Source organism: Malania oleifera, chromosome 8 (genome assembly GCF_029873635.1).
Source record: "Malania oleifera isolate guangnan ecotype guangnan chromosome 8, ASM2987363v1, whole genome shotgun sequence".
Classification (NCBI taxonomy): Eukaryota; Viridiplantae; Streptophyta; class Magnoliopsida; order Santalales; family Ximeniaceae; genus Malania; species Malania oleifera.
In genome coordinates, this window is record NC_080424.1 from 79,462,492 (window position 1) to 79,606,670 (window position 144,179).

Here is a 144,179-nt window from a genome sequence, read left to right on the forward strand (position 1 = left end):
TTAGAGAAAACTCATAAAGATAACTTGAATAAGAAGGATCTGGAAATAAATGAACTCAAAAAGGTAGTTGAGGATAAAGAAAAGATCATTTATAATTTTACCAAAGGTAAAGAAAATTTTGAAAAGATGATTGGACAGCAAAGGCTTCATGGGAACAAAGAAGGAATAGGCTACAACGGTAAAGCAAATAAAAGGAACAAGAAGCTATACATGGGATACTTTGTTAAGGAAGCTAAGTATTATGCTAGCACTTCATCAAATAACAAATATGAACACAACACTTGCTATATGTGCAAGATTAAAGGTTATGTAATGTTTAATTGCCCATTAAAAAGAAAATATGTTAAAGTTCAAGGAGAACGGAAAGCAAATAGTGGAACTAACAACAAAACAAAGAAAGTCAAAAGAATTTGGGTTCCAAAAACTAACACATAGTATCCCTCATTGTAGGTTTGCCTTAGGACAACAACGACAATGGACAAATGGTACTTGGACAGGTGCTCAAGGCATATGACCGGTGACAAGACCAAGTTCACTACTTTAAAACAAAATGATGGGGGATACGTCACCTTCGACGACAATGCCAAAGGTAAAATTATTGGTATCGGAAAAATTGGTAAAGAACCTTCGCTCACTATAGATAATGTGCTATTAGTGGAAGGACTAAAATATAATCTTTTAAGTATTAGTCAACTAAGTGATAAAGGGTTCGAAGTAATTCTCATGAAAGAAAAATGTGTTATCCAAAATCCTAAAAATAAAGAAACTTTGGTTATAGCTCATAGAATAAATAATGTCTATTGTATAAATTTTGAGAAATTAGCAAATCAAAACATAACTTCTTTGACAGTTATGAAGGAAGTAAGTTGGTTATGGCATAGGAAACTAGGTCATGCTAGCATGAACCTACTATCCAAATTATCTAAGAAAAATATTGTAAAAGGACTACCAAATACTAAATTCATAAAAGACAAGTCGTGTCATGCATGTCAAAAGGGAAAACAAGTAAAAATAAGCTTTAAAAAGAAAAAATACATATCCACCAAAAGACCCCTAGAACTCTTGCACCTAGACTTACTTAAGCTTAGGTGGAAAACAATATGCTTTTGTAATAGTAGGTGATTATTCAAGATTTACTTAGGTAATGACTTTTTTAGAGTTGTGCTTCCAAGTGCAGAAGTGTCAAGTTGTATCAAGGATAAGTCTAGGATCGTATTCCACAGGGACCACTAAGTATCAAAGTATTTGTGAAAGTTTAGTGAAATCCTATTGCTGTAAAATGTAGTTTGAAAATACTTTTGGTCTTTTTATAATTTTGAAAACAATAAACAAAGTGGGAGATGCTTGAGTAAACTATCAAAACGAGACTAAAGTTTTATCGATTTTCCAAAAATGTAAACCTACTAACGCAAACAAACTAAACAGATTAACTAAAGCAATTTACTAGACACTCAGATTAGGGATTCAATGTTTGATTGCTTCCACCGTTTACTAATTCCCTATGTCTTACTCCTCTTCTTGTTAATCCAATCAAGGCATTAATAAGATGAAATTTTATTACTAAAGCTCGAGTAAATTTGCCACATCAAAAGGGAAGAAAATATAAACTCTCATTAAGCATCAACCTGTCATGTAAACTAGTTGATGAAAATCCTAGATTAAATTAAGGTTTTGATGTGCCTAACGTCAACAACAAAACAATAAAAAAGAGCCAGCGATTTATCAACGATGCCTTAAATTTTCGATTTCAACCAAATAAAAGTTTATCAATAATTTCTTAGGACAACTAAAAAACCATGGAAAGCAAACGTTATTGACCAACAACCCGAGTTACCGAACTTAGCCACTCATGCTTGCAATAGCAAAAACAAACGAAAACCCTAGGTCTAATCACGCAAGTATCGAAACATGAGTTAACTAAAAACGGTAAGTTTAAACACAACTAAAACATGCACGAATGGAAACCCAATCAAATACATACGCAGACTATAAAAACCGAACATTTAACAAAATTATGAATAAACATAATTAAATTAATATGAATAAAATTAACTGCAAAAATTACTTGAGAATTCAAATAAATAATTGATATACAATAACATTCAAAATCAATTTTTTTTCAATTAACTTCAAAAAATAAAAACAATAATCATAATTTACTTAATAATGAAAGAAGAAAGCAAAGAAAAGCAAAGAGAGAGAGATAGAAAAGGAGGATAGAGAGATGCAAAGGTTCTAGGGCTGGTGTGTTGCTCTCAGGTTGCTGCTGTTTGGTGTGGGAGTGGAGGATGGATGGCTCCTGTTTTCTGCTGTGGAAGGTCGAGAATGGAGTTGCAGCTGCTAGAGTTCGGAGGCAGGAGAAGAAGGCTAGTGCCGTGGTCCTGAGCCCGGCTAGAGTGGTGTTGTGGAGGCTGCTCGGCAGTGCTGGCCGCTGGCGCTTGCAGAAGGCTGGCTGGAAAGCTTAAGCAGCAGCAGGTTCTCATTGGAATTCTGGAGCAGAGCTGGCAGCAGAGTGGCCTGGATGGTGCTGGAAAGTCATGGCTCCTCGGCTGGATTGCTGTGGTCGGCGACTGGGACTGGAGAAGAAGATGGTGGTCTGGTTCATGGTAGCAGGTTGCTGCTGTGGCTCACGACCATGGCTGGAACAAGGGAAGAGTAGGAGAGGGGGAAAGAGTGGTGCTGGAGGCACACTGTAAAGAGAGGGGAAGAGAATATTTTTAAGGGAAATAGGAAGACCTAGATTTAGCTAACCCAACCCAACCCAGCCATGCATGGCCGGGTCACATCAAAACAAATATATATATATATATTTTCAGTTTTTGTTCTTTGCAAACATGGTCCATTTTGACCTTCCTGGAGCCTGTTTCTCTCAAAACTCAAAACACGGAAGTTGTAGATAGTCCTCTTCTCCTTCTTTATAAATTCTAATCATTTCGATCGAAGCTCAGACTGACAAGTTATGCGCAATTTACGAACAAGTGCCGGTTTTGATTCTTAGGACTTTTCTTGCGACAAAAAATTACCAAAAATTCTTAAATTATGCAATAAAACTCAAGAATGATAAATTTGGAACTTTATTAAAATATTGGATGTAATTGGACATTTAATTAGAAATATAAGCCGTAAAGCTTAGATTAGAACGCCTAATTACGCAGTTTTAGCGCGTAATCACACCCCCCCAACTAACATTTTGCTAGTCTCTAGCAAATAACATGAATGAATTTTAGGGTAGTGCCCACAACTAGGAACTCTAGTGAACATGAAATTAATGCACATGCGACACAACCAAACCATTTCACATACAAGAACATAACTGAATTTCACACTAGCTCGTTCATATTCAATGCACACAACTCTGACGCACGTCATTCATGCAAGTTTCATTGTTTAAATGTCATTAAAGAACAACATACTCAGATTAAGTTAACTAGCGGTACAATTCAAAGTTAATACGGTCATATAAGTTCGAGTATAGACAGGTAAACTCTCGAGGTGTGTGTGATGTGTGTGACTCAGTACACCTAAGATACCAGTGACACCTACACAACGATTGCTTTGACTCGGCTTGACTTGTATACCCTCAAGAACACTCAAGGAAAATGGGTTCACTCATCATATGTGAGGAGGAGTGTCACGATCAAACATCCCACATACTGAAAGGAATAGCGCTATGTATATGGAGTGGACTAGTCTGAAAAGGATCTAACCTATCTATGAGGTGTTGGGTCCTTCACCCTAGCATCTTCTCACCTACTTGCCATATCCAACCGAGACCACCCTAAATCAACTTATTCACAAAATTTGTTGTGAGTACATCTGAGACATTAACCGGTTGAAGAATCTTCATATGTGGAAAACATGTGTTGTGTCCTTGAATTTTTTGTGGTATTTCTATGGAGTAGGTATTAGCATTTCATTTCATGCACATGTTTATTTCTTATTCTTTCTTTTGCTCATTTTTCATTTTCTGTCTTTTCTTGATGAATTAGGACAATCTTTACACTTCTTTTGTTATCTTCGTACCGCCAATGGGAATTGAGCTCGAATAGCGGTCCATGGACTAACTCTATTTCTAGGGGTGACTCAGCCTTTACATCTTGAGTAGGCTACAAGACCTAGGTTTCTATCTCCCCATTAAGTGTCACCTCTAGGCTAGAAAATCAAAGACAAAGATTAGTGTACAAGGAATCATCCAGAAAAAAGAGAATTGAGTTCCATGAACTCTGATTTGATGTTAACGCTCAGAAGGATGATCAATAGCTCAAGGATATCTCACAAGGTGTCATAATCGCCACAGGTATTCTTTTAGTTCTCCCAGGAAACCCTAAGTGCAATGAATCATGTGAATGTGTTTATTCAGCCTCGTGAGCTGTCGTGCAAATACAAGAAATTATATAGCCAGATTAACATGAGTGTACTACCAATCAATTCTTCATGGAGTCACGAAGTCATATAAAGAGAAACTATGCATAAATGACTCAAGTGTGTAGTCCTTAGGTTATATACAAGTATGTGAAGGGTACAAGTCAGTGTTAAGCATGACATAATTCAATGTAATTCCTCACTACTCTTCCTTTCTTTCTTTCTTTCTTTTTGATTTTTGATGATTTTTTTTTAAATATAAAACTCAGTACGTATACGTGCACAGTGTCACATGCAAATGCTCACCCTCCCCCCCCCCCAACTAAAATGGAACATTGTCCTCAATGTGAAAGTATAGGGGAAATAGAAAAATTGTGCACGAGAAATGTGGGGTGTACTCGTGTGGAGAAATAATGGAAAAGGAAAACTGAACTAAAGGAAAATGTACCTATCAATAAATTGAAAATAAGACAGAATGAAACAAAATGAAAACAAAGGAAAGAAAAACATCACTGTGTGTCTAGAGGAGGCTCGGGAGGAATTTCGTCTGGTGGGTGCAGATTTATAAATTGAACTGGCGAGTCTCCAAATTTGACTCGCCACAATAAGTCAGTTTTGTTATCTACACATAAGTGATCTCTAAATAAATCAATGCTCTCCACAATATCAAACATCACATTTTCAAATTGTCTTTCTTGTTTTAACAAGAAAGGATCCTTATCCAGTATAGTTTTCAGAAAATATACTTCTTTAAGAACCGGTTTTTACGGAAACGTTTTCAGAACTATTACCTTTGGTTCTTCATAACCATCAACATTAAAATTTGTACCTGGTTCCTTGAAGGTTAAACTCTCACCATTCTGCTCAATTTCTTCATTTGGTGCATCAGTCACCTTACGACTACTAAGATTTGCTTCGGCATTGCAGTCATTGGTATTTGCTTCAATAGAGGATGACAGTTCCATGATTGCAATCTGCACTCGAGTCTCTGGCTGGGCTTGAAATTGGGATTCATCTATCTCGAAAGCATTCAATAATGTGTTTAGCCTAGTTAAATCGGTGCTTATCTCATTGATGGCTTGAGAAGTTTGAGAGTTGATCACATTTTGGCTTACCATGAATTGTTGCAAGCTAACGGTTAGTTGTTGTATGGGATCTTCCATTTCCCTTCTCTGCAATGTAGGAGCCTGATTTGCAAAGTAAGAGGGTCTCGAGTCTTGGCTAGATGCTGCATAAGGAATGTATTGACTTTGTTCTTGTGGAGATGGCCCCACTTGGTCATTTTTCCAACTGGAATTTGGATGACTCCTCCAACCTGCATCGAAAGTATCAGAATAAGGTTCAGAAGAAATTTCAGAAACCATATACACTGGGTTAGATTGATCAAGAAAAACTTCCTTAAAAGCAGGAATAGTTGGATATGCATCAGTCGTATGCCCTGGATCCTCACATATGCTGCATTTTTTAGAAAATGAAGGGAAAACATGCATTTCATTTAATTTCTCAAGCTCAATGGAATCTAACCTTTTGGACATCAATGCAAGCCTAGCATTCAAATCATCAACTTCTTTCAATTGATACTTACCACCCCCTACTAATACATTTTTGCTTTTCAGATCTATCATACACATTAGAGACATCTCAAGCTTGGGCGTTTTCAGCCAAATAATGAAAATAGTCAAAAGTTTCTTCGGGCCCTTTATTGAAAAACTCACCATTGCACATTGTTTCTACAAATTGCCTCATTTTTTGTGGCAACCCCTCATAGAAAAAACTAATGACCCTCCAATTCTCATACCCCTGGTGAGGACATGCATTTAAGAGGTCTTTGAAACGTTCCCAACACTGATAAAATGTTTCCATATCCTTTTGGCAAAAATTCATGATTTGTCTTTTCAAAGCATTAGTTCTTTGCATGGGAAAAAATTTCTTTAAAAACTTGGTTTGCATTTCTTGCCAAGTCTTGATGGATCTAGGTCTTAAGGAATTCAACTAGGTTTTTGCCTTGTCTTTTAAAGAAAATGAAAACAATTTCAGTCTTATTACCTCTTCCATGCATGTTCTATCCATGAATGTGGAACACACTTCTTCAAACTCTTTGATATACAAATATGGGTTTTCAGATTCAATGCCATGAAAATAAGGTAACAATAGAATCATCTCAAGTTTAAAATCAAAAGCATTTTGCATTCAAAGGTAGAATAATGCAAGATGGGGTACTGGTCCTAATGGGTTGCAAATATTCTCTGAGTATCCTATTAAGGTTCTCCCTATCATGAGGTTCATTCTCAGCCATGATGCTAAGCATGTCAAATGGTGATTCAAGTGATTCACATGAAACAGATTCACTCGAGGATGAGGTGGATGAGTTTGTCCTGACTAGTCTAAATGTGGTATCTCTAGCCCAACCAGTCATACAAATTCAGTATAAATACAATAAAAGCAAATAGGTCAAAGGAGGGGAAGTAGATATCACCAAGGCTGTGAAGACGTTCACAACTCTATAAGTATCCTCTCTGAAATCTGAGAAACACTTTGATGACACCAATTGATCCCCAATAATGGCGCCAAATACTTGACTCGTTCTGAGTTGCGCTTCCAAGTGCAGAAGTGTCAAGTTGTATCAAGGATGATTCCAGGATCGTATTCCTCAAGGACCACTAAGTATCAAAGTATTTGTGAAAGTTTAGTGAAATCATGTTGCTATAAAATGTGGTTTGAAAATCTTTTTGGTCTTTTTACAATTTTGAAAACAGTAAACAAAGTGGGAGATGCCTGAGTTAACTATCAAATTGAGACTAAAGTTTTATCAATTTTCCAAAAGTGTAAACCTACTAACGCAAACAAACTAAACTGATTAACTAAAGCAATTTACCAAACACTCGGATTATGGATTCAATGTCTCATTGCTTCTACCGTTTACTACTTCCCTATGCCTTACTCCTCTTCTTGTTAATCCAATCAAGGCATTAATAAGATGAAATTTTATTACTAAAGCTCGAGTAAATTTGCCACATCCAAATGGAAGAAAATATAAACTCTCATTAAGCATCAACTGAATGTCATGTAAACTACTTGATGAAAATCCTAAATTAAATCAAGGTTTTAATGTACCTAACGTCAACAACAAAACAAGAAATAAGAGCCAGCGATTATCAACAATGCCATAAATTTTCGGTTTCAACCAAATAAAAGTTTATCAATAATTTCTTAGGAGAACTAATAAACCATGGAAAGCAAATGTCATTGACCCACAATCCGAGTTATCGAACTTAGCCACTCATGTTTGCAATAGCAAAAACAACAGAAACCCTACGTCTAATCAAGCAAGTATCAAAACATGCATTAACTAAAAACGGTAACTTTAAACACATAACTAAAACATGCACGAATGAAAACTCAATCAAACACATACGCAGACAATAAAAACCGAACATTTAACAAAATTATGAATAAACATAATTAAACGAATAAAATTCACTGCTAAAATTACTTGAGAATTCAAATAAATAATTGAAATACAATAACATTCAAAATCAATTTTTTTTTTCAATTAACTTCAAAAAATAAAAACAATAATCATAATCAACTTAATAATAAAAGAAGAAAGAAAAGAAAAGCAAAGAGAGAGAGATAGAAAAGGAGGATAGAGTGATCCAAAGGTTCTCGGGCTGGTGTGTTGCTCTCGGTTTGCTATTGTTTGGTGTGGGAGTGGAGGATGGATGGCTTCTATTTTCTGTTGTGGAAGGCCGAGAATGGAGTTGCAGCTATTGGAGTTCGGAGGCTGGAGAAGAAGGCTGGTGCTGTGGTCCTGAGCCTGGCTAGAGTGGTGTTGTGGAGGTTGCTCGCCAGTGCTGGCTGTTGGCGCTTGCAAAAGGCAGGCTGGAGGGCTTGAGTAGCAACAGGTTCTCATCGGAGTTCTGAAGCAGAGCTGGCAGCAGGGTGGCCTGGCTAGTGCTAGAAAGTCACGGCTCCTTGGCTTGATAGCTATGGTCAGTGGCTTGGACTAGAGAAGAAGATGGTAGTTTAGTTCGTGGTAGTAGGTTGTTGTTGTGGCTCACGATCGTGGCTGGAACAAGGGAAGAGTAGGAGAGGGGGAAAGAGTGGTGTCGGAGGCACACTGGAAAGAGAGGGGAAGAGGAGATTTTAAAGGGAAATAGGAATACCTAGACCTGGCTAACCCAACCCAACCCGGCCATGCATGGCCCGGTCACATCAAAACAAATATATATATATATATATATATTTTTTTTCAATTTTTGTTCTTCGTGAACACGGTCCATTTTGACCTTTTAGAGCTTGTTTCTCTCAAAACTTAAAACATGGAAGTTGTAGATAGTCTTCTCCTATTTCTTTAGAAATTCGAATCGTCTTGATCCGAGCTCAGACTGAAAAGTTCTACGCGATTTATAAACAAGTGCCGGTTTTGGTTCTCGGGAATTTTCCTGCGACAAAAAATTACCAAAAATTCATAAATTATGCAATAAAACTCAAGAATGATAAATTTGGAACTTTATGAAAATATTGGATATAATTGGACATTTAATTAGAAATATAAGCCGTAAAACTCAGATTAGAACGCCTAATTACGCAGTTTTAGCATGTAATCAGGTAATCTTTTTAATAAACAAAGATGAAGCTTGTAACCAATTAATAACCTTATGCAAGAAATTGCAAAATGAGAAAGGTTATAATGTAACATGTTTTAGAAGTGACCAAGGAAGAGAGTTTAAAAACAAGGAAGTTGATAAATTTTGTAATGAACGTGGAATAACTCATAATTTTTCAGCACCTAGAACTCCATAACAAAATGGAGTTGTTGAAAGAAAAAATAGAACTCTACAAGAAATGGCAAGAACAATGCTTAATGAAAATAATCTACCTAAATACTTTTGGGCAGAAGCTGTAAATACAACATGTTATATTGTAAATAGGGTATCAATAAAATAAAAAATAGATAAAACACCATATGAACTTTGGAAAGGTAGAAAACCTAATATTTCCTACTTTCATGTATTCAGATGTAAATGTTTTATCCTTAATACTAAAGATGATTTAGGAAAGTTTGATGCAAAGTCGGATGAAGTTATCTTCCTAGGTTATTCTACAAATAGTAAAGCTTATATGATTAATAATAAAAGAACTTCTACTAGTATGGAATCAATTCATATAACTTTTGCGGAATCAAATAATCATGACATTAAAGATAAGAATGATTGAAAAGAAGACACTTCACAAAAAGAAGAAGACCTTGAAATAAAAGAAGAAAAGAATAATGATGCTCCAAATGAAAACTTTACAGCAAATCTAAAACTTCCTAAAGAGTGGAAATATGATAAAAATCACCCAAAAGAACAAATTCTTGGTGAAACATCAATAGGAATAACCACTAAAGTCTCACTAAAAAATATTTGCAACCATTATGCCTTTTTATCCCAAGATGAACCCAAAAACATTGAAGATGCTTTAAATGATGATTCTTGGATTATAGTTATGCAGAAGGAACTAAATCAATTTGAAAGAAGTCAAGTATGAGAACTTATACCTAAACCCAAAGATAAAACAATCATAGGAACTAAATGGGTGTTTAGAAATAAGAAGGATGAAAATGGAGTTGTGAAATAAAGCAAGACTAGTAGCACAAGGGTATAATCAAGAAGAAGGAATTGATTACGATGAAACCTTTGCCCCTGTGACAAGGATGGAAGCAATTAGGATATTTTTAGCTTATGTAACCCATAAGTATTTTAAGTTATATCAAATGGATGTAAAAAGTGCATTCTTAAATGGATATATAAATGAAGAAGTGTATGTCAACCAACCTCTAGGTTTTGAAAATTCTAAAAATTCAAACCATGTATTCAAATTGACAAAAGCCCTTTATGGTTTGAAACAAGCTCTAAGGGCTTGGTATGATAGGTTAAGTAAATTTTTACTTAAAAATGAATTTACAAGAGGAATGGTTAACAGTACTTTATTCATTAAATCCAAAAACAAAGATATGCTAATAGTTCAAATATATGTGGATGATATTATATTTGGAGCTACAAATGAAGATCTATGCAAAGAATTCGCCACATGTATGCAAAAAGAATTTGAGATGAGTATAATGGGGGAGCTAAATTATTTTCTAGGATTACAAATTAAACAGGCTAAAAACGGAACATTTATAAATCAAACTAAATACATCAAAGAAATGCTTAAAAAGTTTGATATGGATCAAAGTAAATCCATAGGAACTCTTATGAGTACAACCACAAGCCTTGATAGAGATGAAAAAGGAAAACAAGTAGACATAACACACTATAGAGGAATTATCGGTATTTTACTATATTTAACTGCTAGTAGGCCTGATATTATGTTTAGTGTGTGTATGTGTGCTAGATTTCAATTAGCACCTAAGGAATCCCATCTAATAGTCATTAAGAGAATTCTTAGGTACTTGGTAGGATCACTTGATCTAAGTTTATGGTATCCAAAGGACACTGATTTTAATATGATAAGTTACTCCGATGCTGACTATGCCGGATGTAAGATTGATAGAAAAAGTACAAGTGGCACATGTCACTTTCTAGGAAAATACTTAGTGTCATGGTTCCAAAAGAAACAAAATTCTATAGCTTTATCAACCGTCGAAGTTGAATATGTGGCAGCGGGAAGTTGTTGTGCTCAATTCTTATACATGAAACAATAATTAAAATATTTCAATCTAGAGTATAAAACAATACCAATAAAGTGTGATAACATAAGTGCCATAAACATATCTAAAAATCCAATTTCACACTCAAAAACTATGCATATAGACATAAGACATCATTTTTTGAGAGATCATGTTCAAAAAGAGGATATAATTCTTGAATTTATAAATACAAGTGATCAATGGGCTGACATATTTACAAAACCCCTAAGTGAAGAAAGATTTATACATATTAGGAAAGAACTTGGGCTAATCTATAGTAGAGAAGTATATTAGAAAAGAAAATTCAACATTTTTATGCACTTTAGACATCTGAACTTCACACCCCAGACATCTGAACACTGTAGCAGACAGGTTTAGATGACTAAACTTGGGACTTCAGACGTCTGAGCACCTACTGACTTTTCAAATTTGGCTTTAAAATCTTTAGACATCTGAAGTCGCGGGATTTAAATATTTCTTGCGGACTAAACCCTAATTTCAGACTTTTGAAGTTGCTTGCTTCACTCATCTGAACACCTCCCTCTTCATCTTCTCTCATCCTTACTTCAATTTGAAGCTTCTCCTCTTCAAAGAATCACCTCATGAAACCTAGGGCATCCAAAATCTAGTATCTTCATGCCTCGACTCAAGCAAACTACCAACAAGGGTTCTTCATCAGGGAAAGATGCTCAAAATATTGACAACTGGTTGGTTGCTCCTTGAGCTCGAATCCGTTATCGTACTTCACTAAGTACTGTAGAACCAATCTTAGGTAAAATTATGGATGTTTCATTCCTCAATATTGAGTTTCCAGATAGCATTTCTTTATTTCATGACATCAGATGGCTTGATTTCATCACTCAACAACCCAAAGGTTGTTTTCCCCATCTTGTAAAAATTTTCTATGCTAATATGACTAATGAAAATGGGATTTTTTCTTTAGAAGTTAACGGAAAGAAAATTTTATTGAACTCTGAAATATTGTCTCCCATTTTCAAAATTACTCCAGGAGATTTTAACTGTCCTCTGTTTGCTCAATATTGGATCCTGGAACAAGGATTCACTCCTGAAGCTTTTCTTCCAATGATCATGGAGGATGAACCTATCTATTTTGCACATCCTCCGCTATACAAACAATTGAACCTAAAAGGCCAAATTCTACATAAACTTGTTTCAAACAATATCATACCTAAACAAGACTCTTTTGATCATCTTTCCTATATTGAATGCTTTGTTCTTTGGTGTCTTCCTAAAGGAAAGAAACTAGACTTGGCTAGTTTAATCATTCGGTGGATGTGGACCAAACTGGAATCTTCTCAAGTCATTCTTCCTTATGGAGGAATTCTTACTCTTCTCTTTACTCACCTTAATGTTACCAATATCTCTAAATTTTTCATGAAAAGAACCCGATATGATCTTTTTAATGAGACTTCCCTCAAGTAAATGGGGTATGACAAGGGAAGTTCAGGATGGTACTTCAAAACAGGAAGGACTACACATGCACCACCTGCCTCTGCAGTAGCCTCAGGTTCAGCTTCAACCTCAGCCTCAGTATCAGTATCAACAGCAGCACAATCTTCTTCTACATAGGACCTTGGTTCATCTCAAGACACACCTTTATGGTTCTTATCCTTTCAAAGGGATTTCTCCAGCTTTTCGTCTGAAGTATGCACTGGACTTCAGAATATTAAAGAAAAAGTCACATCACTTGATAAGCGGGTCACTCATATAGAACAATATCAGGAAAAATCCTCTAAGTGAAGTGATCCTATGGACATTAGCTCTTCTCCTATGAGTGGAGATGATGATGATGACTCTGCAGAAAAAGAAGGAGATTCTGAAGAAGAAGGATCCCAAGAAGAAGAAGAAGAAGAAGAAGAAGAAGAAGAAGAAGATTAGGATAGTTAGAAACTACCTAGCTTATGTCACTATGAAACTTTTTGTTTGTCGTAAAAGTATCAAGACTTATGTACCTCAGATGTCTGTAATCATGATATAATGCAGCTTTTTTTGTTACATTTCTTTTTCTGTATGGGAACACATGAAACTTCTATATATTTTCTCTTGTACTGATTACCTTTTGATTATAAGAATGACTTCTTTAATGGTTTTTCATAAATCTTGTTACTCTTTTTGACTAATGACAAAGGGGGAGAGAGTGCTCAGAAAAGATAAAATAAATAAAGAAATGAAGGAAACACATGAGAACTTGATGAATTATATGAATCTTAACATATGATGAATGGACACATGTGATGAATGGACACATATGAATTTAAAATGAACTTAACATATATGGACACATGTGAACTTGGATTGACATGGACATATGATGAACTTTCTATGGCTTGCAACATATATGGAACACATGATAAATTTTCTATGGCTTATAGTAAGGGGGAGTACTTCATTATATATGGCTTGCTTATTAATGTTCATAGTAAGGGGGAGTACATCATTTTTCATAAAACCTGAAATTTGGAATAGCTTCCCAAGAGGGGGGGGGGGGTGAATTGGCTTTTAAAAATTTCTTTTAATTCTTTTTTAGAGTTCTTAAACTTATTTTATTTCTTTTAACCAATTTGTGACTTATTTGTTTAATTTGTTAAGTACTCAAGAACATAGTTTCTTTATTTAATCCTTAACCATACAAACATCCAATCATTCAACCAAACCAATCAACTATAATTAGAAAGCAAACAAACAAGCCAATACATAGCATTTATGTAATATAAAAACTCAAAATGGTTGTTTGTTGATATTAGCCAAATTTGAACTAAGCCTTGTAGTGAATGAGAGATTATGATTGTTGATGTAAAGCCCTGTATAAATGAATCCAATCACTCCTTCCAAATTTTTAAAATTCAAAATAACTCTTGGTAAATTTATCTCTGGGATATTAACCAAATAACGTTCTCCCGTATGGTTTTCGCAAGATATGGTAAAATCAACATACTCCCTTTTGGTGTTTGCAACCCAAATCAAAATTAAACCTTAAGTTTGTTTGATTTCCAAATATACGTAGTTGATATGATTTTTAAATTTAAACCATCCACGCAATTTAAATATGCACTGAAAATAAAGAATAGGGAGAGAGAGAGTGAGACAGAGATTTTTACGAGGTTCGGCTTATACCCAGCTTTTGTCCTCGCCTTTGGCAAACCACCAAAGGATTCACTAAACCTGTTCCTTTGATAGGTGGAACAAAACCTTTACAAGCGATACCCTATGCTCAAACACTCCTTCCGTAGGCTAGAGCCCGCCTCTCCAAACGATGTCTCCTCGTTCGATCACTCCTTAATTAGGCTAAAGCCCACCTCTCTAAGCAATGTCCCATTGCTTAGCCAACGATCCAAATGAACCTTGGAACGTCAAAGAACTACAAGAAACAAGATATAATATGCGTACAAATATACTCTCACAAAGAGCAAGTTAGTACAACTTCCGCATTATATACTTGAATGTAAAATATCAATATGAAATACAATGAAGCTCAAGTGTAGAAGTCACCAATATCCTTCTTAGATGAGAATTAGCAGTAGGAATTTAAAGAAAGAAGGATTAGCACTTGTAAAAATATTTTTCAAGTATTTTAAAAGGTATCTAGGTCCAAGAAGTTAACCTAAGAGCTTCATAATATTTAAAATAATATTTAAACATTAAAGCACTTACATGAGACTTCTAAAACATTAACATTGTAGGTTCTTGAGTCTTCATGCTTTGTCCTTGGATTGAGTCCATTTTTTCTTCAAGCTTCCATATTCTTTGAGCATTATCACTTTGCCTTTCTTTGGCTCTTTTGACTTTAAACATTCCTTGGCTTTCAAAAAATTATGTATGACCTCATATTCTTCAAGGTTTAATATATCATCTTTAAATCCATGCTTTGACTCATTTAAGTTTCATTTGATCCTTGTGAGCACTTTGACCTTACTTTCTCATATGTGAGCCCTGAAATAACATTACTCACACAAATACGTTAAAATCCACTTGCTTGTTAGCATCAGAATAAGATAATAAGATTTTAAGCCTTGTAAGGCCAACAATATCCCCCTTTTTGATGATGACAAATAAGGAGCAAAAATGTGAGTAAGCCTTAAAAAGGCTTCCCCTTTCAATAAGCTTCATATTAGTAACATCAATATTAATTTCATCAATCATGCTCATCACTTTCTTTTGATTTTACAAGCTTTTTCAATCAATATTGAATGCTTAAATACTTCTTTTGAATAGATATTATGTTCATGCTCAATTATGCTCAATTTTTGCTTCACAACTTCTCCCCCTTTTGACATCAATAAAAAAAAATGATTTAAATTCAAATACAAGTCATTTTGAGCATATCAATAACCATGTATTCCAAACATATGTACACACTCAAGTTATTGTTTTTCAATATAGCATGGGTAGTGTGTAGCTCACAACATTTATTCAAGACACCAGCTAATATTAATTTGATAGTTTTTATGATACCAATTTAAAATTTAAAATTTAATTCATGATATTAATTGATTAATGATTCATGGCACTCCCCCTGAATTCAATATATTCAGTTTTGTTATTAATTTTGCTTTCATCATCCCATGTAAAATATTGAATCATATCATGTATCAAATATCAATATCATGCTAAGATCATCAATGTCACATCATGCTCATAGACATAATCATGCTCATAAATAATTTGACTTTGTGATACCAAGTGAGCTTTTAGATTTGATATCTATTGAAATTTTTAACATGTGAAACCAAAAATACTTTATAGATACCAAAGTTTAATATCACATAATGTATAGTTCATGGATACCAATATAACTACTATATCTTTCATAGCTCATAGATAAAGAGCAGTGTGTTTATCCATGTGATTCATTTAAAATCATGCATGTTCAAAAATTATCCTTATATCAAAAATTTATGCTTAAGCTTAATAATCTCATTCTCAATTTTCAACATAGTGAGCTATACTTTTCAATATAAATCAAGTCAAGTTAATTAATACACATGTAGCATATAGCATATCAATACATCACATGTAGGCAAGTAAGCATGTAGCATGTAACATCAAGGCACTTATATAATAAGCTCAGATTTGATATTTTCTTTATATTTTCTTAAGTTAAGCCTTGTAAAAAGTCATCCTATGATTTTGGCCAACAATGTCATTTTCTATTTTATATATGTGTGAAGTCATTATTTCATTTTTGGTACCCATATTTTCTTGGGTCTGGAGGATTTTTCAAGAGAGGTTTCTTTTATTTTCCCTACTTATTTGGTTTTAACACCTTTCCTCTTAAACGGACATTCCAACTTTATATGCCCCTTTTTCTTGCATTGATAGCATATGGTGTTTGTGTAGGCATTAGAAAATGTGCAAGTATAGCCTTTGGATTCTTTTGAGAAATATCCAATGTAAGAAATTTTTTTCTTTTTATTTTTAATTCCATTTAAACCAATGCCTTCTTTATTTAAAGACATTCTTTGTAAGCCAATCATCTTATCAAGGTTTTCCTTTCCTTTTGTGAAGTTATAAATAATTTTATCCTTATCTTTGATTTGATTTTTGAAATCATTTAACTCTATGTCTTTCTTATTATCAACCTTCTTTAATGATTTCTCTAATTCTAGAGATAATTTTCTAATTCTATCCTCTAATTTAGAAATATACATATCTTTCTCATATACAGTAGAAGATAAGGATCGAAGGTCTTCTATCATTTGGTCATTCTTGCTTTCTAGTTTCTCAATTTTCAAGTTGTTTTCTTTTCTCAGCAAGATTTTTGGATTCTATTTCTTTCATTATTGATTCATACTTATGTTCTAATTTCTTGATTTTTGAGTTTTTATCTCTTTCAGCATTCTTTAGAAATTCTAATTCTTTCATTAAACTTTCATTCTTTTTCTTCAATGAGGTGTTTTGTTTATCAGCTTTCATCAGCATCTTATGTACTTTGAATATCTCATTTTGAAGTTCATCATAAGATGACATACCCTCATCACTTGATTCATCACTACAAGAATTATTTGAAGATTTAGTTAAGTAGCTTTCTTCGTTATCCCATGCCATAAAGCCCGTGTAAGCAACCTCTTGGTCACTTATTTCATTCTTCGAACTACTTGTACTATCCCAAGTAGTGGCTTTCATAGCCTTCTTGTTTTTCTTTTTAGACTCTTTCTTTAATAGTGGACATTCCGGTTTTAAATGTCCAACTTTATTGCAATTTTAACATTTAGGAGTTTTATTCATTGATTTATTTTTGCTGATATTTTTTTCTTATGATTCGGAGTCTTGATTTCTTCTTTAAATTTGTTCTCCTTCTTAGTATCCTTGCTAGCTTTTTAGATATGAAGGCTTCTTTATCTTCATCCATTTCACTACTTGAGTTTTATTTTAAGGCTTTAAAGGCTATTGATTCTTGGGCTTTGGTTTTTCCATTCTTTTCATTCATTGCCATTTCATATGTAAGGAGAGAACCAATAAGTTCATCTAAGGAAGTGTTTTCCAAATTTCTTCCTTTTGTTATGGCAGTGGCTTTTGGTTCCCATATGGTTGGTAGCCCTCTAAGAATTTTCCTTATCATTTCATAAGTAGTGTAGGTTTTTCCTAGTGCATTTAGGGAATTGATTATGTGAGTGAACCTAGTAAACATACTTATAATTGATTCATCCATGTTCATCTTAAAGGCTTCATACTCGCTTGTAAGCATATCAACCCTATTATCCATAACATCTGTTGTTCTTTCATAAGTAACTTCTAGCTTACCCCATATTTCCTTAGCTGATTTACAAGTCATTACTCGATTAAATTCATTAGCATCCAAGGCACAATATAAAGCATTTATAGCACTTGAATTTGTTTGAAGCATTTTGTAAACTTGATCGGTCATATCTTTCTTCTCTTTTGTGATTTTTTTTCATCTACTATCTTAGTGGGAATTTGATCTCCATCTATAACAACTTTCCATACTTTCCAATTCATCATTTGGAGATAGATTTGCATTCTCTTTTTTCCAAAAAGTGTAGTCCAAACCACAAAAGATAAGAGGCATAGTTGAAGATTGTCCCTCTCCAAAGGGAGCTACGCCTAAATTAGCCATTAAGATCTTTTTACTACTACTTGTTAGGATTTTTTGTAACCCCACTCTAATACCAATTGAAATTAGGAATAGCTTCCCAAGAGGGGGGGTGAATTGGCTTTTAAAAATTTCTTTTAATTCCTTTTTAGAATTCTTAAACTTACTTTATTTCTTCTAACCAATTTGTGACTTATTTGTTTAATTTGTTGCCCTCAAGAACTTAGTTTCTTTATTTAATCCTTAACCATACAAACATTCAATCATTCAACCAAAGCAATCAACTATAATTAGAAAGCAAACAAACAAGCCAATACACAACACTTATTTAATATAAAAACTCAAAATGGTTGTTTGTTGATATTAGCCAAATTTGAACCAAGCCCCGTAGTGAATGAGAATTTATGCTTGTTGATGTAAAGCCCTATATAAATGAATCCAATCACTCTTTCCAAATATTTAAAATTCAAATAAACTCTTGGTAAATTTATCTTTGGGATGTTAACCAAATAACAAACTCCCGTATGGTTTCCGCAAGATATGATATTACCAACGTACTCCCTTCTGGTTTTCGCAACCCAAATCAAAATTAAACCTTAAGTTTGTTTGATTTCCAAATATACGTAGTTGATATGATTTTCAAATTTAAACCATCCACGTAATTTAAATATGCACTTAAAATAAAGAATAGAGAAAGAGAGAGTGAGACGGAGATTTTTACGAGTTTCAGCTTATACCTAGCTTATGTCCTAGCCTTTGGAAAACCACCAAAGGATTCACTAAACTTGTTCCATTGATGGGTGGAACAAAACCTTTACAAGAGATCCCCATGCTCAAACACTCTTTCAGTAGGCTAGAGCCCGCCTCTCCAAATGATGTCCCTTCGTTCGATCACTCCTTAATTAGGCTAGAGCCCGCCTCTCTAAGCAATGTCTCCTTGCTTAGCCAACGATCCAAACAATCCTTAGAATGTCCAAGAACTACAAGAAACAAGATATAATATGCGTACAAATATACTCTCACAAAGAGCAAGTTAGTACAATTTCAACACTATATACTTGAATGTAAAATATCAATATGAAATACAATGAAGCTCAAGTGTAGACGTCACCAATATCCTTCTTAGATGAGGATTAGTAGTAGGAATTCAAGGAAGGAAGGATTAGAACTTCAGAATATCTTAGCAAAATAGATTTGCAATGAGTGAGCAAGAGAAATTTGGAAGAACAAGAGTGCTTTCAGCTTCTCAAAACAGATTTTTCAATTCTTAGATGTGTTTTGATTTGCAAAACCATGTTTTTATAGGCTTTCAAAATTGTTTCCATGTTGCAAAAGTTTTCTTAAAGAGTTTCCCAAGTTGTTAGAAATTTTGGAGCCCAAAGGGCTATTTTTAAAATATTAGATTTAAAAAAAATTTGCCCGTTGAACAGTGTTCAGATGTCTGAAGAGAGGGTTCAGACGTCTAAAATGTCGAGTTTAAATGTCTGAAGTACCGAGTTCAGAAGTCTAAACAGCTACTACTTGTTTCAGTTCTATCCCAGAAAATCTTCAGACATTTGAGCTTATTCTTCAGACATCTGAGGTCGTTCTGTGTGTTGCTCAGATAGCTGAAGTTCCTCCCGTAAACAGTGTTCAAATGGCTGACAACTGTGACCCCATTTCAGTGTTTTGGACATCACGTTTTTTTTTATAACTCCAAATTTCGTGTTCTTGGTGTAAAACGAAAGCTAAGCAAAAAACCTACAATTTTTATATTAAACACATTTTAAAATAAGGCGATTGTGATTGAGAAAAATTCACCTCAATGCGGATGTATAAAAACTGACAGCATTTGGAAATTTTCTTTTTGGTGCTTGTCATTCCAAAAATGATTCTAACCCTTCTAAAATAATTTTTGACCTTATAAAATTATTTTCTAAGTATTTTAAAAGGTACCTAGGTCCAAGAAGTTAACCTAAGAGCTTCATAATATTTCAAACGATATTTTAAACGTTAAAGCACTTACATGAGACTTCTAAGACATTAACATTCTAGGTTCTTCAGTCTTCATGCTTTGTCCTTGGATTGAGTCTATCTTTTCTTCAAGCTTCCATATTCTTTGAACTTTATCACTTTTCCTTTCTTTGGCTCTTTTGACTTTAAACATTCCTTGGCTTTCAAAAAATCATGTATGACCTCATATTCTTCAAGGTTTAATATATCATCTTTAAATCCATGCTTTGACTCATTTAAGCTTCATTTGATCCTTGTGAGCACTTTGACCTTACTTTCTCATATGTGAGCCCTAAAATAACATTACTCCCACAAATATGTTAAATTCCACTTGTTTGTTAGCATCAGAACAAGATAATAAGATTTTAAGCCTTGTAAGGCCAACAAAACCTTTATCTTTACTCCTTGTTTGTCATCATCAAAAAGGGGGAGATTGTTGACCTAACAAGGTCTTTCAATCATTTTTGGTGATAACAAACAAAGGACTATTTAACATGGAAAGGTTGAGTTTTTGTGTATCAAGAAATATGGATCAAGTTTTGTTCAAGTAAAGATCAAGTATGGTTTAAGTAAAGATCAAGTGTGGTTCAAGTGAAGACCATGTATGAATCAAGTGTGTGTCAACTATTCAATGATTCAAAGAGAAACTAATACATTTGCAGCTTAAGCAAAGAACTTCAAAAGTAAAGATTGATGAAGATGTCAAGCTTGGCATACAAAGTTCTAAGAAATATATTGTAAGTATTTTAAAAGTTAATATCGTTTGAAATATGTTTTGAAGCTTTTCCAAGAAATTATGAGGACCTAAATACCTATTTAAGAATATTGAAACAAGTCTTGTAAAAATCAAAATAAGAGAGCAAATCAGTTTTAAAAAAGAATATTTTCTAAAACAGGTTCTTGGCATATCAGATGACTAACTTTTCAGCTCAAATGACTGAAATAGCAACTTTAGATGACTAAACTTCATGTTCAGACATTTGAAGAACATCTGAAGAATAAGTACAGACTTTTGAAGATTTTATGGATCAAAACAGAAACAGGAAATAGCAGTTCAGACATTTGAAGTCGACACTTCAGACATCTAAACCTGGCACCTCAAAAGTCTGAACCATCTCTTCAGACATCTGACCCTGTGTCCAGTTCAATTTTTTAAGGGTTTCAGGAAATTCAAACGTATGAACTTGAATCTTTAGACATCTGAACACTGTTTAACGAGAAAATTTTTTAAAAATCTAATTTTTTAAAATTATTGTCGTTTGAGCCCCAAATTTTCTTACAACTTGGGAAACTCTCTAAGGAAACTCTTACAACAAGGAAACTTACTTGGAAGCCCATAAATACATGGGTCTTGTAAATCAAAAATACACCAAGCATTGAAAATCTCTCAAGCTCTCTTGCTCTCAAAGTCTCACCTTGATCAATCTCTTGCAAGCTAAAAGTATTGTGATTCTAATATTATTACTCATCAATTCCTAAAGAAAGATTACTGATTTCTCATCTGGAGAAAAGGAATTTGGTGAAATTCTTGTTAAGCTTCAAAAGTGTATTTCTTTCTTGATATTTATCTTTTGAAGTACATAGTTTAAATTTGTACTAATCTACTCTTTGTGTGAGCATCTCTTGTACACCAGCTTTTTGGTATCTCTCTTTTAGATTTTGGACGATTCCAGGTTGTTGGATCGTTGACCAAACAAGGGTATATTGTTTGGAGAAGGCGGGCTCTAGCCTTGGCCAAGGAGTGATTGTAAACAGGCGTTGTTCCACCCGGTAACGGAACTAATATAGTGGGACCCTTCGGTGTTTTGCCAAGGGCGAGGACGTAGGCTGTGTTGAAGCCAAACCTCATAAAAACCTTGAATCTTTCTCTCTTCTTTACTTTCTATTTTCTGTACTAGGTGTTGTTGTGTGATTTAAAGTACAGGTTGTAGGTTTTAAAGTTAGACATAAACAAAGACTCTTGATATTTAGAAAGTACGTTTTGATTAACCGTTTGCGGAAACCCAAAAGGGAGTACATTGGTTAATCTATGGAAATCTTGATCAAGAGAAGTGCATAAAAAGAGGTTGCTCAAAGAAGGTGGTAAACATTCATAGCGAAATTGACAAAAGTACTAATATTCTTGGTTGAGTGGTTGAATTGCTTTGGTTTCATTGATTGGCTTGTGAATTTAAATTTTAGTATTTTCAAGTGTGATTATCAGTTATTAATTGTGTTTTTCTTGGTGTCAAAAGATAAAAAATTATTAAAATAAAAAAGAATCCAATTCACCCCCCTCCTTGGAAGCTATTCCTAATTTCCGCCATGTTTATGCAATTTTGAAAAAAGGAAAGTTTTATACCAGTATTTAAAAGTCGTGTGATATTGATGTTAATTTATCAGGTTCGATGACTGGCTTTCTCCCTTTGTTGATTGCCCTAGTTTTGTCGAAGGAAATACTCCCCCTTCTATCTTTTGATGGGGAACCATTATCACTTTCTTTTTCCGGTTATTGTCCATAGTTTAATGAAACTCTACCTCTATTTTGACCTCGAGATGGACTTTGAGACTCGGGACGAAACGTAGGCCTAAGGGTATGGTTTCTTAGAAAAATAAGGAAATTAAGACTTAAAATTCCCTTCCCTAAATGATATCTTCCTGCCCTAGTTTGTGGCGAGGTACACGCAAAGTATTAACCAAACCTGTCCTTTTGAACAAGCTGCCTATGTTCCCTTTCAGGATCAGGTCATTACATAGTTTAAACTCAACATTGAGTCCGAGAATTCATTTGAGACAACAATATGTGTACTAATCTAGTTAGATCTTTCTTTTGGATCGTAATGCAGGCTTGGGGAACAAATCATTGAAAGAAATGGTACAATAAGGATCAAAATTTGTTGAATTTTTAAAGGGTTATCATTGGTCAAATTTCGCATCTTAAGCATGTGCCTTTTCATTTGCTTTCTTTTTCTTCTTTTTTCACATCTTCTTTTTCTCTTTTTTCTTTTTCTTTATCTTTCCATTTTATAGAGGAGTCTTTATTTTCATTCGATCTTCATTCGGGACTAAACCTTCTAAAATTGCCCTAGTGTGGGGTGTGATCCTTTGACTAGTTAAATAAAGAATTGAATATTTTGAGCTCGATGGGGTTTGCAAAGGGGTTTTTCATTTCTCAATCCTCTTTCTAGGTAGCAGAAAAATGGTCTGCCATCATTTTAGGTAGTCAATTATTGTCTCATATAATTTTTCGGATTCTTGAAATCCCGAACCTAGTTTGATCTTTAGGAAAATGACTTTTTAGAAGAAAAGTTTTGTCATTCACTCTCAAGTGGTGTAATAAGTGATAAATTAGTGCTTGGTTCTTTTTGTGGGAAAACTGGTCGGCCAAGGATGGCCATCTGTCATTTGATAAAAAAAAAAAAACTGGTGAGCATCATAAACTTATGGAATAAACAACACCATTTCATGCTTTTTGACATGTGCATTCATAGGGTGAGGAAAAATTGTTTCAATTTTTATCCTCCCTTTTTTGACTTGAACTTTCATTATTTTATGGCTCATGAATATTGTTATTGTTGTTTGTTTTCCCTAATTCTGCATGAAAACCGAGCAAACAAATTTTGCAGTTGAGCTCATGATGCAAATGATATACGAAAATGCATAGCTTCATTTCTATGATAGGAACGAAATCCTCTGAGACGGAAACGTCACAGGATTACAAAGAGAAAATGAAAATGGAAATAAGGAAGACAAAAGCATCATATGAAGTGGACGAGATAGTCAAAATTTTGCCAATTTGTATTTCTGTTCTAGCAACAAAAAGGTAAGGTAGTTCATTCAGACGAAATATGATACATTACTATGCCTAACCCTAGTTCCCAAATCTTTTCATAACATGCTAACCACTTCCTTCCTCACGATTGGGGAGGGGACCGCCCTGGAATCTTGGCTGCTTTCCTTCAAACACTATCCATCTTGCATCCTTTAGTGATTGAACTTTATACTTGAAGGCCCAACAACACTCAAAGGTGTGCCCGGGAGAGTTAGCGTGGTACTCACAATGGGCCTCTGGAACATACCACCCCGGGGGAGGGTTAGTGACTGGAATCTTGGGAATAGCGGATATCATTCCTCTTTCCAACAACTGAGGAAACAACTCGGCATAGGCTATAGGGATTGGATCCATCCTTTGGAAGTTTCTGGGGACGTTTTCTGCATTCTTCTGTAGATTTGACTGGCTGGCATAGTCATGTCTTTCCCTTGACAAGAGCACTTGCTTGTCTTCTCCTCCATGCTTTTTGAAGTTAAAGTTTTATTACGACTATAATGAGTGACAAAATTGTGAGCTAAGTCCTTCCATGCATGAATTTTTACTCAGCTATGCCAGCTTAAGGCTTCGCCAGACAAACTATATTTGAAATAGTAGGTGAGCAAATCATTGTTGTCGGCATGTGCCACCATTTTATGGAAATACATCCCTAGGTGAGCTAAAGGGCATTCAGAAGCACTAAACTTCTCAAAGTATGGGATGTTGATCTTCAAGGGGAGAACAGAGTATGTTACCAATCCAGGATTACCAGTGGCTGATGAATTAGAAACGCTTACTCCCTCCAAAGCTAGTAGCTGCCTTTTCTCCATTCCCCTTTCATGATTCATTCCCAAGATGGGAGCTTGTCCTTTGCTTGTTTCTACAACTACTTTTTCCTCTATGGTATCAAAATTAATGACTGGCAGTGCATGGAAATCTCCTTTTGGCTTGGAACTTGAGTCCTTGGTTGTTAGGACAAATGTGCGCAAGCTGGGGCCCAAGCCAGCCAATGATTCTACCAATTGTGATGATGGATGCTCACTAGTAGCCGATTTTGGAGATTGCACATTTTTGCTCAAAGAGGCAACAATCTCCATTAACTTATCCATCTTATTCTTAATATCTTAAACATCTCGACGAATATCCTCCTGACTTTGTTCGAGAGCCCTTACACAACTTTCCAACTGTTCGACCATAACTTTTGTTTTCCTTCTGGTAGTGTAAGGGTGGGTAGAGGTGAGCTAAATCTTGGAATTTCAGTCTTTAATTTGACCTAATAGGAAGTTAGAACATGATTACCAGCCCATTGGAGAAGGAATATCATGCATGCATTATGCATGGATGCATGTCATGCAACCTAAATAGTCATTCGGCCAAAGTTTCGAGAAAAACCCCATTCATTAATGATCTCGGTAATAATCCATTTCCCCCTTGCAAGGGTGTCTTGGGAGATAAAATTTGACTCATGAATGAAATGAGCTTTTTCTATAATATTGGCCAAGTGATAGGGATGCCTAAGTGGATACAAAATGTACAAGACACAACATTTTCCAGACATATGTACGACAGACATAAATTACCACTTGTGGAGAAGGATGTGGCTTCTGTCCCGACCTTGGGGGAGGTATAAATAGGATAGTCTAAGGCTCTATCCTAGGTGAAAGATTTAGGATAAAACATGTGTGGTTAGGCTCTAATCCCTAACGAAAAAGATCGCCAAATTAATCCTCCATCGTCCCTCACAGAGGTTTGGACAAAGCTCGCACTGAGTAGAGTGGTTCATGGGTCCCCATAAGCCTTGCCACATGGGGAAAAACGCTATTACACCTCTATCTAATCCTAAAAGGGATAGCCAGGGTATAGAGCCATGAGAGTGTGTGAGTTTATCAGTTTCAGACTACACCTTTTACACCACATTCATCCATCCATTATTTAGAATTAAACACATGCTTTATTCACACAAATCATGGAAACAAGTTGTCATATGCTTATCATCTCATGCTAAATCAAGGTATTTACTATTTTACCTCATGCCCATTCAGTAAATAAAGAAAACTCAAATAAACCAAGCATTTCTTCAATTACTTGCTGTGATTATTCATGAAGTACTTGCAAACAAAAATAATCATATGAACAATATGTACAACACAAGGAAGGAGTAATCAAGAAGGCTTGTTGGATTTGGATTTTGGGATAATTCTTAATTAATCATTGGCTTGACTCTCAGATCATCCCCAGTGAAGTCACCAAGCTGTCGTGACATGCCGGACCCACCAAAACACTGGCATGGGCGCGGCTGTGAATTGGGAAAAATAGGGTGAATTTTGAAAATATTTTTCGTGGAAAACATGGTGTGATTGAGTCACCACTAACCTTTTTAAGTGTGATTCGAACACTTGATTGCTACCCAACTAAGGGTAGAATCAGTCTGCATTACCAAAATCGAGCTCGGGAGTACGGTTACGCGAGGGGAAGGTATTAGCACCCCCTACACACCCGTTCTTACGAACGATACTAGATCCCCTAAACCAAAGTTAATAAGCCTTTAAGATTACTCCTTTCCAAAAATGGAGAAAATGAAAATACTATATAGGAATTCCCTCAAAACTGGGGCATATCGTACTCTGAAAAGTTCGTGCCTCCCTTTGAGATCATCAATATGGAAAATCAAAAAAATAGTTTATGAAAATACACTCCTCAGGTTTTGAAATCTTTATAGAATTTTCATAGTGAAAAGTAATATTCGGGGAGGTTTTTGGAAGTTGTTTGGGATGGAAACGATTTTCTAGGCCTAAAAAAAATATTTTTGTGATTTTTCTAAGTGTGAAAACATTTTTTTTCATGCTTTTGGTGAATTTTTAAATATTTTTCCCTAGACTTCAAAATAGCTTAAATAAAATTAAGATGAAAACCATGAAAATCAAAGTTCAAAAATAATTTTGTGACTTTTTATGTTTTTGTGGATTTTGGTGAATTTTGGAATTATTCAAGTAGAAATGACACAAATTGAACCAGCTTAGTCATGGTTTAGAGGACCCAACTGGTTCGGGGAGAAAATCGGAAAGGTCAACCTGTTTAGGGTCTGGTAAAGACCAAGTCAACACATGGTGCCTACAGGGCGCACAAGTTAGCGTGTGATTTTGTGTGTGCATGGAATGTGTGTAAATGTGTGCGAGTGTTATAGTGTATGTTACATGCATGAGTGTGCACGTGCGTGAGTGTGTACTTGTGTGTGCATGCATGCATGTGTGTGTGTGTGTGTGTGTGTGTGTGTGTGAGTGTTAGAATGCATGAGTGTGGACATGCGTGGATTAAAGTGTACGTGTATGGGTGTGTATGTGTATGTGCATGCATGCATGTGTGTGTATGAGTGTTAGAATGCATGAGTGTGGATATGCATGAATGAAAGTGTACGTGTGTGGGTGTGTATGTGCATGTGCATGCATGCATGTGTGTGTGTGTGTGTGAGTGTTAGAATGCATGAGTGTGGACATGCATGAATGAAAGTGTACGTGTGTGGGTGTGTATGTGCATGTGCATGTATGCATGTGGGTGTCTAAGTGTATGTGTATGAATGTACACGAGTGTGAGTGTAAATGTACATGTGCGAGTGTTTGTGAATGAACATGTGTGTGTGTAAGTGCATATGTGAAAATGAATGGAATTATTTTTAACTAACTTACAATATTTTTTGGTAATTTTCTCTTAATTTTCTAGTATTTTTTTCTGAATTTTTATGATTTTTAATGAATTTTATGTATTTAAAACAAATAAATAAGAAAATAAAAAGAAGAACTGGTGAAAAATCAGTTCAGGTAGGGGTTAAACCACAATCGGTTCAAAAGGGAACCAATTTAAAGTTGTGGTAAAGACCATCGCACCACGTTGCGTCTTCTGAGTGATTGGAAACATTTGGATGGGAGTCGGTAAGCTAGCTCTATCAGGGAAGTTGATGGGAGATGCCGATCAGACAATCCGGGGGGTAACACGCCATACTTGCGCATGTGGGGAATATACAGCTCATGCGTTGCTCAAAGGATAGCGGAGTAGAGCTCGAGGGGGCACCTGTCTCGGGGAATCGTGGCCATCGATGTGTTGCCTGGTGGCTTTGATTCGTTGGGGGAAGCTGACACATGACGCAAACGTCTACCAGAGGGTAATCACGGCCGTTGCTAATGGGCAGAGATCCGATGGTTGTAGCGAGGCACACCCGGATTGCTGACGTGGCCTTGATCCTTACCATTCTTAGAAAACACAAATTGTGCAGCTACGAGTCGGGGTGTATCAATCATTGACCTAGCTTGATCACACTTGTTATTGATCTTTCATGTGTCATGATCCTATGGTCCCAATACCGGACATACTTAAACTAAAATTTTTCATTTACTCTCCTTTTTCAATCTTCTCTCACAAGACAACCTCTCTCACTTCTTCTTGTCTCTACGAAAACCCTAAACGAAGACCCTAGTTCTCCTTGCTCAGCTTCTCATCCATTCTTCTTCGAACCAAAACCTGACCCCCTTGCTCTCTTTTCTATCTGTTTCCCTTCTCTAACTCTCGGATGCCCTGTCAAGCTTTCAGATACCCTAGATTAGAAACTCCTCTAAAAACCTAAACCAAGGTTCTAAATTTTCATCTCCTGTTTCTCGTCTCACAAACCACTGGACATTTGAGGTTGTTTGCAGGAGGCGTAACCAGAAGCAAGACCCAAAGGAAACGCCTGAAGCCCAAATGGATTACATAAGGACAAAGCTAGAAGCTAAGTAGCTTTTCATTCCCCCCCCCCCTTTTTTCTTTTGGTTATCCCTTCTTGTGGTTTGTTGGGATATGATCTAAATGTTATGATTTAGATTTTGTAATGATCCGATGACTATTGTTTAAGGTTCAGATTGGAAAATTTAGTGTTTGTGGGCTCAGGTTTCTGGCAGACAAAGCAACTTTTTCTTCGACCCAGTGGTTGTGCCGGGTTTGACTAGCATGAGTTAACCTGGTGAGTTGTGTGAACTTGGGCGACCCCAAGTGAAATTGGCAGGTGAGACCAGATACGTGTAGGTCTCAAGCTTTTTGTTAAGATTAGATAGGCTTCGGGTCATTGTAATGATGGGCTTGGTTTAGAACACACTTGGGTCGGGCATTTTCAAAATTAATCGTGGGCTTTTTGTTTTAAAACCTTTGTGGGCCAACTTCTCAAAATTGATTATGGGCTTTTTTTTAAGACCTTTGCGGGTCGGCTTTCTTTTAAAACGTGAACTGGGCTAGTTATTTTTGAAAATGGGCCTTGATTAAATATTTCAAAATGAAATGTGGGCCTGGGAAATTTAAAACAAAATTAGGCCTCGATTTGGTTTCGAAAGACAAATGGGCCAGGGGTTGTAGTAAAAACAGGTTAGGGCATTTTAAAAAGAATGAACTAGCCTAGTGGGATGTTAAAATAGGGTAGGAGTCTCTTGAAAAAAGAAGTGGTTTTTTTATTTTAAAACTCAATCGGGCCTGGAGGTTTCAAACTAAATGGGCCTAGGTCACTGAATTTTGGAAAAATGGGCTTAGGGACTTTGCAAATAAAATAGGTTCGAACCCGAGTGAGGGTTCGAGTCCAGTGTTCAGGTATTCCCTGCTCATACACACACAATCATAAAATAGATTGGACAATTATAGCTTTAGAGTCATACCCTTCCTTCATTCTTCCTTTAGTCTTCTTTTCTTTTCCTTCTGTCTATTTGAATGTGTATTCTGAGTGAACTCCTGAGTGTCTTCTTCCTAGGCTCTGAATGAGAGATTCATAACTTTTCCTATAGGTGTTAGCTTTACCATGATCCCATGAGGGGGGGGTGATTTGGTATTTTTAAATTTAATCCCTAGGTGAATGTTCTAACACCAGTATGTTCACAATCTTAAGGACAATCTAGTGTAAGTAAAGTAAATATACCAGAATTTAAATAAAGCAATTTATTTAACGCCACATGCCCCAAAAAGCACCAAAGTAAAAGTGACATACAGATATGTTATCGAGGTTCGACCAATTGCCTACGTCCCCGCCTTGGCTAACTAGCACAAGGATTACCATTTTAACTTGCTTACTTCAACGGGTGGAGTGGCACCTATACAAACTAGTCAATTCAAGGGTTGACCTTAACCAATACATACAATCCTTACCGAGATGAATTACCGCCCCCTCAAGCCATGCCTGGAAACACTCAGATTTTACGATCAAATGGTACAACAGATAAGTGTTTTCACATAAAGCGAATTTATACCCAAATAATACGCTCAATCAAATACACATCAATAACATGGATATAGTGTAAGCTCAGTGATGCAAGATTTTTTCTATCAATACTCAACATAGTATAGTCAATATAAAGCTCAAGAGTATTCAACACAATACAATCAGTATGATAATCAAGAATAATCAACACAAGCAGTGGCTTGGAATCTAAACAAAATATTTCAACAAAACATCAATATTCCAAGTATACTAGGTAGATAATCAATCTAGTTTCAGAATGGTTTTCTTCAATGAAATAAGCATAAAGCTAATTTGAAAATATTGCTTGCTTGTTTGAAAAATTCTTTGCACACCAAAAACAAAGCTCTTGGACACTTGCAATGGAATGCAAATATCCTAAGCTTTCTTGGTTTAATCCCACACGAGATTTACAAAGGAGAAATTCGTGGGATAAACCTAAGCTATGCTCCCAATAAAATACACAACAATGGGAGTATTAGAACATAGCAACAATCACATAAACAAAGATGGAACTCTCACACTCTTGGATTTTATCAAAGGGATGCAAGATTGAAAGTGTTAGGGCACAAAATGGATTTTAGAGAGAGAGAGAGAGAGAGAGAGAGAGAGAGAGAGAGAGAGAGAGAGAATTTTTGCTAATCACTTTTCTAAAATCCTATTTTAATTGAGAAAATGGACTCATATTTATAGCTAGGTAAAAAATTACTACCGTTCGAGATATAATGGGTATTATTAAAAAGTCTCAAAAAATTAAAATTCAATTAGCCCGAAATAACCCTATTTTACCGCGGTTAATTTATTTTAATCGGCTAGAGTTTAGGTGGATGAACCAAGGTTCGGTCACCTGAACAGACACAGCAATAAAAGTATTATAGGCTAATTCGGTCACTCGTGTCTTGGTTCGGCAGCCCGAATCAAAGTCAGTAGCAAAACTACATAACTTCGAGTGCCCAATACTAGGTTCGAGTGCCCGAACTCTTGTGTTCAGTCACTCGGGGCTGATTTGAACTGAAATTATCGGTTGCCTAAGTTGGTGAACAGTCTCTTTCAAATGGTTTGGGCACTCAGAGAAGATACATGCATTTATGGTTTGGTCACCCGAGGGCTGGTCAACTTTTTAACTGTCTAAGTTCAAGCACCCAAGAAGTTTTGTACTCCAAAGGTTCGGTCGCCTGAGCGCTCTTAACTTGCTTAGATTTGTTCTATTTTGAGCACAATTATGACATGCTCATATATTTTATGCTATATGTGTGAGTGTTGGAGACTAAGGTCTTGCTATGGTCTTAGTTGAGCTTACACTATATCTTGTGTGCATGATGTACATGTGATAAGCATACATCCACATGCCTAAGTTACTATTACATACCCATATTATTACAGACCGATATGACTATGAAATTCAATTACAAATTACAAATCTTCACAGTCTTCTTGTTTCCTCAAGTGTCCTTCCCTAGAATATTAATTTGAACCTGCACAAGCACTTGTCAATCATCAAATATCAGTATTTGTCATTATCAAAACTAGGTGCAACCTATAAGGTCAACATTCTCCCCCTTTTGATGATGAAAAATACACCATGCAAAAATATGGGTATAGCCTAAGAAGGCTCCCCCTATTGATATGCATCCAATTTATTTGAGCCAAATTATTTTACCTATTATTTATTTTTGCCGCTCCATCTCCCCCTTTTGGCAATAGTAAAAAGGGTTGTAAAAATGAACACTCTAGGCAATGGATAAATGTTACATTTATACATTCATTTTTGAAAGATTTAGAAAAAATTTTGGTAGAGTGTCGTTTGTAAATCCGACTTTCCAAAACTAAATCTTGTATAATTGTAACCTATTTGAGTGTAAATATTTCCTAACAGTTTATCCACAACTACTCAAACAATTTCAATCCAGTATAAAATTCAAAGTTCTCATGAAGTGAACAAAGGAGCTGTGCAATACAAGTAGTGAGCAATATGCATTACACGCAATAGGATCAAGTTGTAGATATAAGATATGTGAACGCAATCAATAATCAATATTCACAAAGTCTAAGGCAAGTAAACAAATCAATAATGAAATTTGTTGCTAAGACTTGTTACATTTCACTTGAGAGCTCCCCCTAAATTTATGCAAACTATGATACATCTAAGAAGCTTCTCTACTGTGCATTAGACCTAACTCACGTCTAATTTGGATGAATCTATCTTCAGGAAGTGGTTTAGTGAATATGTCCACCCAATATTCATTTGTGCATATGAACTCAAGAGCTACATCTACCTTTTGCACATGATCACGAAGGAAATGATGTCTAATCTCAATGTGTTTAGTTCGTGAATGTGAGATAGAATTTTTAGAAATGTTGATTGCACTAGTATTATCACATTTAATCGGTATTGTTTCATAGTACAATCCAAAATCCACAAGTTGTTAATTCATATAAAGAGTTTGCGCACAACAACTTCCAGGCGTAATATATTATGCTTTGGTTATGGATAAGGCAACTAAGTTTTGTTTCTTAGAGAATCAAGAAACAAGAGATTGTCCTAAGTAATGACAAGTGCCACTAGTACTTTTCCTATCAACCTTACTACCAGCAAAGTCAATGTCAGTATAACTAACAATCTCAAAAGTAGTATGCTTAGGGTACCACAAGCCTAACTCTATAGTCCCAACTAGATACCTAAGGATTCGTTTGACAGCTTTTAAGTGAGATTCCTTAGTGGCAGCCTAAAACCTAGCACACATACACACACTAAACATAATGTCAGGCCTACTAGCAGTGAAATATAGGAGACTCCCAATCATGCCATGATAGAGTTTTACGTCAACAGGGATCCCTTGCTCATCTTTATCAAGTTTAGTAGAAGAATTCATAGGAGTACTAAGAATTTTACAATCTTTCATATTAAATTTCTTTAGCAAGTCCCTGATATATTTAGATTGGCATATGAAAGTTCCATTTTTAGCTTGTTTGATCTGTAGCCCTAAGAAGAAACTAAGCTCTCCCATCATGCTCATTTCAAACTCATTTTGCATGCATTTGGCAAATTCATTACACAACTCATCATTAGTTGCTCCAAAAATGATATCATCCACATATATTTGAACAAGGAGCATATCATCATTTTTAGACTTGATGAAGAGTGTAGTGTCAATCTTGCCACGGGTAAACCCATTTTCTAGTAGAAAACCACTAAGCCTCTCATACCAAGCTCTAGGAGCTTGTTTTAATCCATACAAGGCCTTAGACAATCGGTAAACATGATCTGGAGGTTTATGATTTTCAAAATCGGGTGGTTGTTCTACATATACTTCTTCATTAATAAATCCATTTAGAAAGCACTTTTAACATCCATTTGAAACAATTTGAAAAATTTTTAAAAGTGGCAAAAGCAAGCAGCATACAAATGGCTTCTATCCTAGCAACAGGAGCATATGTTTCATCAAAGTCAATCTCTTCCTGCTGGTTATAATCTTAGGCAATTAATCTAGCCTTATTCCTAATTACTACCCCATTCTCATTTTTCTTATTTTTGTATACCAATTTAGTTCCGATGATGGTATGATCACTAGGCCTGGGAACTAGAGTCCACTTTACTTCTTTCAAAATGATTAAGTTCTTATTGCATGGACATCACCCAAGATTCATCCTCTATAACTTCTTTAATATTTTTAGGCTCTTCTTGAGATAAGAAAGCAAAGTGATTTGCTATATTTCTCAAGGAGGATCTTGTGGCTACTCCACGGGATGGTTCACCTATGATTTGATCTATAGGATGATTTCTAATGAATTTCCAATCTCTAGGCAGTTCCTGATTTTTATTTTCATTATCTTCAGGTGATTTTTCATTTGCTTCCTAATTTTCACTTGCATTGTTTTCAATAGACATTTTTCCAAAGCATTTTCTAATATAAATATCATCTTCATCATCTTTATTGGAAAATGGATTAGATTCATCAAACACAACATGAATAGATTCAATTACTGTGAATGTTCGTTTATTAAAAACCCTATATGCTTTGCTATTGAGTGCATAACCTAGGAAAATGCCTTCATCAGATTTAGAATCAAATTTTTCTAAGTGTTCATTATCCCTAAGCACAAAGCATTTACGACCAAACACATGAAATTAGGAAATATTAGGCTTATGGTTGTTCTTAGGTTCATAAGGAGTTTTATTAATCGAATGTCTAATCATCACCCTATTCATAACATGGTATGCAGTATTAATGGCCTCGGCCCAAAAATATTTAGGTAAGCTATGCCAATTTAGCATAGTTCTACCCATTTCTTGCAATGACATATTCTTTCTTTCTACTACACCATTTTGTTGAGGTGTCCTAGGTGCAGAGAAGTTATGGGTTATGCCCTCTAAGTCACAGTATTTCTCTATGCCTTCATTTTTGAATTTTGTGTCTCTATCACTTCTTATGTGAGTTATTTTATATCCCTTTTCATTCTGGATTCTCCTACAAAGTTTAGTGAACTGTTCACATTATTCATTTTTATATGCAAGAAACAACACCCATTTGAATCTAGAGAAGTCATCCACTACTACAAAAGTATAAGATTTACCACCAAGACTTTGCACAAAATTGGGTCCAAACAAATCTAGGTGAAGCATCTCTAAAGGTCTAGTAGTAGATATGAATTTCTTTTTCTTAAAACTAGATTTGGTTTGCTTACCCATTTGACATGCATCACAAATTTTATCCTTTACAAAAGACATTTTGGGCAAGCCCTTAACTAGTTCTTTCTTAACAAGTTTAGACAACAAGTCAATGCTAGCATGCCCTAATTGCCTATGCCATAACCAACTAGCTTCATTTACAGCAGAAAAACAAGTGACTTGTTGTGAAGCTAAGTTATCAAGGGAAGTAGTATAGACATTTTCATGGCGGTTTCTAGTAAAAAGCACTTTGTGATCTAATCTATCTTCTACTATGCATTTATCATTTTCAAAAGATACTTTATATCCTATGTCACACAATTGACTTTTGCTAAGTAGATTATGCTTCAACGCATCAACCAATAGAACATTGTCAATAGTAAGAGAAGAATCCTTACCAACCTTACCTACGCCGATGATACGTCCTTTGGCATTGTCACCAAATGTCACATAGCCTCCATCCTTGGGAACAATTGAAGTGAATTTTCCCTTGTTGACGGTTATGTGCCGTAAGCACCCACTATCCAAGTACCACCGGTCCTTGGAGCAGGACGATCTTAGGCATACTTGCAAAATAAGCTAAGTAACTGATGCTGGTCCCCAAATTGTGTTGGGTCCATGGGGGTTAGTAGTAGGATCTCTCTTAACTACCCATACTTTCCTAATTCTAGCATGCTTATTCCTAAGTGGACAATCAAACTGACTGTAACCAATTTGTTTACATTTAAAACATATTAATCTACACTTAAGCTCGTTAGGAGGAATATGAGATTTTGATTCACGTGTAAAGTGTCCTAAGTAAAGTTTAGGTCGTCTAACATTTTCAACACCATTAAAACCAAGACCCTCTTTACTTAAGGAGTTTCTTTGGGCACCAAGTGATTTTTCAAAATTATCTTTGCCCTTGGTGAATTTAAAAATGATTTTGGAGTTATCCTCCAATTTGCTTTCAAACTCAACAATAGTGACATCTTTTTCTTTTAAAATAAAGGCATGAGAGGTTTTTTGCCATATTAAACAACTTTGACCAATTTTTACATTTATTTTTCAAATTGTTATTTTCCTTGGTCATTTTGCCTAACAATTTAGAAACACGAATATATTCAAACTATAATTCTCTAAATGTAGGCACGTAATCAAAATCACAATCATTAAATGAGTAGTATGAAGACAATGAACTAGAAGACAATACCTGATCCTCGTGTGCCATCTAGCATAGATTGGAGACCTCCAAGTCACTGTGATTTGATTCTGAGTCGCTGCTACTGAGTTTGTCCCATGAAGTCTCGGCCTTTATGGCTTTCTTCTTTTTCTTAGCCTCCTTATTCAGCAGTGGGCTGTTAGGTTTAATATGTCCCACCTTATTGCAATTATAGCACATAGGAGCAGCTAATTTTTCTTTTCTTTTGCTGGACTCTCCTTTCTCATTAGTAGACTCTCTATATTTTTTAAAGGGCTTCCTGTTCTTCCTAAAAAAATATGCCAAAATTTCTAGTTAGCATAGCCATTTTATCATTAGTGTCAGATTCACTGTAGTCACTAGATGTGTTAGTGGAGGCTTTCAATGAAGTAACATTCTTAGCCCTATTATGTTCATTAACTCTCTCGTTTATGCTAAATTCATATGTGACCATGGAACCTATCAATTCATCTAGGGTCATGGCCTTAAGATCTCTACCCTCAGCAATGATCGTAGCCTTGTGATTACGCGTGAAAACTGCGTAATTAAGCACTTTAACCCGGTCTTTACGGCGTATATTTTTAATTAAATGTCCAAATTTGTCCAATATTTTAATAAAGTGCCAAAATTATCATTCTTGACTTTTATTGTGCAATTTACGAGTTTTTTATAATATTTTATCGCAGGAAAAGTCCCGAGAACCAAAACCGACAACTGTTCATATTTCATGCATAACGTTTTCGTCCAAACTCCAATCAAGTCGATTTAAATTTTTGAAGAAAAAGGAAAGGATTATTTACAACTTTTGTGTTTTGATTTTTATGAGAAACTGGCTTCATAAGGGTCAAATATTGTGGTGAACAAAGATACAAAATGTGACTCGGCCATGCAGGCCGGGTCGGGTCGGGTTGGCTAAACCGGGTCTAAGGCTTCCCCCAATCTCTTTTAAATTCTTCTTCTTCTCCCCCTTCTTTCCTAGGCAGCCTGAGGGCTTTCCTCCTCTTCTCCTTTCTTCCAATTCCCTTTCTCTTTATCTTTTCCTTCTTCTTGGTTTTCTTCCTGTCCTTCTGTTCTCGCTCTCTTTTTTCTCTTTTCTCTATTCTCTGCTCCAGCCACAACACTGCCTCATCCTCTGAAAAAAACCAGCAGCTCCAACTCCCTCAGCATCCTAAGCACCAGCCACCAGCAGACCCCTTGCGGCCACAGCACAACAACAACTTCTCAGCCACCACAGCAGCGACTCTTTTCCAATAGCTTACTAGCAGCCAAAGCTCGAAGCTTCCCTCTGCAGCAACCGAAGCTCCATCTCCAGCCCCTCCACAGTACTAGCCGAAGCCCACACCAGCAGCAGCAATACCAGAAGTAGCAGCAGCAAAGCTTTGAAGACCCCAGAAGCTCCTCCATAGCACAGCCAGGCTAGCCGAGCACCACTCCAACTACAACTCCTATGGCTCTCTCTATCTCTCTCTCTCTTTTACAATCTCTTTATTTATTTATTTATTTATTTACCTTTTTGTATTGAAACTTGGACATGGTTAAATTAGTGTTAAGGTTTATTTTAGATTTTAAATAATTGTTAAGTTGTTATTGCCTTTGGAAAATTAAATTAGTTGTGTTTTTTTTTGTTCAAGATTTATTTTTATTTTTTTGTTGAAACTCAATTTAGATTAGGTTTGGTTTTATCAAAGTGTGTATTTTTCTTATGGTTTTTCGTTTTATTGATGTAGTGAGCCACTGTGGAATTAATTTGACCCGGAAATTGTGTATTGTGAGCATGAGTGGCTAAGTTCGGTAACTCGGGTTGTGGGTCAATGTCGTTTGCTTTCCGTGCTTTATTAGTTCTCCTAAGAAATTATTGATAAAATTTTATTTGGTTGAAATAAAAAATTTAAGGCATCGTTGATAAATCGCTGGCTCTTATTTCTTATTTTGTTGTTGACATTAGGCACATCAAAACCTTGATTTAATCTAGGATTTTCATCAACTAATTTTTACATAAAATTCGGTTGATGCTTAATGAGAGTTTTTATTTTCTTCCATTTGGATGTGGCTAATTTACTTGAGCTTTTGTAATAAAATTTCATCTTATTAATGCCTTGATTGGATTAACAAGAAGAGGAGTAAGGCCTAGGGAATGAGTAAACGGTGGAAGCAAGCAGACATTGAACCTGTAACCCGAGTATTTGGTAAATTGTTTCAGTTAGTCTGTTTAGTTTGATTGCGTTTTTAGATTTACATTTTTGGAAAATTGATAAAATTTCAGTCTCATTTTGATAGTTTATTCAAGCTTCTCTCATTTTGTTACCTATTTTCAAAATCATAAAAGGCCAAAAAGACTTTCAAACTACATTTTGCAACAACAAGATTTCACTAACCTTTCATAAATACTTTGATACTCAGTGGTCCCTGTTAGAATTGGTGTATTCCCAAGAGGTGGGGGGGGTGAATTGGAATTTAAAACTTTTTCACCTAGGTTAATTTATCCAACAACAGTAAATACACAACCTAGGGTCAGTTTATACAATTTCCAAATGCGTAAATAAGTATAATGTGGAATTTAAGTCATACACATCATTCACCCATAACATACATGTGCGGTAAGTATAGACTGCAGAAATATAAACAAACACACAATATGTTATCGAGGTTCAGCCAACTGTGCCTATGTCCCCGCCTCTAGCTGCAAGCCAGAGGATTCCACTAATAGCTCACTTAAGGGTGGAGCGACACCGTTTACAATCAGGTCAAATTAACATAGGGCTGACCTCAACCTTAACCAGGTCAATTAGGTGGGCTGACCTCAACCTACACGCCTTAATAGGACGACGCACCTAACTTTCCTAACCGGGTCTAAGCTAATTCGGGACTATTCCAGGGCTAGTCTCCCTCTTCAGGCCCGTGCCTGGATATACAAAAAATGTGTATATAATTAGATGGTACAGTGATTATGCTTTCGTGTAAAGCATATATGTACCCAAATGCGCGCAATAACATACACCACAAATATGATTCAATATGTAAGCTCAATGTGGTCTAGATGGTTCAACTCTCAAAATATTTTCTATCAGTGTAATGCATACGTGAGAGTGACAAACAAGCAATCTTTATATCACAAGATATTCAGCAAATAAGTTCACACAAAGATGTTAGCCAGACAATATGTATATTTCAATGAGCAGGTTTCCTCAATCATATGATGCTCCAGTAATATATATGTTCGGTTTGCAAAAGATATTCAATCTTTGTATTGAACAAAGGATATGTGAGTTGATAAATATTGCAACAAAGATTTTATCACACAAACAAATATCACTTCAAATGTTTTTTAAGATAAAATAAATAGATATTTGTAAGTGATTTTGAAAATATTTTGCAAACAAAACACTATACGTTCTTCTCAGGATATTGCAATGAAGGTGCAAGCTTGGAAGATCTAACAAAGTCTTCTTAGGATAGACTTATCAACAAAGTCCCCTAAGAATCCTTAGGTTTTTCTCTCAAATAAAGTCATGTCAAGCAAATAAAACAAGGAGAGCAAACCCTTCCAAACACACACTCAATCCACTTACAAAGAGTTTGAGCAATCAAAGAAGGTAAGTATGAGTGTTTTGGGGTAAGAAAATGAGTAGTATAGGATTTGTATTTTTCAGAGAATTCTTCCCTAATCAAAGTGGCTAAAATCACCCTTAATTTTCTCAAATGAACTCATATATATAGACATGGGAGAAAATATGACCGTTGGGGACCTATTAGGGATTGTTGAAAAAGTTTAATGACATTTTAACCAATTTAACCCTGTTTAAAAAATATTAACTGCGGTAAACAATCAGGGCAACCCGAGAGGTCTGGTCGACCAGAAATGTTTCGGTCGACCAGGACTCATATGGTTCGGTCGACCAGGGAGTTTTTGAACTAAGGTCTCGATCGACCGGAAGTTGGCGATTTTCCAAATTTCTGAGGTTCGGTCGACCGGGCCTTTTTAAACTGCCTGGTTCGGTCGACCAGACCACTGGGAATTGTCCCAAGGACCCTTTGGTCAACTAGGTAGTTGGAGTACAAAAAGTGGTTGGTCGATCGGGAGGTCAAAATGTTGACTCCCAAGTGGTTCGGTCGACCGAGGTCAAATCAACTGTAAGGGATCGGTCGACCGGACTGTGGTCAACATGTTGACCCGGACCGGTTTCGGTCGACTAGGAGGAAATGACCTGTGTGGGTCAGTCGATCGAAAGTACAAGACTTGTACATTTCTATCCTTTTTCAAGCATGCAATTACCCAAGTCAAATATTCAAACATATATATGCATGAGTGAGTGTCCTAGGGTCATTTGTGTTCAAAATTAAGACACCATAAAAGTTTGGTGTCGATCGATTGAAGGGTACACCCTATGGTCATGCTAAGGTCCTTTTTCATTCATGGTTTGTTTTGAGCTTACGTAGTAGATCACGCATGTGATGTGTGTGAGCTTATTACAAACCAAATACCTTCTTATTATTATAGACCAATTAAGTATATTACAATATAAAATTTGGTCTTCAGGCTTTACTTGCTTTGTGCACATCTTTATCTTAACATTCTTAGTTCCTGCACAAAAACACAAACACTCATTAGATACAATGAGTATTTGTCATAATCAAAACCAAGTGTGACCAATAAGGTCAACAATCCCTGTGGAATACGATCCTGGACTCATTCTTGATACAACTTGACACTTCTGCACTTGGAAGCATAACTCAAAATGAGTCAAGTTTTTGGCACCGTTTCCGGGGATCAATTGGTATCATCGAAGTGTTTCTCAGATTTTAGAGAGGTGTTATAGAGCTGTGAACGTCTCCACAGCCTGGGTGATATCTACTTCCTCTCCGTTGACCTGTTTGCTTTTATTGCGTTTATACTGAGTTTGTATGACTAGTTGGGCTAAAGGTAACACATTTAGACTAGTCAGGACAAACTCATCCATCTCATTATCGAGTGAACATGTTTCACTTGAATCACCATCTGATACATGTAGCATCATGGCTGAGAATGAACCCCATGATATGGAGAACCCTAATACGACACTCACAGAATATTTGCAACCTGTTAGGACTAGTACCCCATCCTGCATTATTCTACCTTTGAATGCAAATGCTTTTAATTTTAAACCTAGGATGATTCCATTATTACCTCATTTTCATGGCATTGAATCTGAAAACCCATATTTGCATATTAAAGAGTTTGAAGAAGTTTGTGCCACATTCATGGATAGAACATGCACTAAGGAGGTGTAATAAGATTGAAATTGTTTCTCTTTTCTTTAAAAGACAAGGCAAAAACCTAGTTTTATTCCTTAAGGCCAAGATCCATTGGGACTTGGCAAGAAATGCAAACTGAGTTTTTAAAGAATTTTTTTCCCATGCAAAGAACTAATGCTTTGAAAAGACAAATCATGAATTTTGGCCAAAATGATGTGGAAATATTTTATCAGTGTTGGGAATGTTTTAAAGACCTCTTAAATGCATGTCCTAACTATGGGTGTGAGAATTGGAGGGTCATCAGTTTTTTCTATGAGGGGTTGCAACCAAAGATGAGGCAATTTGTAGAAACAATGTGCAATGGTGAGTTTTTCAATAAAGGGCCTGAAGAAGCTTTTGACTATTTTGATTATTTGGTTGAAAACGCCCAATCTTGGGATGTCTCTGATGTGTATAATAGATCTGAAAAAGCAAAAATGTATTAGTGGGGGTGGTAAGTATCAATTGGAAGAAGTTGATGATTTGAATGCTAGGCTTGCATTGATGTCCAAAAGGTTAGATTCAATTGAGCTTAAGGAGGTAAATGAAATGCATGTTTTACCATCATCTTCTAAAAAATGCAACATATGTGAGGATCCAAGGCATGCGACTGATGCATGTCCAACTATTCCTGCTTTTAAGGAAGTTTTTTCTTGATCAGTCTAACCCGATGTATATGTTTTTTGAGATTTCTTATGAACCTTATTCTGATAATTACAATACAGGTTCTAGAAGTCATGCAAATTTTAGTTGGATGAATGACCAAGTGGAGCCATCTCCCCAGGGACAAAGTCAATACATTCCTTATGCAGCATCTAGCCAAGACTCGGGAACCTTTTACATTGCAAATCAGCCTCCTCCAATGCAAAGAAGGAAAATGGAAGATTCCATACAGTAGCTAACCGTTAGCTTGCAACAGTTCATGGAAAGCCAAAATGTAATCAACTCTCAAACTTCTCAAGCCATCATCGAGACAAGCACCAAATTGACTAGGCTGAACACATTATTGAATGCTTTGGAGATAGATGAATCCCAATTTCAAGCCCAGCTTGCAATCATGGAACCGTCATCCTATATTGAAGCAAATGTCAATGATTGCAATGCCGAAGCAAATCTCAGCTATGGTAAGGTGACTGGTGCACTAGATGAAGAAGTTGAGCAGAATGGTGAGAGTTTAACCTTCAAGGGACCAGGTACAAATTTTTATGTTGATGCTTCTAAAGAACCAAAGGTAATTGTTCCGAAAGCTTTTCCTCAAAGATCGATTCTTAAAGAAGTATATTTCCTGGAAACTATACTGGATAAGGATCCTTTCTTGTTAAAACAAGAAAGACAATTTGAAAATGTGTTGTATGATATTGTGGAAAGTATTGATTTATTCATAGATAACGTCTGTGCAGATAACAAAGTTGATGCATTGTGGCGACTAAAATTTGGAGATTCGCTAGTTCAATTTATAAATCTGCACCCACCAGACGAAATTCCTCCCGAGCCTCCTCCAGACACACTGTGATGTTTTTCTTTCATTTGTTTTCATTTTGTTTCATTCTATCTTATTTTTAGTTTATTAATAGGTACATTTTCCTTTAGTTTAGTTTTCCTTTTCCATTATTTTTTCACCCAGGTACGCCCCACTTTTCCCTTGCACAGTTTTTCTATTTCTCCTATGCTTTCACATTGAGGACAATGTTCCATTTTAGTTAGGGGGTGATGAGCATTTGCATGTGACACTATGCACATATACATATTGAGTTTTATATTAAAAAAACAAAAACAAAAACAAAAAAAATCATCAAAAATCAAAAAGAAGGAAAGAAAGAAAGGAAGAGTAGTGAGGAATTACATTAAATTATGCTATGCTTAACATTGATTCGTATCCTTCACATACCTGCATATAATCTAAGAACTACACACTTGAGTCATTTATGCGTAGTTTCTCTTTATATGATTTTATGAATCCATGAATAATTGATTGGTAGTACATTCCTATTAATTTGGCTATATAATTTTCTGTATTTACACAACATCTCATGAGGCTGAATGCACACTCACGTGATTCATTGCACTTAGGGTTTCCTGTGAGCATTGAGAGAACACCCATAGCGACTATGACACCTTGTGAGATATCCTTGAGCTATGTATCGTCCTTTTGAGCGTTAATATCAAATCAGAGTTCATGGAACTCAATTCTTTTTTTTCTCGATGATTCCTTGTACACTAGTCTCTATCTTTAATTTGCTATCCTAGAGGTGACACCTAGTGGGGAGATAGAAACCTAGGTCTTGTAGCCTACTCAAGATGTGAAGGCTGAGCCACCCCTAGAGATTGACTTAGTTCATAGACCCTTATTCGAGCTCAATTCCCATTAATTGTTTGAAGATTACAAAAGAAGTGTTAAGATTGTCCTAATTACTCAAGAAAAGATAGAAAATAAAGAATGAGTAGAAGAAGGAACAAGAAATAAAGATGCGCATGAGATGAAACGCTGATGCTTGATCCACATACATATCACAAAGAATCAAGGACACGACACATGTTTTCCATGTATGAAGATTCTTCAACCGGTTAATGTCTTAGATGTATTCACGACAAGTTTGTGAATAGGTTGATCTAGGGTGGTCTCGGTTGGATGTGGTGAGTAGGTGAGAAGATGCTAGGGTGAAGGACCCGACACCTCATAAATAGGTTAGATCCTTTTCAGACTAGTCCACTCCATATACTTAGTATTTGTTCCTTTTAATATGTGGGATGTTTGATCGCGACACTCCTCCTCACATATGACAAGTGAACCCATTCCTTTTGAGTGTTTTTGAGGGTATACCAGTTAGGCCGAGTCAAAGCGATCATTCTGTAGGTGTCCACTGGTATCCTAGGTGTACTAAGTCACACACATCACACAACCCTCAAGAGTTTACTTGTTTATACTCGGACTTATATGACTACATTAATTCTAAATGTGCCACTGATTAACTTCATGTGATTATGTTGCTCTTAAATGACATATAAACAATGAAACTTGCATGAGTGACGTGCTTTGGAGTTGTGTGTATTGAATATGATCAAGCCTGTGTGAAATTCAGTGGTATTCTCATATGTGAAACGGTATGCTTGTGTCACATGTGCATCAATTTCATGTTCATTAGAGTTTGTAGTTGTAGGCACTACCTGAAATTCATTCATGCCATTTTCTAGAGACTAGCAAAATGTTAGTTGGGGGTGCGATTATGTGCAAAAACTGCGTAATTGGGAACTTTAACCCGGTCTTTACGGCGTATATTTTTAATTAAATATCCAAATTTTTCCAATATTTTAATAAAGTGCCAAAATTATCATTCTTGAGTTTTGTAGTACAATTTACGAGTTTTTGATAATTTTTTATCGCATGAAAAGTCTTAAGAACCAAAACCGACACCTGTTCGTATTTCGTGCATAAATTTTTTGTCCAAACTTCAATCGAGGCGATTCAAATTTTTTAAGAAAGAGGAAAGGATTATCTACAACTTTTGTGTTTTTAGTTTGGTGAAAAACTAGCTTCAGAAGGGTCAAATATTGTGGTGAACAGAAAGAAAAAATGTGACCAGGCCATGCAAGCCGAGTCAGGTCAAGTTGTCGAGTCGGGTTGGCTAAACTGGGTCTTGGGCTTCCCCAATCTCTTTTAAATTCTTCTTCTTCTCCCCCTTCTTTCCTAGGCAGCCTGAGGGCTTTCCTTCTCTTCTCCCTTCTTCCAATTCCCTTTCTCTTTATCTTTTCTTTCTTCTTGGTTTTGTTCCTGTCCTTCTGTTCCCGCTCTCTTTTTCTCTTTTCTCTATTCTCTGCTTCAGCCACAACACTGCCTCATCCTCTGAAAAATGCCAGCAGCTCTAACTCCCTCAGCATCCCAAGCACCAGCCACCAGCAAACCCCTTGCGGCCACAGCACAGCACCAACTTCTCGGCCACCACAGCAGCAGCTCTTCTCCAACAGCTTACTAGCAGCCAAAGCTCGAGGCTTCCCTCTGCAGCAACCGAAGCTCCATCTCCATCCCCTCCATAGTACCAGCCGAAGCCCACATCAGCAGCAGCAATACCAGCAGTTAGCAGAGCTTTAAAGACCCCAGAAGCTCCTCCATAGCACAGCCAGGCTAGCCGAGCACCACTCCAACTGCAACTCCCCTAGCTCTCTCTATCTCCCTCTCTTTTTCAATCTCTTTCTTTTATTTATTTATTTATTTATTTACTTTTTTGTATGGAAACTTGGACATGGTTAAATTAGTATTAAGGTTTATTTTAGATTTTAAATAATTGTTAAGTTGTTTTTGCCTTTGGAAAATTAAATTAGTTGTGTTTTTTTTTGTTCAAGATTTATTTTTATTTTTTTGTTGAAACTCAATTTAGATTAGGTTCAGTTTTATCAAAGTTTGTATTTTTCTTATGGTTTTTCGTTTTATTGATGTAGTAAGCTACCGTGGAATTAATTTGACCAGAAAATTGGGTATTGTGAGCATGAGTGGCTAAGTTCGGTAACTCGGGTTGTGAGTCAATGTCATTTGCTTTCCATGGTTTATTAGTTCTCTTAAGAAATTATTGATAAACTTTTATTTGGTTGAAATAAAAAATTTAAGGCATCGTTGATAAATCGCTGGCTCTTATTTCTTGTTTTGTTGTTGACGTTAGGCACATCAAAACCTTGATTTAATCCAGGATTTTAATCAACTAATTTTTACATGAAATTCGGTTGATGCTTCATGAGAGTTTTTATTTTCTTCCGTTTCCTTGTGGCTAATTTGCTCGAGCTTTAGTAATAAAATTTCATCTTATTAATGCCTTGATTGGATTAACAAGAAGAGGAGTAAGGCCTAAGGAATGAGTAAACGGTGGAAGCAAGCAGACATTGAACCCGTAACCCAAGTATTTGGTAAATTGTTTGAGTTAGTTTGTTTATTTTGATTGCGTTTTTAGATTTACATTTTTGGAAAATTGATAAAATTCCAGTCTCATTTTGATAGTTTATTCAAGCTTCTCTCATTTTGTTACCTATTTTCAAAATCATAAAAGGCCAAAAAGACTTTCAAACCACATTTTGCAGTAACAGGATTTCACTAACCTTTCATAAATACTTTGATACTCTGTGGTCCCTGTGAAATATGATCCTAGACTCATCCTTGATACAACTTGACTTTTCTTCACTTGGAAGCATAACTCAAAACGAGTCACCTTGGCTTCCCAAACAGGAGGTAAGCCTCTAAGGACCTTCCTAATCATCTCATATGTGGGATAGGTATTTCCTAATGCATGCAGTGAGTTTATGATGTGTGTGAATCTGGTATACGTGCTCTGAATGGACTCACCTACATTCATCCTAAATGCCTCATACTCACTGGTCAACATATCTATCCTACTGTCCTTCACGTCTCTAGTACCCTCATAAGTGACCTCGAACTTATCCCATTTTTCTTTTGCAGTAAAACATGCCATAATTCTGTTAAATTTATTTACATCAAGACTACAATATAAAATATGAATGGCAATGGCATTAAGACTAACAGCTTTCATATCATCATAATCATACTCATCATTAGTCTTAAGAACCCTGGCTGCACCCTCTTTTTTCATTGGGAGATAGTTTCCCTTAGAGATGATCCTCCACACCCTCAAATCAGTATTTTGAAGGTAGATGTGCATCCTTTGTTTCCATAAGTTGTAATTGACAACACTAAAAATAGGAGGTCATGTGGAAGATGGTCCCTTAGGGAAAGGGGTCATGGAGCTATGAGTCATACGTGATTTTTTTGCAAAATAACAACTAGTCTATGCAACGTGGCTCTGATACCAATTGTTAGCATTACTGTGATCCCAAAAGGGCGGGTGAATTGGTATTTTTAAATTTAATACATAAGTGAATGTTCTAACACCAGTATTTTCACAACCTTAAGGACAATCAAGTGCAAGTAAAGTAAATATACCAGAATTTAAATAAAGCAATTTATTTAACGCCACATGCACTAGAAAGCACCAAAGTAAAAATGACACATAAATATGTTATCGAGGTTCGACCAATTGCCTACATCCCCGCCTTGGCTAACTAGCTCAAGGATTACCACTATAACTTGCTCACTTAAATGGGTGGAGCAGCACCTATACAAACTAGGTTAATTCAAAGGCTAACCTCAACCAATACATACAATCCTTACCGAGCTGGATTACCGCCTCCTCAAGCCATGCCTGGAAACACTCAGATTTTATAATCAAATGGTATAACAGATAAGTGCTTTCACATAAAGCGAATTTATACCCAAATAATACGCTCAATCAAATACACATCAATAACATGGATATAGTGTAAGCTCAGTGATGCAATATTTTTTCTATCAATACTCAACATAGTATAGTCAATATAAAGCTCAAGAGTATTCAACACAATACAATCAGTATAATAATCAAGAATAATCAACACAAGCAGTGGCTTGGAATCTAAACAAAATATTTCAACAAAACATCAATATTCCAAGTATACTAGGTGGATAATCAAACTAGTTTCAGAATGGTCTTCTTCAATGAAATAAGCACAAAGCTAGTTTGAAAAGATTGCTTGCTTGTTTGAAAAATTCTTTGCACATCAAAAACAAAGCTCTTGGAAACTTGCAATGGAATGCAAATATCCCACTTGCAATGGAATGCAAATATCCCAAGCTTTCTTGGTTTAATCCCACACGAGATTTACAAAGGAGAAATTCGTGGGATAAACCTACGCTATGCTCCCAATAAAATGAATTTCAAGTACACACAACAATGGGAGTATTAGCATAGAGCAACAATCACATAAACAAAGATGGAACTCTCACACTCTCGGATTTTATCAAAGGGATGCAAGTTTGAAAGTGTTAGGGCATAACATGTATTTGAGAGAGAGAGAGAGAGAGAGAGAGAATTTTTGCTAATCACTTTTCTAAAATCCTATTTTAATTGAGCAAATGGACTCATGTTTATAGCCAGGTAAAAAATTATTACCGTTCGGGATATAATGAGCATTATTAAAAAGTCTCAAAAGATTAAAATTCAATTAGCCCGAAATAACCTTTTTTTCCTGTGGTTAATTTATTTTAATTGGATGGAGTTTGGGTGGAGGAACCAAGGTTCGGTCGCCCGAATAAACACAATAATAAAAGTATTCTAGGCTAATTCAGTCGCCCGTGTCTTGGTTCGGTAGCCTGAACCAAAGTCAATAGCAAAACTACGTAACTTTGGGTGCCCAAACTCTTGTGTTCTGTCGCTCGGGGTTGATTTGAACTAACATTCTCAGTTGCCTGAGTTGTTGAACAGTATCTTTCCAATGGTTTGGGTGCTCGGAGAAGATACATGCATTTATGGTTCAGTTGTCTGAGGGCTGGTCAACTTTTTGACTTTGTCTAAGTTCGGGAGCCTGAGGAGTTTTGTACTCCAAAGGTTCGGACGCCTGAGCGCTTTTAACTTGCTTAGATTTGTTCGATTTTGAGCACAATTAAGACATACTCATATATTTTATGCTATGTGTGTGAGTGTTGGAGACTAGGGTCTTGCTATGGTCTTAGTTGAGCTTACACTATATCTTGTGTGCATGATGTGCATATGATAAGCATACATCCACATGCCTAAGTTACTATTACATACCCATATTATTACAGACCGATATGACTATGAATTTCAATTATAAATTACAAATCTTCACGGTCTTCCTGTTTCCTCAAGTGTCCTTCCCTGGAATATTAATTTGAACCTGCATAAGCACTTGTCAATCATCAAATATCAGTATTTGTCATTATCAAAACTAGGTGTGACCTATAAGGTCAACAATAGGTACTCTGCCTCTACTTTGCTCTTCGCTATCAAACTTTACAGAGCTTCTTTGTAGTGCTCTATTTCTCTCTCAATTCTACATAATTTCTGCAGAAACCCCCCCCCCTTTCCAATTCTTCTTTCTCAATTCTCTCAATTTTAATAGTGTCTTCTTGTGCTCTCTTCTATTTTTTCTTTCTATTTTCCCAGCATTTCTTTGTGTTCTCTGTTCGTGTCGTTGCTCTATGTGGTAACTCCCTATTTATAGGGAGTCCGGGTGGCCTTTTGGCGCCAAATTTCCTTCCCTTCTAAAAAATTTTCCTTGAGCTGGTAGGGAATAATTCCTTAACCGATTTTATTCTTCTATGCACATATGGATTGGTATTTTGCATTTCATCTTATTTTTAGTTTTCCTATTAACAAATTGATTTGTCGCATCTCTATGTGCACATGTGACATGGGGAAGTCCAGCTGGCAAACCAAGAGTGGAGGGCATGGGATCTTGCCCAGGGGGCATCTCAGGGATGGAGGGTGCAACATCTGATTATTTTTTTGTATTTTGATTTTTTATTTTGTATGCTTTTAGCCCGTATGTACCCACAACTTTCTTTCCTACAACTTCAGCTTGTGCCTTTCATTCCCCAGCATGTGTGTGTAGAGACCCGAATAATTAACGTAATTTAAATAATAAGGGAAATGAGAGAGAAGGAAATTATAATTGGAATTTCACCATGGGTCTCATCGATGAACACAGGACATTTGTCGTCAAGCAGGCTTAAGGGGATCATTGACGGGCATGTGTCTCATCAACGAGAAGATACCAAGAGGCTATTTTTCAGCTCTGAATCTCGTCGACGAGGAATAAGTGTTCGTCGACGAATTTCTTTCATGACCTCATCAACGAAGTGATATGTTTTGTCGATTGTCAATGAAGGCCAGTGTATAAATAGCCTAAACTCAAATTTTCTGCAGAATTTTCACGCACAAACCCTCCTCTTTCTCTTTTTCTCTCTCTCTCTCTTGTTCGTCCCTCTCCCCTTCTCTATAAGATTACGGGCCAAAGTCTCACTGATTTGACGATCTGAGGCAACCACAACACTCTTGGGAGAGTTCTCTTCAAATCTGCAAGAGTGGATCGCTGGTGGGATTAACTTGGATTTCATCCCAACTTCAAAGTAAGGCTTTTTACTCAATACTTGCCTCCCCTACAGTTGTAGAAAATGTTGTACTCGAAGGAATACTAAAGTTTTGTTTTAAGAAATATTGTTTTCAAGGTGTTGAACGGGGAACTCTGCAGGTGTAGGATTAAACACTGTAGGGGCTTTTCAGTAGTCACATAAAGGGTTAAACTAAAGCAAAAATTTTTCAATGAAAATTATTATTATTTATTAGTAGATTTATATTCAGAAAGCATGTATTATATTTGAGTATTATTGAGAAAAATGTATATTTGGAAAAATACTGCTATTATATAGGAAATACGATTTCAGAACAGAATGTATGATTTTATTTAGAATTGTGTGGCATAAATATTAATTTTACGCACGTTGTATTATATTAAGTCAATTGTACAGATAACATGTTTTAGTGATTTTTAGAAATAACAGGATAATGCAGTACATTATGATTTCAGAATACATGATAAATAGTACAATTATAGAGATCAATATGTATGTTATGTTCGGCGTAAGGCCATGATTGATAGTCAGCGCAAAGTCGTGGATTATAGATGTATTCGGCGCAAGGCTGCAGTTATGAATGTAATCGGCACAAGTCCGTATTTATTTATGTTATTACAGAAATTAGAAAACACTATTAATATATTTATGTGCAAACAGTATATTTTCATGTATTATATATTATCAAAACCAGGATGGTAGTTCAATTCAGTTTCAAGAGCACGGTACCATTTCTAAATAGATCAGTTCAATTCAGACTTATGCTAGCCGCCCCTGCTAGTAGAGGGGGTGGGAGATGGATAGTCGATGTGATTTTCATTGTAGAGTTGTAGATGTCCACCTAGCAATCCGGACCAGGGTATGGTGGGCCCATCATACTTAAAGACATTTTGACTCAGCAGTGGTCGGCCAACCATTGTCGGGTCCCACCTTCAGGCTGCACAACCCGTCATAAGGGGCAATACATGACATCGACTAGCTATTCATCCTGGGTAAATTTCAGAATTACTAGTTATATTAGATGATTTTATGAATAGTGATATGCAGTATAAATTAGTATATTTATTAAATGATATGTTTAATTAGTTATGATATTATCAGTTTCCAAATATGTGAAATGTATTGTACGTTTATAATAGCACCTAAATATTAATGTTGCCATACAACTGTATTTAGTTTATTTCCCTTACCTTGAGGTGCCCCACCTCAACTTAAACTATTTCAAGGAACCTAACTCACTCGAAAAATGAGCAGCTCGAAAGCTATCCCAAGTATAGGAGTTTTGTTGTGTAATATTAAGCCCAAGGGCTAGATCGTCTCCTTAGAGAATGCGTTTTAATCTCAGATTTAACGTTCTTCCAATCAAAATTAAATTGCACTGAACTCGGTTCAGATTCAGGGTTTTCAAAATTGTGGAGACCTAATTTAACTAATTAAATACACACGCAAATTAAAGTCTTAAAACTAGAATGCACTAAATTAAATAACAATAATGGAAACCCTAGTCTGCTTAAGGAAACACCAGAGCACACTAACTAAAAATGGAAACTTTAAACATGGAACTAAAATACGCAATGGAAACTTAATCAGATTTAACACACACATACTAAAAATTAGATCTTTAACCAAAACAATAACTTAAACCACAATTACAATTTAAACACGAAAAAAAAAATTTAATACATAAATGATAACAAAAAAAATAATGAAAACACGAGAAATCAAATCAGACTTAATTAAAAATACTAAATTAAAACTCTCACTAATTAGATAAACAAATAAATAATTTCAACAAGAATTAAACACTTGACAATGTCCAACTTAAAAGGAAATTTCAAATAACATTTAAAAAAAAAACTAAACTTTATTCAGTATTTAAAGACTAAACAAAAATAAATAAAAGTGAGAGAGAGAGAGAGAGAGAGAGAGAGAGAGAGCTGGAGTTGGGCTGCTGTGTTGTGGATTGGCCGTTGGCATGGTGAAGGACTGCCACGGCTGCCTGTGGAGTGGCTTGGGTGTAGCAAGGCTCTTGGCTAGAGGCTTGGCTGGTTCATGGATGTAGCAAAGGTGAGGCAGAGGAGCAGAGGAGTTGCTGTGCAGAGGAGTTGCTGCAAGCTACTGCTGTGGTTCGTGACTCTGCTAAAGGCGGCTGCTTGTGCTACTATTCGGGGCTGTGCTAGAGGTTGCAAATGGAGAGGGATATTAAGAGTGGGAGAGAAGGCAAGGTAAGGGAGAAAGAGTTAGGAAGAAAGAATGAGAAAAAAAAAAAAAAGAAAAGGAAGAGAGCAGGAGAAAAGAAGAAACGAAAGAGAAAGGGAAAAAAAAGAGAACTTGAGGGAGAGAGTGGGGTGCCGGAGGCACACCTCAGAACAGGGGAAAAGAAGGGTTAAATAGGATAGGGGGGAAGGAACCCTATGACCCACTGGAGCTAACCCGACCCAATTGGGTTTGACTCGGCAACTTGACCCAACCCGAATTGTTATATTTTTTTTATTTTTTTCATTCTCTGTTCATCGCAAATCTGACTCTTCTGGAGCCCATTTCTTGCAAAACTCAAAACATGAAAGTTGTAGATAATCCTTTGCTCTTTCTCTATAAATTTGAATTGTCTCGATCAGAGATCAGACGGAAAAGTTATGCATGAAATACGAACAGGTGTTAGTTTTGGTTTCTGAGATTTTTCCTGCGACAAAAAATTACCAGAACTTCATAAATAGTGCAATAAAGTTCAAGAATGATGATTTTGGCACTTTATTAAAATATTGGACAATTTTAGACATTTAATTAAAAATATAAACCGTAAAACCCGGGTTAAGATGCCCAATTACACAGTTTTGACGCGTAATCACACCCCCCAACTAACGTTTTGCTAGTCTCTAGTAAATGACGTGAATGAATTTCAGGGCGGTGTCTACAACTACATACTCCAGTGATCATGAAATCAATGCACATGTAACACAAGCATACCACTTCACATACAAGAACATAACTGAATTTCACACAAGCTTGTTCATATTTAGTACACACAACTCCAAAGCACGTAACTTATGCAAGTTTCATCATTTATATGTCATTTAAGAGCAGTATACTCACATGAAGTTAATCAGAGGCACATTCAGAGTTAATGTAGTCATATAAGTTTGAGCATAAATAGGTAAACTCTCGAGGTGTGTGTGATGTGTGTGACTCAATATACCTAGGACACCAGTGGACACCTACAGAACGATCGCTTTAACTCGGCCTAACTGGTGTACCCTCAAAAACACTCAAAAGGAATGGGTTCACTCATTATATGTGAGGAGAAGTGTCACGATCAAACATCCCACATATTAAAAGGAACAACGCTAAGTATATGGAGTGGACTAGTCTGGAAAGGATCTAGCCTATCTATGAGGTGTCGGGTCCTTCACCCTAGCATCTTCTCACCTACTCGCCATATCCAACTGAGACCACCCTAGATCAACTCATTCACAAACTTGTCGTGAATACATCTGAGGCATTAACTAGTTGAAGAATCTTCATACGTGGAAAAACATGTGTCGTGTCCTTGACTTTTTTGTGATATGTATTTGGGCCGGCACTGACATTTCATTTCATGCGTATGTGTATTGCTTATTATTCCTTATTTCGCTCATTATTCATTTTCTATCTTTTCTTGATCAATTAGGACAATCATAACACTTCTTTTGTAATCTTCATACCATCAATGGGAATTGAGCTCGAATAGTGGTCTATGAACTAAGTCTATCTCTAGGGGTGGCTCAGCCTTCACATCTTGAGTAGGCTACAAGACCTAGGTTTCTATCTCCCCACTAGGTGTCACCTCTGGGCTAGAAAATCAAAACATAGACTAGTGTACAAAGGAATCATCTAGCAAAAGAGAATTGAGTTCCATGAACTCTGATTTGATATTAACGCTCAAAAGGACGATAAATAGCACAAGGATATCTCACAAGGTGTCATAGTCGCCACGGGTGTTCTCTTAGTGCTTACAAGGAAACCCTAAGTACAATGAATCACGTCAATGTGTTTATTTAGCCTTATAAGATGCTGTGTAAATACAGGAAATTATATAGCCAAATTAACATGAATGTACTACCAATCGATTCTTCATGGAGTTATAAGATCATATAGAGAGAAACTACGCATGATTGACTCAAGTGTGTAATTCGTAAGTTATGCGCAAGTATGTGAAAGGTATGAGTCAGTGTTAAGCATGGCATAATGCAATGTAATTCCTCAGTGCTCCTCCTTTCTTTCTCTCTCTTTTTGATTTTTGATTTTTTGATTTTTTTGTTTTTTTTTTATTTTTAAAACCCAGTACGTGTACGTGCACAGTGTCACATGCGAATGCTCATCCCCCCCAACTAAAGTGGAATATTGTCCTTAATGTGAAAGCATAGGGGAAATAGAAAATACTGTGCACGAGAAAAGTAAGGCATACCTGAGTGGCAAAATAATGGAAAACAAAGATCAAACTATGAGAAAATAGACTTGAAAACTAACTAAAAATAAAATAAGATAAAATAAAAGGAAAATAAGGGAAAGAAAACCGTCACAATTGTTTTGGCGGAGGCTCTGGAGGAATTTCATCTAGTGGTCGCAGGTCTATAAATTGCATCGGCAGGTCTCCAAATTTGAGCCGCCACAGTGGATCAGTCTTCATACCTGCACGAAAATCAACCTCAGATAAATTAATGAGTGTCAAAATACCAAACAATTTTTGTGCAGGTCGACCCTCTTGTGTTGACAAGAAAGGGTCTTTATTCAACATCGTTTCCAGGAAATTTGCTTCTTTACGAACTAATGTGTGATAGGAAGTTATCGGAATAATTACCTGCAGTTCTTCAGAAGCATTAACATTAAAGGTTTTACCTGGTTCTTTGAAAATTATATACTCACCAGACTGGTCACCCTCTTTATCAGGTGTACATATCATCATACCACTACAAGAGTCTACCTCCACATTAGGCTCCTTAACATGTGATTCAGGCAGGAGTGACGATTTCACAATTTCTGAGTTCGGAGTATGAGGTACCATAGGTTAATGCTCCGTATGAGTATCAGTCTCCCCATCAACTAACTGCTCCGTTTGTGGCCCCGTTTCCTTTGATTTTTCTTTGACCTTTTCTAGTTCAGCCATGACTTCTAGTGTTGGGACAACTGGTTGTTCGACAATGAGCATCTCAAGTTGGAGAAATTCTTTCTCGCTTCTCGAAGTAGTGGTGGCCTCTGCTGTCTCAAGAGAAACATCGTGTATTTGTTGGTATGGTTGCTGGTACTCTTGAGGACTATGCTGAGGTTCCACGGGCAATTCTTCGTTTTCTAAGATGTCCAATTGCATACTTATCGCATTAATGGTATCCCGCAATTCATTATTATGATCGACTTGAGTTTGCATGAATTGTTGGAGCATGTTTGCCATCTGTGTTATGCTATCCTCGAAAAGGTCTGACGACGTACAGCTCGTAGAGATTTGTTATGGCTGATATTAAGGCGGAGGGTTGTTTGGGCAGTTTGGTGGCTCGTATGCATCACCACCACTAATTGTGCTGATAGGGTGTGCAATCATGGGTGCCTGAGTGTATCGTGTGTTGCACTGTGGGACATTGTCAGCTAAGTAATCAAAGAATGATAATACCTGATCTGGATCCTCGCTGACGGGCTCTCCATTAGACATAGTATGGACAAAACACTTGCAATCAAGGGTAAGAGCAGTATAAAAATAATTAGCTAACCTCCATGAGTCAAACCCGTGATGTGGGCAAGTACTTAGTAGATCCTTGAATCGTTTCCAGCAAGCCCCAAATGTCTCGTCATCCTGCTGCACAAAATTAAGAATCTGTTCCTGCAAAAATTGAGTTCTCTGTGAGGGACAAAACGCATGCAGGAATTCACGCTCCATATCAGCCCAATTAATGATAGAGTGAGGTCTCATAGAATGAAACCAAATCAGTGCCCTATCCTGCAAAGTAACAATAAATAAATTCAGTCTAGTAGATTCGTCAACTCTAGCATGAGAGAAAAACATGTTGCAGGTTAACTCAAACTTTGCTAGGTGCTGATAAGGGCACTCAGATTCCGTCTCGTAAAACTCGAGTAGCAATGACGTCCTCCCACACTGCATCATGAAATTAAGCTCGTCATAAGGCAAAATGGTGGAAGAGGATGTAGTGGCATATTCAAGCTGCAAAAAATCCATTATCATGCGCGGTGCAGGTGCAGCCATTTTTCAAAACTCAAATTTTTTTTTCTTTTTTTGTTTTTTGCTTTTTTTTTTCTTTTTCCTAAAACTAATAAAAATGACGGGAAAAATGCAAAATTGAGACTAAGAACGACATTCCCTAGCAACGGCGCGAAAAACTTGACTCACTCGAAAAATAAGTAGCTCGGAAGCTATCCCAAGTATAGGAGTTCTGTCGTGTAATATTAAGCCCAAGGGCTAGATCATCTCCTTAGGGAATGCGTTTTAATCTCAGATTTAACGTTCTTCAAAACAAAATTAAATTGCACTGAATTCGGTTCAGATTCGGGGTTTTCAAAATTGTGGAGACCTAATTTAACAAATTAAATACACACGCAAATTAAAATCTTAAAACTAGAACGCACTAAATTAAATAACAATAACGGAAACCCTAATCTACTTAAGGAAACACCGGAGCACACTAACTAAAAATGGAAACTTTAAACATGGAACTAAAATACGCAATGGAAACTTAATCAGATTTAACACACACATACTAAAAATTAGATCTTTAACCAAAACAATAACTCAAACCACAATCACAATTTAAACACGAAACAAACAAAAATTTAATACATAAACGATAACAAAAAAAATAATGAAAACACAAGAAATCAAATCAAACTTAATTAAAAAGACTAAATTAAAACTCTTACTAATTAGATAAACAAATAAATAATTTCAACAAGAATTAAACACTTGACAATGTCCAACTTAAAAGTAAATTTCAAATAACATTTTAAAAAAAAACTAAACTTTATTTAGTATTTAAAGACTAAACAAAAATAAATAAAAGTGAGAGAGAGAGAGAGAGAGAGAGAGAGAGAGAGAGAGAGAGCTGGAGTTGGGCTGCTGTGTTGTGGATTGGCCGCTGGTGTGATGAAGGACTGCCACGGCTGCCTGTGGAGTGGCTCGGGTGCAGCAAGGCTCCCGGCTGGAGGCTTGGCTGGTTCGTGGCGGTAGCAAAGGTGAGGCAGAGGAGCAGAGGAGTTGCTGCAAGCTACTGCTGTGGTTCGTGACTCTGCTAAAGGCAGCTGCTTGTGCTACTGTTTGGGGTTGTGCTAGAGGTTGCAGATGGAGAGGGAGATTAAGAGTGGGAGAGAAGGCAAGGTAAAGGAGAAAGAGTTAGGAAGAAAGAATGAGAAGAAAAAAAAAAAAAAAAAGGAAGAGAGCAGGAGAAAAGAAGAAACGAAAGAGAACATAGAAAAAAGAAAGGGAAAAAAAAGGGAACTTGAGGGAGAGAGTGGGGTGCCGGAGGCACACCTCAGAACAGGGGAAAAGAAGGGTTAAATAGGATAGGGGGGGAAGGAACCCTATGACCCGCTGGAGCTAACCCGACCCAATTGGGTTTGACCCGGCAACTTGACCCAACCCGAATTCTTATATTTTTTCATTTTTCTCATTCTCTGTTCATCGCAAATCTGATTCTTTTGGAGCCCGTTTCTTACAAAACTCAAAACATAAAAGTTGTATATTATCCTTTCCTATTTCTCCAAAAATTTGAATCGTCTCGTTCAGAGCTCGGACCGAAAAGTTATGCATGAAATACAAACAGGTGTTGGTTTTAGTTTCCGAGATTTTTCCTGCGACAAAAAATTACCAAAACTTCATAAATAGTGCAATAAAGTTCAAGAATGATAATTTGGGCACTTTATTAAAATATTGGACAATTTTAGACATTTAATTAAAAATATAAACCGTAAAGCCCGGGTTAAGATGCCTAATTACGCAGTTTTGACGCGTAATCAAAACCCAGAAAGACAGGCGGACCGAGGCCGCCGTAGAGGCAGTGTTATTACCTAACTAGGAGGGTAAGTTTTGAGATAGGATCAGCTAGAATTTTTGTATTAGATCCAAGTTTTATCTTTTAGTGACCTTGAGGATTGTACATTTGTATAGTATGTGGTGGAATGTAGAAACTCTCGTATATTGTACTATATAGTTGAGTGGTTGAATTTATGTTTACTGCTGCTTAGGTTTCCACTGTGTATGATAGGTGTGTCCTCATTACCCACGAGTTCAAGTTGACTTTATTATGTTTTTAAGTTATTGATAATTAAAATGCTAAGATAAGTAGGTCGTTACAGTTTGGTATCAGAGCCTAGGATGCCAGGTTTTGTAGACTCTAGAATGCAGGAGTAATAATACAAGAGTATAGGATAAGGGAATTTGAGGTCTAGTTTTGTAGTCTAAATCCAGGACTTCTATGATGGTTTGTGTGTCTTTCCTGAGGTGATGATTTTAGGAAAGCCATGGTAAACTATTGTCGGATTGGGTACCTAGGTTGTAGGATTGAACCTTGAATTTAGATCAGGGGTGATGAATTAGTTAAGGATATAATATACTAGTTAGATGATATGTTATTGTAGTAGGGTCCTAAGTTAAGTTTATTGTCTTTCAAAGATAGACCCTGGAGGTAGTAGCGCCCATGCCAGTGGAAATGAGGGTGCTGGGCCCTCAGGCGCTATGGGCGCTGATTCAGACATAGTACTACACAGCGTGGCACAACAAGTCATAGTTGAAATTGCCAAGAACTCCAGAGAGCAGGATTGTCCGTCACATGACAGTTCGATTGAGAAGTTCATTAAGATGAAACCTCCAAATTTCTCAAGAGGAACTAATCCTATAGTCGCTGAAAAATTGGGTGCAAAAGATTGAAAAAATATTTGCAGTGCTACAGTGTACTGAGGAGTAGAAAGTGATGTTTGCTACATATAAACTGACTGGATAGGCTAAAAGATGGTGGACAACAGTGAAACTTCTAGAGCAGCAAAGAAAAATCCCTATAGAGATGACATGGGAGCTAATTAAAGAGATAACTTTCAATAGATATTTTTCAGCCTCATCCAGGGAAGTTAAGATTGAGGAGTTCCTGAATTTGAAGCAAGGACCACTGATAGTGCAGCAGTACTCGGCAAGGTTTATTGAGTTGTCTCGCTTCACCCCGTACATCATTCTAGATGAGATGAAGAAGGTATGATAGTTTGAAAGAGGTCTAAGGAGAGAATTATATAAGCAAGTGTCGATACTAAAATCGCAAGATTTTGCCAAGCTGGTAGATAGGGTAACTATGGTGGATGTTGAAGAGCGGTTAGAGGCTGAGGAGTAGAGACAAAGGAAAATATCCACACCTTCTGGTTCCCAGAAAGGGTCCAATAGGGGTTCGTGGAAGAGAGGTGGCTATTACACTAACCAGAGGCATGAGATAGGGAATCATAGCTTTTCGGGTATGCAGCCTTTTCTAGCTTGCCTGGCTTGTGGGAAGAGACACCTAAGTGAGTGTCGTGCCGAGTGAGGCATCTACTACCGATGTGGGGAGTTAGGGCATATGATGAGAGATAGCCAGGCTCAGATTGGTGTTGCTCCTACTCCTAGACCTATTCGAGGAGGCTATCAGGCACCACGTGGAGGCCAATAAAGGAATATGGCTCTAATTAGAGTTTTTGCTTTGACGTTGGGTGATGCAGAGACAGCTAGCAACGTGGTGATAGGTATGGTTAGCCTACTTTCATTTAAAGTTATTTTATTATTTGATTCGGGAGCCATGCACTCGTTCATGTCTATGGGATGTATTAAATTATGCGGGGTAGAAACACAATTATTTGACACTGAGTTGTTAGTAACTACACCGACCGAGTCAGGAGTGAGGTGTAGTAGGGTGGTCCGAAGCTGTCCAGTTGATATTTAGGGGAGAATCTTATCTACTGATTTGATATTGTTGGACATGCATGGGTTTGATGTCATATTCGACATGGATTGACTAGCATGTAACTTTGCCAGTATAGATTGTCGTTCAAGAGAAGTGATATTCAAACCCCCAAGAAGATTGGAATTCAGGTTTATAGGGTCACGATTGCAATCCCTACCCCAACTAGTTTCAGCTATTCAGGTGAGGAGACTGCTCTTGAGTGGTTGTCAAGGATTCATGGCCTTTGTGAAGGAAATGTTCGGGAATGAATTAAAACTCACTAGTATGCCATTAGTAAAAGAGTTTACAGATGTTTTTCCATATGAGCTACCAAGTTTGCCACCTAATCGTGAGGTATATTTTCCTATTGATCTGCTTCTAGGTATAGTGCCAATCTCTAAAGCACCTAACCGAATGGCACCAGCAGAGTTGGCAGAACTAAAAGATCAGTTGCAAGATTTGCTTGATAAGGGTTTTATACGACCTAGTGTATCTTCATGGGGAGCTCCAGTGTTATTTGTGAAGAAGAAGGATGGATCCATGAGGATGTGTATATATTATAGGGAAATTAACAAGGTGACAATCAAGAATAAGTATCCCTTACCCCGTATAGATGATTTATTTGATCAGCTCTAAGTATGAGCATTATGAATTCCTCGTTATGCCTTTTGGTCTGACGAATGCTCCTGCAATATTTATGAATTTAATGAATAGGATTTTCCACCAATATTTAGACTAGTTTATTGTTGTTTATATTAATGATGTACTGGTCTATTCTAGGAGCTATGAGGATTATGAGATGCATTTGAGGTAGGTTTTACAGACACTCAAGGGAAAGAAGTTGTATGCTAAGTTCAGCAAATGTGAATTATGTCTTAAGGTTGTGCTTTTGGGGCACATCATCTTAGGGGATGGAATTTCTGTGGATCCTAGAAAAATTGATACGGTAGTGAATTGGGCTAAACTGAGGAACGTCCAAAAGATCAGGAGTTTCTTGGGGCTGGCTGGGTATTACCGTCATTTTGTTGAGGGGTTCTTAGCTTTATCAGGGCATGTGACATGACTGACTAGGAAGAATACCATATTTGAATAGGACGACAGTTGTGAGCAGAGTTTCTAGGAACTGAAGCAAAGGCTTCTCATGACACCAGTACTGATAATCCCATCAGGGGGTGAGGGACATGTTATTTATAGTGATGCGTCCTTGAAGTGACTTGGATGTGTATTAACACAGCATGGCAAGGTGGTAGCATATGCTTCCATGCAACTAAAAGAATAAGAAAAAAACTACCCTACCCATGATCTCGAATTGGCTGTAGTAGTACATGCATTGAAGATTTGGAGGCATTATCTGTATGGCTAGCGATATGAAATCTTCTTCGACCATAAGAGTTTAAAGTACTTCTTCGCTTAAAAGGAACTAAACATGAAATAGAAAAGGTGGTTGGAACTTATTAAAGATTTTGAACGTACTATAAGTTACCACTTAGGAAAAGCAAACGTGGTAACTGATGCACTAAGTAGGAAGTCTGTGGAACCAGCTTTGGCAGCTATAAAGATTCAGTATCCAATTATGATGGATTTGGAAAAACTTGGTATAGAGTTCGTCGAAAGTGATCCTCAGGTATGTATGGCCAGTTTAGTGGTGCAGCCTACTCTACAGGAAATGATTAAAGTTGCTCAGAAGGAGGATCCAAAATTAGCCGAGGTAATGGTTAAAGTACAGAATGGTCAGAGAGAGATATTTTGTATTATAGACGACGGAGCTTTGTGATTCCGCACTAGATTATGTGTTCACACTGATGCTGATATCAGAAATACCATCTTTGAAAAGGCTCATAGATCTTTGTACACAGTTCATCCTGGTAGCACGAAAATGTATAGGGATCTGTGAGACTCTTATTGGTGGAGTGATATGAAGAAGAAGATTGTCAAGTATGTAGCGCATTGTTTGACGTCTCATTTAGTAAAAGCTGAGCACCAGAGGCTAGCAAGTTAGCTGCAGCCACTTTTTATCTCATACTGGAAGTGAGAACATATATACATGGATTTTGTTTCTGGGCTACCATCGGCATTGCGTAGCCAAAATGCGATCTGGGTGATTACAGATCGTTTGACTAAGACTGCCCATTTCCTTCCTATCAAGATCAGCTACTCCCTTAACCGCCTAACAGAGATTTATATTAAGGAGATTGTCCATTCTTATGGAGTGCCAGTGTCTATAGTGTTAGATGGAGACCCGCGTTTCATGTCGCGTTTTTGGAAGTGCTTGCAGGAGGCTTTAGGGTCTTCGCTATATTTCAGCAAGACTTTCCACCCGTAGTTAGACGGGTAGACCAAGAGGACGATTCACATATTAGAAGATATGCTTCGAGCATGCGTGCTAGATTTTGGGAGTAGTTGGACTTAGTTCATGCCGTTGGTGGGGTTTATGTACAATAACAGTTATCAGAGCAACATTGGTATGACACCGTTTGAGGCACTTTATGGTAGAAGGTGTTGTTCTCCTTTATATCAGGACGAGATGGGTGAACGGTGAGTTGTAGGACTAGAATTAGTGTAGCAAGCGTATAATAAGGTTCGAATCATTAGAGATAGAATTAGTGCAGCTCAGAGCCGACAAAAAAGTTATGCCGATAACCGCCGCTGAAAATTGGAATTTGATATTGGTGATCATGTGTTTTTGAAAATAGCTTCATTAAAAAGGGTTATGAGATTTGGAAGAAAAGGTAAACTTAACCCTAGGTTTATTGGCCCGTTTGAGATTCTTGAGAAAGTGGGGTCAGTTGCCTACAGGTTAGCTTTACCACCTGTGTTGTCCAAGATACATGATGTATTCCATGTTTTTATATTGAGGAAATACGTCTCAGACCCTTCTCATGTGATCAATTATGCTGTTGTCTACAGGTTAACTTTACCACCTGTGTTGTCTAAGATACATGACGTATTCCATGTTTCTATGTTGAGGAAATATGTCTAAGACCCTTCTCATGTGATTAGTTATGGTGAATTAGAGCTCAGTGATTCACTAGTTTGTGAGGAGGTACCAGTACAGATTATGGACAGGAAATAGCAGGAATTGCGTAATAAGAAGATTCCTTTAGTGAAAGTTTTGTGGAGGAATCACGCAATAGAAGAAGCTTCTTGGGAACTCGAAGAACAGATAAGAAAGAAGTACCCGCAGTTGTTCCATGGGGTTCAACTATAATCAGGTAAAGTAAAAATAATTATGTAATGTTTCTTTTGCAGGTTAGTCAATATATGTAATAGTTTAGTTAGTAAGTAATATTGTAGTTTTGGGGGAGTTTTATTTTCTATAAGTAATCTCCCAGAACTTTGAAAGTAACCAAGGTATTCCTCCGCCATAAGTGAGGGTAAGTAATAAAATAAGTAGATTGTTTTCTTTAAGGGATGACGAATCGTATGGATAGCTAATTTCGAAGATGAAATTTTATAAGGAGGGGAAAATGTAGAGACCTGAATTATTAATGTAATTTAAATAATAAAGGAAATGAGAGAGAAGGAAATTATAATTGGTGTTTCAATAGGGGTCTCGTCGACGAATACAGGACTTTCGTCGATGAGCACGCTTAAGGGGATCGTCGACACAGATGTATCTCGTTGACAAGAAGATACCGAGGGGCTATTTTTCAGCTCTGAATTTCATCAACAAGGAATGAGTGTTCGTTGACAAATTTCCATCATGACCTCGTCGACAAAGTGACGTGTCTCGTCGACGAAGGCCAGTGTATAAATAACCTAAACCCTCTCTCTCTCTCTCTCCCTTACACACACACACACACACACATTCATCCTTCTCCCCTTCTCTCTAAGATTTCGGGCAGGATTCTCATCGGTTCGACGATCCAAGGCCACCACGACACTCCTGGGAGAGTTCTCTTCAAATCTACTGATGTGGATCATTAGTGGGATTAATTTGGATTTCATCTTAAGTTCAAAGTAAGGCTTTTTACTCAATATTTGTCTTTCCTACAGTTGTAGAAAATGTAGTACTCGAAGGAATACTGAAGTTTTGTTCTAGGAAATATTGTTTTCATAGTGTTGAATGGGAAACCCTGCTGGTGCAGGACAAAGCACTATAGGGGCTTTTCAGCAGTCAGATAAGGGGATAAACTAAAGTAGGAATTTTTCCATGAAAATTATTATTATTTATTAGTAGATTTATGTTCAAAAAGCATGTATTACGTCTGAGTATTATTGAGAAAAATGTATATTTGGAAAAATATTGCTATTATACAGGAAATACAATTTCATAATAGAATGTATGGTTTTATTTAGAATTGTGTGGCATGAATATTAATTTTACGCACATTGTATTATATTGAGTCAATTATACAGATAAAGCATGTTTTAATGATTTTCTGAAATAACAGGATAATGAGTACATTATGATTTTAGAATACATGATAAATAGTACAATTATACAGATTAATATGTATGTTATGTTCGGTGCAAAGCCATGATTAATAGTCGGCACAAGGCCGTGGAGAAATCGGAAAATGCTATCAATCTATATATAGGCAAACAATATATTATCATGTATTATATTTTATCAGAACCTGAATGGTAGTTCAGTTCAGTTTTCAGGAGCACGGTACCGTAGTTAAATAGATCAGTTCAGTTCAGACTTGTACTAATCGCCCATGCTAGTAAAGGGGGTGGGAGATGGATAGTCGATGTGGTTTTTAATGTAAAGTTGTAGACATCCACCTGGCAGTCCGGACCAGGGTGTGGCGCAGCCATCGTGCATACAAACATTTTTGACTTGACAATGGTTGGCCAACGATAGTCGAGTCCTGCCTTTAGGCTACACAACCTGTCATGGGGGGTAATACATGACATCGGCTAGCCATTTATCCTGGGTAAATTTCAAAATTACTAGTTATATCAAATGATTTTATGAACAGTGATATGCAGTATGAATTAGTATATTTATAAAATGATATGTTTAATTAGTTATGATATTATTAGTTTCCAAATATGTGAAATGTACTATATGTTTATAATAGCACCTAAATATTCATGTTGTCACACAAAAATATTTAGTTTATTTTCTTTATTGAGAGGTGTCTCACCCCAGCTTAAACTATTTCAAGGAACCCAGAAAGACAGGTGGACCGAGGCCGCCGTTGAGGCAGTGTTATTACCCAGCGAGGAGGGTAAGTTTTGAACTAGGATTAGCTAGATTTTTGGATCCTAGTTTTATCTTTTAGTGACCTTGAGGATTGTACATTTGTACAATATATGGTGGAATGTAGAAACTATGAAATATTGTATTATATGGTTGAGTGGTTGAATTTATGTTTACTGTTGCTCAGGTTTCCGCTGCGTATGACAGGTGTGTCCCCGTTACCCACGGGTTTGGATTGACTTTATTATATTTTATGTTATTGATAATTAATATGCTAAGATAAGCAGTTTGTTGCATGTCTTATTAGCCCTCTCATTGTAACACTTCTATGTGGACATCTACAGCACGTGTCCCCCCACCCCCTTAATAAAGTGCGTGGGACTTTTCAATTTTGACTTTGAAATTGATTGACCAATTTTGACTTGAATGAACCTAGTTATTACAACATGACCTTAACATCAAAACAAAGCCTCGATTAAAATTATTAAAAAAAAAAACACCTAATTAAAAACCTTGAAAGAACCAATTTCATAAATTAAACATTAAAGTTCGACTTTTAATAAAAATGTTTAATTTTGAAATTGAAATTTAGATTAGAAAGGACTATAGCAGAGAATTTTTAGAAGAAATTAGTTTTAAAATTAAAAGAACAAAATTTTTTTTAGAAGACTAAGACTCAACTTAACATGTTGGGGTCTTATCATTTTTTACAAAAGGGTGACGTATTTGAAATCCGGGGTCCTCAACTAAGGAGATTAATTTTGGAAATAAATTTTATGAAAAAACCTACTTAAAACTATAGTAAATAGGATTTGAAAAACTTTTTTCCTAGAACACTAGGACTCGACTTGAAATTGCAAGATTATTTTAGGATAACTAATTTTTAAATTGGGACTCTAATTTTGAAAATGACTCAAAACGGAAACAATCAGGACATTAATTTGGTGTCTTTAGGCTTTAATGTCAAGAAATTGTTCTTCAATAATAAATCACGAATGTTCGTAAATTTTTCAACAAAAATACGATAATTATCTAAAAATTATCAAACGAGCTCACTGATTAAAATAATGGACATAATCAGGCATTTAATTAAAATTATAATCGCCAATGCATGAATTTAAACGCCTAATTATGCATCTTTGACGTGTAATCAGAACACGATCTTCTTTTGGTTCTAAGGGATTTGCTTTCTTAACAACCCATACCATTTTTCTATGTTTGAGTTTTGATGGGTTAGGACTAGGTGGTTCTTTGACTCTCCAGACCTATTTAGGTTTCACACCATTTCTTTTGAATGGACAATCAAATTTTATGTGCCTTTTCTTTTTACACAATACACAAGTGGTGTGAGCATATGGACCAGAGGAGGTACTAGCTTAACGTTTTGATTCTCTTATAAAGTAGTCCATGTATAGGTTCCCCCCCCCCCCTATTTTCAATTCTATTATAACCTATACGTTCCTTATCTAAGGTCATCTTTTGTGAGCCTAAAAGTTTTTCAAAATTTTCTTGGCCTCTAGTGAATTTTTGGATGATCCTAGCCTGGTCTTCTATTTTTCTTTCAAGTCCTTTAATTTTTAGATCTTTTAAACCCTTGCAAACACCTTGTAGTTTTACGAATTCTTTGGTCATCGTGTTTGCTTTATACTCTAGTGCAGATATTTGAGGATCCTTTTCATTTTCAATAGAAAATTTGGATCTTAAATCTTCTAGCTCTCTTTCCAACATTGCATTATTATTATCCAATCTTATGATTTTCGAATCCTTTTCTTTTACAACAAGAATTTTATATTCTAGATCTTTCAATAAAGCCTCATTCTTGTTTTTCAACGACATATATTGTTTATTAATTTTAACAAGATACTTATGAGTTCTAATATATTCATCTTGCAATTCCTCATAAGTACACATGCTTTCACTACTAGAACTATCACATGATTCAATATCAAATGTATCATAAAGAATATCACGTGAATCAGTTCATGAATTATTCAATGAAGTAGAAGGAGAGGAATTTTACTCCTTGTTGGTTAAAGTAATAAAATGTTGATTTTCTCCTTGAATGTTTGAGCTCAATGCTTTTGGACTAATAGACTTCTTTTTTTTACTCACTCCTGATTACGCGCTTAAATTGCGTAATTAGGTGCTTTAATTCATGCATTGGGAATCTTATTTTATATTTAAATGCCTAATTACTCTCAATATTTTAAAATTATGTTCCATTTATAATATTTGAGTTTTATTAAGTAATTTATGAAATTTTGGTATTTTTTCTTGTAGGGCAACTATCGGAAGCCAAAAACCAACGACAGTACTTTGCAATCTGTGCGTAAATCTCTCATCCAACCTTTGATTCAGATGATTCAAGATGTCGTAGAAAGATAAGAAAACAATCTACAATTTTCGTGTTTTGTGTTTTGCAAAATACTGGCAGCATCAAGGCTGAAATCAGACATGAAGTTAGCATACGCCGTTTGATGGATTTTTTCGACAATTCTTCGTAATCTTAGCGTAACTTTATCATACAAGCTCTGATTGAGATGATTCAAAATTATAGGAAAAGCTGAAAAATATCTCTACATCTTTTGTGTTTTAAGTTTTGAGAGTTATGAGCTGTAAAAGGGTCTAAAGTGGGATTGAAAGAGGAGGTCAGTTCATGTACCTTTGAAAAAAAAAAAAAATCAAAAAATCAAAAAATGAGATGTGACCCAGCCATGCAGCCGGGTCATCTCATAAGGGCAGTGTGCACTGGGTACATACAAAGGAAAGACAAAAGAATGGAAAGAAAAAAAGAAAGGAAAGAAAAGCAAAGAAAGAAAGGACAAAAAGGAAAGGAATTGGAAAAGTCAAAGGAGGGTTTCCTTGTGGAGGGAGCTGTGTGCAAGAGGAGATTTGGAGAGAGCAGCGTGCGCTGGGGCTAGAGGAAGAGAGGCCGCACCAAAGGAAAAAAAAAAAAGGGATTTTTCTTGGGGAGAAAGAGAAGGGAGGCAAAAGCACATAGGGTTTCTTGGAAAAATTATTTTTTGGAGAGCTTTCTTGTGGTTTTCTTTTGCGGGTGCTGTGAAGATATATACACAGCTAGCAAAGGAGAGTTGGAAGCACGCAAAAATACTATCTTTTCAGAATCGAAAGGCGGCGAACAACGGCGGTGGTCGGGGTGTTGGTCTTTTCCGTACGCTCCAAATTGAAGAAAATATGGTGAAATCTGTTATGTTGGATTTTATTTTTGGAATGAACTAAATTTTTGAATTCTAGGAAAACGATGTAGCCAGTTTCAAACTATGCTTGCTCTTTGATGCTAATCTGAAATAGTTTTCATTAATGTTTGTTTGAGTTATTCTGTGCCTAATGCTTTTAATTAACTGGCCATTAATTAAATGATTTTAATCTTGTGATTTGCTACCGAAAGGGGGGATTATAGGATAGATCTTGGATAATTTAGCGTAGGTAAATATAGAGATCGAAAGACTTGTATGAACCTACGTAGCATAAAAAATCGAGGGTCTTACTGCGTTCTTGCGTTATTAATTTGCATACTCTTATGTTAAATAATAAACAAGAATAGGTTCCGATTGACTATCGAAAGAGGCTTTTGGAAAAATTGGCGATTTCCTAATAAACAGAGAAAACGAAGTTAAATTAGCTAAATGAGTAAAGCATAGTGAGAAACTAGGTGAAATCGGTTTCCTAGAAGTTTTCACCATCATCAATTTGACACGCGGTATCCAGTTTTAAATTCTCCTAAATAGTTTATTTAAAGTAGCCTTGTTTAAATTTTGTAGTCTAAAATTATTAATTTTTCAAAATAAAATCAAGATTAGTAAAATTTCGGTACTTGGTAAAATTAAGACATCAATCCCTGAGGACGATACTCTACACATCATTATATTATAAAACTACGATACTGTGCACTTGCAGTTTGCACCGGTCAAGTTTTTGGCGCCGTTGCCAGGGATTGAGTTTTTCTTATTTTTGCCAATATCGATACAAAGTAATCTTGGTTTTAATTAAGAATTTTATTTTTATATTTTTATTTATTTATTTTCTTTATTTTATTATTATTATTATTATTATTATTATTTTGTATTTCTGGTGTGTTTTTTTATGTTGGATGCGCAGTGCTAGAATACGTGCCATTATTCCTTTTGATCCAGAGATTGAAAGAACGCTTAGAGCACTAAGGAAAAAGAGGGTATTAGCCATGGAGAATGGACAAGATAATGCGCAGCCACGCGCCTCGAAGGATTATGTGCGACCAGTTGTGAATGACAATTATTCGGGTATCAGACGCCAGCCCATTAATGCCAATAATTTTGAGATCAAACCCGCATTAATCAGTATGGTGCAGCAGGCCCAATTCAGTGGATCACCACTTGATGATCCCAATATCCATCTGGCAATGTTTTTGGAGATTTGTGATACTGTGAAGATCAATGGTGTTACTAAAGACACCATTAGACTGAGATTATTCCCTTTCTCTTTGAGGGACAAAGCAAGAGGTTGGCTACAGTCGCTACAACCTGGGAGTATTACTAGTTGGCAGGACATGGCAGAAAAATTTCTAGCTAAATTCTTTCCACCTACAAAAACAGCTCAACTCAGGAGTGAGATTGGTCAATTCAAGCAGCATGATTTTGAATCACTCTATGAAGCATGGGAAAGGTATAAAGATTTGATTCGACGCTGCCCACAACATGGATTGCCAGATTGGTTGCAAATTCAGATGTTCTATAATGAGTTAAATAGGCAAACGCGGACTTTAGTTGATGCTGCATCTGGGGGAACTTTGATGTCAAAGACACCTGAGGGTGCTACTGCTCTTTTGGAAGAAATGGCCTCAAATAACTATCAATGGCCAACTGAAAGAACTATGGCTAAGAAAGTTGCTGGAATTCATGAATTGGAGCCGTTTGCTGCACTTTCAGCTCAAGTTGCTTCTTTGTCTCATCAGATTTCATCTTTGACAACCCAGAGGATACCACAAGGTGCAGAATATGTGGTAGCTACAAGTAGGACAGATCCGAGCATTGGATCGAGTCAAGAACAGGTTCAATGCATCAATAATCGGAACTACAATTATCGTGGTGATCCTTTGCCACAATATTACCATTCAGGGCTTCGAAATCATGAGAATTTGTCTTATGGAAATACAAGGAATGTGCTGCAACCTCCTGCAGGATTTGAGAGTCATCAAGGTGAGAAGAAGCCGTCACTTGAGGATGCCATGATATCTTTTGTTGAGGAGACAAAAGCAAGGTTTAAAAAGACAGATGCACGGCTAGACAACATTGAGACTCATTGCAACAATATGGGAGCCACTATGAAGAACCTTGAAATACAAATTAGGCAACTGGCCATGACTATAAATTCTCAACAGAGAGGAACTTTTCCTAGCAACACAGAAGTGAATCCTAAGGAACAATGCAATGTCATCACACTTAGGAGTGGAAGAGAAATTGATAAATCACCAGCAAAGGAAACCATGTCCACACCTACAGCTAAAAATAATGGCCAAGGCAAGAATAAAGTGGAAGAAGACGAGATGGTGGATGACACACCAAGAGAGACTAACACGTCACCAACAATTTCATTTCCTGACAATCCTCCTATTCTCTCTACTCCACTTCCTTATCCTCAACGTTTTCAAAAACAAAAATTAGATAAGCAATTTTCTAAGTTTTTGGATATTTTAAAGAAAATTCACATAAATATTCCTCTTACAGATGCCTTGGAACAAATGTCAAACTATGTCAAATTCCTGAAGGACATCATTTCAAAGAAAAGAAGGTTGGAGGAGTTCGAAACAGTGAAGCTTACTGAGGAGTGTAGTGCTATTCTTCAAAAGAAATTGCCTCAAAAATTAAAAGATCCAGGGAGTTTTACTTTGCCTTGCACTATTGGAAATTTATTTTTTGATAAAGTTTTATGTGATCTTGGTGCTAGTATTAATCTTATGCCATTTTTTGTTTGCAGGAAATTGGGACTTGGAGAGATGAAACAAACAACCATTTCGTTGCAACTAGTAGACCGATCCATCAAGTATCCACGTGGGATCATAGAAGATGTATTGGTAAAAGTGGATAAATTTATTTTTCCTACTGATTTGTGGTGTTAGATATGGAGGAAGACCAAGAAGTCCCACTAATTCTTGGCCGACCATTCTTTGCCATTGGAGGGGCTTTAATTGATGTTCAAAAGGGTGAGTTAACATTGAGAGTGGATAAGGAAGAGGTTATGTTCAACATCTACCAAGACATGCGATTCCTAGAAGATCCAAGCACTTGCTTTCGGGTAGATGTCATTCAGCAAGGTGTAGAAAAAGTCTTTCAAAAAGATGTACAAGTTGATCACCTAGAATGATCCTTGCAGCAGATTACAACACAGCAACGTGTGGGGAGGCTAGAACCTATGGTAGCAAGGACGGATTCTGTAATCTTTAAAGGAAAGACGCAACAACCTATATCTCTAGAGTTGAAACAATTCCCTAAGCATTTTCGCTATGCATTCTCGGGTGATGCATATGAAAATGCAAAAATCTACAAAGAGCAGACGAAGAAGTGGCATGAAAAATAGATTCTTAGGTGTGAGTTTGCTCCAAGACAATAGGTTCTACTCTTCAACTCACGATTAAAACTCTTCCCAGGGAATATATTCAAAGTTAATGGTCAGAGATTGAAGCACTATTATGGAGAACAAATGGAGAGGAACTGTGCATTTATTCCTCTTGGTGATCTTGGTTAATGAAGATTGAAACGTCTGGCTGGAGACGTTAAAACAAGCGCTTATGGGAGGCAACCCAAAGAGTTTTTTCTTTTTTTTATTTCCTTTATTATTTATTTATTTATCTATGCACTTTTGAATAATTTAGATTTTCGATGTAGGTTCATTTGGCATGAGTACAGAGCTGAAAATTAAACTCCTTGACGGATTCACCAATAAGTCAGGGAAGTTTCTTTCTTTTCTTCAATCCTTCTCATTTTTGAATAACAGCGAAAAAAAAATGTGTGTGAATGATGCTACTTATGCCCTTCATATACCTGCATATAACCTAGGAGTACACATTGGGTCATTTATGTGTAGTTTCTATTTATATGGCTAACCTAGGAATCGTAACTCATTGAAAGTTGATTGGTAGTGCACTTGTGTTAATCTGGCTATATAAACTTTTGTATCTACATGGTATCTCTTGAGGCTAAAAGAATTCACGTTCACGTGACTTGTAGCACTTAGGGTTCCTTGTGAACACTGAGAGAGTGCCCGTGGAGACTTTGACACCTTGTGAGGTATTGTTGAGCCATTTATCGCTCTTTTGAGTTTTGACGTCAACTCAGAGTTCATGAAACTCAACTTTCCCTATATTTTTTTTCTGGATACTCTTTGTACACTAGTCTTGGTTTTTGAATTGCTAGCCTAGAGGTGACATCTAGTGGGGAGATAAAAATTTAGGTCTTGTAGCCTACTCAAGATGTGAAGGCCGAACCACCCCTAGAAATAGACTTATTTCATGGACTCTTGTTCGAGCTTAATGCACATGGGTGGTATGAAACAATAAAAGAAGTGTTATGATTGTCCTAATTGACCATGAAAAGAAAGAAATTGAAAAATGAGCAAAAGAAAGAAAAAGAGAAATAGAAATACCCTACAAGAGGTGAAAGATTAATACCTGCTCCACACAACTACAACAAAAGTCAAGGACAAGATGCATGTTATCCACATATGAAGACTCTTCACCCGCCTAATGCCTCAGATGTATTCACGCCTAGTTTGTGAATAAGTTGATCTAGGATGGTCTCGGTTGGACATGGCGAGTAAGTGAGAAGATGCTAGGGTGAAGGACCCGACACCTCCTAAACAGGCTTGATCCTTTTCAGACTAGTCCACTCCATACATTTAGCGTTTGTTCCTTGCAGTATGTGGGATGTTTGATCATGACACTCCTCCTCACATACGATGAGTGAACCCATCCTTTTTGAGTGTTTTTGAGAGTATACCAGTTAGGCCGAGTCAAAGCGACAGTTCTTTAGGTGTCCACGGATATCCTGGGTGTAACGAGTCACACACATTACATGTGCTTCAAGATTTCGCCTATTTACACTTGAATTTATATGGCTACATTAACTCTGAATTGTGCTCGCTGGTTAATTTTACGTGAGTTTACTGTTCTTAATGGCTATATAATGATTAGACTTGCATGAATGACTTACTTCGGAGTTGCGTGAATTGGGTATGAATGAGTTTGTGTGTAATTTGGTGATATTCCTGTATGTGAAAGGGTACAGTTGTGTTGCCTGTGTATTCAGTCATTGAAATTGGTATGACACAACCCTAAATTGCATTCACGTTATTTGCTAGGGACTAGCAAAACTTTAGTTGGGGGGTGTGATTACGCGCTTAAATTGCGTAATTAGGTGCTTTAATTTATGCATTGGGAATCTTATTTTGTATTTAAATGCCTAATTACTCTCAATATTTTAAAATTATGTTCTATTTATAATATTTGAGTTTTATTAAGTAATTTATGAAATTTTGGTATTTTTTCTTGTAGGGCAACTATCGGAAGCCAAAAACCAACGATAGTACTTTGTAATCTGTGCGTAAATCTCTCATCCAACCTCTGATTTAGATGAATCAAGATGCCGTAGAAAGATAAGAAAACAATCTACAATTTTCATGTTTTGTGTTTTGCAAAATACTGGCAGCATTAAGGCCGAAATCAGACATGAAGTTAGCATACGCCGTTTTATGGATTTTTTCAACAATTCTTTGTAATCTTGGCGTAACTTTCTCATACAAGCTCCGATCAAGATGATTCAAAATTATGGGAAAAGCTGAAAAAGATCTCTACATCTTTTGTGTTTTAAGTTTTGAGAGTTATGAGCTGTAAGAGGGTCTAAAGTGGGATTGAAAGAGGAGGTCAGTTCATGTACCTTTGAAAAAAAAAAAGAAAATCAAAAAATCAAAAAATGAGATGTGACCCAGCCATGCAGCCGGGTCATCTCATAAGGGCAGTGTGCGCTGGGTACATACAAAGGAAAGACAAAAGAATGGAAAGAAAAAAAGAAAGGAAAGAAAAGCAAAGAAAGAAAGGACAAAAAGGAAAGGAATTGGAAAAGTCAAAGGAGGGTTTCCTTGTGGAGGGAGCTGTGTGCAAGAGGAGATTTGGAGAGAGCAGCGTGCGCTGGGGCTGGAGGAAGAGAGGCCGCACCATAGGAAAAAAAAAAAAGGATTTTTCTTGGGGAGAAAGAGAAGGGAGGCAAAAGCACATAGGGTTTCTTGGAAAAATTATTTTTTGGAGAGCTTTCTTGTGGTTTTCTTTTGGGGGTGCTGTGAAGATATATACACATCTAGCAAAGGAGAGTTGGAAGCACGCAAAAATACTATCTTTTCAAAATCGAAAGGCGGCGAACAACGGCGGTGTTCGGGGTGTTGATCTTTTCCGTACGCTCCAAATTGAAGAAAATATGGTGAAATCTGTTATGTTGGATTTTATTTTCGGAATGAACTAAATTTTTGAATTCTAGGAAAACGATGTAGCCAGTTTCGAACTATGCTTGCTCTTTGATGCTAATCTGAAATAGTTTTCATTAATGTTTGTTTGAGTTATTTTGTGCATAATGCTTTTAATTAACTGGCCATTAATTAAATGATTTTAATCTTGTAATTTGCTACCGAAAGGGGGGATTATAGGATAGATCTTGAATAATTTAGCGTAGGTAAATATAGAGATCGAAAGACTTGTATGAACCTAAGTAGCATAAAAAATCGAGGGTCTTACTGCGTTCTTGCGTTATTAATTTGCATACTCTTATGTTAAATAATAAACAAGAATAGGTTCCGATTGACTATCGAAAGAGGCTTTTGGAAAAATTGGCGATTTGCTGATAAACAAAGAAAACGAAGTTAAATTAGCTAAATGAGTAAATCATAGTGAGAAACTAGGTGAAATCGGTTTCCTAGAAGTTTTCACCATCATCAATTTGACACGCGGTATCCAGTTTTAAATTCTCCTGAATAGTTTATTTAAAGTAGCCTTGTTTAAATTTTGCAGTCTAAAATTGTTAATTTTTTAAAATAAAATCAAGGTTAGTAAAATTTCGGTACTTGGTAAAATTAAAACATCAATCCCTGAGGACGATACTCTACACATCATTATATTATAAAACTACGATACTATGCACTTGCAGTTTGCACCGGTCAACTCCATATCACTTTTCAAGTGCCTCCCATATCTCTTTGTGTCATGCCCTGAACCCACCAAGTGTGGCCCCAGGTGCGATGTGATTCAACCACTTGTGTCTGATTCCATAACTTCAATCACGCAGAAGAAAAAAATAAAATAAACATCCTCAATAATGTACGAGAGTTCTATATAAACATCCCAAAAATTTCCCAACACCCAGTATCCATATATATTCATCTCAGAAAACAAAAAACATAAACCCAAAAATACACCCAAGATTTGTACCCTCTCACAAAAATGCTATGCCAACAAACCCAGTCTCGGGCTCGCTAAACTCGATCACGCGAAGGTCCTAAAAAAGATGAATTGTATAATGGGTGAGATACATCTCAGTAAGACGGAATAGATTAATGTTAGTGTGTGGCTATCATGAGTTTAATGTATACAAAATATTATCAATTGTTAATTAACCACAGTTATAAAATGATTCTCATACCATACTCACACACACACACACACACACACACACACATACACATACACACACACACACACACACACAATTATTTATAAGTGAAAGTTCCCGAGGATAGGGGAGATTACACGCTTATACATATAGCTCTACTCTGATATAATTTGTTATGCAACCTAGTATGGTTACAACTTATACCTATCAGGGTGCTTGCCTTTCTTAGCAAGCCCTCAGGCGGAGAGTTTACTTTGCCCCAAATACATATAATACTACTATATTTAATACATTTAATACTTTCTTACTTTACTCTGTATGCTGTATCTCTATAAAACTCAACTATTCATAATCTCTATTTTCACATGCTCTGTTCTCTTAACACATACTCTATTATCACATTTCACATCCCCTGTCTTCATATATTCTGTATTCACATACATTGTTCCGTATTTACATGCACTGTTTTGTTCATACTCTGTTATCACATTTCACATCCTCTATCTTCATATATTCTATATTCACATACACTGTTTTGTATTTACATGCAATGTTCTGTTATACTCTAGTTAAATCTACAAATGTGAATTTAGAACTCATTGCCAGATGGATAAAAACCGACATGCTTCCCCCCATAATGGGTTGTGCGGCCTAGAGGTTGGACTTAACCTAGGTCAGCCCACCAAAGTTAAATCAATTCTTAACTCTTCAGTCTGCTAGTTCAATTGGCTTTCCTATGCTGGTCTAAACTCCAGGGGGAACTCTACCCTTCACAGCTCAATCGACTATTCAATACCAACACTCTCTATAAGATGTGTGGTTGCACTAAACTCTCCATAACTCTCACAACGGTACCGTGCGTACTATGGTACACCGGAGTTCTCAAACCATATATTGCAATTTAACATTAATACTCTGCTCTGATTAAACAATTCTAAATACAATATAATCCCAACGCATTTCAGTATTTCTAACATATTATACATATTTCATAACTCAACACACTATTTACATTTTTTCTTATGCCACACGATTTGAATAATACACATGTTTATATAACTACTGAAATAATAAGTCAATCTATATTCATTTTTTGCTTTACTGAACATATAGGTTAAATTAACTCCATAATTTATCTAATACTCAAAATAAGCGTTGATAATAAAAACAGAGATAATTAACCCTACTCACCTTGACCAATTTTAGAAAATGTAAAACAACTCCAACCAATCATTTCAACAAGTCAAATTATCCAGAGAATCCATTACTTAAATCCTATAGCCTTTTTCTTTACTTTAAACGTTTCATTTTCGAAAATGATAGCTATTAACATAACCCTAGGCTCAAAACCCTTAGTTTAAACGGCTGGCTTTCAAAATTTGCATGATAATCATATACATACACATATAAGTTCCATTTTAATCGGTATAATTTACAAAAAAAAAAAACTTGCTTAATCTATTCCCCTTACCTTATTCACAGAGATTGTGCCTGTAAGATTCCTAAATCGACGCCTACGATGTTCAAAGCACAAACCTTGTAGCCACATATTTCAGCATAATCAGTTAAGTCATGGAATAATAATTATTTTAATATCCTTAGGCTCACACACTCCCGTTAACTAGTTAAATTGTAAAAAAGGGTGCATGATCCACTTCCCATATTTAAATTTAATTTCTAACATATTAAAAAAAATGCTAATATGATCAAATCCCTACAGTTTAATCTAATTCCAAAATATTCCCAGAATTCTAATTTAATCTAATCCCTACAATTTAACTTAATTCCAAAATTTTCCTTGAAAATCTATTTAATCAAATTCTTACAGTTTAATTTAATCCTAATAATATCTCCAAAAATCCAATATAATCCATTCCTTACAATTTAATTTTTTCCCAAAACACTCCCAAAAATCTGATATAATTAAATACTACAATTTAATAATTAAATACTATAATTTAGTCAGTTAAATTTTTAAAACAACTTACATAATTTGTACTCCTGACCTTAGCCTCGGAGTGGTGCCTGGAAAGCCTAGTTCAAAAATCTACTTCACTAGACTTGTAGAGAAACACTCCTAGATCATCATGGTGGTTTCTGATCATCAGTTTAGCTAAAAATTAGGGAGAGATTGAAGAGAGAGAGTGGATTTATCTTATCCCAGGAGTGGTACCTACAACGCTCCTATGACAAATCCACTCTAGTTAAAATATCGGCAGCGGAGAATGGAACTTAGGGGTATTTTTCGTTTTTCGATCAATGCACGTTTGGCTGAGAAAATTGAGGAGAGAGAGAGAGATGGAAGGCAGAGGAGAGAGAAGGAGGGTTGGGACGGAGAGAGAGAGAGAGAGAGAGAGAGAGAGAGAGAGAGAGAGAGAGAGAAAGAGTACTGGAGAGAGGTGCAGATCTTGAAATACAAATTGAATTTGGATGTGAAGAAAGCTTCTTAAAGAAGCTTTAGACTAATATATATATAAAAGCATTATAACAATATTATATTATATATTTATATATATATATATATCACTTATCCTTATATATATATATATATATATATATAACCATCATATTACTTAATTTAATTAATTCAACTTAATAAAGTTTAATTAATTAATTAATTTTTATTTTCATTTTTTAATTTTAATTTTTTTCCCCGGGTTACTACACTTTGGCACTTTGACATGCCATGATTTCTCTAAAAATGTTTGCATCTAAAGCACAATATAAGATATGCATGAGAATTAATTTTCAATAAACTCAAGTTATGCTCATTCATTTCATCATAGAGTTTGGGAACCTCTTTATCACAAACAATTTTCAATGGGATATAGTTCCCTTGCTCAATTACTTTCCAAGTCCTCCAATCAACAGATTGAATAACAATAGTAGTTCTTTGTTTCTAGGCAGTGTAATCTACACCACAGAACAATTGAGACCTTGACAATGAATAACCCTCACTAAACTGAGATACACCAAAACGAGCTATTGAACTTTATGTAGATACTCATTAGGATATGCTACAACTCGGATCTAATACCAATTGTTGATTTCGGTGTAATCCCAAGAGGGGGTGAATTGGAGATTTAAAAATTGTAGGTCAAATATTTCGCAATCAGTATATCACAACCTAGAGTTTGTCTATAACAAGTATTGAATTTACAGATAGATGAAGAAGCAGTTGATTAGCACAAGTGTATGCTTCCAGTATTTCCAAACAATCACAAATAAATATTTAACGGTTTAATGCAATAAATTCAGCACATAAATCTCACCATACAAATAGCCAAAAGTAAAGCAGATGAAGTAAGAGATAACACCAGATATGCTATTAGGGTTCGGCAATTGTGCCTACGTCTCCGCCTCAAGCTACACCAGCTATGAGGATTCCACTAAACTTTGCTCGCTTACAGGTGGAGCGGCACTAATTACAATATCCTCTCCTTATTAGGCTAGGAAAAACCCCATGTCACATTCACAAGGCTAAACTCAACCTTTACAACCTCTCCTTAAAGGGGTGGAGAAGACCCACCTTAGACCATGCCTAGAAAACAATAGTCAATAAGAATTTCGTGTACAAGATAAATGCTTCTACGCCCAGCAGATATGTACACCAACAAGCACAATGCGATCAATACACTCACAGATGATAAAATTATATGCTCAAGTCAATTTGGTCAAGTTATACATCAACTCTCAAAGATATGTATATTTATATATTTACATGAGAGTGTTACCTTTGATTCTAGATGGTATACTCAATAAAAAAATATATATTCAAAGGAACCTTGAAAAACTAATCAAATAACTCAACAAATATATCTCCAATGCTAAGCACAATAAAGATTAGGACCTAAACTTGCAAAAGTTGTATCTTATCAGAAGTACAAGCAAGCTTTCGAATCTGGCAGTGAGGATGCTAAGACTCCAAAGCAAATGATAGTTCTTCCCAAATAAAATTTATTAGTAAAATATAATGGGAATAAGTTTAACTTACTTTAAAAAATCAATATAAAGTAATGCAAGTGTGGGAGAGATAAGCTTTCACAATAATATATGCACACAACAATGAGAATTACACTCCCTTCAACTTGCAATTAATTTGCAATTGAGGAGTATAAGAAAATAATACTCTTTGTTTTGAAAGGATTTTATTAAGCAAGAGTATGAGAGAGTATGAAATGTGAGCTTGAAAATGTGAAGTTTTAGTAATGAGAGTTCAAGAAAATTAGAGAGAATTTTTGCTAATTGTAGTGCTAATTATGTGCTAATCAAGACAAATGAAGGGTATATATATAGAATTCCCTTAATTTTGGACCGTTAGGGACATAGAGGGAATTTTTAGAAAATATTAATTAAAATTAACCCATGTTTAACGCAGTAAAAATGTGCTAACCTGAGAGTTTTGGTCGACTGATGCTTGGGCTGGTTGGTCGACTATGAAGGTATGGTTGACCAAGGTGTATGGTCGGTCAACTATCCTCTCACAGCTATTTTGAATTTTCAACACTGGTCGATTGACGAAAGGTAGGCCAGTCGACCTTCTAAGAGGAGAATTAGAACTCGTCATGGGTTTGGTCGATCATGATGGATTTGAACTACATGATTCGGTTGGCTGAGAGCGGTGGTACGAAGTTCGGTTGATCGTGGGAACTCAGTACAACACTGGGTCGGTCGATTGAGCTGTGGTCAACAAGTTGACCCAAGCAAACAATAGTTCTGTTGATCATGTTATTATAAGACACAAGTGGTTGGTCGACCGAGGACCTTTGGATTTATAGTTTTGCCCTAAATATAACCCTAAATAGATAGTATTTGAACTTAGGGTAATTTCCTGAAGTAACAAGGAATCTAAAGTCAGTCTATGGCCTTTTGAACATAAAGTCCTATCATGCATGCAATGTATTATTATAGACCCAAGAATTTGAATTGAAATTACAAATAAAGAAAATGGTCTTCATTCCGTTTTGTCCTTTAATTGCCACCTTGTGATGTGAGTATTTGATTCCTTATGGCAACACCTGTATCATTACCATCCATATGTGTTAAGGATAATCATGTATAGAGACTCAAGGCACAGGTAAGATACAAAGAGATTTGTCATTATCAAAACGAGATATGACTCATAGAGTCACAATAAGTGTGTTTAGTGTTTTTGTTTACTGTGTGTGTGTGTGTGTGTGTGTGTGTGTGTGTTTACTGGTGTGTGTATGTGTGTGTGTGTGTGTGTGCGTGTGTGCGTGTCTGTTTTATGTGTGTGTATGGTCTAGATTGGCTCACAGGAAACTCACAGCGTGGGGTGAGAAAATGGTCGTGGTAGTGTGTGATCGGAGCTTGACTTTGCAAGGATGTTGGTGGCGAACGCTGTTATTTTTTCTGTGCATCAGACTATTGCATAGTCGGGGGATGGCCATGAGATTGAAGATGCCCGGACTAGTGGGCATTGTGGTGACTGGTGACTCTGGCAGCGTTGAAGCAATGGGTCAGTTTGATGGCAGTGGGGTGGTTAGAGAACGTCTTTGCAGGAGAAATGACTTGGGATTGCTGTGGATGTCCGACGCGGGAAGAGAAGTGTGTGACAGCTTGTTGGGTTTGGCTGGTGGGGAGGCAGCAGAGAGTGATAAGGAAGATCTCTTTCATCCATGAGGGAGTGGCTAGGATGAGGATAGAGAAAATGAGAGAGAAATGGAAAAGAGGTTTAGGTTGCCATCCTCTTGGTGTGTTGGGTTGTGTGAGAATGATGATGGTTTTATAGGAGAGGAAAACCCTAGAAACCTAAGCTACCGCCCCTCTCTTCCCACGCATGGGCTTTGCATGGCCCATGCATAAACAAACCCTTCTATGTCCTTGTCGCGACGTCTCGGACCTGACCCAAAGAGAACCTGCTCTCTCTGGCACAAAAATGTGTGGGTTCGGCTGCGAATAGGGAAAAATGGAATGTGTGATTTTGAAAAATATTTTTTTGTGGAAAACGATGTGTGATGGAGTCGCCACCAACCTTTTTAAGTGTGGTTAGAATACTTGATTGCTACCCCGTTAGGGGTAGAATCGGTCTGCGTTACTAGAGTCGGGTTCGGGAGTACGGTTACGCGAGGAGAAGGTATTAGCATCTCCTACACACCCGTTCTTATGAATGATACCAAATTAATAAAAAATTATCCCAGAATAAATAGAATAAGCCTTTAAAGATTATTCCCTTTCAAAAATCAACAGAATGAAAATACTATATAAGTATTCACTTAGAACCGGGGCAACCCAGTACTCCGAAGAGTTCATGCCCTTTATTGCAATCATCGGGAAGGAAAATCAAGAAAATAGAGTACAAAATATTCTCCCAGGGGTTTTGAAATCTGTAGATTTTTTTAAGTATGAAAATACTATTCCGGGAGGTTTTTGGAATTTGTTCAGGACAAAAATGATTTTGTAGGCCAAAGAACATTTTTTTTTTTCTAAAGTGTGAAAAACATTTTTTGTGATTTTTGAGAATTTTATGATTTTTCTCGAACTTCAAAATTAGCATGAAATAAAAACCATAAAAATCAAAGTATGAAAATATTTTTGGTTTTTTCTGAGAATTTTGTGATTTTTTTTTTTTTGAGAATTTTTTAAATATCTAAATAATAATCAAGTGAAAAGGAAGAAATTGGCGTGAACCGATTCAGGGAATGACAAACCGGTCAAACATTGACCAATCTGAGGGAAAAACCAATTTAAGGTCTTGGTCAAGACCAATGATTTTTTTAGGATTTTTCAATATTTTTCCAAACTTTAAAATAGTAGAAACAAAATTTGAAGCAAGATCATGAAAATCAGAGTTTGAAAATATAGCCTGAAATTTAAAACATATTTTTGTGAAATTTTTTAAAGTAAGGATAAAACACTTTGGAGATTCTTGGACTTTATTATATTTTCTTCAAAAAAAAATTTTAAGTGCAAACAACTTTCAAAGCCTTAAGATTTTTTTGAATTTTTCTGAGAATGTTTTTGGATTTTTATGTGTCTTTTATGAATTTTTATGATTTTTACGGATTTTGGGGGTTTATTTAAATATTGAAGTATATATATAAGAAAGGATAAATACTAAACCGATTCAGCGGACCCGAACCGGTTTAGAGGAAAACCGGTCCAATGTGGGTCAATCGTTTTAAGGTCTTGGTCAAGACCATCGCCGCGTGGCGCATCTTGAGTGGTTGATTTAAGTGGGTGAGGATGGATGCAATTGCACAATCTCAAATGTCCGTTGAGGACAGAGATCCGACAGCAAAGAGAAGGCCATGCCGCCCTCTGAATATGTGTTGAATGAGCGTGCCACGTGTCAAATTTTTGTGGCTCCAAAAGGTCAAACATATAAAAAGTATATTTTTTACTTTTGCTCATTTTTCACTCTACCATAGCCTCTCCTCATTTCCTCTCTTCTCTGTATGTTCCTCCACCCGAAGCCCTCTTTTCCCTAGCTAGCGCTGTAGATCTATGCTTCGCGTTGTGCAGAATCATCCCGTGATCTCCACAGCCACGATAAAGCTTGAACATCACTCCCTTCATCTTCGAGGTCTCCATTTCTCTTTCATTGGCAAGGGCTTCTCTTCGATCTTCTTATCTTGGTGGTGCCATCATTGTCTTCAAGCCGAACCAACTAGATCCGGCCACACACTAGACTTTGCCATCTCTTCGTTCGAGCTCCCCCTCCATAAGTCACCTTGAGCCTCGGATCTCTTGGTTTCTTCCCCTCCAAACATTTATGGTCGGATTTTGGGCAAGACTTGGAACCCTCCAAACAGCGAGCACTTCCCTTGGGAGAACCTTTTGGCTTCCGAAGAAATAGATAATTTTGTTTTTTTTTTTTTTTTTGAAAACCTTTTTTTTATTTTGATTATTGATTTTTATTTTTTGTTCAATCTGAGGGGTGTGCGCGTGTGATGATGTGTAGTGTGTGGGTTGTGTTGTAGTGTGCAGTATGTGTTGTGCTGTGTGCAATGTGTGCAATGTGTGCAGTGCAGTGTAGTGTGCTGTGTGCTGTGCGGTGTAGTGTAGTGTGTTGTGTTGTGCTGTGTGCTGTGCTGTGCAGTGTAGTGTGTTGTGTGTTGTGAAGTGTTTGGCTCCTTTTTCCTTTTTTTTTTTTTCACCCTTGTTTTTCTTTTCTTTCAAGGTAAATGAGCTTGAGGTTCTTTCCAAATGGGTTCTGAGTTAGATTACATGTCTCTAAGCATATAGGGATTATTGTGGGCCTCGATTTTGTTTTTCAAGTGGGCTTGAATTGAAATCTTACCACCGATGGGCTTGGGGTATTTTGATATAGGCTCGGGGCCGAATTTTGAAAGCAAACCTGGGGTTTCTTTTTTAAAAATAGGCCCAAGTCTATTTTGTAACTGTACTATTTAAAAAAAAAACAACAATAGAGATGGGTTGTTTTTTTAGAAAACACGAATGGGCCTGGGAGTTTGAAAATAGGTTGGCCTGATTTTATTTTTAACAGACGGGCTTTCATTTAAACTCCAACTAAGGACTAGAGTTTTGTAACTTTGAGTAGGCTCTTATTTTACAGGGTATTCAGGCTCGGGTATGGGAGGTTCGGATTAGGGCCTTGTGATTGTGAAGCCTACTTTCAGGTTCGAGGATAAACCTGAAACTTGGGAGAGGTATCCTACACTCACAATCATATTTCAATTCACAAAAGCATGCTTAGAATGAGAAGGAGGCCCGCACTTTCCTCTAACCTTTAACTCCTCCTATCTTCTTCACCTTCCCCTCTAGGTCTGTCTGTGCTTGTTTGGTACTACGGACGAAATGTGTGCTCTAGATATTCTGTTTTTGAACTTTTCTTTTGAATTCTATCCTCCTAGCTACTTCCAATCTTTAGCACGCGTAGGTCTGGGTGCCTTACTACTCCTCCTCTATTTCAGCAGAATCACCCTAACTTTTGCCTTTTCTCTCTCGATTTCTACAGGGTAAACTTGTGCTCTCTGATTTGGCTCTCAATCTTGGCAAAACCTCCCAACTCCATTTCTTCTCTCTCAATTCTCTCAATTTTACTAGCGTCTTCTTGTGCTCTCTTTGAGGGATGCCTTTGCAGTGTGCGAGCCTCCCTATTTATAGGGAGACTGTGGGATGATTTTTGCGCCAATTCCTCTCTTCCGGCGTGGATTATTCCCACGAAATCCCCCAGTAACCAACTGTCAGGGAATGATTCCTTCATAACAACTTTTATTCCATCTGTGCGCATGTGATTTTGCACTTTTCTAAATTTCATTTGCTGATTTGTTATCCTCTTTTGTGCATAGGTGAACAGGAGCCCCAGGTGGCAACACCAGAATGAAGGGCATGGCATCTGCCCTTTTTAAAAAAAAAAATTTTATTTTTTATATTTTTATTTTTATTTTGTATAATTTCAGCCTATATATGTGCCCACGGGTTTTCTTTCCTACAACAACTCTTTGTGCAGATATATTGATGTATCCTCACCCCCTTAGTACTGTGGCCTGTATATTTTGATTTAGATGTGCCTGCACAGGGGGCATGTGCCTCACTCCGCCAATAAAATGTGTTGGGAATTTTTCAATTTGGACCAATTTTGACTCTTTGCTTAATTGCCCTGAGCAATAAATGCGATTGACCAATTTTGACTTAAAGAAACTGGTTATTATGAACAGACTTTAATATCAAATGAAAACCCCGGTTAAAAATAAAAGGACTCGCTTAATTAAAAATCTAATTAAAGGATTAAGGGAACCGATTTCACAAATCAAACATTAACGTTCGACTTTCAATTAACACATTGATTATGCGCCAAAACTGCATAATTAGGCATCTTAATCCGGACATTATGACTTCTATTTTTAATTAAATTTCAAATTGCGTTCAATATATTAACAAAGTGCCTTATTTATGGTTTTTGAGTTTTATTGAACAATTTATGAATTTTTGGTAATTTTTTATCACAGAAAAATTCCCAAGAGTCGAAACCAGCACCAGTTCGTAAATCACACATAACTTTTACGTCCAAGTTTTGATCGAGATCATTCAAATTTCTAAAGAAAGAGAAAAGGATTATTTACAACTTTAATGTTTTGATTTTTGAGCGAAACAGGCTCCAGAAAGGTCAAACGTGGTAGTGATCGCAGAGAGTAAAAATGAAGAAAAAAAAGAAAAAATATATATATATGCTTAAGCTCTTGATGTGACCCGACCATGCATGGCTGGGTTGGATCCTCCATATGGGTCACGGATCCTAGGGCTTCTTTCCCCTCCCATATTTATTTCTTTCTTTTCTTTCTCCCCCAGGGTACCCTGCGCACCACTCTTCTCGCCTCTCTTCCTATCTCTTCTCTTGTGTTTTCTTTCTCTCTTGCTCTCTCCCTCTCCATAGCTTTCTTTCCCGTTTACCTTCCTAGCTCCCTGCTCAGTCTTCTTCTTCCCAAATCTCCCTCAGCTTCCCCTCATTCCTCTGCAACCTCTCTTGACCAACCGAGCAACTCTCCTATGCCCAACATACCATCCAGCTACTGTGAGCACCAGAGGCTAAGCCATCCTCTACTTCTCTTCTTTGCTAGCAGATCCTGTAGCAGAAGCATCTTTGACCATCACTTCTACTCAACCCCATTAGCAGAGAACACTCGAGCAGCAAACATCCATAGTAGAGGCAACAGAGTAGCAGCACACCAGCCAAACTCCACCCTCGGACAGCTGCCCAAACAGCTCACAGCATGCCTCTGTGGCTTTCGTTCCCTCTCTCTCTCTTTTTCTCTTTTTCTTTATTTCTTTCTTCATTTAGGTAGTGAACTATTACTTTATTTTAAAGTTATAAAGTTATTTGGTCTTGTTTCTCCCTTCTCATTTTTATTTATTTGTTTTTTTGTTATTTAATGAAACTTAATATAATTTTAGTTCTTCTTTAGTACTTATTTATTTTTATTTATTTATTTCAGAGATTTGTATAATTAAATCAAGTTCGAGTTAGTTATGAAATAAAAAAAGAAAAAAAGGAAAAAAAGGGTGTTTTGTTTTAAGAAATTAACTTTGTTGTTTTTTTTTTAAAAAAAATGGTCATCTTTTTGTCGACATTCGATTTAGTTAGGGTCTATTTTAGTAAGTTTGTGTTTTTATCTTGTTCTGTTATTAGTTACAAATTTTAATTTTTTGTTGAGTTCATGTTTGCGGTTAAATTTTGAGTCTTGATTTAATTTCTTAGTTGTGTTAAAGGTTCAATTTTTATTGTGTGTGTTAGTGTATGATTGAGTTTCCATAGCATGTTTTTAATTCTGTGTTCAAGGTTATTGTCTTTAGTTAACGCGTGTTCCGATGTTTCTTTAAGTAGACTAGGGTTTCCATTTTTGCTTCTTTAATTCAATGCATGTTAGGTTTCGGCTTTTAAATTGTGTATTGTTTAATTTGTCAAAAGTAAAATTGAAACAAACTTGAGATCTCGAATCTAAACTGAGTTTAGTGCTTTTTTATTTTCAATGGATGAACGTGAAATTTGAGATTAAAACGCATTCTAGGAGGAGACGATCTAACCCTTGGGCAGAATATTACACGACGTAACTCCTATACTTGGGATAGCTTTTGAGCTGCTCATTTTTCGAATGAGTCAAGTTTTTGGCGCCGTTGCCAGGGAGTGTCGGTCTTAGTCTCAAATTAGCATTTTTCCATCATTTTAATTAGTTTTCTGGAAAAAAAGAAAAGAAAAAAAAAACTAAGTTTGAAAAAAAAATATAAACACATAAATATGGCTGCACCTGCACCACGCACGGTAATGGACTTTTTGTAGATTGAATATGCCACTGCATCCCCTTCCATTGTTTTGCCTAATGACGAGCTTAACTTCATGATGCAGCGTGAGAGGATGTCATTACTACCCGAGTTCTACGGGATGGAATCTGAGTGCCCCTATCAGCACCTAGCAGAGTTTGAGTTAACCTGCAACATATTTTTCTCTCATGCTAGAACTGATGAATCTCTTAGACTGCACTTATTTCTTGGCTCTTTGAAGGATAGAGCCCAGATGTAGTTTAATTCTTTGAGACCTCACTCTATCATTAATTAGGCTGATATGGAGCGTGAATTTTTGCATGCGTTTTGTCCCTCACAGAAAACTCAATTTTTGCAGGAACATATTCTTAATTTTGTGCAACCGGATGATGAAACATTTTGGGCTTGCTGGAAGCGATTCAAGGATCTACTAAGAACTTGTCCAGATCATGTATTATTGTTCTTCGATTACCTAGCAGAAAATGTCCCACAATGGAACACACGATACACTCAAGCACCCATAATTGCGCACCCTATCAGCACAATTAGTGGTAGAGAAGCATATGAGCCAACATATTATCAGATAATCCTCTGCCTCAATATCAACCACAATAGATCCCTCAGAGCTGTATGCCGTAAGAATTTCTTGAGGAAAGCATGACATAGATGGCGAATATACTCCAGCAGTTCATGCAAACTCAATTCGATCATCAAAATGAATTGCGGGACACCATTAATGCGATAAGCATGCAATTGGACATCTTAGAAAAAGAAGAGTTTCTTGCGGAACCTCAGCCTCGTCCTCTAGAGTACCAGCAACCACAACAACAAATACACAATGTTTCTCTTGAGACAGCAGAGGCCGCCATCACCTTAAGTAGCGAGAAAGAAGATCCCCAATCTTAAATGCTCATCGTCGGGTAAACATTTGTCCTAGCACCGGAAGTTACGATTGAAATAGATGAATTCAAAGAAAAATCAAAGGAAACGGGCCCAGAAGCGGAGCAGTTAGTTAATGAGAAGACTGATACCAATACAGAGTACCAACCTACGGTACCTTATACTCAGAGCTCAGAACCCATGGAGTCATCACTCCCGCTTGAATCAGATGTCAAGGAGCCTAATGTGGAGGAAGACTTTTGCAATTGTAAGATGAGATGTACTCTTGATAAAGAGGGTGACCAATCTGGTGAGAATATAATTTTCAAGGAGCCAAGTAAAACTTGTAATGTTAATGTTTCTGAAGAACTACATGTATTTGTTCCAATAACTTTCTCTCACACGTTAGTTTGTAAAGAAGCAATTTTCCTGGACACGATATTGAATAAAGACCCTTTCTTGTTAACACAAGAGGGTCGACTTGCACACATATTGTTTGGTATTTTGATACGTATTAATTCATTTGAGACTGATTTTCGTGCAGGTATGATGATTGATCCACTATGGCGGTTCAAATTTGGACAACTGCCAGTGCAATTTATAGACCTGCACCCACGAGACGAAATTCCTCCAAAGCCTTCGCCAGATAATTGTGATGTTTTTATTTTCCTTCTTTTTGTTTATTTTATCCTCTTTTATTTTTAGTTATTTTTCAGGTCCATTTTCTCGTAGTTCTGTTTTTTTTTTTCCATTAGTTAGCCACTCAGGTACGCCCTACTTTTCCCATGCATAGTCTTTTCCATTTCCCCTATACTTTCACATTAAGGACAATGTTCCACTTTAGTTTGAGGGGTGAGCATTCACATGTGACATCATGCATGTATACGTACTGGGTTTTATATTATCAAAAAAAATCAAAAAAATTAAAAAAAAAAAAAAAAAAAAGAAGGGAAGAGCACTGAGGAATTACACCGCATTATGCCATGCTTAACACTACTACATACCCTTCACATACTTGCGTATAACTTAAGAATAACACACTTGAGTCAATCATGTGTAGTTTCCCTTTATATGATCTTATGACTCCATGAAGAATCGATTGGTAGTACATTCGTGTTAATCTGGCTATATAATTCTCTGTATTTACACGACATCTCACGAGGCTGAATAAACACATTCACATGATTCATTGCACTTAGGGTTTCCTGTGAGTACTGAAAGAACACTGTGGCGACTATGACACCTTGTGAGATATTCTTGAGCTATGTATCGTCCTTTTGAGCATTAACATCAAATTAGAGTTCATGGAACTTAAATCTCTTCTTTCTAGATATCCTTTGTACACTAGTCTATGTTGTGATTCACTAGCCTAGAGATGACACCTAGTGGGGCGATAGAAACCTAGATCTTGTAACCTACTTAAGATGTGAAAGCTGAGCCACCCCTAGAGATAGACTTAGTTCATAGACTATTACTTGAGCTCAAATTCCCATTGATTGTTTGAAGATTACAAAAGAAGTGTAAAGATTGTCCTAATTGATCAAGAAAAGACGGAAAATGAAGAATGAGCAGAAGGAAGAATACGAAATAGAAATGCGCATAAAATGAAATGCTAATGCTGGCTCAACATAAATATCACAAAAAAGTCAAGGACACGACACATGTTTTCCACGTATGAAGATTCTTCAACTGGTTAATGCCTTAGATTTATTCATGATAAGTTTTTGAATAAGTTTATCTAGGGTGGTCTAGGTTGGATATGGCGAGTAGGTGAGAGGATGCTAGGGTGGAGGACCCAACACCTCATAGATAGGCTATATCTTTCCCAGACTAGTCCACTCCATACACTTAGCGTTCGTTCCTTTTAATATGTGAGATGCTTGATCGTGACACTTCTTCTCACATATAATGAGTGAACCCATTTTCTTTGAGTATTCTTGAGGGTATACCAGTTAGGCAGAGTCAAAGCGACCATTCCGTAGGTGTCCACTGATATCCTAGGTGTATTGGGTCACACACATCACACACACCTAGAGAGTTTACCTGTTTATAGTCGAACTTATATGACTGCATTAACTCTGAAATGTGGCACTGATTAACTTCATGTGAGTATATTATTCTTAATTGACATATAAATGATGAAACTTGCATGAGTGACGTGCTTCGGAGTTGTGGGTACTGAATATGAACGAGCTTGTGTGAAATTCAGTTATATTCTTGTATGCGAAATGGTATACTTGTGTCGCATGTGCATTGATTTCATAATCACTGGAGTTTGTAGTTGTAGGCACTACCCTGAAATTCAATTACGTCATTTGCTAGAGACTAGCAAAACGTTAGTTGGGGGGTATGATTACGTGCCAAAATTGCATAATTAGGCATCTAAATCCGGACATTATGACTTCTATTTTTAATTAAATTTCTAATTGCATCCAATCTTTTAACAAAGTGCCTTATTTATGATTGTTGAGTTTTATTGAATAATTTATGAATTTTTGGTAATTTTTTATCGCAGAAAAATTTATGGGAGTCGAAACGGGCACCAGTTCTTAAATCATGAATAACTATTCCATATGAGCTCTGATTGAGATGATTCAAATATATGGAGAAATAGGAAAGGATTGTCTACAACTTAAATGTTTTGAGTTTTGAGCAAAATGGGCTCCAAGAAGGTCAAACATGGCAGTGATTATAGAGAGCAAAAAAAAAGAAAAAAAAAAGAAGAAGAATATATATATACGCTTAAGCTCTTGATGTGACCCAGCCATGCATGGCCGGGTCAGACCTTCCATATTGGTTGCGGATCCTAGGGCTTCTTTCCGCTCCGCTATTTATTTCTTTCTCCCCAGGTGTGCCCTGCACACCACTCTTCTCCCCTCTCTTCCTATCTCTACTCTTGTGTTTTCTTTCTTTCTTGCTCTCTCCCTCTCTGTAGCTTTCTTTCCTATTTATCTTCCTAGCTCCTTGCTCAGTCTCCTTCTTCCCAAATCTCCCTCAGCTTCCCCTCATTCCTCTGCAACCTCTCTTGCCCAACCGAGCAACTCTCTTATGCCCAACATACAATCCAGCCACCATGAGCACCAAAGGCTGAGCCATCCTCCACTTCTCTTCTCTGCCAACAGATCCTGTAGGGGAAGCACCTCTGACCATCACTGCTACTCAGCCCCATTAGTAGAGAACACCCGAACAGCAAACATCCACAACAAAGGCAGCAGAGCAGTAGCACACCAACCAAACTCCACCCTCGGCTAGCTGCCCAAACAGCTCACAGCATGCCTCTGCGGCTTTCGTTTTCTATCTCTCTCTTGCTCTCTTTTTCCATATTTCTTTCTTCATTTAGGTAGTGAACTGTTACTTTATTTTAAAGTTATAAAATTATTTGGTATTGTTTCTCCCCTCTCATTTTTTTTTATTTGTTTGTTTGTTATTTAATGAATCTTAATATAATTTTATTTGTTCTTTGGTACTTATTTATTTTTATTTATTTATTTCAGAGATTTGTTTAATTAGATCAAGTTCAGGTTAGTTGTGAAATAAAAAAAGGAAAAATGAAAAAAAAATGGAGTGTTCTTTTTTTAAGAAATTAACTTAGTTGTTTTTTTTTTAAAGGTAATCTTTTTGTCGACATTCGATTTAGTTAGGGTCTATTTTACTAAGTTTGTGTTTTTATCGTGTTCCGTTATTGGTTACAAATTTTAAATTTCTGTTGAGTTCATATTTGCGTTTAAATTGTGAGTCTTGATTTGATTTCTTAATTGTGTTAAAGGTTCAATTTTTTTTGTGTACGTTTGTGTATGATTGAGTTTCCATAGCGTGTTTTTAATTCTATGTTCAAGGTTATTGTCTTTAGTTAACACGTGTTCTGATGTTTCTTTGAGTAGACTAGGGTTTCCATTTTTGCTCCTTTAATTCAATACATGTTAGGTTTAGGGTTTTAAATTGAGTATTGTTTAATCTATCAAAGGTAAAATTGAAACAATCTTGAGATCTCGAATCTGAATTGAGTTCAGTTCATTTTTATTTTCAATTGAACGAACGTGAAATTTGAGATTAAAACGCATTCCTTGAGGAAACGATCTAACCCTTGGGCTGAATATTACACGGTGTAACTCCTATACTTGGGATAGGTTTTGAGCTCCTCATTTTTCGAGTGAGTCAAGCTTTTGGTGCCGTTGCTGGGGAGTGTCGGTCTTAGTCTAAAATTAGCATTTTTCCCATCATTTGAATTAGTTTTCAAAAAAAAAAAAAAAAAAAATTTGAGTTTTGGAAAAAAATAAATAAACACATAAATATGGCTGCACCTGCACCGCGCACGATAATGGACTTTTTGCAGCTTGAATATGCCACTGCATCCTCTTCCATTGTTTTGCCTAATGATGAGTTTAACTTCATGATGCAGCACGGGAGGACGTCATTGCTACTTGAATTCTATGAGACAGAATCCGAGTGCCCCTATCAGCACCTAGCAGAGTTTGAGTTAACCTGCAACATATTTTTCTCTCATGCTAGAACTGATGAATCTCTTAGAATGCACTTATTTCTTGGCTCTTTGAAGGACAAAGCACAGATGTGGTTTAATTCTTTGACACCTCACTCTATCACTGATTGGGCTGATATGGAGCATGAACTTCTACATGCATTTTGTCCCTTACAGGAAAACTCAATTTTTGCAAGAACATATTTTTAATTTTGTGCAATAGGATGACAAGACATTTTGGGCTTGGTGGGAGTGATTCAAGGATCTACTAAGCACTTGTCCACATCACGAGTTTAACTTATGGAGGTTAGCTTATTGTTTTTATATTGCTATTACCCCTGATTGCAAGTATTTTGTCCAGACTATGTGCAATGGAGAACTCTTCAGCAAGGATCCAGATCAAGTATTATTGTTCTTTGATTACCTAGCTGAAAATGTCCCACAGTGGAACACACGATACACTCAAGCACCCATGACTGCACACCCTATCAGCACAATTAGTGGTAGAGAAGCATATGAGCCAACATATTATCAGATGATCCTCTGCCTCAATATCAGCCACAAAAGATCCCTCATAGTTGTACACCGCCAGAATTTCTTGGGGAAAACATGACACAGATGGCGAACATGCTCTAGCGGTTCATGCAAACTCAATTCGATCATCAAAATAAATTGTGGGAGACCATTAATGCGATAAGCATGTAGTTGGACATCTTAGAAAAAGAAGAGTTGCTCACAGAACTTCAGCCTCGTCCTCTAGAGTACCAACAGCCACAACAATAAATACATGAGGTTTCTCTTGAGATAGTAGAGGCCGCCATCACCTTGAATAGAGAGAAAGATGATCCCCAATCTGAAATGCTCATCGCCGGGAAAACAGTTATCTTAGCACTGGAAGTTACGGCTGAAATAGATGAATTCAAAGAAAAATTAGAGCAAATAGGCCTAGAAGTAGAGCAGTTAGTTAATGAGGAAACTAATACCAATATAAAGTACCAACCTGTGGTACCTCATACTTAGAGCTCACAACCCATGGAGCAGTCACTCCCGCTTGAATCAGATGTCAAGGAGCCTAATGTGGAGGCAAACTTTTGCACTAGTAAGATGAGATGTACACCCGATAAAGAGGGTGACTAGTCTGGTGAGAATCTAATTTTCAAGAAACCAGGTAAAACTCGTAATGTTAATGTTTCTGAAGAACTACAAGTACCTATTCCAATAACTTTATTTCACACGTTATTTCATAAAGAAGCAAATTTCTTGGACACGAAGTTGAATAAAGACCCTTTCTTGTTAACACAAGAGGGTCGACCTGCACACATATTGTTTGTTATTTTGACACGTATTAATTCATTTGAGACTGATTTTCATGCAGGTATAACAACTAATCCACTGTGGCGGCTTAAATTTGGAGAACCGCCAGGGTAATTTATAGACCTGCATCCACCAGACAAAATTCCTCTAGAGCCTCCACCAGAGAATTGTGATGTTTTTCTTTTCCTTTTTCTTAGTTTATTTTATCCTTTTTTATTTTTAGTTAGTTTTCAGATCCATTTTCTCGTAGTTCAATTTTTCTTTTCCATTACTTCGCCACTCAAGTACGCCCTACTTTTCCCATGTACAGCCTTTTCTATTTCCCCTATGCTTTCACATTGAGGATAATGTTCCACTTTAGTTGGGGGGTGAGCATTCGCATATGACACTATGCACGTATACGTAATGGGTTCTATATTATCAAAAAAAGTGAAAAAATTTAAAAAAAAAAAATAGAAAAATAGAATAAGGGAAGAGCACTGAGGAATTACACCACATTATGCCATGGTTAACACTGTTGCATATCCTTCACATATTTGCGTATAACTTAAGAATAATACACTTGAGTCAATCATGCATAGTTTCTCTTTATATGATCTTATAACTTCATGAAGAATTGATTGGTAGTACATTCGTGCTAATCTAGCTATATAATTTCCTGTATTTACACAACATCTCATGAGGCTGAATAAACACATTCACGTGATTCATTGCACTTAGGGTTTCCTGTGAGCACTGAAAGAACACCGTGGCGACTATGACACCTTATGAGATATTCTTGAGCTATGTATCGTCCTTTTGAGCGTTAACATCAAATCAGAGTTCATGGAACTCAATTCTCTTTTTTTTGGATATCCTTTATACACTAGTCTATGTTTTGATTTTCTAACCTAGAGGTGACACCTAGTGGGGAGATAGAAACCTAGATCTTGTAGCCTACTCAAGATGTAAAGGCTGAGCCACCCGTGGAGATAGACTTAGTTCATAGACTATTACTTAAGCTTAAATTCCCATTGATTATTTGAAGATTACATAAGAAGTGTAAATATTGTCCTAATTGATCAAGAAAAGACAGAAAATGAAGAATGAGCAGAAGAAAGAATACGAAATTGACATGCACATAAAATGAAATGCTAATGCCGGCTCAACATATGTATCACAAAAAAGTCAAGGACATGACACATGTTTTCCATGTATGAAGATTCTTCAACCAGTTAATGCCTTAGATTTATTCATGATAAGTTTTCGAATAAGTTGATCTAAGGTGATCTAGGTCGGATATGGCGAGTAGGTGAGAAGATGCTAGGGTGGAGGACCCGACACCTCATAGATAGGCTACATCTTTCCCAGACTAGTCCACTCCATACACTTAGTATTTGTTCCTTTTAATATGTGGGATGTTTGATTGCGACACTCCTCCTCACATATGATGAGTGAACTTATTTTCTTTGTGTGTTCTTGAGGGTATACCAGTTAGGCTGAGTCAAAGCGACCGGTCTATGGGCATCCACTAGTATCCTAGGTGTACTGAGTCACAAACATCACACACACCTTGAGCGTTTACCTGTTTATACTCGAACTTATATGACCGCATTAATTTTTAAATGTGCCACTAATTAACTTCGTGTGAGTATACTATTCTTAATTGACATATAAATGATGAAACTTGCATGAGTGACGTGCTTCGGAGTTGTGTGTATTGAATGTGAACGAGCCTGTGTGAAATTTAGTTATATTCTTGTATGTAAAATGGTATGGTTGTGTTGCATGTGCATTGATTTCATGATCACTAGAGTTTGTAGTTGTAGGCGCTACCCTGAAATTTAATCATGTCATTTGCTAGAGACTAGCAAAACGTTAGTTTGGGGGTGTGATTACATGCCAAAGCTGCGTAATTAAGCATCTTAATTTGAACATTATGACTTCTATAATTAATTAAATGTCTAATTGTGTCCAATATTTTAACAAAGTGCCATATTTATTATTTTTGAGTTTTATTGAACAATTTATGAATTTTTGGTAATTTTTTATTGCAGAAAAATTCCCGGGAGTCGAAACCAGCACCAGTTCATAAATCATGCATAACTTTTTCATCTGAATTCTGATTGAGATGATTCAAATTTATGGAGAAATAGAAAAGGATTATATACAACTTCCATGTTTTGAGTTTTGAGTGAAATGAGCTCTAGCAAGGTCAAACATGGTAGTGACCGTAGAGACCAAAAATGAAGAAAAAAAAAAGAGACAAAAAAAAATATATGCTTAAGCTCTTGATATGACCCAGCCATGCATGGCCGGGTCAGATCCTCCATATGGGTCATGGATCCTAGGGCTTCTTTCCCCTCCCCTATTTATTTCTTTCTTTTCTTTCTCCCTAGGTGTGCCCTGCGCACTACTCTTCTCCCTTCTCTTCCTATCTCTTCTCTTGTGTTTTTTTTTCTCTCTTGCTCTCTCCTTCTCTGTAGCTTTCTTTCCCATTTATCTTCCTAGATCACTACTCAATCTCCTTCTTCCCAAATCTCCCCCAGATTCCCCTCATACCTCTGCAACCTCTCTTGCCCAACCGAGCAACTCTCCTATGCCTAACATACCATCCAGCCACCGTGAGCACCAAAAGCTAAGCCATCCTCTACTTCTCTTCTCTGCCAGCCGATCCTACAGCAGAAGCACCTTCGGCCATCACTGCTACTCAGCCCCATCAGCAGAGAACACCCGAGCAGCAAACATCCACAGCAAAGGCAGCTAAGCAGTAGCACACTAGCCAAACTCCACCCTCGCCCAGCTGCCCGAACAGCTCACAGCATGCCTCTTCGGCTTTCGTTTTCTCTCTCTCTCTTTCTCTCTTTTTCCTTATTTCTTTCTTTATTTAGGTAGTGAACTGTTACTTTATTTTAAAGTTATAAAGTTATTCGGTCTTGTTTCTCCCCTCTCATTTTTATTTTTTTTATTTTTCTGTTTGTTATTTAATGAATCTGAATATAATTTTAGTTGTTCTTTGGTATTTATTTTTTTTATTTTTTATTTTAGAGATTTGTTTAATTAGATCAAGTTTAGGTTAGTTATGAAATGAAGAAAAAAAGGAAGGGTGACAAATTTGAAATTCGGGGTCCTCAATCAAGGAGATAAATCTTATGAAAAACCCTCTTAAAATTATAGTAAAAAGGATTTAAAAAAGCAACAGGACTAGACTTGAAATTGCAAGATTATTTTGGGAAAATTATTATTATTATTTTTAAATAGGACTTTAATTTTGAAAAGGATTCAAAACTTGAAACAATTGGGACTCTAATTTGACTTAAATTCGAATCCACTACACTAGGTCTTTTCAAGAAAATGGCCTAGTTAAAATTGGGGTGTCGACAGCTGCCCCTCTTTGTAGGCTTTATTACTTCAATGTAATAGTTGGAACTCTCCTACGTTCTTTGAAGCAACAAGTCTGCAAAGATAAAAGACACATATTTTAACCAAGCTGCAGCTGTTTAGTGCCCTTGGGTTGATCAGGGATGCTTGCCTATCGGGGATGGGGAAATGGAAGTGTCGCACAGCTCTTTGGAAAGTTTGTAGTTAGCAATTTTTGGTAAGAAGTTAGCGGAGGTGAGTAGTCGGTGGTTAATGTGGAATCAAAAGGGATTGGAGATGACTTGCATTGAGGATGACTCGCGCTAGGTATGGGGATGATCAATCGGGTACGAGTCTCCTGATCTTTTGAAAAATGTCCTTAGGTGTAGGGTTCTAAGTCCTCAAAAGAAATTGCTCCACTGGGGGCGATCAATCGGGTATTGTTTCTTCCAATCCGAGGGTTAGAGAAAAGCAACTAGGGCAAAATGAGAATGCCGCACAATTCTCTAAGAAGTTGTTTATTAGTTTTTGGTTGGCTAATCAGCGAGGGCTAGTGGCTAGCATGGAATCACATAGGGATGAGAGTATGACAACTTGGATTTGGGAACAAAACCACATGCCTCCAAGACAATCAGAGCGATTTTTTTCTTAAAATATGACTATTCGGATTTGGGAACAAAAACACATGCCTCCAAGATAGTCTAGGTAATTCTGATAAGAAGAAGACCACTTGGATTTGGGAGCAAAGCCACGTGCCTCCAAGACAGTCGGGGTGATTTTTCTTGAGGAATGACTATTCGAATTTGGGAACAAAACCACATGCCTCCGAGATAGTCCAAGTAATTCTGATAGGAAGACGACCACTTGGATTTGGGAGCAAAGCCACGTGCCTCCAAGACAGTTGGGGTAATTTTTCTTAAGGAATGACTATTCGAATTTGGGAACAAAGCCATATGCCTCCAAGATAGCTAGGGTATTTCTTAATTGGAAAAGTGATTTAACTAGAAAAATGATCTGATTGGAAAAATGGTTTGGTTGGAGAAATGACTAGCCACATGCCTCTAAGATAGCCAAAGGATTTTCTAACTGGATTTTTTTTTTTTTTTGTTATTTTTGTTATTTTATTATTTGATCATGGCCATGAAGGATTGGCTTAAACAATCAAGATGGGGGGAAAACTAACATCAACTATCCCAGTTTCGAGATGGACAATACAAATTTGGAACATCAACTATCCCAGCTTCCTAGTAGATGATATGGGTCTAGGTCAGGTGCCCTAGTTTCAAAGCAAATGAATCAATTTAGGACTGGGTCAATGCCCCAATTTTAGAGAGGATGACCAAATTCATACTAGGTTAATTACCCCAGTTTCAAAGCTGATTAATCAATTAAAGCTTAAGATAGCTACCCCAGTTTTAACAAGGTGTTAGCTTTGGTGTACTCCCAAAAGGGGGGGGGGGGTGAATTGGAATTTAAAATTTATTCCTAGGTTTACCTAGTTTAATAACAATACATTCACAACCTAGGGTCTATCTATGCAGTTCCAAATGTGCAAATAAATATAACATGCGGAAATTAAAATCATGCGCAGCATTCACTGACTATAACATATATGTACAGGAATGTAAATTGCAGAAAGATAAACAGTGCACACAAGATATGTTATCGGGGTTCGGTTAACTATGCCTATGTCCCCGCCTCTAGCTCGCAAGTCCGAGGATTCCACTAATGGTTCACTTAACGGGTGGAGTGGCACCGATTACCACCAGGTCAATTAGCACAAAGCTGACATTAACCTTAACCAGGTCAATTAGCGAGCCTGACCTCAACCTACACGCCTTAATAGGATGACACACCTAGCTTTCCTAACCGGGTCTAAGCTAATTCGGGACTATGTCAAAGGACTAGTCTCCCTCTTCAGGCCCATGCCTAGAAATATAACAGTATTTGAAATACAATGAAATGGTACACTGATTATGCTTCTCAAGTAAAGCAGATATGTACCCAAATATGTGCAATATACTCAATCAACCACACATCAACAATATAGGTAAATGTAAGGTCAGTGATGTGTATTTTTGTGCAAGCTATACTCAACGAGATATGATCGCTAATATGCTCAAGAGTGTTCACAACAAGCAATATCTTGGAATCAAAGCTATTTCAATAGCACATCAATATTCCAAGTATACAAATCAAATAATCAAACTAGTTCAAAAGATTTTCCTCAATGAAATATGCACAATACTAGTTTGAAAATAGTTTGCTTGTTTAAAATTATTTGCACAACAAAAATCCAAGCTATAGGAATATTTGCAATGACAATGCAAAGATCCTTAAGCTAATGAGTTTTTCCCAACACTAGATTTATGAAATAAAAATCTGTGGGAAAACTCTTGCTTGACTCCCTAATAACAATAACAATCAATCAATAAGAAAAATGAGAGTATAAGCAAATATAGAATGATGTATAAACACTCTAAGCACTCTCACTATACTTGTTTAATCCAAAAAATCAAAGTTGTAGAGTGTATGGAGGTAGTATGAGCAAAAAGGATTTGGAAAATTTGAGAGAGTTTTTGGCTTAATCCTATTTGCTAATCCACACATAATCTTGACAAATGAACCCCTACATATAGAGAATGGGTAAATATGACCATTGGTGGACACATAGGGTATTCTTAAATTTGTTAAAAAAGTTTAGCAAAAATTAACCCTGTTTACTTAATTATAACCCCGGTAAAAATTAATTTAACTCGAGAAGTTCAAGTGCCCGGTTTGAGGTTCGGGTGCCCAAATAGACTCAGTTAAAAAAGCATTTTTAAATAGTTCGATTGCCCAAATAGAAGTTCGGCAGCCCGAATCAAAGTCAGTAGCCAAGCTACGTAACTTCAAGTGCCCGGTCAAATATTTAGTAGCCCGAATCCATGTATTCGGTTGCCTGGGGTCCTTTTTAAACTAAAACAATCGATCACCCGAGTTGGTGAAAAGCACTCTGAGATGGCTTCGGTCGCCCAAAACATGGTCAACTCGTTGACTTCTCAGCAGTTCGGGCGCCCGAGGTGTTTTGAACACGACGGGTTTGGTCGCCCGACCTCTCACAAATATTGCCTATTTTGTCCATTTTTAAACCAATTGATTCCCCTGATTATGCAAGTGATATGGGAACTTATTTAGTGCATATGTACTGGGACCTAGGGTCTTTCTAAGGCCTTTTTAAATACGCCAAAAAACCTGGCGTCATTCAGTCTCTATGGTCATTCTATGGTCTTTTTGAGAGCTTACAAATACCTACATGCATGACATGTAGAGACTATTATAGATCGATATCCTAATTACTATTACAGACCCAAATAATTTAAACATGATATGAATTATAACATAAGACAAATCTTCTGGGTCTTCAGACTTTACTTTATGTTCCGTCAATTGATCTGCTAATATAACCCTACACACAAACTAGATAGTCATCAAATACTTGAGTATTTGTTATTATCAAAACTGGGTGTGACACATGGGGTCAACACAAGGATTCCTTGAACCAGGATGGAGAATGGATGCAAAAGTCTATCCAAACAAGTATGGAGAGATGATGCAATGCAATGTATGCATGCTGCTACCTATGATGCAAGGATGCAAGGGTGCATGCCTATTTCCATATGTATGAGAATGTGTATGTTTTTTTTTTTTTTGTCTTTATGCAAAGCATGAAATGCATGTAAATGCGCAAGCTGTCTTTCTCCAATGTGCCTATAATCAACAAAACCAACTTTGAATTTTAATCCGGTATTGATGCCCCTAAATCGGCTTCCCCAAAATTCATCGAGGAATCTGCCCCAGCTACGTTCATTTGTGACTGAACCGGCCCACCTTGCATTCCACAAGAATGACCTTCTTTGGATCGCATCCTTAATGTCTTAAAATGAATATGCGATCAGATAAAACAATCTCAGAAAGGTATGCTTGAACTTGTTTGTTTTCGTTTGACGTTTTGTGCTTGCTTAACAGGAAATAATTTTACCAGTACTTTGGCATGGACATAACTTTGATGCAAATTTAGGGAACCACACTATTGGGTAAACATTTTTTCTTTTTCTTTTTCTTTTATTTTTCATTGACCCCCTAAAGAGAGATTCTTTCTTGCTCATATCAAACTTTCTGTCTAGTGTCTTATCAGGTAATCTGATTAATATCCCAATTTCGGGGTGGACTTTGATACACAGGACGAAATATAGGCTAGGGATTTAGGTTTTAAAAAAACTAAGGATACCAAGGCTCAAAACTTCCCTTCACTAAATGAAATATTTTGCCTCAGTTTGGGGCGCCATATTCGCAAAGTGTTCACTGAACTTGTCATTTGAACAAGTTGCCTACGTACCTTTCCAGGATCAGGTCATTACGTAGTTTAGACTCAATATTGAGTCTGACAAACCATTTGAGACAACAATGTATTACCAATCTAGTCAGGACTTTTGTTTGAATTGTAATGTAGGTCTAGGGGATTGGTTAGAGAAGGAAAGGGTACAATACAGATCAAACTTTACTGATGTTAAAAAGGGTAATCCTTGGTCAAAGATCACATTTTTAACATGTTACTTTTCATTTTCTTTCTTTTTCTCCTTTTTGCATTTTCCTCTTTTTTGCTTTCCCTTTTATGGAGGATTTTTATTTTAGCATCATGTTCATTGGGAGCTTAATTGGGACTAATCCTTTTTAAAAAACTGCCCAGTGTGGGGTGTGATCATTTTACAGGTTAATCAAGAATTGGAATTTTTTTTTTTCAGGCTCAAAAAGGCTAGCAATGGACTTTCCTTTGAATTTCTTTTTGGGTAGCAAAAAAACGTCCTGCCATCCCTTTGGTAGTGACCATTGCCTCAAATGACTTATCAAACTTTAGAAGACCCAAACCTAAGTTAAATTTATGGTAAATTGACTTTTGAAAAAATGTTGGTTTAACATATGCATTCAGGTTCCAATGGGTTAGCAAGTGGTAAATGAAAATTTGGTTTTTTCAGGGAAGCCTAGTCGACCAAATATGGTCGCCCTTCATTTGATCGGGACATAATCATCATGCTTTGAAAACACCAATTTATTCATCGATTTGAGCATATGTGAAGCTTGATAAGTCATTTATGCGTTCTTAATCAACAAAACTCCTTGTCCCTATTTTCCAGAGGGGTCCTTGACAAATTTCAACTTAAGGGCTTCTTCTTCATTTTTTCTTTTTTCTTTTTATTATTTTTCTTTTGCCCTTCTTGTTTTTTTTTTAAGTAGATAAAATCAACTAACTACAGGCTTCAAGTCCTTTGTTCTGGTAAAATCATTTCCTGTGTTACTGCACAAAATGCAAGCTAACAAAGACAAAGTTCAACATAAGGCGATGTGATGAGATTGCAATGCATTTAATTCAATTTAAGACAATAAACAATTCAATCAAGATTTTATAAGCCATTGTTCATTACACATAGTGCTCATTTGATTCAACTTTCCACTGATAATCAATAAGTCTTCTTGAGTACTTCCTTTTTACTCATATAGCCTTCCCTTTCCCTTTCCCGATGATTCAGCATGGGTACGCACTGGATTACCGAGTGTATTTTCGTCAAAAGACAACCACCCTACATTCCTTAAGGTTTGTACCTTGTACTTGAGAGGCCAACATTTTTCAATTGAGTGACTTGCTATTCCGGTATGGTACTCACATCAAACGTTTGGATCATACCATTTTGGGTAAGGGGGTTGTATCGGTACTCTTGGTTTTGAGACCACCAAGTGACTTATCATCATTTGCGGGAGCAATTCTGCATATGTCATCAGAATAGGCTGAATTTCCACTTTCTTCTTCTTCACTGGTGGCATCCCTTCTATGTTTTGAACATTCTACTGTCTAGGAAAGGGCATAGGCACTGGGGAAACTATTTGGGGTCGTACAACCAGTAACACTACTTGATTAGCAGCATTCCGATTTACCCATTGAGTCTTGCTTCCTCGGCTAGGATACCTTTCGATCATCTGGGCTTCCCCTGCCTCCCTTTTGTCAGCCCACTTTTTGTTTGAACCTAAGTCTAAATCTGGGCCCTTGGCTTTGTTGGTCTTGGTGGCTGCCTCAATCCTTCCTCCAGCCACCACAATATTCATAAAGTCGTGGGAGGTTGATCCCAGAAGGTGTCCATGGTAGGGGTCTTTCAGCGTGTTCATGAACAAGGATATCACTTCTTTGTCGCCTACCGGAGGGATCACCTAAGTGGCTGTATCTCGCCATCTACATGCGTACTCCCAGAATGTTTCAGTTGACCCCTTCTCCATCGCTTGCAGGGTCATTCGGTCCGACACCATTTCAGTCAAGTGGCAGTATTGGGCCATAAAAGCGTTGGCCAAGTCTTTCCAAGAGCGGATCTGAGTCCTATCCTGCTGTGCATACCAACGGATGACCGACTCGGTTATACTACTCTAAAAGTAATGCATCATTAGTCTATCGTCGTCTGAGTATGCTGTCATCGCCTAACAACAAAACTTTAAATGGGTTCTAGGACACTGGGTTCCATCATACTTTTCAAAGTTCGGCATCTTGAATTTCGGTGGCAGAGTAATCTTTGGCACCAAGCAGAGGTATGTCGGATCAACGTGATTGAATGAATTGGACCCTTCGATGGCCCTCAACCGCTCCTCAAGCATGTCATAGCGACGCTCAGTTTCAGGATTGTTCACTTCTGCATCTATGGCAACAGGTGGCGGTGTTGATGCTTGCCTATGGATCGGGGTAAAATTTGGAGCACGCGTGGGGTCTAAACTAGCCTTGTCATGTTGTTGTTGCACAAACTTACCCTTACTCATCATTAGGTTCAAAAGCTTATTCATTTTCTTGTTCAGCTCTTCTTGCCACTACTCGATTCTCAACATTCTGCCTTCTAATCGTTTGGCCATGATCTTTGCTTTACTTCTAGTGTTGCAGGGGTGAAAGAGGTGGGCTCAATGTTGGAATTTCGAATTTTGATTCAGCTTGATTTTATAGGAAATCGGAATGTGATTATTGGCCTATTGGAGAAGAACGTGCATGCACCATGTGTGAACTTATGCATGTATGCATGTAATGTAACCTAAAATAATCATTTGGTCGGGGTTTTGAGAAAAAACCCACTCATTAATGATTTCGGGAATAATCTACTTTCCCCTTTGTAGGGTACTTTGAGAAATAAAATTTGACTTCCCAAAAAACAATTGGGCTTTTTTTTCAAAATATTGGCCAAGTGATACGAATGCCTAACATGGATGCAAGATGTACACAACACAAAGCATTTATCAAAACATATATACAATAGACAAGGATTGCAACATGTGGAGAAGGATATAGTTGATGTCCCAACCCAAGGGAAGGTATGTACATAGGGTTCTCTGAGGCTCTACCCTAGGCAAGGGATTGTGGACAACCATGTGTGGGTAGGCTCTAATCCCTATTAACAACTGGTCCCCAGCATGAAACTCCATCCTCCCTCACAGAGGTCTGGACAAAGCTCGCACTGAGTAGAGTGGTTCGCGGGTCCTCATAAGCCATGTCACATAGGAACTGGCACTATTACACTCCTTTCTAATCCTAACAAGAGAATGCACGGGTATAAAGCTATGAAAGTGTGTGATTTTATCATTTTACGCCTACACTCTTTACTCCACATCCATCCATTATTTAGAATTAAACATATGCTCAATAGAGCAACAAAGAAAACAAAGCAACATGCTTATTCAAGATACAACTAATCACATGCTTAACTAAAACAATCAGAATTAATCACATGCTTATTCAAGTACCAAAGCAAGCAAGGCATTCACAATTATTCATGTATATGCAACCAAGTTATTAATTTGTACAAAAATGAAGGAGAGTAATCAAGAAGACTTATTTAGATTTGAGATCGAGAATATTCTCAATTAATCACTAGCTCGATTTTCTAATGTCCCCAGCAGAGTCACCAAGTTGTCGTGACGTCCCGGACCCAGCCCATGGAGAACCTCCTCTCTCTAGCACAAAAAAGTTTGGGTTTGGCTGCGAATGGGGAAATATGGAATGTTTGATTTTGAAACATAATTTTTTTTTTGTGGAAAACGATGTGTGATGGAGTCGCCACTAACCTTTTGAAGTGTGGTTAGAACACTTGATTGCTACCCCGTTAGGGGTAGAATCGGCCTGCGTTACCAGAGTCGGGCTCAAGAGTACAGTTATGTGAGGGGAAGGTATTAGCACCCCCAACACACCCGTTCTTACGAATGGTACCAGATTAATAAAAAATTATCCCAGAATAAATCGAATAAACCTTTAAAGATTATTTCCTTTCAAAAATCAATAGAATGAAAATACTATATAAGTATTCCCTCATAACCGAAGCAATCCAGTACTCCGAAGAGTTTATGTCCTTTGTTGCAATCAGTGGGAAGGAAAATCCAGAAAATAGAGTATAAAATACTCTCCCGTGGGTTTTGAAATCTATAGATTTTTCTAAGTATGAAAATACTATTCCGGGAGGTTTTTGGAATTTGTTCGGGACGAAAAAGGTTTTCTAGGCCAAAAAACATTTTTTATGATTTTTGAAAATTTTGTGATTTTTCCCGAACTTCAAAATAGCACGAAATAAAAACCATGAAAATCAAAGTATGAAAATATTTTTGGTTTTTTCATTGTGATTTCTTTTTTTTTGAGAATTTTCTAAATATCTAAATGATAATCAAGTGAAAAGGAAGAAACCGGCATGAATCGGTTCGAGGAATGACGAACCGATCAAACGTTGACCAGTCCGGGGGAAAACCAGTTTAAGGTCTTGGTCGAGACCAATGATTTTTTAGGATTTTTTAAATATTTTTCGGAACTTTAAAATAGTACAAACAAAGTTTGAAGCAAAATTATGAAAATCAGAGCTTGAAAATATAGCTTGAAATTTAAAACATAATTTTTTGAAAATTTTGAATGTAAGGATAAAACACTTTGGAGATTCTTGGACTTTATTATATTTTCTTCAAAAAAGTTTCAAGTGCAAACAACTTTCAAAGCCTTACGATTTTTTGTGAATTTTTATGAGAATTTTACTGGATTTTTATGTGTCTTTTACGCATTTTTATGATTTTTATGGATTTTTGGGGGTTTATTTAAATATTTAAGTATATATATAAGGATAAATACTAAACCGGTAATGTACTAGTTCAGAGGACCACAACCAGTTCAGAGGAGAACCAGTCCATGTGGGTCAACCATTTTAAGATCTTGGTCAAGACTAGCGCCGCATGGTGCGTCATGAGTGGTTGATTTAAGTAGGTGAGGATGGGTGCAATGGCACAATCTCAAACGTCCGTTGATGATTACGCATTAAAACTGCATAATTGGGCACTTTAACCCGGTCTTTACGGCTTATATTTTTAATTAAATGTCCAAATTGGTCCAATATTTTAATACAGTGCCAAAATTATCATTCGTGAGTTTATTATGCAATTTACGAATTTTTGATAATTTTTTATCGCAAGAAAAGTCCTGGGAACCGAATCGACACTTGTTCATATTTCATGCCTAACTTTTTTGTCTGAGCTCTGATCGAGACGATTCAAATTTATGGAAAAAGAGGAAAAAATTATTTACAACTTTCATGTTTTGAGTTTTGCGAGAAATGAGTTCCATAAAGAAGCTCTAGCTCTGCAGCACCCTTGGCGTTTTCTCCAGCAGCTACATAGCAGAGTAGCCTCTGCAATCTCCAGCCCAGCTCTCGGCCACCACAGGAAAAGCACCCAAACTCCACACCACCATCTGCAGCAGCCGTGGTAGCCAACTCCAGTACAGGTAGCCCTATTCTAGCAGACAAACAGCCCTCCCCTCGGCCAACTAGCCATACAATAGCTGCCACTCCAACCTCCATGGCACTCCTCTAATTGTTCCTTCCCTGCTCTCTCTCTTTTATTTTCTTTTTCTTTTTATTTCTCTCTCTCTCTCTCTCTCTCTCTCTTATTTCTTTCTTTTGCTTTCTCTTTCTTTTATGTTAAATGTTAATTTTTTTTACCATTGGATTTTATTGAAGGCTTGACTCTCTTATTTTTTTTATTTATTACTTGCTTAGATGCTCATTTAAGTATATTTCATTTTTAGTATTTAATTTTATTGAACCTATGTATTTAATTAAATGAAGTTTGGTTTGATTCTAAAGTAAAAATAAAAAAACAAGAAAGAAAAAAAAAATTGTTCTTGTTTTAGGAATTAAATTAGTTTTTTTTTTTTTTTTTTTAAGATTCAATCTTTGTTGAAGCTTGGATTAGTTTATGGTTAGCCTTTTTAAAGTTTTCGTTTTTATTGTGTTCAGTTTTGTTTGAGTTGTTTAATCGTTACATTCTTATTGTGTTTGCGTTCAAGTTTGGTTTGGTTTGGTTTGAGTTCTTGACTTAGTTAAAGGTCTGTTTTTTTTTTTTATTGCGCGTGTGTGTGTTTGGTTGAGTTTCCATTGTGTGTTTTTAATTCCATGTTCTAGGTTGCCATTTTTAATTAACGCGTGTCCCAATGTTTCCTTGAGTAGATTAGGGTTTCCATTGTTTGCTCCTTAGTTCCATGCATGTTAGTTTTAGGGTTTCACTTTGCGTGTTATTTTAATTAGTTTGAATGAATCTCAACAATTTTGAAAATCTTGAATTTGAACCGAGTTCAGTTCATTTTTATTTTTGATTAGGCAAATGTAAAATTTGAGATTAAAACACATTCCCTGTGGAGACGATCTAGCCTTTGGGATGAATATTACATGACAGAACTCCTATAATTGGGATAGCTTCCGAATTTCTCATTTTTCGAGTGAGTCAAGTTTTTGGCGCCGTTGCTGGGTAATGTCGGTCTTAGTCTCAAATTAGCATTTTTCCAGACATTTTTATTAGTTTTATGAAAAAAAAAATAAAAAAAAATTTGAGTTTTGAAAAATGACTGCACTTGCACCGCACACGATAATGGACTTTTGCAGCTTGAATATGCCACTGCATCCTCTTTCACTATTTTGCCTAATGAGAAGCTTAATTTCATGATGCCGCATGAGAGGACGTCATTGTTACCGGAGTTTTACGGGTTAAAATCTGAGTGCCCCTATTAGCACGTAGCAGAGTTTGAGTGAACCTGCAACATGCTTTTCTCTCATGCTAAAACTGCTAAATCTATTTGATTGAAATTATTTCTTGCTACTTTGCAGGATAGGGTACAGATCTGGTTTCATTCCTTGAAACCTCACTCTATCACTAATTTAGCTGATATGGAGCGTGAATTTCTACATACATTTTGTCCCTTACGGAAAACTCAATTTTTGCAGGAAGAGATTCTTAATTTTGTGCAACAGGATGACGAGACATTTCGGGTTTTCTGGGAGCGGTTCAAAGATCTACTAAGCACTTGTCCACATCAAGGTTCGACTCATGGAGGTTAACTGATTAGTTTTATACTGTACTTACCCTTAATTGCAAGTAATTTGTTTAAACCATGTCTAATAGAGAGCCCGTCAATGAGGATCCAGATCAGGTATTATCATTCTTTGATTACTTAGCTGACAATGTCCCACAGTGGAACACACGATACACTCAGGCACCCATGACTGCACACCCTATCAGCATAATCGGTGGTGGAGATGTATACGAGCCACCAAACTGCCCAAACAACCCTCTGCCTTAATATCAGCCACAATAGATCCCTCCGAGCTATACGCCCTCAGACCATTTCGAGGATAGCATAACACAGATGGTGAACATGCTCTAGCAGTTCATTCAAACTCAGCCACCATTCTACTAACCACCCGAAGAAGAAGTAGCAGTTTGTTGCCATTACCAGCAACCGCCATCAGCCCACAGCAACTCCTAGCACCCAGTTGTAAGAGCCCTCCAGCCTCTACCCTGTTCTCCCTCTTAGCCAACTCCTCTACCCCGTACCAGCAGTTGCAAGAAGCTCCAGCTCTGCAGCACTCTCGGCCTTTTCTTCAGCAGCTACACAGTAGAGCAGCCTCTGCAATCTCCAGCCCAGCTCTCGGCCACCACAGCAGAAGCATTCGAGCTCCACACCACCATCTGCAGTAGCCATGGTAGCCAACTCCAGCATAGGCAGCCCTGTTCCAGCAGATAAACAACCCTCCCCTCGGCCAACCAGCCATATAGCAGCTGCCACTCTAACCTCCATGGCACTCCTCCAATTGTTCCTTCCCTGCTCTCTCTCTTTTATTTTCTTTTTATTCTCTCTCTCTCTCTCTCTCTCTCTCTCTCTCTCTCTCTCTCTCTCTTATTTCTTTCTCGTGCTTTCTCTTTCTTTTATGTTAAATGTTAATTTTTTTTACCATTGGATTTTATTGAAGGCTTGACTCTTTTTTTTTTATTACTTGCTTAGATGCTTATTTAAGAATATTTTATTTTTAGTATTTAATTTTATTGAACCTATGTATTTAATTAAATGAAGTTATGTTTGATTCTAAAATAAAAATAAAAAAAAGAAAGAAAAAAAATTGTTCTTGTTTTAGGAATTAAATTAGTTTTTTTTTTTTTTAAGATTCAATCTTTGTTGAAGCCCAGTTTAGTTTATGGTTAGCCCTTTTAAAGTTTTCGTTTTTATTGTGTTCGGTTTCATTTGAGTTGTTTAATCGTTAGATTCTTATTGTGTTTGCGTTCAAGTTTGGTTTGGTTTGGTTTGAGTTCTTGACTTAGTTAAAGGTCCGCTTTTTTTATTGCACGTGTGTGTGTGTTTGGTTAAGTTTCCATTGTTTGTTTTTAATTCCATGTTCTAGGTTGTCATTTTTAATTAACGCGTGTCCCAATGTTTCCTTAAGTAGATTAGGGTTTCCATTGTTTGCTCCTTAGTTCCATGCATGTTAGTTTTAGGATTTCACTTTGCGTGTTATTTTAATTAGTTTGAATGAATCTTAACAATTTTGAAAATCCCGAATCTAAACCGAGTTCAGTTCATTTTAATCTGAAACTAAAACGCATTCCCTAAGGAGATGATGTAGCCCTTGGGCTGAATATTACACGACATAACTCCTATACTTGGGATAGCTTCTGAGCTGCTCATTTTTCGAGTGAGTCAATAGAGGACAAAGATCCAACTGCAAAGAGAAGGCCACGTAGCCCCCTGAATATGTGGTGAATGAGCGCACCATGTGTCGAATTTTTGTGGCTCCAAAAGGTCCAACATATAAAAAGTATATTTTTTACTTTTGTTCATTTTTCACTCTGCCATAGCCTCTCCTCATTTCCTTTATTCTCTGTACGTTCCTCCACCCAATGCCCTGTTAACTTTACCATGATCCCAAGAGGGGGGGGGGTGAATTGGTATTTTTAAAATTGACCCCTAGGTAATCCACCTAACAATAGTATGTTCACAACCCTATGGTCAATCTAGTGAGTGTAATATAAATATATCAGAAATAAAATGAAGCAATTTAATTAACAACACATGCACTAGAAAACGACAAAGTAAGAGTGACACACAGAAATGTTATCAAGGTTCGGCCAATTGCCTCCGTCCCCACCTTGGCTAACAAGCATAAGGATTACCACTATAGTTGCTCACTTAAATAGGTGGAGCGGCACCTATACAAACCAGGTCAATTAGCTCAGGGCTGACCTCAACCTTTACAACCAATCCTTACCGAATTGGATTACCACCCCCTTAAGCCACGCCTGGAAAGACTTAGATATTATAATCAAAGTGCTTTCATGCAAAGCAGGTATGTACCCAGATGCGTTCAATCACATACACCACAAATGATTTAATATGTAAGTTCAGTGTGATCTTATATTTTAACTCTCAAATATGTTTGCTATCAGTGTAATGAGTGCATGAGAGTATCAAAAAACAATATTTGTATTTTAATACATTCAAATAACCATGTTCACACAAAGATGTCAAGCAGCCTTAAAAATATCAATCAGCAGTATATTTCAATCGCATGAATATGTATATGCTTGGTTTGCAAAAGATGTGTAATCTTTATATTCTACAAATAAAATGTGAGTGTATAAATATTGCAACAAAGATTACTAACACAAACACAAATATCTTTTCACAAAATATGCAGATCTAAATTATACAAGATATTTGAAAGTGTTTTTGAAAACGTTTTCGCAATCCAAAAACAAATACATTCTTCTCAAGATGTTGCAATGAAAGTGCAATCTCAGAAGATCAAATAAAGTCTTCTTAGGATGAACTTATCAGCAAAGTCCCCTAAGAATCCTTAAGTTTGACTCTCAAGAAAATTGTCTCAATCAAATGGAACAAGTAGAGCAAACCTTTCCAAGCAAACACTCAATCGACTTACAGAGAGTTTAGACAATAGTGGTAGGTAAGTATGAGTGAATGGATATTCAAAGTTGCAAGATAGGAAGCTCTAGAGAAATTTTCGTAATCGTATATATTCAATCCGTATATGATTTCTCTAAATAAAAAGTATATATAGGGATACCATAAATGATGCTCGTTGAGGACACGGTCGGTATTCTTAGAAAAGAATAATACTGTTTTAACAAATTAAAATAGTTAAATATGGTACCTTTTCAAAATAACCCGAAAGCACCGGTCAACTAGAAACATTCTCGGTCGACCCAAGTTTATAAGGTTCGGTCGATCAGGTTAAAAATGAACTTTAGAATCGATCGACCAAATCAGTATGTCCAAGGCGATTTTTCAAAAACAGCGCAGTTCGGCCGACCAGGGCAAAAATGAATTAGGGACTTGGTTGACCGAAAAGAGGCAATTTTTCAATTCTCTGAGGTTCGGTTGACCAGAACTAGAATGAACTAGATTGGTCGGTCGATCAGACCATTGGATCCCACACGTGGGAACTCGGTCGACCAGGTTGGTGTAATACAAATTATGCTCGGTCGACTAGGAAGTCAAAGTGTTGACTTCATGATGGTTCGGTCGATCGGGGTCAAATAAGCTTCAGAGGCTCGGTCGACTGGACTGTGGTCAACCTGTTGACCCAGACTAGTTCAGTCGACCAGGGTTAAAATGAACTCCCTAGGTCAGTCGACCAAAGGTGTATAGAATGTGCATTTCGGTCCTAATTCATTTTACATTCACCATATTTCAAATAATCAAACATACGTATGCATAAGTGAGTGTCCTAGGGTCATTTTTAGGTCCTTTTGAAGATACCGAAAAAATCCGGTATTGGTCGATTGAAGGGTAATCCCTAAGTTCTTTTTAAGGTCATTTTTAGTTTGAACTTACGTATTAGACCATGCATGTGATGTGTGTGATTACTACATACAGAAAAGCCCTAATTACTATTACAGACCCTTTACATGAATGAAAATATATTACAACATACGAAATTGGGTTTTCAATAGAAATTTGGTTTTCAAGCTTCACTTTTTCCATGTGCATTACGATCTGTCAATTTAAGTTCCTGCACAAAGCATCAAATACTCATTAGATACAATGAGTATTTATCATGATCAAAACCGGTTGTGACCTATAAGGTCAACCAGCCCCCTTCTCCCTAGCTAGCGCTACAGATCTATGTTTTACATTGTGCAAAATCATCCCATGATCTCCACAACCACGATCAAGCTCGAACAGCACTCCCTTCATCTTCGAGGTCTCCATTTCCCTTTCATTGGTGAGGGCTTCCCTTTGATCTTCTTATCTTAGCAGTGCCATCATTGTCGTTAAGCCGAACCAACTAGATCCGACCACACACCAGACTTTGCCATCTCTTCGCTCAAGCTCCCCCTCCACAAGTCACCTTGAGCCTCGGATCTCTTGGTTTCTTCCTCTCCAAACATTTATGGTCAGATTTTGGGCAAGACTTGGAACCCTCCGAACGGCGAGCACTTCCCTTGGGAGAACCTTTTGGCTTCTGAAGAAACAAATAAGTTTTTTTTTTTTTTTTTTTAATTTGAAAACCCTCTTCTTTTTCTTTTTCTTTTTGTTGATTATTTATTTTTATTTGTTTTTCAATCTGAGGGGTGTGTGCGTGTGATGATGTGCAGTGTGTGGGGTGTGTGTGCAGCATGCAGTGTGTGTTGTAGTGTGCAATGTCTGTTGTGCTGCGTGTAGTGTGTGCTATGTAGTGTAGTATGCTGTGTGCAGTGCGTGCTGTGCAGTGTGCAATGTGTGCTGTGTAGTGTGCAGTGCAATGTAGTGTGCTGTGTGCTGTGTAGTGTAGTGTGTTGTGTGCTGTATAGTGTGTAGTGCAGTGTAGTGTGTTGTGTGCTGTGCAGTGTAGTGTAGTGTGTTGTGTGCTATGCAGTGTAGTGTGTTGTGTGTTGTGAAGCGTTTGGCTCTTTTTTCCTTTTTTTTTCTTTTTTTTTACCTTTTCTTTTTCTTTTCTTTCAAGGTAAATAAGCTTGAGGTTCTTTCCAAATGGGTTCTGAGTTGGGTTACATGTCTCTGAGCACATAGGGATTATTGTGGGCCTCCGTTTTGTTTTTCAAGTGGGCTTGAATTGAAATCTTACCACCGATGGGCTTGGGGTATTTTGAAATGGGCTCGAGGCCGAATTTTGAAAGCAGACCTGGGGTTCCTTTTTTTAAAACAGGCCTGAGTATATTTTGTAACTAGGCTATTTTTTATTAAAAAAAAAAAAACAGAGATGGGTTGTTTTTTAGAAAACGAGAATGGACCTGGGAGTTTAAAAATAGGTTGGGCTGATTTTATTTTTAATAGATGGGCTTTCATTTAAACTCTAGCTAAGGCCTGGAGTTTTGAAACATGGAGTAGGCTCTAATTTTACAGGGTCCATACTCAAGTCCGGATTCATGCTTGAGTGTGGGGGATTCGGATTAGGGCCTCGTGATTGTGAAGCTTACTTTTAGGTTCTAGGATGAACCTGAAACTTGGTAAAGGTATCCTGTACTCACAATCACATTTCAATTCACGAAAGCATGCTTAGAATGAGAAGGAGGTCCACACTTACCTCTAACCTTTAACTCCTCCGGTCTTCTTTTCCTTCCCCTCTAGGTCTGTCTGTGCTTATTTGGTACTCTGGATGAAATGTGTGCTCTGGATGTTTTGTTTTTGAACTTTGCTTTTGAATTCTGTCCTCCTCCTAGCTAGTCCTAATCTTTAGCACTCGTAGGTCTAGGTGCCTTACTACTCTATTTTAGCAGAATCACCCTAACTTTCACCTTTTCTCTCTTAATTTCTACAGAGTAAACCTGTGCTCTCTGATTTGGCTCTCAATCTTGGCAAAACCTCCCCTTTCCATTTCTTCTCTCTCAATTCTCTCAATTTTACCAGTGTCTTCTTGTGCTCTCTCTGAGGGGTGCCTTTGTAGTGTGTGAGCCTCCCTATTTATAGGGAGACCATGGGATGATTTTGGTGCCAATTCCTCTCTTCCAGCGTGGAATATTCCCACGAAATCCCCCAGTAACCAACTATCAGGGAATGATTCCTTCAAAACAAATTTTATTCCTTCTGCTCGCATGTGATTTTGCACTTTTCCGAATTTCATTTTCTGATTTGTTATCCTTTTTTGTGCGCCGTTGAAAAGAAGCCCCAAGTGGCAGCACCAAAATGGAGGGCATGGCATCTGCCTTTTTTTTTTTTTTGTATTTTGATTTTTATTTTGTATAATTTCAGCCTATATATGTGCCCACGGGTTCTCTTTCTTGCAACAACTCTTTGTGCAGATGTACTGATGTATCCTCACCCCCTTTGTACTGTGACGTGTATATTTTGATTTGGATGTGCCTGCACAGGGGGCATGTGCCTCACTCCCCCAATAAAATGTCTTGTGATTTTTTCAATTTTGACCAATTTTGACTCTTTGCTTAAGGGGCCCTGAGCAATAAATGTGATTGACCAATTTTGACTTAAAGAAACTGGTTATTGTGAACTGACTTTAATATCAAATGAAAACCCCGGTTAAAAAATAAAAGGACTCACTCAATTAAATATCTGATTAAAAATTTAAAAGAACCAATTTCACAAATCAAACATTAACGTTCAGCTTTCAATTAGCACATTATTTAATTTTAAAATTTAACTCAAGGCTTAAAAAAAGGACTTTAAGTGAAGATTTTTGAAGAATTGAAAGATCGAGAATTTTCCTAGAACACTAAGACTCAACCTAATATGCTGGGATCCTATCATTTATTTATGGAAGGGTGACAAATTTGAAATTTGGGGTCCTCGATCAAGGAGATAAATGAAAATCCCTCTTAAAATTATAGTAAAAAGGATTTAAAAGAGCACTAGGACTCGACTTGAAATTGCAAGATTATTTTAGGAAAATTGGTTTTTTTTTTTTAAAAAAAAAATGGGACTCTAATTTTGAATAGATTCAAAACTTGAAACAACCGGGACTCTAATTTGACTTAAAGTCGAATACACTACACCAGGTCTTTTCAGGAAAATGGTATGGTTAAAATTGGGGTGTCGACAGTCCTTATTTTTTTCTTTTTTTATTTTGTAGTTATAGAGGCTAATGAACAAATACAATGACTAAAAATATTTTGGAACTCACTTAAAATTTTGAAAAATAAAAACTTGATCTAAAAAACATCGGGACTCTATTCTAAAATAAAAGACTCAATTAAAATAAAATATAAGGACTCTATTTAAAATAGCATAACTCAATTAAAACACTAGGACGCAGTTTAAAAACATTAGGACTCAATTAAAACACTGGGACTCAATTTAAAAATATCAGGACTCTTTTTAAAATAATCAGACTCAATTGAAACGCCAGGACTTAGTTTAAAATACTAGGACTTGATTTTGAAAATAACTAAAACTCAATAAGTGGAACTCATTTTTGAACAAGGACTCAATTTTGAAGGCTCGGGACTCGATTGGATATTTCAAAAAGGACCTTCCCATTCCCAGGATACAAAGTCAGCTTTTTATTGTGCGGGGTCTTCTCAGAAATGTCTGGTTAAAATTAGGGTGTCTACAAAGAAGATGGTATAAGTGTCGATTAATAACGATGTGGATGGATATAGGAGCAAAGATGAGAGATATTGATTGTCAAATTCATGCGCCTAGAATAAGTAGGGGAGTGGTGATAGGGCAAATATACTTAAGTGTACATATATGCTTATTGTAGTAGTTTAATTGTAATAGGAATTTAGTAAATTAACATGTGAGTAGATTAACTAAAAGTTAAATAAACAATCACAAAAAAAAAAAAGTTAACAGAAAACATTGATGGTTGATAGAGAATGACAAGAAATATATACAAAAAAAAAAAAGTTGTGAAATAAACCAGGTACATTAAGGCACAAAAAACACTTGGGGCCTTGATTTATATTTTTTTTTTCTGTTAAATTAAAAAAAATAACTATACTAAATTTAATAATACCATTCTCAGTTCATAGAAAATATGAAAAGTTATAAGCATATTTTGGAGTTCGAAAAACTAAATCAAATATTGCTTTTAAATTAAAATCCTCTGTGTATTAGTAAAGAAAAAAAAAACTAGTCATCTTATCCACACAAGCGTGTATAATATGTTTTTACTTAAGTTATTCATAAATTTAATTAATTTTAAATTCTTTTATTTATATCTAACTTACATTAATTTTTTTTTTTTTTTTGCAAGTCAACAAACAATATTTTAAGATGTTGGAACAGTCATATATAATACATAGATTTAAGCCCTTTTTTTTTTTTTTTTGGTATTCATTTTTTATAAAATTAATTAAATAGTTTTATTTTATACAAAAATAAATTTATAAAAAAAGAGGAATGTACAAGGAGGATAAGAAATCCTCAAAAATAAAGTTAAGTTAACAAAGCTAACTAATCTCATAGCTAATATTACTACTCAAGGTATAAAACGCTTTCCATGGTTGTATTTTTGAAAAGAGGACGAGTTTAGAATTATTATTACATACACATCCATGACATCTTTTAATGAAATTGAGTTTGATTGTATATATTAAGTGAGTCTATCTCAATGAAACACACATAATTAAAGGTCCATATGCTCCTAGGGAAGGAGTTTCCTAGATAATAATAATAATAATAATAATAATAATAATAATAGAACTTTTACATATTTAATTATTAAAACACTGATTAAATGTACCTTTTAATTAAAATAAAAAATAAAGTAATAATTTTTTTGCAAAAGCATGTGTCTACTTACTAGTATTATTAAAGTAATATAATTAATATATCTACATTGCTTCCTCTTTTTGTGAAATTATTTATTTATTTATTATTTATGATGGTCAAGTTATTGATGTATTGTATATATGCTCTATATCATGATAAATAAATAAATGTAGTAAAAATTATAAAAATATACTATGTTAATAAAAAATATTAGCATGTAAATTAAATTAAATGGATTAAAAATACTTAAGATATAAGTCAAAAAATGTTTTAAGGTAAATTTGAAATATCTAATCACAAGGCCCTCTTTAAACACTGAATAATATTAGTGTATCATCAGACGTTGAACCCAATAAACTGATGGGTGGAGAGGATTACTCAGTCACTGCTTGTGACTGAAACTCAGTGAGAATCAATTGCACACGAATACAAAGCGATTGATTTCAATCTAAAAATGCAGAGAACTTCAAAAACAGAACTCTCTTTCACGCTCACTGGCTTTACACTCTCAACACACCATACTTTCACAACACATACACACACCTATTTATAGTAAATCATACAACAATATAATCAACAATGGTGGGAGTTAAACTTCAACGGAGGTGGGCTAGTAGGTGGAGTAGGTTGCTTGCCAATCTCCAATGTCAACAGCGGTGGGCTGCCGGCCATCTCCAAATTCAGTCAAGTTTAGTTTTTCAACATCCCCCCTTAAACTTGACTCTCCTAACTTTGTCATTCCGAGCATTGTCTTCAGTCTTGTAAAAATATTATGCTTGAGTGGCTTCGTGAAAATGTCAGCAATCTGATCATACGTTCTGCAAGATATCAATTCCACTTCTTTATTCTTGACATGCTCCCTGATAAAATGATACCGAGTATCAATATGTTTGCTTCTTTCATGATAAACTGGATTTTTCGCAAATGCAATCGCTGATCGGTTGTCGATGTAGACTTCTGTGGTGTAAGAACCCGAAATATTTAAAAATGATTTCTGCAGATTTTGTTGACGAAGGCAGATTTCATCGATGAAGGCAGAAGACTTTTCATTGACGAAATTCAGAGGGTTCATCAATGAAGAGAAGCTGAGGGGTCTAGAGAAATTGAAATATCAGACTTCGTCGACGAGCTGCCGACATCCGCGACGAAATACTCAAATTTTCATCAATGAAAACTGAGCGGGTCAAAGGCTTAAAAAGGGATATTTGGGTTTCTTCTTCATTAAGTTTTCTAATCTCTCTCTCTCTACTCTCTCTCTCTCTAAACTCTTTTTCTCTCTCTCTAGATTTCCTCGTTGGTTGTCGATAGAATCGAAAATCCGAGGTTACCATGAGGATCGTGGAAGGATTCTCTACAACTTCTGCAGATCAGAATCTCATTTTGGAGATTTTTGGGTTTTGATGTAAAATCGAGGTAAGGCTCGGTTTTCATTTCTGATTTGGTAGTTTTGTAGAGGATGGACTCGTGAGAATATTCTGTATTGGGAATTGTAGGTTTTGGAACTAGGTTCGCTGTTTAGGAGCCTTGGAGTTCGGGTTTTGCTTACGGGGTTGAGGTAAGGGGAAACTGTGTTATGTTAGTTATTTTTGAAATCGGAATCAGAGGACCTATGGTCCACGGTCCTGCGTGTGTTTTGGCTACTCATTTAGGGGGGATCTAATAGGGAAAATATGGGTTTTTCATTATTACAGTTTTTGGGAAAAAGGGGGCGACTGGCTGCACCCTTGGTTTTGATGAAAATCTATGTATATGTTGATTTATACTGCGTGATGGGGATGACCATGTCTTGACTTTATATAAACTGTATTTGTTTGGAAAACCATGTTTTAGATTACCAAATGGGTGTGGTTTGTTTGGTTATATGAGCATGCATATGTGTGTTATATGTTGAAATGCTAGTAGGAACGCGGTTCCGAAATTATTCCAGGTACTAAGAGTGTCCGGTTCTATATCCAAGGGCGTATTAAACGCTGGCTATATATTGGCAAGAGTGACCGACTCTATATCCGTGGGCGTAAGCCTTTCCGGTAGATCAGGCCGTAGGGTGTGGATCCACCGCTTGAGCACCGGTACGATGCGATGGGAGTCGAGGACTTGCCATGTGCTGATGGCGCCGTCCTTCGTGGGTTGGCTACGAGCTAATGCCGGAATGCAGGACCGACTTTAAGCTGATGAGTGTGACGACGCTGTGTACTGATCATGTGCGTGTATATGATGGAACTGTGCGAATGTGATCACCTATTCTTGTGACCGGTGTATTGAGAGAGCTGAGCTGATGGGATCGCCAGTTTTGGTAACCGGGTTACTAAATCATATGTTGTGTGTGCTTGTAGGCACTGTGTGAATTAGTATTGGATTGCATTTAACTGCATGTATGTTTTGTCATGATAACACTCAAATGCCACACACTAATATAACCTGTGTTCTTCCTTACTGAGAGGTGTCTCACCCTATTGTACGTACATTTTTACAGGTCCTTCGAGTAACCGGAACTAACGTCCTGGTGTGGGGAGCATAGAGGCTGGTGTACTGTGTTAGCGCTTGGGTAAGTGCTAGGACTGTAGATTTGTTGGGTTGCCATTTTGGGTTGTTTTTGGGCACCCGGTTGTATATTTTGGTTGAGCTATGTTCTGCTCTTGTATAGACTCTGGTATGGTACTGCATATATGATATATTGATGATTTTCCGCAACGTATATGATTGTGTTTGGATGCTGTTTAGGGTGCCTACGAACCCCATGGGATCGGACTCTCATCCATTGTACTGTATCTTTTGATAATTGTATGATATAGGGATAGGATAGGTTACATTCTCACCTCCGGGTCCCACTTCAGGGTTCGGGGCGTGACAGATTGGTATCAGAGCTAACCAGGTGACTAGATCTTATAGACTTGCTTAGGCTTAGTTATGGGTACATACCAGAGTATAGAATGTGGATATGGGTAGAGTTGGTTAAGGGTTGTTCAGTTGCTAAATTGGGAATTGTCAACGGTATTCTGTGTTTTTCCTGGGATGACGATTCCAGAAAAAGCAGGGTAGATCATTGATGACTTCCGTGTCGGTGTGATAGGACAGACCTAGACCTGGTAGGGAGTAGTTAACATGATTAGTGTAGATCATTGCGTTAACTATATGTGTTGTAGGGATTCTAACCGATTCCTATTCTATTTCAGTATGGAGCCCAAGGATAATAACCTGGGAAGTGGCTCCGAGGAGACTGTGAGTGATGAGTCTCCTTCTATGCCTCGAGGTTTGACGAGGCAGGTATTACGGGAGATCGGGCAAAGTGTGAGGAGACACAAACACTCTCCTACTGCTGCAGGGTGCACCATTGAGAGGTTTACACACATACATCCTCCGACGTTCTCTGGAGGACCTGACCCAGTGATAGCAGAGGATTGGGTGGAAAAGATTGAGAGGATCTTGGAGGTCCTGCACTGCCCAGATAGGCAGTGAGTTTTTTATGCCACCTTCCAGCTGTCTGGGGAGGCGGGTTGATAGTGGAGTGCAGTGAATCTGCTAGAGAGACAAAGAGTTGGTCCTGAGGAGATAACGTGGAGCCGTTTCAAGGAGTTGTTCTTTGACAGATACTTCTCGGCTTCCGTACGTGATGCGAAGGCAGATGAGTTTTGTGCTCTGATGCAGGGGAGTATGACGGTGTAGGGATATGCGGCACAGTACGTAGAGCTGTCCTGTTTTGCACCATGTATGATCTCGAGCGAGTATGAGAAGGCTCGAAGGTTCGAGAAGGGTTTGAGGAAGGATATCCGCAGATTGGTGGGTATGCTTCAGATCCGCGAGTTTCCAGTATTGGTGGATAAGGCCACCGTGATTGAGATTGGTATTTGAGAGGACGAGGTGGATCAGGAATCGAGGAAGAGGACAGTACCTTTTGCTTCTCAAACAGGATCTCGTTAGGGATCGTGGAAGAAGTGGAGCAAGGGCTTGGGTTATCGCCAGAATACAGAGCGCCAGGGTTCTCAGGGGAGCCAGAATCATGGACGTTGTGACAGATGCCACGAGTGGCACGAGGGTGAGTGCCAAACATTTGGGGGTAACTGCTATAACTGTGGCTAGCCGGGTCACAAGCCTCGTGATTGTCAAGGGCCGAGGCGAGATGTACCTGCTTTCAGTGGGAACCGAGGGAGTAATCAGATACCTCGGGGAACCACTCAAACGAATACAGCTCTGGCCAGAGTATACTCTCTTACTCCAGCGGATGCTGAGCATGCAGGTAACGTGGTGACAGGTACCTTATTATTGCTTTTGACTAAAGCTTCTGTATTATTTGATTCGAGTGCAACCCATTCCTTTGTGTCTGTGAACTTTGTGGGATGGTGTGGGTTTGAGACCCAAGATATGAATGAGGTGTTATCTGTTACTACACCATCGAGGAGTGTGTCTTTCTGTAGGAAGATGTGGGTAGACTGCCTAGTGGAAATTCAGGAGATCCTACTACTGGCAAATCTTGTGGTTTACGACATGTCGGGGTTTGATATCATTCTGGGGATGGATTGGTTGTTCTCCAGTTATGCTGTAATTGACTGTCGTAGGAAGGTGGTAGTTTTCAGACCTCTTGGGGAGCAGGAGTACGAGTTCGTAGGATCGTGTGTGTGTTCAGCGCCACAGATTCTGTCGGCATTACAGGCGAGGAGGCTACTCTTAGACGGATGTCAGGGGTACTTGGCTTGTGTGGAGGAACCGCCTCAAGATGAGTTGAGAATCTAGGATATTCAGGTAGTTAGCGATGATTTACTCGGTTTACCTCTAGACCGTAAGGTGGAGTTTGCTATAGAGTTGTTGCCTGGTAAGGCACCGATCTCTAAAGCTCCGTACCGGATGGCTCCAGTAGAACTTAGGGAGTTGAAGGAGCAGTTGCAAGAATTACTAAACAGGGGATTCGTTCGACCTAGTGTTTCGCCCTAGGGAGCTCCAGTACTATTTGTGAAGAAGAAGGACGGGTCGATGCAGATGTGCATTGATTACCGTGAGATTAACAAGGTAACTGTGAAGAATCACTATCCATTACCTCATATAGATGATCTTTGTGACTAGTTGTAGGGCACGCGAGTCTTTTCGAAGATCGACTTGCGGTCAGGGTATCATCAAGTGAAGGTTAAAGCGGAGGATATAGCGAAGACTACTTTCCAAACCAGATATGGCCACTACGAGTTTCTGGTCATGCCTTTTGGGTTGATGAATGCTCCGGCGGTGTTCATGGATATGATGAATAGGGTTTTCCATGAGTACCTAGATCGGTTCGTGGTAGTATTCATTAATGATATTCTGGTATACTCGAGAAGTACGGAAGAGCATGTGGAACATTTGAGGTTAGTATTACAGTTTCTGCGGGAGAAGAAGTTGTATGCTAAGTTGAAGAAGTGTGAATTCTGGTTGAGTCAGATTGCGTTCTTAGGTCATGTAGTTACTGGGGATGGTATATCAGTTGATCCTAGTAAGATTGAAGTTGTGGTGAACTGGGAAGGGCCGAAGAATGTGCAGGAGGTTCAGAGTTTTCTAAGACTGGCGGGTTACTATCGTCGGTTCGTAGAGGGTTTTTTTAAACTATTTGGACCTTTGACATGAATGACCAGGAAAGGAGTACAGTTTGACCGAACTAGTGATTGCGAGCAGTGCTTTCAGGAGTTGAAGCACTGGTTGGTTATTGCTCCAGTATTGACCATTCCTTCAAGGGATGGTGGATTTGTGATTTATAGTGACGCGTCTCTGAAAGGCTTGGGATGTGTGCTTATGCAGTAGGGTAAGGTTGTGGCATATGCTTCTCGGCAACTGAAAGAGTATGAGAAGAATTACCCTACGCATGATCTAGAGTTGGTAGCTATTGTGTATGCACTGAAGATCTGGCGACACTATTTGTACGGGGTGCAGTATGAGATCTTCACCGACCATAAGAGCCTCAGGCATTTCTTCACGCAGAAGGAGTTGAATATGAGGCAGATACGGTGGATAGAGTTGATTAAAGACTACGATTGCACGATTAGTTATCACCCGGGAAAGGCTAATGTGGTGGCTGATGCGTTGAGTCAGAAGTCAGGGCCTACGACTGTATCTGCGGTTGTAACTCAGTGTCACATTAGATAGGATTTGGAAAGCTCGGGTATAAAGTTGGTTTTGGGTGATCATCAGGCTTATCTTACTGGTTTGGTGGTCCAACCGACTTTGTTTAAGTGTATAAAAGCCGCTCAAACTAGTGATGCAGAGTTGGCCGAGATTAGGGAAAAGGTACAACAGGGACTAACTATAGAGTTTAACATCTCTAAGGGAGGTGTGTTGAGGTTTGGGACCAGAGTGTGTGTTCCGAATGATGATGTGATAAGAAGGATGATTCTAGAGGAGGCACATTGTTCTATGTATATAGTACATTCTGGTAGTACAAAGATGTATCAAGACTTGCGCGAGACCTTTTGGTGGTCTGGTATGAAGAGGTAGATTGCCCAGTTTGTGAAGTAGTGTCTGACGTGTCAGCAGGTGAAAGCTAAACATCAGAGGCCGACAGGTCCGTTGCAGCCTTTGCCTATTCTGATGTGGAAATGGGAGCATATTTCCATGGACTTTGTGACCGGTTTGCCACTAGTGCTTCACGGGCAGAATGCTATATGGGTGATCGTGGATAGATTGACGAAATCTACTTATTTCATACCGATGAAGGTTAGCTATCCTTTGAGTAAGCTAGTTGATATGTACGTGCAGGAGATTATGAGAATGCACAGGGTACTGGTGTCCATAGTATCAGATTGGGACTCGAGGTTTACTTCCCGATTATGGATGAGCTTGCAGGAGGCGTTGAGGACAAAGCTTACTTTCAGTACAGCGTTCCACCCCCAGATTGATGGACAATCGGAAAGAATGATACAGATATTGGAAGATATGTTGCGAGCTTGTGTGTTAGACTTCAGTGGTAGCTGGATACAGTTTATGCCCCTTGTGGAGTTCGCTTATAATAACAGCTTCCAGTCTAGTATTGGGATGGCACCGTTCGAGGCTTTGTACGGTCGGAGGTGTTGATCTCCTTTGTGTTGGGATGAGGTTGGTGAACGTCAGGTGTTAGGACCTGAACTTTTGTGCAGTAGGCGTCTGAGAAGGTGGGTTTGATCCGAGAGAGGATTAGATCAGCTCAGAGTCGGTAGAAGAGTTACGCAGATGCTCGCCATCGTGAGTTAGAGTTCGAAGTGGAAGGTAAGGTTTTTCTGCATATCGCTCCGATGAAAGGAGTGATGAGATTCGGCAGGAATGGCAAGTTGAGCCCGAGGTATATCGGACCATTCGAGGTACTTGAGTGAGTGGGCCCAGTAGCCTACAGAGTTGCTTTACATCCGGCACTTTCGAGGGTCCACGATGTGTTTCACGTATCCATGTTAAGGAGGTACATGATGGATTCTTCGCATGTTATCAGCTACGATGAGCTGGATATAGAGGATACTTTAGCGTAGAAGGAGATACCTGTTCAGGTTCTAGACCGTAAAGTTCAGAAGCTTCGCACCAGAGAGATACCGTTAGTGAAGGTATTGTGGCGAAACCACGAGGTTGAGGAAGCTTCTTGGGAATTGGAAACGAAAATACGCCGGATGTATCCACAGTTGTTTTGAGCACTTGTACATGATCCTACTATGGGTTGGGATAGGTGGTTAGTCGTCGGGAGTGTGTGTGTATTGTGAACTCCTGAGACTGTTGTATATGTAACCACGGTATTCCTCTGCCATATTTGAGGGTATGTATGTGTATGTATATGACGGGGCCGCGTATAAATGGCCTCTGTATTCTCTAGAGTGATAGATATGTGACAGGTCGGTATTTGATTGTATGTATGACTTTATGAATGAGAGATGGCAAATTTCGAGGATGAAATTTTTGTAAGGAGGGGAGATTGTAAGAACCCGAAATATTTAAAAATGAATTTCTATAGATTTCGTTGATGAAGGAAGATTTCGTCGACGAAGGTAGAAGACTTTTCGTCAACGAAATTCAAAGGGTTCATCGACGAAGAGAAGTCGAGAGGTCTGGAGAAATTGAAATATCAAACTTCGTCGATGAGGCTGTCAGCATCCACGACGAAATACTCGACTTTTTATCGATGAAGGAACTTTTCGTCGACGAAAACCAGATGGATCAAAGGCTTGAAAAGGGATATTTGGGTTTCTTCTTCATTAAATTTTCTAATCTCTCTCTCTCTACTCTCTCTCTCTAAACTCTCTCTCTCTCTCTCTAGATTTCCTCGATGGTCGTCAATAGAATCGGAAATCTGAGGTTACCATAAGGATCGTGGAAGGATTCTCTACAACTTCTACGGATCGGAATCTCGTTTCGGAGATTTTTGAGTTTTGGCCTAAAATCGAGGTAAGGCTCGATTTTCATTTTTGATCTGGTAGTTTTGTAGAGGATGGTCACATGAGTATATTTTGTATTGGTAATTGTAGGTTTTGGAACTCGGTTCGCTGTTTTGGAGCCTTGGAGTTCGGGTTTTGCTTACGGGGTTGAGGTAAGGGGAAACTGTGTTATGTTAATTATTTTTGAAATCGAACTCGGTGGAACTATGGTCCACGGTCCTGTGTGTGTTTTGGCTACTCATTTGGGGGGGATCTAACGGGGAAAATATGGGTTTTTCATTATTAAAGTTTTTGGGAAAAAGGGGGCGACAGGTTGCATCCTTGGTTTTGATGAAAACTTATGTATATGTTGATTTATACTGCGTGATGGGGATGGTCGTGCCTTGACTTTGTATAAACTGTATTTGTTGGGAACCATGTTTTAGATTACCAAATGGTTGTGGTTTGTTTGGTTATATGAGCATGCATGTGTGTGTGATATGTTGAAAGGCTAGTAGGAACGCGGTTCCGAAATTATTCCAGGTACTGAGAGTGTCCGGCTCTATATCCAAGGGCATATGAAATCGCTAGCCATAGATTGGCAAGAGTGTTCGGCTCTATATCCGAGGGCGTAAGCCTTTCCGGTAGATCAGGCCGCAGGGTGTGGATCCACCACTTGAGCGCTGGTACAATGCCATGGGAGTCGAGGACTTGCCATGTGCCGGTGGCTCCGTGCTTCACGGGTTGGCTATGGGCCAATGCCGGAATGCAGGACCGGCTTTAGGCCGATGAGTGTGACGACACTGTGTACTAATCATGTGTGTGTATATGATCAAACTGTGCAAATGTGATCGCCTGTTCTTGTGACCGCTGTATTGAGAGAGCTGAGCTGATGGGATCGCCAGTTCTAGTAACCGAGTTACTAAATCATATGTTGTGTGTGCTTGTTGGCACTGTGTGAATTAGTACTGGATTGCATTTAACTGCGTGTATGTTTTGTCATGATAACACTCAAATGCCACACACTAATATAACCTGTGTTCTTCCTTACTGAGAGGTGTCTCACCCCTACTGTACTTACATTTTTACAGGTCCTTCGAGTAACCGGAACTAGCATCCTGGTGTAGGGAGCATAGAGGCCGGTGTACTGTGTTAGCGCTTGGGTAAGTACTAGGACTGTAGATTTGTTGGGTTGCCATTTTAGGTTGTTTTTGGGCACCCGATTGCACGTTTTGGTTAAGCTATGTTCTGCTCTTGTATAGACTCTGGTATGGTATTGCATATATGACATATTGATGATTTTCCGCTGCGTATATGATTGTGTTTGGATGCTGTTTAGGGTGCCTAGGAACCTCACGAGGTCGGACCCTCATCCATTGTACTGTATCTTTTGATAATTGTATGATATAGGGACAGGATAGGTTGCATTCTCACCTCCGGGTCGCACTTCGGGGTTCGGGGCGTGACATGGGGGGTTATCTTGAGGAAATTTCAGATACTTGAGTACATTCCTAATCCATATACCATGACAAACAGCTGAGCTGACAGCAATATACTCAGCTTCACATGATGACAACGTTGTAGACATCCCATTTTTTCCCAAACCCAATATAATAAAATTTTTATTATTATTAATATTACCATTATTTTTATTTTTATTATCACTATTTATTACTCTTTTATTATTATTATTATTATTATTTTTAGTATCTTAATTATCATTATTATTATTATTATTATTATGATTATTATTATTATTATTATTATTATTATTCTGCTATTATTGTTATTATTATTGTTATTACCATTATTATTATTGTAATTAATATTTATTTTTGTTATTATTATTATTATTGTCATTAATATTTATTTTTGTTATTATTATTATTATTATTATTATTATTATTTTGTTATCATTATTATTTCTATTATTATTATTATTATTATTATTATTATTATTATTTTCATATATTATTGTAATTACTTTATTACTATTTTTATTAATTTTCTATTATTACAAATTATTTTCATATATTTTTATTATTACTTTGTTATTATTATTATTATTGTTATTTTCATATATTATTATTATTACTTTTATTATTATTATTATTATTATTATTATTATTATTTTATTAGTGGGTCTAGGGTTTTGGGGAATGCCTATATAAAGGCTTTATTCACACAGCCAAAGGGGGCGCTGCACACACAGCCGGAGAGGCCAAGGGCAGCGCACAGCCAAGAAAATAAAACCCTTCTTGCTGCTTCCTCCATTATCTCTCCCTCAGCTCTTCTCTTCTCTGCTGCAAACTCCCATCTCTCTCCCACGCAGCCGCTCCCTCTGGCCACGCATAGCGTCACCAACCTCCTAGCCTCACCTAGATCCGGTGAGTCGCAACCAGCTTCAATACCAGATCAACCTCCGTCCACACAGCAGCAGCAGTGCCGCCGTTGCTCCCCGCAGATCCAATCCAACCCTTGCAACTCTCCACGACGACACCACCAGGGCCCCGAGCACTTCTCCAGTTGCTGGCCCTGCTGGAAACCGAGAGAAGCTCCCCAGCACCAGTAGCTGTCGCCGTTCCTCCATCGCCGCCACAAGCTCTCTGCCCCACCACCTTTTGCCGTCGCCGAGCCTAGCTCCTATCACCTTTCCTTGCTGTCGTCGCCGCTCCCAGCCTCAACTCTCCGGTGGTACCCCCCGCTGTAAGTCCGTGTACACACTCACACACCCAGTAAACACACACACATTCACTCGCACACACGCACCCCCCAGCACATGCACTGGATTTGCTGTATATTTTATATAGATTTATTTATTCATTTTTTTTGTTTAAAGTTCACTTCTTTATGATTGAATGCTTAATATTATGTAAACTTATATGTATCTTATTGTTGGTTTTATTATTTTCATTTATATATTGATCATACTACTATTATTATTGGTATATTATTATTAATAATATTATTATATTGTTCGTATACTATTATTTGTTATATTATAATTAATTTATTAGTATTACTATTATATGAATTGTGTTAATATTATTATTATTTTATTATCATTATTTACTATTATTATTATTTTTATTTTTATTATATTTTTGATTTTTCATCCCTATGATTTTATTGCGGGGATATGAGCCTTCGAGCATCACGTACCTTAAGCTTTGAGGGAATATATATGTATATATTATATTTATTTATTTATTTATTTATTTATTTATTTTTCATATGTATTTATAAATTCATAAAAAAAGAATAATTTAAAGACTTATTAGATTAACTTAGGGATAATTTCAAATTAATTAGGTACCGTTCGTAAGAACGGGTGCATAGAGGGTGCTTGTACCTTCCCCTCACGTAATCGAACTCCCGAACCTAACTCCGGTAACGTAGACCCATTCTACCTCTAACGGGGTAGTAAACATGTGTTCTAACCACACTAAAAGGTTAGTGGCGACTCCAACATTCCCTATTTTTCCTTGAAAATTAAAATTGATTTTGATTTCACCACCCGAGGTCCACGCGCTCCCGGGACGTCGCAACAGCTTGGCGACTCCGCTGGGGACCTTAGAGAGTCGAGCCATTAATTAATTAGAAATTATCCCAAGTTCAAATTTATTAAATCTTTTAATTACTCCAAATTTTGTGAATATTGTAATTCGTAAATAACGTTGATTAATTGTAAATATTTTGCTTCCATAATTTACAAATAACCTTAATTAATTAAAAATATTTTGTTTCTTAATTTTTTGAATATTAATTGTAGATATTTTGTTTCCAAATATACTGAATAAGCATATTAATTATAGATATTATAGATATTTTGTATACTAATCGTAAATATTTTGTTTCCTTATTTTTTTTTTCTTTTCAAATTTGTTGAATAAACATATTAATTGCATATATTGTGTTTCCTTATCTTTTGAATATATATATATATATATATATATATATATATATATATATTAATTGTAGATATCTTATTTCCATATTGTTTATAGCATGTGAATAAATGTGGGGATAGCGGGATTAGGTTAAATTTAAATTCACACACTCTCACGCTCTATACCCGGGCTTTACTTGCTAAGATTAGAAAGGAGTGTAATACCGTTTGTCCCCACATGGCAGGGCTTGTGGGGACCCGCGAACCACTCCGCTCAATTTAAACTTTGTCCAAACCCCTTTTGGGTGAGGATGGAGGTTAGATTGGGAACCTTTTTATCAATAGGGATTAGAGCCTACCCACACATACTTGTCTATAGTCTTCCCTAACTAGGATAGAGTCATGAAGAACCCTATATATACGTACCTACCTTAGGTTGGGACAGGAGCCACATCCTTCTCCATGTATAGTGTGTTGTATATATGTTGTGAGATACTTTGTATTATATCATGCATTTGACATCAATTTAGACATGCATACTACTTTGTTAGTATTATGAAAAAGCCCAATAATGAGATGATGGCCCATCCTTTCAAAAAAAAAAATAATGAAACACTTGACCCAAGTGTTTTAAAATATGGGTTGGCCCAACCCTTTTCAAATAACTCGGGCCCAACTTTTTTTAATAAATAACAAGCATATGCCCGACCTCTTCCTAAGCAAAGATTCAGCCCAGGTCTAATTTTCAAAAAGGGTAAAACCCAGATTTCCAAAGTGGGTTTCGGCCCTAGTGTCTAAAAATATGGGCCAACATTTTTCTAAGCAAATCCAAGCCCAAGTCCTTTTAAAACTAGGGCCTAATCCCATCATGAAATATATTGAAACCCATATTTTAAAATACTCAAGGCCCAAATGCACACTAAAGTCCATAATTCCGCATTGAACAAATCCAGTGGGTTGACCACCTTGGGTCAACCCCAAGCTCAGATCATAATCTGGCCCTTCATAGAATCTGAGGTACATAGACCATCAACAAGGAAATGAATGGTTGGGGGAAGATTTGAACTAAAATTGTGGCCCATCAATGGTCGTGTCTTAATCTTGAAATTTTTCATTAGCGGGATGTTTTCAGAATTCTGGCAAAGTAGTTATTTAGGTTACATCGCATTCATGCACTTCATTTCATGCATAGCCATGCACGATAGGTTACATACATGTTCATATCCTTATTGGTTCATGCACTAGGTACACCCATGCATAAACACCCATTGCATAACATAATCTTTTCATGTTCAATTTCATAACCATGCATGCATAGTCATCTCCAATGGGTCAATAATCATATTCTAATTGTCTGCAAAATCATGGGCCAAGGTGGCAAAGTTAAAGATTCGGGATTCCAGTATTGAGTAGAGTCAGATGATCTCTCTATAGAGAAAGGTTAAGATCAGGGGGACTTGTTGCTAGGAATGCAATAAATGTCATTGGGTTGGAAGATTGATTGGTATTCAACTTTAGAAGTGAGCTCATAGGATACAGAAATGATACGCTTAATCACCTAAGGGTGATAACAAGAGGAATGCATCCATGCTTTTCATTTAAATTATTTTGGAATTGAATGAAATAAGAATGTCTTTCAGTCTAATCTCATTTCATCCTCCTTGAACCATTACCTTGTGCTAAATTTTGTTCATTTTTGCTTGTATTTTGTGTAAGTGAGAGAGGAAATAATTTTATCAGTACAAAGGACTTGGAGCCATAAGTTGATTTCAGGGGTCTATTCAATGGGCCAAAAAAAAAAAAATGAAGAAAAAGCCTCCAAGATGAAGCTTAGTAAAGAACGCCACTTCAAGAGGTTGTCAAGGAGCTTTGTGGGATGAGGATTTCAAAATGAAGAAGAGTCATAGGAGAAATATATAGAAATGACTTATCAAGCTTTGTCCTACATTTGTTTGATGAAATTAAGAAAAAGTCTTTTGTCTTTGTTATCTAAATTATGATTGGTTGTCTTAAAGGTGTGATGATTATATTCTGATCAAATGAAGGATGGCTATCTTTGATCAACCAGTATTCCTAAAAAGAACCAAATAATGATTTACCACTTGCTAACCCATTCGAGCCTGAATGTTAAACCATTCTTTTCTTAAAAGTCAGTTCATCAAAAATTCAACCTGGGTTTGGGTCTCCTAGTGTTTGACAAGTCATTTGAGGCAATGATTACTACCAAAATGATGGCAGGTCGTTGTTCTGTTACCCAAAAGAAAGTCAAAGAAGAAATCCCTTGCAAGCCCCTTTTTGAGCCTGAACAATTCAATTCTTAATTAACTCGTCAAAGGATCACACCCTACAGTAGGGCAGTTTGAAAAAAAAAATCAGTCCCAAAGGGAATTCAAATGAAAATGAAGTTAAATTATTTCATAAAAGGAAAAGCTAAAGTTGCGATGAAGGAAGAAGAAGAAGATGAAAAAATGAGAGAAAAAAAGAAAGAGAAAGAAGAAGAAAAGGAAGAAAAAAGAAAAATAAGGGACATACTATATATGTGATCTTTGACCAAATTAGCCTTGATGAAATCAATGATTTTGAGCCTTATTTTACTTTTTTCTTCTTTAACTCATACCCCTAGCCTACATTACGATCCAAATGAAAGTCCTAACCAAATTGGTATACGTTGTTGTCTCAAATGATTTGTCAGACTCAATGTTGAGTCTAAACTACATAATGACCTGATCCTGCAAAGGTACGTAGGCAACTTGTTCAAATGACAAGTTCGGTCAATACTTCGCGAATACTGCACCACTGGGGCAGAAATCTTTATTAGGGGATGGGATTTTTGAGCCTTAGTTTCCTTATTCTTGGTGAAACCTAAATCCTAAGCCTACATTTCGTCCCGTGTCTTAAAGTCCACCCTGAGATCGGAATATTGATCAGACTACTTAATGAGATACTAGTTATAATTCAAGATAGGGAGTTTGAGACAAGCTTGAAATAAACAAGAAAGAACCTCTAAGTGGTGATACAGTGGAGAAGTTATGGTTATGAGGCTTAAAAAAAGAAAGAAAAAAAAAGGAAAAAAAAAAAAAAGGTTTTGCCCATTGATATGATTCTCTAAGCTAGCAAAGTTACATTAGCGTCAAAGTACTAGTAAAATTTGTCTCCTATTTAACAAGCACAGAAAATCAAGCAAAGTCAAGCAAGTTTGTGCATTCCATCCATATTCCCATTGAGATTGAGTTATCTGATTGCATGCTTATTCATTTAAATTTTAAAGAGATTTTAAAACATTAAGGATGCAATCCAAAGAACGTCCTTGTGGAAAAAATGTAAGATAGACAGGATCAGGTACAAATGCATCTACTAGGGTTGGTGTCATGCTGAGTTTCAAAAGGACACATTCAGGGGCATCTATGTCAGCTGGGAATTCAAAAATATGGCCAAGATCAGAATTTGGTTCGTTATGGGCTCATTGGGAAATTGGTACTTCATCATATCAAAAAAAAAAAAAAACCCTTCTTACTCTTCAAAGCTTTAAAGGAGGATGGATAGTCAAAAGGGTCTTAGAATCACCATTAATTTCTATAAAGAAGATCCTTGTGGAGAACAAGTAGTCAAACTGGGGCAAAAGTCATATCAGGTTTCAAAGATCCGCTTATTCAAGAAGAATTGAGTTTCAATGGGACCCATTGAAGCACTTTCTTACTAGATTGGAATATGAAAGCAGGGCCAAAATCAGCTATAGATCCATTCAACTGAGGCAGATTTTGTGATCGAGTTTCATTTGAGCCAAGCTAATCACCAAGATCAGTAACAAACGATGGTAACTGGGATAGATTTTGATTTGAGTTTTGTCTGGACCAATTCCGATGCCTTCATATCAAAGTGCACGATGATAACATAGCCAAGATCAGTGGATGAGGATCAAAACTGGGGCAGTTTTTAAGTTCTATTGGAGCAAATTCAGGAGCTTTCAGGATAGAATAAAAGTCGAAAATAGAGCAGTGACCAGTAGCTTGTAAACACTGGGGCAGATTTTAAGCACCTTTTGGAATTCGAAACATGGCTAGAATCGGCGGCAAATTGGAATTTGAAAGCACACCCAAGATCAGAGATTGGGTTGTCGATTACAAAGATGTTGGAAGGAGAAAAGATTCATACATTACCATACATTTCATGCATTGCATAAGAAAGAAAATATAAAGGGCATCTCATTCAACATGCAGAAAATATAAAGGGCATCTCATTCAACATGTATACATCTTTGCATTCACACATCATTATGCACACATAGCAACATACCACTGCATTCTAGCATCTTAGGTAGCAACATGCATACATATAGCAATAGAGCACCATTCATTCATACTTGCCTGGTTGAATAAACTTCTGAATAATTCTTTTGCATCCTTGACTGAGTCATTCTTGTCTAGACATATTTTAAAACTGGGGCAGCTGGCCACCATGCACGGATTGACATACTTTGAAACTGTGGCAGTTGACCTAAGGAAGCAATTGATGCATTGGTTGTTGAGTCTCAAAGAGGGTAATCTAAAGACAGCCAAAGAAACTCAAGATTTTGTTCCTGATCGATAATCCCCAGTGAAATAATTATGAACCCTACACTTGAGGACATTTTCTAGGAAAATCTCATGGTCTCGCACTCGATTAATCACCCTCAGCAGAGTAACCATTTTCCAAAATACTGACCTTCCAAAAGATCTCGGGATTCTATACCCGAGTAGTCATCATCAATTCAAAAATTCATCTGGTTCTCGGGATCCTATATTCGAGCATTCATCATCAAGTCAAAATTCATCTGGCTCTCGAGATCCTATACCTGAGCATTCATCATCAATTCAAAATTTCATCTGGTTCTCGGTATCCTATACCTAAGCATTCATCATCAATTCGAAACTTCGTCTTGCTCTCAGGATCATATACCTGAGCATTCATCATCAAATTGACAATTCATCTAGCTCTCACTATCCTATACCCAAGTATTCATCATCAATTCAAAAATTCATCTTGCGAGCCGGGATTCTATACCCGAGTCATCATTAACCATCAGTCCAAAATTCCCATCGAATAGTCATCAGACTCTTAGAATCCTACATCTAAGAAGTCCTCGAGATACTACATTTGAGCAATAAGGAGACTCTCGGAATCCTACACCTGAGAGGTCCTCGAGATCCGATACTCAAGCAATCAACAAACTCTCAGAATCCTACATCTGAGAAGTCACCGAGATCCTACACTCGAACAATCAACAGACTCTCAGAATCCTACATATGAGAAGTCCTTGAGATCCTATACTTAAGCAACCATCAAACTCTCAGAATCCAACATCGGGGTAGCCCTTGAGATCCTACACTTGATGCACATCATCTTCATATTTCGGCACTCGAGTTCCTATGCCCGATGTACATCATCCTCACACTATAGCTCGGGTTCCTACACCCGATGCAAGTCTCTTTCCATCAACTATAGCTCGGGTTCCTACACCCGGTGCGAGTCATACTCCGTGAACTATAGCTCGGGTTCCTACACCCGATGCGAGTTTCTTTCCATCAACTATAGCTCAGGTACCTACACCCGGTGCAAGTCATCCCCCGTGAACTATAGTTTGGGTTCCTACACCCGATGCGATTCTCTTTCCATGAACTATAGTTCGGGTTCCTACACCCGATGCGAGTCATCCCCCGTGAACTATAGCTCGGGTTCCTACACCCGATGCAAGTCTCTTTCCATGAACTATAGCTCGGGTTCCTACACCCGATGCAAGTCTCTTTCCACAAACTATACCTCGGGTTCCTACACCCGATGCGAGTCTCTTTCTATGAAATATAGCTCGGGTTCCTACACCCAGTGCAAGTCATCCTCTGTGAACTATAGCTCGGGTTCCTCCACCCGGTGCGAGTCATCCTCCGTGAACTGGGTTCCTACACCCGATGCGAGTCTCTTTCCATGAACTATAGCTCGGGTTCCTACACCCGGTGTGAGTCATCCTCCGTGAACTATAGCTCGGGTTCCTACACCCAATGCGAGTCATCCTCCGTCAACTGGGTTCCTACACCCGATGCGAGTCTCTTTCCATGAACTATAGCTCAGGTTCCTACCCCCGGTGCGAGACATCCTCCGTGAACTATAGCTCGGGTTCCTATACCCGATGCGAGTCTCTTTCCATGAACTAAAGATCGAGTTCCAACAACTTGTGCAAGTCATCGTCCGTGAACTATAGCTCGGGTTCCTAAACCCGATGTCAGTATCTTTCCATGAACTATAGCTCAGGTTCCTACACCCGGTGCGAGTCATCCTCCGTGAACTATAGCTCGGGTTTTTACACCCGATGCGAGTCTATTTCCACGAACTATAGCTCAGGTTCCTACACCCGATGCGAGTCTCTTTCCATGAACTATAGCTCGGGTTCCTACACCCGGTGCGAGATATCCTTCGTGAACTATAGCTCGGGTTCCTACACTCGGTGCGAGTCGTCCTCCATGAACTGGGTTCCTACACCCGATGCGAGTTTCTTTCCATGAACTATAGCTCGGGTTCCTACACCTGGTGCGAGTCATCCTCCGTGAACTATAGCCTAGGTTCCCACACTCGGTGCGAGTCATCCTCCGTGAACTGGGTTCCTACACCCGATGCGAGTCTCTTTCCATGAACTACAGCTCGGGTTCCTACACCCGGTGTGAGTCATCCTCCGTAAACTATAGCTCGGGTTCCTACACCCGATGCGAGTCTATTTCTGTGAACTATAGCTCGGGTTTCTACACCTGGTGTGAGTCAAGCTCCTTGCACTATAGCTCGGGTTCCTACATCGGGTACGAGTCACCCTCCGTGAACTATAGCTCGGGTTCCTACACCCGACGTGAGTCATCCTCCGTGAACTACAGCTCCGGTTCTTACACACGATGCGAGTCTCTTTCCGTGAACTATAGCTCGTCTTACTACACCCGGTGCGAGTCACCCTCCTTCAACTATAGCTCTGGTTCCTACACTCGGTATGAGTCACCGTCCGTGAACTATAGCTCGGGTTCCTACACCCGGTGCGAGTCATCCTCCGTGAACTATAGCTTGGGTTCCTACACCCAGTGCAAGTCATCCTCCGTCAACTGGGTTCCTACACCCGATGCGAGTCTCTGTCCATGAACTAAAGCTCGGGTTCCTACACCCGGTGCGAGTCATCCTCCGTAAACTATAGCTCGGGTTCCTACACCCGATGCGAGTCTCTTTCCATGAACTATAGCCCGAGTTCCTACACCCAATGCGAGTTATCCTCCGTGAACTATAGCTCGGGTTCCTACACCTGATGCGAGTCTCTTTCCATGAACAGTAGCTCGGGTTCCTACACCCGGTGCGAGTCATCCTCCGTGAACTATAGCTCGGGTTCCTACATCCGATGCGAGTCTCTTTCCATGAACTATAGCTCGAGTTCCTACACTCGGTGCGAGTCATCCTCCGTGAACTATAGCTCGGGTTTCTACACCTGGTGCGAGTCACGCTCCTTGCACTATAGCTCGGGTTCCTACACCCGGTACGAGTCACCCTCTATGAACTATAGCTCTGGTTTCTACACCCGGTACGAGTCATCCTCCGTGAACTACAGCTCGGGTTCTTACACCCGATGTGAGTCTCTTTTCGTGAACTATAGCTCGTGTTACTACACCTAGTGCGAGTCACCCACCTTGCACTATAGCTCCGGTTCCTACACTCGGTACGAGTCACCCTCCGTGAACTATAGCTCGGGTTCCTACACCCGGTGCGAGTCATCCTCCGTGAACTATAGCTCGGGTTCCTACATCCGATGCGAGTCTCTTTCCATGAACTATAGCTCGAGTTCCTACACTCGGTGCGAGTCATCCTCCGTGAACTATAGCTCGGGTTTCTACACCTGGTGCGAGTCGTGCTCCTTGCACTATAGCTCGGGTTCCTACACCCGGTACGAGTCACCCTCCGTGAACTATAGCTCTGGTTTCTACACCCGGTGCCAGTCATCCTCCGTGAACTACAGCTCGGGTTCTTACACCCGATGCGAGTCTCTTTCCGTGAACTATAGCTCGTGTTACTACACCCAGTGCGAGTCACCCACCTTGCACTATAGCTCCGGTTCCTACACTCGGTACGAGTCACCCTCCGTGAACTATAGCTCGGGTTCCTACACCCGGTGCGAGTCGTCCTCCGTGAACTGGGTTCCTACACCCGATGCGAGTCTCTTTCCATGAACTATAGCTCGGGTTCCTACACCAGGTGCGAGTCATCCTCCGTGAACTATAGCTCGGGTTCCTACACCCGATGTGAGTCTCTTTCCATGAACTATTGCTCGGGTTCCTACACCTAGTGCGAGTCATCCTCCGTGAACTATAGCTCGGGTTCCAATACCCGATGCGAGTCTCTTTCCACGAATTACAGCTCAGGTTCCTACACTCGGTGCAAGTCATCCTCCGTGAACTATAGCTCGGGTTCCTACACCCGATGCGAGTCTCTTTCCATGAACTATAGCTCGGGTTCCTACACCCGGTGCAAGTCATCCTCTGTGACCTATAGCTCGAGTTCCGACACCCGATGCGAGTCTCCTTCCACGAACTATAGCTCTGGTTCCAATACCCGATGCGAGTCTCTTTCCATGAACTACAGCTCCGGTTCCTACACCCGATGCAAGTCATCCTCCGTCAACTAGGTTCCTACACCCGATGCGAATCTCTTTCCATGAACTATAGCTCGGGTTCCTACACCCGGTGCGAGTCATCCTCCGTGAACTATAGCTCGGGTTCCTACACCCGATGCGAGTCTCTTTCCATGAACTACAGCCCGAGTTCCTACACCCAATGCGAGTCATCCTCCGTAAACTATAGCTCGGGTTCCTACACCTGATGCGAGTCTCTTTAGACGAACAAAACCTCGGGTTCCAACACCCGGTGCGAGTCATCCTCCGTGAACTATAGCTCGGGTTCCTACACCCGATGTGAGTCTCTTTCCTTCAATTATAGGTCGGGTTCCTACACTCGGTGCGAGTCATCCTTCGTGAACTATAGCTCGGGTTCCTACACCCGATGCGAGTCTCTTTCCATGAACTATTGCTCGGGTTCCTACACCCGGTGCGAGTCATCCTCCGTGAACTATAGCTCGAGTTCCTACACCCGGTGCGAGTCATCCTCCCTGAACCGGGTTCCTACACCCGATGCGAGTCTCTTTCCGTGAACTATAGCTTGGGTTCCTAAACCCGGCGTGAGTCATCCTCCATGAACTACAGCTTGGGTTCTTACACTCGATGCGAGTCTCTTTCCGTGAACTATAGCTCATGTTACTACACCCGGTGCGAGTCACCCTCCTTGCACTATAGCTCTGGTTCCTACACTCGGTACGAGTCACCCTCCGTGAACTATAGCTCGGGTTCCTACACCCGCTACGAGTCATCCTCTGTGAACTAAACCTCGGGTTCTCACACCCGATGCGAGTCTCTTTCCATTAACTATAGCTCCGGTTCCTACACCCGATGCGAGTCTCTTTCCATGAACAATTGCTTGGGTTCCAACACTCGGTGCGAGTCATCCTCTGTGAACTATAGCTCGGGTTCGAATACCCAATGCGAGTCTCTTTCCATGAACTACAGCACGGGTTCCTACACCCGGTGCAAGTCATCATCCGTGAACTATAGCTCGGGTTCCTACACCCGGTGCGAGTCATCCTCCGTGAAGTATAGCTCGGGTTCCTATACCCGATGCGAGTCTCTTTCCACGAACTGTAGCTTAGGTTCCTACACCCGGTATGAGTCATCCTCCATGAACTATAGCTCGGCTTCCTACACTCGATGTGAGTCTATTTCCATGAACTATAGCTCGGGTTCCTACACCCGATGCGAGTCACTTTCCATGAACTATAGCCCGGGTTCCTACACCCGGTGCGAGTCATCCTCCGTGAACTATAGCTCGGGTTCCTACACCCGATGTGAGTCTCTTTCCATGAACTATAGCCCGAGTTCCTACACCCGGTGTGAGTCATCCTCTGTGAACTATAGCTCGGCTTCCTACACTCGATGCGAGTCTATTTCCATGAACTATAGCTTGGGTTCCTACACCCGATGCGAGTCTCTTTCCACGAACTATAGCCCGGGTTCCTACACCCGGTGCGAGTCATCCTCCGTGAACTATAGCTTGGGTTCCTACACCCGATGCGAGTCTCTTTTCACAAACTATTGCTCGGGTTCCTACACCTGGTGCGAGTCATCCTCCGTGAACTATAGCTCGAGTTTTTACACCCGATGCGAGTCTCTTTCCGTGAACTATAGCTCGGGTTACTACACCCGGTGCGAGTCACCCTCCTTGCACAATAGCTCCGGTTCCTACACCCGGTGCGAGTCACCGTTCGTGAACTATAGCTCGTGTTCCTACACCCGGTGCGAGTCTCTTTCCATGAACTATTGGTCGGGTTCCTACACCCGGTGGAAGTCATCCTCCGTGAACTATAGCTCGGGTTCCTGCACCCGATGTGAGTCCCTTTCCATGAACTATACCTCGGGCTCCTACACCGGGTGCGGGTCATCCTCCGTGAACAATAGCTTGGGTTCCTACACCCGATGCGAGTCACTTTCCATGAACTATAGCTCGGGTTCCTACACCCAATATGAGTCACTTTCCATGAACTATAGCTCGGGTTCCTACACCCGGTGCGAGTCATCCTCTGGGAACTATAGCTCGGGTTCCTACACCCGATGCGAGTCTCTTTCAAAGAACTATAGCTCGGGTTCCTACACCCGGTGCGAGTCATCCACCGTGAACTGCAGCTCGGGTTCCTACACCCGGTGCAAGTCGTCCTCCTTGAACTGGTTTCCTACACCCGATGCGAGTCTCTTTCCATGAACAATAGCTTGGGTTCCTACACCCAGTGCGAGTCATCCTCCGTGAACTATAGCTCGGGTTCCTAAGCCCGATGCGAGTCTCTTTCCATGAACTATAGCTCGGGTTCCTACGCCCGATGCGAGTCTCTTTCCACGAACTATAGCTCGGGTTCCTACCCCCGATGCGAGTCTCTTTCCACGAACTATAGCTCGGGTTCCTACACCCAATGCGAGTCTCTTTCCATGAATTGTAGCTCCGGTTCCTACACCTGATGCGAGTCTCTTTCCATGAACTATAGCTTGGGTTCCTACACCCGGTGCGAGTCATCCTTCGTGAACTATAGCTCGGGTTCCTACACCCGATGCGAGTCTCTTTCCATGAACAATAGCTCGAGTTCTTACACCCAATGCGAGTCTCTTTCTGTGAACTATAGGTCGGGTTCCTATACCCGACGCGAGTCTCTTTCCATGAACTATAGCTCGGGTTCTTACACTCGGTGCAAGTCATCCTTCGTGATCTATAGCTCGGGTTCCTACACCCAATGCGTGTCTCTTTCCAGGAACTATAGCTCGAGTTCCTACACCAGGTGCGGGTTATCCTCCGTGAACTATAGCTCGGGTTTCGACACACGATGCGAGTCTCTATCCATGAACTATAGCTCGGGTTCCTACACCCGATGCTGGTCTCTTTCCAGGAACTATAGCTCGGGTACCGACACCCAATGCGACTCTCTTTCCATGAACTATAGCTCGGGTTCCTATACCCGATGCGAGTCTCTTTCCATGAACTATAGCTCGGGTTCCTACACCTGGTGTGAGTCATCCTCCGGGAACTATAGCTTGGGTTCCAACGCCTTATGCGAGTCTCCTTATATGAACTATAGCTCGGTTTCCTACACTCGGTGCGAGTAATCCTCCGTGAACTATAGCTCGGGTTCCTACACCCGAAGCGAGTCTCTTTCTATGAACTATATGTTGCGTTCCCACACCCGGGGAGAATCATCCTCCGTGAACTATAGCTTGGGTTCCTACACCCGATGCGAGTCTCTTTCCATGAACTATAGCTCGAGTTCCTACACCCGATGATACAGTCTTTCCACGAACTATAGCTCAGGTTCCTACACCTGGTGCGAGTCATTCTCCGTGAACTATAGCTCTGGTTCCTACACCCGATGCGAGTCTCTCTCCATGAACTATAGCTCGGGTTCGTATACCCGATGCGAGTCACCCTCCTTACACTATAGCTCGGTTTGCTTCACCCGGTACAAGTCACCCTCCATGAACTATAGCTCGAGCTCGTACACACCGTGCGAGGCGTCCTCCATGAACTATAGCTCGGGTTCTTACACCAGATGCGAGTCTCTTTGCATGAACTATAGCTCGGGTTCCTACGCCCGATGCGAGTCTCTTTCCATGAACTACAGCTTGGGTTCCAACACCCGGTGCGAGTCATCCTCCGTGAACTATAGCTTGGGTTCCTATACCCGACGCGAGTCTCTTTCCGTGAACTATAGCTCGGGTTCGTACGCTCGGTGCAAGTCATCCTTCGTGAACTATAGCTCGGGTTCCTACACCCAATGCGAGTCTCTTTCCAGGAACTATAGCTCGAGTTCCTGCACCAGGTGCGGGTCATCCTCCGTGAACTATAGCTCGGGTTTCGACACACGATGCGAGTCTCTATCCATGAACTATAGCTCGGGTTCCTACACCCGATGCTAGTCTCTTTCCAGGAACTATAGCTCGGGTACCGACACCCGATGCTACTCTCTTTCCATGAACTATAGCTCGGGTTCCTACACCCGATGCGAGTCTCTTTCCATGAACTATAGGTCGGGTTCCTACACCTGGTGTGACTCATCCTCCGGGAACTATAGCTTGGGTTGCAACGCCCGATGCGAGTCTCCTTCCATGAACTATAGCTCTGTTTCCTACACCCGGCGCGAGTAATCCTCCGTGAACTATAGCTCAGGTTCCTACACCCGATGCGAGTCTCTTTCTATGAACTATATGTTGGGTTCCTACACCCGATGCGAGTCATCCTCCGTGAACTATAGCTCGAGTTCCTACACCCAATGCGAGTCTCTTTCCATGAACTAAAGCTCGGGTTCCTACACCCGGTGCGAGTGATCCTCCGTGAACTATAGCTTTGGTTCCTACACCCGATGTGAGTCTCTTTCCATGAACTACAGCTCGCGTTCCTACACCCGATGCGAGTCACTTTCCATTAACTATAGCTTGGGTTCCTACACCCGGTGCGAGTCATCCTCCGTGAACTATAGCTCGGGTTCCTACACCCGATGCGAGTCTCTTTCCATGAACTATAGCTCGAGTTCCTACACCCGGTGCGAGTCATTCTCCGTGAACTATAGCTCGGGTTCCTATACCCGACGTGAGTCTCTTTCCATGAACTATAGCTCGGGTTCCTACACTTGGTACAAGTCATCCTTCGTGAACTATAGCTTGAGTTCCTACACCCAATGAGAGTCTCTTTCTAGGAACTATAGCTCGAGTTCCTACACCAAGTGCGGGTCATCCTCCGTGAACTATAGCTCGGGTTCTTACACCCGATGCGAGTCTCTTTCCATGAACTATAGCTCGGGTTCATACACCCGATGCGAGTCTCTTTCGATGAACTATACCTCGGGTTCCTACACTTGGTGCGAGTCATGCTCCGGGAACTTTAGCTTGGGTTCCAACGCCCGATGCGAGTCTCCTTCCATGAACTATAGCTCGGTTTCCTACAAACGGTGCGAGTAATCCTCCGTGAACTATAGCTCGGGTTCCTACACCCGATGCGAGTCTCTTTCTATGAACTATATGTTGGGTTCCTACACCCGGTGCGAGTCATCCTCCGTGAACTATAGCTCGAGTTCCTACACCCAATGCGAGTCTCTTTCCATGAACTAAAGCTCGGGTTCCTACACCCGGTGCGAGTGATCCTCCGTGAACTATAGCTTCGGTTCCTACACCCGATGTGAGTCTCTTTCCATGAACTATAGCTCGAGTTCTTCCACCCGATGCGACAGTCTTTCCACGAACTATAGCTCAGGTTCCTACACCCGGTGCGAGTCATCCTCCGTGAACTATAGCTCGGGTTCCTACACCCGATGCGAGTCTCTCTCCATGAACTATAGCTCGGGTCCCTACACCCAATGCGAGTTTCCCTCCTTGCACTATAGCTCAGTTTGCTTCACCCGGTACAAGTCACCCTCCATGAACTATAGCTCGCGTTCGTACACACGGTGCAAGGCATCCTCCATGAACTATAGCTCGGGTTCTTACACTCGATGCGAGTCTCTTTCCATGAACTATAGCTCGGGTTCCTACACCCGATGAGTCTCTTTCCATAAACTTTAGCTCGGGTTCCTACACCCAGTGCG

At 37.9% G+C, this 144,179-nt stretch overlaps 1 non-coding gene across 1 annotated transcript; it reads right to left on the bottom strand.

Annotated features, from left to right (window-relative positions):
• Positions 1–69,902: 69,902 nt before the first annotated feature.
• LOC131163275 (small nucleolar RNA R71) lies at positions 69,903–70,009 on the bottom strand. Its single transcript, XR_009139045.1, has one exon. It is a non-coding gene; the product is annotated as a small nucleolar RNA R71 (small nucleolar RNA).
• Positions 70,010–144,179: the final 74,170 nt, after the last annotated feature.